At 51.2% G+C, this 141465-nt stretch overlaps 4 protein-coding genes and 1 non-coding gene across 5 annotated transcripts in view; 2 read left to right on the plus strand and 3 right to left on the minus strand.

The window, feature by feature from the left end:
• The window catches only part of SREBF1 (sterol regulatory element binding transcription factor 1), a 67413-nt gene extending 50686 nt beyond the window's left edge, over positions 1-16727 (minus strand). Inside the window, exon 1 of the mRNA XM_060260544.1 lies at positions 16535-16727. Within this exon, the coding sequence (XP_060116527.1) occupies positions 16535-16640 (106 nt within the window). The 5' untranslated portion in view covers positions 16641-16727. The remainder of the gene's footprint in view (positions 1-16534) is intronic.
• Positions 16728-31804: 15077 nt separating this feature from the next.
• On the minus strand, positions 31805-99795 carry TOM1L2 (target of myb1 like 2 membrane trafficking protein). Its single transcript, XM_060260849.1, is given in 18 exon segments — positions 31805-32245; positions 33534-33570; positions 40521-40580; positions 46226-46289; positions 46458-46480; positions 53346-53421; positions 60082-60202; positions 60353-60479; positions 60683-60731; positions 62915-63048; positions 72122-72238; positions 73972-74130; positions 75876-76010; positions 81262-81339; positions 81341-81412; positions 81712-81789; positions 84400-84488; positions 99723-99795. Coding segments are annotated over 18 exon segments (1623 nt in total). The 5' UTR covers positions 99775-99795; the 3' UTR covers positions 31805-32093.
• A 5398-nt stretch (positions 99796-105193) lies between these two features.
• DRC3 (dynein regulatory complex subunit 3) lies at positions 105194-139584 on the plus strand. The gene is made up of 12 exons (XM_060260607.1): positions 105194-105377; positions 110626-110742; positions 117148-117314; positions 121129-121275; positions 123468-123587; positions 124949-125061; positions 126462-126636; positions 131791-131922; positions 133584-133654; positions 136194-136317; positions 136442-136573; positions 139255-139584. The coding sequence occupies exons 1-12, from the start codon at positions 105215-105217 to the stop codon at positions 139360-139362; spliced, it is 1569 nt and encodes a 522-aa protein (XP_060116590.1). The 5' UTR covers positions 105194-105214; the 3' UTR covers positions 139363-139584.
• On the plus strand, positions 107408-107478 carry TRNAT-AGU (transfer RNA threonine (anticodon AGU)). The gene has a single exon. It is a non-coding gene; the product is annotated as a tRNA-Thr (tRNA).
• Positions 139585-140887: 1303 nt separating the features above from the next.
• LOC132588280 (ATP synthase mitochondrial F1 complex assembly factor 2-like) overlaps positions 140888-141465 on the minus strand; it is a 13639-nt gene continuing 13061 nt past the window's right edge. The window contains exon 5 of the mRNA XM_060260642.1: positions 140888-141050. Within this exon, the coding sequence (XP_060116625.1) occupies positions 140913-141050 (138 nt within the window). The 3' untranslated portion in view covers positions 140888-140912. The remainder of the gene's footprint in view (positions 141051-141465) is intronic.

Consider the following 141465-nt stretch of genomic DNA (forward strand, 5'->3'; position numbering starts at 1 on the left):
TTTGGGGGGTGGAGCAAGGATATATTGGGGGTGGAGCCTGGAGCAAGGTTGTGACAAGCATGATTGAGCTCCAAAAGGACTTCTGGCCATCACACTGAAAGGGACCGCACACCTTTTAAATTCCTTCCCCCCATTGGAAATAATGAGGAGCGCCTTCCTTTGCGGGCTCCTAGAATTAGAACCCTTGGTCCAATCCTTTGAAACTTGGAGGGTATTTTGGGGAGAGTGCTATGCTGAAAATGTGATGCCTCCACCTCAAAAAACAGCTTCCCCCCAGAGCCCCAGATCTCTCTCTCTCTCTCGGCTTGGCTTCGCGAACGAAGATTTAGGAAGGGTGCAATAGTCCACGTCTGCTGCAGGCTCGCTGGTGGCTGACAAGACCAATGCGGGACAGGCAGGTCCGGCCACAGTGGCTGCAGGGAAAAGTCTGATTTAGGGTTGGTGCTGTAGCCCCAGATACCCACAGATCAATTCTCCACTATGCCCTATGGGAATCGTCTCCATAGGGAATAATGGAGTGCCCAGCAGACATTTCCACCCCCCTTCGCTTTCTGATGATCCTGAAGCAGGGGGAAGGCCTCCAAACCAGGGGATCCCCTGTCCCCACCTGGGGACTGGCAACCCTACCTCCAACACAAATCAAGCTCTGTCTATAGCAGGAGAAAAGACGGAAAGTTCAGGAGCACCTTAAAGAATAACCAAATTTGTGGCAGGGGGTGAGCTTTTGGGAGTCGCCGCTCACTTCTTCAGAGAACTCCCCAAACTCCTCCCCTGCCACAAATATCCTTAAGGCTTTAAGTTAGCCTTGTTCTTTTCTGCTCCCTCCAATACATTCACTACAATCGCGACGGCCCTGTGTATCTGACGTTGCATCTAGCGATGTCGTGACGGCATAATATACAGATCTGGACGCAGCTGCCAACAGACCCTCAAAAGACCAGCTTCTTGGGCCTTTCACGAGCCACCCTGATCTGCAGAGACGATCCGACGAAGTGTTTTTGCAGTTTGGAAAGAAGTGCCAGCCCAGTGGCCGCAAAGGACCCAGGCGCAGGAGTGCGGGAAAGAGCTGCCGATCTCTCCAGCCCACCCTCAACCTCTTCCGAAACGAAACACAGCAAAGGGCAATGCAACAACAGGGCAGCTTTTGTGATTCTAAACCAGGGGAGCCAAACTCTGGCTCATACATATTGTGTGGCTCTTGAAGCTCCCACTACCCCGACAGCTGGTTTGGAAAATGCATTTAAAGTTGAAGTTGCTTTCTTTCCACCTCTCCCTCCTCTCTCCCTTCCCCCATCTATATCCTTCCATCCTTTCTCCCTCCCTTCCTTCCCCCCTCCCTTCCTGTCTTGCAGCTCTCAAACATCTGACATTTATTCTTTGAGGCTCTTACATTAAGCAAGTTTGGCCACCCCTGTTCTAAACCTAATAGGGGATTAAAAGTCACCATTGGCTAAGATGGGGGGAAAAAAGAAAATCACAGAAAGTCTGCCACTCTGAGCATGTTAAGAATCGCTTTTTCTGGATCAGACTGGACATCGGGGCCCTGCCTTCACCCAGCCAGGGGGTTTCAAAGACACTCACAAGTTAGGTGCAGAGCCAGTTTGGTGTAGTGGTTAAGTGTGCGGACTCTTATCTGGGAGAACCTGGTTTGATTCCCCACTCCTCCACTTGCACCTGCTGGAATGGCCTTGGGTCAGCCATAGCTCTGGCAGAGGTTGTCCTTGAAAGGGCAGCTGCTGTGAGAGCCCTCTCCAGCCCCACCCACCTCACAGGGTGTCTGTTGTGGGGGAGGAAGGGAAAGGAGATTGTGAGCCACTCTGAGACTCTTCGGAGTGGAGGGCGGGATATAAATCCAATATCTTCTTCTTCTTCTTCTTCATCTCTCTCTGTTGGCACACAGCATCTGGAACTGCAAGCTAGACTGCCCCTGAGCATTCCATTTAAGTATCACAGTCAATGGTTCTTGACAGACTCATATCCCTCCAGGACTTGTTCAATCCTGTTTTGTTTTTAAAGATTAGCAAGCACCTTTCATCTTATAGCAAGGCGTTCCAGCATATAATTCCCAAAGCTTCGCCAGCTTCTAAACTTTTGCACTGTGTGGGCCCCCAAAGTTCTGCATTTGGAGTGGGAGAGGGGGAAATCCTGTTTATCGCTTGATAATCCTTTTATCAAGACTCTCCTCTGCCCCCCTGCCACTTGGTTGTTTGTATTCAGAACCAGGGCTGGCCCTAGGGTGTGCGGCACCCCAGGCAGAGTTGCCAGCCACCGCCCCCTCCATGGCTCTGCCCCTCCGCGTTGCCCCCTCCCTTCCCCTTTTGCGCTTCCCCCCCAATACAGAAGCTGTGCGCTGGCCAAGAGCCCTCCCCACCTATCTCTGATTATCAGAATCGTCGGAGAGGGGCAGGGAGGGCTTCTGGCCAGCACACAGTCTCTGTATCTTTCTCTGAGCATCCGAGGAAACTCAGGGAGTGATAAAGAGACTGCGCGCCAGCCAGGTGGCAAAATTTGGGCATTTGTCCATGGCACCAGGGCACGAGGGCCCAATTTGGTGCCCTCCCCAGCCCAGCACCCTAGGCAAATGCCTCGTTCGCCTAGCGGGAGGGCCAGCCCTGGTCAGACCTAGAAAGGTCTGCACACGTTCACCTTTTCTCATCGCGTGATCTTCACCAGTTTTTGTTATCATCGGAAAGGTCGATCGCAGGAGGACAAAAATCAAAAACATGAAATGGCTGGACTGGGAACAGACCGCCCTGGGCCTAAGTATTAGAGCAGGGGTGTCAAACATGCAGTTCGGGGGCCAAATCAGGCCCCCGGAAGGCTCCTATCAGGTCCCCAAGCAACTGGCTGTCCTCTGATTCCTTCTTCTTATATCTTACTTCCTTCTGCATAAGAGTTTGCTTTGCAAGGCTTGCTCAACTGCTCAGAAACTACAGAGCAATACCTCTATTTTCTCCATTGGCTGAGGCTCCCTCCCCCAGTCCCCTGGATCCCATGGGAGAAATACAAAGAAAGCATCCTTAAGACCAATGAGTGCTAACGTTTTAAGCGTGTTTTAAGTTTTAATAAATATATTTGTGTTTGTCTGCGCTCTTTATAAAATATAGATCTCTCCTACCTAATCTTAGGTACACACATGCCCCAACCCGACAATGGGGAGGGATGGTGGCTCAGTGGTAGAGCCTCTGCTTGGTAAGAAGAAGGTCCCAGGTTCAATCCCTGGCATCTCCAGCTAAAAAGGGTCCAGGCAAGTAGGCGTGAAAAGCCTCAGCTTGAGACCCAGGAGAGCCGCTGCCAGTCTGAGTAGACAATACTGACTTTGATGGACCGAGGGTCTGATTCAGTAGAAGGCAGCTTCATATGTTCATATGGCTCAGCCCCTCAAGGTCTCGTTTATGTCAGATCCGGCCCTCATAGCAAATGAGTTCCACACCGCTGTTAGAGGATGCAACTGGATGAAAAGGAGTACAAAGAATGAAGAGAGACCAAATTCCATTCTGCCATAGGTGAACATAAGCGAAGCCATGTTGAATCAGGCCAGGTGTCCACCCAGTCCAACACTCTGTGTCACACAGTGGCCAAAACCTTGGTGCCAACTGGAGGTCCAGCAGCGGAGCCAGAACTCCAGAAGCCCTCTCACTCTTGCCCCCGCCCCAAGCATCAAGAGTGTTCCCTCAATAGTTTGTGGCTAATAGCCACTGATGGCCCTCTGCTCCAGATGTTTCTCCAGTCCCCTCGTGAAGCTGTCAAGTCTTGCAGCTGCCACAACTTCTTGCAGCAGTGAATTCCACCCGTTAATGACTCTTTGGATGAAGAACTACTTCCCTTCATCTGTTCTAAACCAACTGCTCTTTCATTTCACCGGGAGTTCTTGTTTTGTGAGAAAGGGAGAAAAATACTTCTTTCTCAGCCATCTCTATCCCATGCATAATTTTGTAAACCTCTTGTGTCACACCCTCAGTTTCTCCAAGCTAAAGAGCCTTAACCTCTTGGACCTTTCTACACAGGGAAGCATTCCATCCCTTTAATCATCTTTGCTGTGTTGCTCTTTTCTGAACCTTTTCCAATGCTAGAATATCTTTTTTGAGGCGCAGTGTCAAGACTTGTACACGCTATTCCAAATGAAGCTGCACCATCGATTTATACAGGAACACTATGCAGTCCCCTTCCTACTAATCCGCAGCATAGCACACACTTTGGGAGGGACGGTGGCTCAGTGGTAGAGCCTCTGCTTGGGAAACAGAAGGTCCCAGGGTTCAATCCCCGGCATCTCCAAAAAAGGGTCCAGGCAAATAGGTGTGAAAAACCTCAGCTTGAGACCCTGGAGAGCCGTGAATGGGGCTGTGGCTCAGTGGTAGAGCATCTGTTTGGGAAGCAGAAGGTCCCAGGTTCAATCCCCGGCATCTCCAGCTAAAAAGGGTCCAGGCAAGTAGGCGTGAAAAACCTCAGCTTGAGACCCTGGAGAGCCACTGCTGGTCAGGGGAGGGACGGTGGCTCAGTGGTAGAGCCTCTGCTTGGGAAGCAGAAGGTCCCAGGTTTCAATCCCCGGCATCTCCAAAAAAGGGTCCAGGCAAATAGGTGTGAAAAACCTCAGCTTGAGACCCTGGAGAGCCGCTGCCAGTCTGAGAAGACAATACTGACTTTAATGGGCCAAGGGTCTGAATCAGTATAAGGCAGCTTCATATGTTCATATATGTTCATATGTTATGAGGCTGAACCTGAAAAGCGGGGAAGCTCTAAGCCACTGGGGGTCTCCCCCTGGGGAGATAAGTGCCGTATAATTGAAGTAAATGGTAACATTTTGAAAAAACAAATTTTGACTACCGGCATCAAAGGGATGGGGCACGATGGCAACGGTCATTTTGATTTTTGAGGAGGAGAACTAGAAGAGGCAATGTAGATTTGTCCTTTGCTGGTTAGGTTGCCGATTCTCAGGTGCGGCAGGGGATCCTCCGGTTTGGAGGCCCTCCCCCCACTTAGCATCAGAAAGCGGGGGGGGGGGAAGGAAATGTCTGCTGGGCACTCCATTATTTCCTATGGAGATGGATTCCCAGGGGGTATAAAGGAAAACAGATCCATGGGTACCTGGGAGGGGGACTGTTTTTTGAGGTAGAGGCTCCAAATTTTCAGCACAGCATTTGGTGCCTTTCCTCAAAAAAACCCCCCATGTTTCAAAAAGATTGGACCAGCAAGTCCAATTCTACGAGCCACAAATGAAGGTGCCCCTATCCGTCTTTAGTCCAAATAGAGGGAAAGGCATTAAAAAGGCATGCCGTCCCTTCCAATGTGATGGCCAGAACTTCCTTCAGAGTTCAATTGTGCTTGTCACACCCTTGCTCCTGGCTCCACCCCCAAAGTCCCCAGATATTTCTTGAGTCAGACTTGGCAACCCTATTTGCTGACAGCACCCAAACACAAGTCCTGCCAGCTGGGAGAATTCAGATACGTCTCTGCCCGCCCTTCCAAAAACAGAACATGCCCTTTGACCTGTGACAAAGTCCGTGTCTGAAAAACGACTGACTCCAAGTTACCTTTCAAAATCACCAGGATGTGTTTGCTTTTCGGCGGGCCCTTTAGCAACACAAGTTTGCCCAGTAAGTGGGACAGCCTCCACTTGACAAACCAACAGGTCCAGACTCCCATTCTGATACGCCCGCACTGCCTCAAAGATCAACACACCCTCCGTGGGAGGCAATCATCAACAGACACGGCAGAATGAAAGGGGAGAGTACTGGTTTCGAATGCTGCCTGACTCCCTGCAAGGAGAGATGTAGTCCAGAAAGGAAAAGAGTGGACTAGCTTTCTTCTTGGTGTTTGGGAGGAGCAACAGGGTGCCCTGGCCCCACTGGTGGACCTCCTGATGGTGATGGTACCTGGGTTTTTTGACCACTGTGTGACACAGAGTGTTGGACTGGGTGGGCCACTGGCCTGATCCAACATGGCTTCTCTTATGTTCTTCTGTGACACAGAGTGTTGGACTGGATGGGCCATTGGCCTGATCCAACATGGCTTTTCTTATGTTCTTCCGTGACACAGAGTGTTGGACTGGAGGGGCCATTGGCCTGATCCAACATGGCTTCTCTTATGTTCTTCTGTGACACAGTGTTGGACTGGAGGGGCCACTGGCCTGATCCAACATGGCTTCTCTTATGTTCTTCTGTGATACAGAGTGTTGGACTGGATGGGCCACTGGCCTGATCCAACATGGCTTTTCTTATGTTCTTCCGTGACACAGAGTGTTGGACTGGAGGGGCCATTGGCCTGATCCAACATGGCTTCTCTTATGTTCTTCTGTGACACAGAGTGTTGGACTGGGTGGGCCACTGGCCTGATCCAACATGGCTTCTCTTATGTTCTTATGTGACACAGAGTGTTGGACTGGATGGGCCACTGGCCTGATCCAACATGGCTTCTCTTATGTTCTTATGTGACACAGAGTGTTGGACTGGATGGGCCATTGGTCTGATCCAACATGGCTTCTCTTATGTTCTTATGTGACACAGAGTGTTGGACTGGATGGGCCACTGGCCTGATCCAACATGGCTTCTCTTATGTTCTTATGATCTAGCAGGGAGTTTTTGACGTGGAGGTACACTGAAAAATGTAAGCTGCAATGTCCAACCTAAAGTATTCCACAGTCTGTCTACCTCATTCCACTACACATGGACAGCGATCTGTACTTTCTTAAGCACCAAACTGGCCCTTTTCCAAACTGAGTTTTTTATCTGGACACGCCAAGGATTGCACCAGGGATAACTAAGCGGGGGACATGATAGGGGTTTTATAAAATTATGCACGGGATGGAAAGAGTTGACAAAGAGAACTTTTTCTCCTTCTCCCAAAAGACTAGGCCATGAACAGTGTCCCCTCTAAACAGAGTTAGTGTGAGCGAGCTCACAGTTTTTCAGCCTCCGGCTCACACAATTTGACTTAGCTCAGGGAAAATGGCCCCAGAGCAAGCTAACTGATGCAGCAGCTCACCGAGTAGAACTTTGGCTCACAAGACTCCACAACTTAGAGGGAGCCTTGGACATGAGAGCATCAACAAAGCTGATGGGCCGTAGGTTAGGATGGGCAAAAGAAAACACTGCTTTACGCAGAGAAGGATTAAAACGTGGAATTCGTGGCCAGAGGAGGTAGCGATGGATAAAGGAATAAAGGACCCGAGTTCAGATTGTAGACCACTGTAAAGGAACCACACCCAGTTTCAGAATGTTGAGAGCGTGCCCACAAAGGACAGGCCATGAAGTGGGGGAAGGGGGGGTGGAATAATACACGCAAAGCACATGATAGGGTTGCCAATCCCCAGGTGGGGGCAGGGGATCCCCCGGTTTGGAGGCCCTCCCCCCCGCTTCAGGGTCATCAGAAAGCGGGGGGAGGGGAGGGAAATGTCTGCTGGGAACTCTGTTATTCCCTAGGGAGATTTATTCCCATAGAAAATAATGGAGAATTGATCCGCGGATATCTAGGGCTCGGGGGGCCCCCTGTTTTTTCAGGTAGAGGCACCAAATTTTCAGCATAGCATCTAGTGCCTCTCCCCAAAATAACTCCTAAGTTTCAAAAAGATTGGACCAGGGGGTCCAATGCTATGAGCCCCAAAAGAAGGTGCCCCTATCCTTCATTATTTCCTATGGAAGGAAGGCATTGAAAAGGTGTGCCATCCCATTAAATGTGATGGCCAGAACTCCCTTTGGAGTTCAATGATGCTTGTCACAGCCTTGATCTTGGCTCCACCCCCAAAGTCTCCTGGCTCCACCCCTAATGTCTCCTGGCTCCACCCCCAAAGTCCCCAGATATTTCTTGAATTGGAGTTGGCAACCGTAGCACATGAGCACTACGGCAACAGCAGGAGGCTGGCAAAATGGCACAGCACTTCACACAAAAGTGTGCGCAAGGGCAACGTCTCTTCCGGCAAAGCCGCCCAGGCTATTGAGGTGGCACGAGAGGGGAACTGAAGGGCCTCGACTGGCTTTGCCAAGCTTTTGGTTAGACCTTGAGAGGTTTTTTGAGCTACAGAGTGGATCAAGCCTTTGAAATGACCCTTCTCAGTTGTTGGCAGTGTATTACAGTGTGATCATATATCACCTTCTCCGTTTGGAGCTGCCCCCATATTGAGACAGTGAGGTGGATCAAATTGGTAGAATATTTAATTCCCAGAATAGAGCAGGGAACGTTTTTATGTAGTATCTTTTGGGAGGAAATCCCACTCCTGTTTAAGCAGCTTCTCTAGAAGTAATGTTCATCTTCTTTCAGATTTCTTGATTTGCGTGGACCTGGATTCGAATCCAGACCCAGAGCAAGCCTTCTCCGGCACAAAATCCCCAAAGTCGAGCCCTGGAGCTGAGGCCGCACTCCGCAGTCTACAGACAAGGTCCAGTTCTTGGGTCAGAGCACAAGGAAAGAACCCCTTTTGCAACAGATACGAGGAACCCTGACCTACTGGCCCAGAATTGCAAAATAAAACAAAAGTCTGGGGCATTTTAAAAGCGAAGCACACTTTGCGTCCACGTGAGCTTTCAGACAGAAACAAAATGAAATTTGTACCACGGTAGCCAATCCCATGTGGGGAAACAAACATGAGCACAACCCAAGGGTTATAGCGACAAATGACTAATATTTGTATAAATTTACAGTACAATGAAGAGAAACAAGTCCCTTCATGAAAGTGTCAGTTTCTTGTATTCAAAAGGGACTCAGTGCCAGTCTCCAGTAGATGCAAAGGCATTCATAAGAACATAAGAGAAACCATGTTGGATCCCGCCAGTGGCCCATTCAGTCCAACACTCTGTGTCACACAGTGGCCAAAAAAACCAGGAGGTCCATCAGTGGGGCTAGAAGCACTCCCACTGTGCCCCCCTCCAATCACCAAGAAGAGAGAGAGTTCCAACGATAGGCTGTGGCTAATAGCCACTGATGGACCTCTGCCCCATATGCTTATCCAGTTTGGAGAGCCAGTTTGGTGTAATAGTTAAGTGTGCGGACTCTTATCTGGGAGAACCGGGTTTGATTCCCCACTCCTCCCCTTACAGCTGCTGGAATGGCCTTGGGTCAGCCACAGCTCTCTTATCTGGGAGAACCGGGTTTGATTCCCCACTCCTCCACTTGCAGCTGCTAGCATGGCCTTGGGTCAGCCATCGCTCTCTTATCTAGGAGAACCAGGTTTGATTCCCCACTCCTCCACTTGCAGCTGCTAGCATGGCCTTGGGTCAGCCAGAGCTCTCTTATCTAGGAGAACCAGGTTTGATTCCCCACTCCTCCACTTGCAGCTGCTAGCATGGCCTTGGGTCAGCCAGAGCTCTGGCAGAAGTTGTCCTTGAAAGGGCAGCTGCTGTGAGAGCCCTCTCCAGCCCCACCCACCTCTCAGGGTGTCTGTTGTGGGGGAGGAAGGGAAAGGAGATTGTAGGCCGCTCTGAGACTCTGTCCTTGAAAGGGCAGCTGCTGTGAGAGCCCTCTCCAGCCCCATCCACCTCACAGGGTGTCTGTTGTGGGGGAGGAAGGGAAAGGAGATTGTAGGCCGCTCTGAGACTCTGTCCTTGAAAGGGCGGCTGCTGTGAGAGCCCTCTCCAGCCCCATCCACCTCACAGGGTGTCTGTTGTGGGGGAGGAAGGTAAAGGAGATTGTGAGCCACTCTGAGGCTCTTCGGAGTGGAGGGCAGGATATAAATCCAATATCTTCTATCTTCTTATCCAATTCCCTCTTGAAGCTGTCTATGCTCGTAGCCGCCACCACCTCCTGTGGCAGTGAATTCCACGTGTTAATCACCCTTGGGGTGAAGGACTTCCTTTTATCAGTTCTAACCCGACTGCGCAGCAATTTCATTGAATGCCCACGAGTTCTCGTATTGTCAGAAAGGGAGAAAAGGACTTCTTTCTCTGCCTTCTCTATCCCATGCATAATACTGTAAACCTCTCTCATGTCACCCCACAGTCGACGTTTCTCCAAGCTAAAGAGCCCCAACCGTTTTAAACTTTACTTCTTAGGGAAAGTGTTCCTGACCTTTAATCATTCTAGTTGTCCTTTTCTGCACTTTCCCCAATGCTGCATCTTTTTTGAGGTGCGGCAACTAGAATTGTACAGAAAATTCAATTTTTCACGTGTAGAAAATGGTCAGAATGCCCTGGAGAGGTCGTCGACTTCCGCTACACCTGTTTCAAGCCTTTATCAACGAGCGATATTCCACAATATGTATACAATACACAGGCTTTGAGCTGTTTGGGAGCTTGAGCCATAATCGAAAGAGCATCTTGTGGAGACTTCGGGTCCCTATGAGTTTTGTTTGAGTGTTGTAAAACTGTGTATTGTATAAATATTGTGGAATATTCCTTGTTGATAAAGGCTTGAAACAGGTGTAGCATAAGTCGATGATCTGTCCAGGAAATTCCGACCATCTCCTACATGTTTGGTCACCCGTGGCGCAGAGTGGTAAAGCTGCAGTACTGCAGTCCTAAGTTCTGCTTACGACCTGAGTTTGATCCTGGTGGAAGCTGGGTTCAGGTAGGCAGCTGAAGGTTGACTCAGTCTTCCATCCTTCCAAGGTCGGTCAAATGAGTACCCAGCTTGCTGGGGGGGAAGCGTAGATAACTGGGGAAGGCAATGGCAAACCACCATGTAAAAAGTCTGCCGTGAAAACATTGTGAAAGCAACATCACCCCAGAGTCCGAAACGATTGGTGCTTGCACAGGGGGCTACCTTTACCTTTAATAGAGATACTAAGTAGGTTCTCTTGGATCCCAGCATCTCTCTCCTTCTTTATTTATTCTTCTCCTTCTTTAGTGGTTACAAGTTTTTAATCCACCTTTCCAGTTTGGAGAGCCAGTTTGGTGTAGTGGTTAAGTGTGCGGACTCTTATCTGGGAGAACTGGGTTTGATTCCCCACTCCTCCACTTGCAGCTGCTGGAATGGCCTTGGGTCTGCCTGAGCTCTCTTATCTGGGAGAACCGGGTTTGATTCCCCACTCCTCCACTTGCAGCTGCTGGAATGGCCTTGGGTCAGCCATAGCTCTGGCAGAGGTTGTCCTTGAAAGGGCAGCTGCTGTGAGAGCCCTCTCCAGCCCCACCCACCTCTCAGGGTGTCTGTTGTGGGAGAGGAAGGGAAAGGAGATTGTAGGCCGCTCTGAGACTCTGTCCTTGAAAGGGCAGCTGCTGGAAGAGCCCTCTCCAGCCCCACCCGCCTCACAGGGTGTCTGTTGTGGGGGAGGAAGATAAAGGAGATTGTGAGCCGCTCTGAGACTCTTCGGAGTGGAGGGCGGGATATAAATCCAATATCTTCATCTACCTCACAGGGTGTCTGTTGTGGGGGAGGAAGGGAAAGGAGATTGTGAGCCGCTCTGAGACTCTTCGGAGTGGAGGGCGGGATATAAATCCAATATCTTCATCTACCTCACAGGGTGTCTGTTGTGGGGGAGGAAGGTAAAGGAGATTGTGAGCTGCTCTGAGACTCTTCGGAGTGGAGGGCGGGATATAAATCCAATATCTTCTTCTTCTTCTAGTCACTGGTCTGATCCAGCAGGCCTCTTCTTACACATGCTTGTGAATAACTACTACCTAGAGGATGCCCTATTTACCCTAAGAGCAGCCCTGCAGGATCAGGGCAAAGGTCCACTGAACCCAGTATCCTGTTTCCAAGAAAGCTCACTCAGAAAGTGGAGCCCTGCTGGATCAGGCCAAGCTGCAGGATGTGGCCTGAAACGCTCCAAAGCAGCTTAGGAAAAGCAGACCTTCCTCTCCAAGCTTGAGGACTTTAGCGGGTCTCCGAGATCTGGGAAATAAACCCCTTTCGTCCACCGCCCGAGAAATGAGGAGGCGCCGGTGATTCCACCCAGACAAGAGGAGCAATGATGCAAAAATAACTGCCTCTTCGGCGAGATCTTCAAATGCGCCCAACACGCCGACCGACTCAAGGTGACCCGAACCAAACCCAAACTAATCAAGACAGAACGGACTTGGGTCCTTATAGATAGAATCGCGGAGGTTGGGTCTATCAATGGTTAGTGGTCGTGGTGACTGAAGGGAACCTCCACATAAAAGGTTAAAGGTAGCCCCCTGTGCAAGCGCCAGTCGTTTCCGACTCTGGGTTGACGTACGTTTTCACAGCAGACTTTTTACGGGGTGGTTTGCCCTTGCCTTCCCCAGCCATCTACGCTTTCCCCCCAGCGACCTGGAGTCGGCTACCTGAACCCAGCTTCCACCGGGATCAAACTCAGGCCGTGAGCAGAGAGCTTGGACTGCAGTACCGCAGCTTTATCCATCTGCGCCACAGAGGCACTAATCCTCTGAATCCCAGAGGCATATTGACTGCTCGATTGATCCCTTGCCTGACGAAAAACCACTGAAACAGGAGCTCAGTCGACACCCTTGTAGCGACGATTATGGGATTTTGTATGAATATCAAATGCACGGATTTCCATGGACATCAGAAATTGCCCAGACTTGTATAAGGACTATAATTCATATCGATGGAAGAAGAAGAAGAAGAAGAAGAAGAAGAAGAAGATATTGGATTTATATCCCGCCCTCCACTCCGAAGAGTCTCAGAGCGGCTCACAATCTCCTTTACCTTCCTCCCCCACAACAGACACCCTGTGAGGTGGGTGGGGCTGGAGAGGACTCTCACAGCAGCTGCCCTTTCAAGGACAACCTCTGCCAGAGCTATGGCTGACCCAAGGCCATTCCAGCAGGTGCAAGTGGAGGAGTGGGGAATCAAACCCGGTTCTCCCAGATAAGAGTCCGCACACTTAACCACTACACCAAACCCTTCCCTTCCCCTCCCCACAACAGACCCCCTGTGAGGTGGGTGGGGCTGGAGAGGGCTCTCCCAGAAGCTGCCCTTTCAAGGACAACCTCTGCCAGAGCTATGGCTGACCCAAGGCCATTCTAGCAGGTGCAAGTGGAGGAGTGGGGAATCAAACCCGGTTCTCCCAGATAAGAGTCTGCACACTTAACCACTACACCAAACTGGCTCTCCTTTCCAAGCTTTTCCATGGTATCCACTCTACTGAAGATTGTAACCAGTGGATTCGACCTTGGGAATTTGGTTGTTTATGTCAATCTTGGTTACTGTCGCAGCATTTTGGGTTGGGTCGCTAACAGTTATATTGTCACGGTTGTCATTCTTCATACATACCGCTCTGAAACAAGCAGTCGATCCTGACTGCCCAGCAAGTGAACGCATACGCACACGCACACAGTACTCACAAAAGAAAAAAAAAAGAGGAACGTCGGACTAGGATAAAGGAAGAAGACCCGGGTTCGAATCCCCACGAGTGCCGTGGAAGTTTGCTGGGCGACCGCTCTCTCAGCCTAAGCTACCTCACAGGGTTGTTGTGAGGATAAAATGGAGAAGAAAAGAAGAGGAGCTGCTTTGGGTCCGTGTTGCGGGGGAAAGGCAGGGTGCCAATAAATTGTATGAATAAATACCGCAAGACAAGATACAGTTAAAGGTTTGGGCCAGTATCTCTGGTGGGTAAACAGCAGTTTTAGAAGGAGAACAGACAGCAGGCTTCTACTCCTGACACAGTATAAAGGCACTGTGGAGAAACGCCATTTTAGTCAGTGGTGGTGCTTCATTTGGCAGGGGTCAGTAAATCCCTCAGCAGGCTTTGTAGCCTTCCCCTCACTCCCCCCCTCCCTTCCAGACCCAAACCAACAACGCTAGGGGGAAAGTCTTCTAGAGAGGCAGGAAGTGCTTTTGTTCTTTGCATGTGTGTTAGCAGGAAGAGAGGGGCAGTTGGAAGCCAGCGCTCGAGCGAGCATGTGGTGAGCAACGGAGGCTCCTGCCTGGGAGGCCCCCAGGCAGGCAGACTAAGTAAGTAATTCACAAGACAGGGCAAGTTTAGATCAGGGCCAGCAGGACGCGTTTATAACACATTTTGTTTGTCAGGCTGTTTGCTGTGCGTGTGCTGTGCTGTGCTAACCTTTTAAACGCAACTGTTTTTGTTTTGTTTTTCTTTTCCTATCTGTTTCTCTTTTTAAATAAATATATTTTTACTGTTTAAATGCTGGCAGTCAATCTCTGTACCACATAGATCCCCAGACCGCTTTAGACCACGCTGTTTTTAAGAAGGGGGCCCCGGGGAAGGGGGAAGGCATGCAGTTGGATAAGGTGCCAATCCTCCAGGGGTGCCCCAAAGAAGCGCTGAGGTCTCTGTGAAACCCAAGTACAGGGTGGCAGAGGACCTTGAGGCCGGGCCTCATAGCTGGAAAGGGGGATTGGGAGTCCTGTTCCTCTCAATCTGAACCCCGGGACTGAGCAGGTGGTGGCAGCGAGCCCAAGGGGCAGGAGGAGAAATAGCTCCCTCCAGGAGTTGGCGACTCCATAGGGAGCTGACGGGACCGGGTCTGAAGGCAGAATCGGGCCGGTTCCGCCACAGGCACAAAATAACCTTTTCTAGGCATCTATTAATAGCAGGGGTCATCTTGTAGAAAAAGAGCGCAACTTATTTGCATATGTCACACATACACCGACAACCTCCGAAGGTGTGCTAAATGATATCAGCTCAGCATCTACCTTAAAATGCTTCTTGAACTAGAATTGTCACAATAAAACCTTACACCCATCATCGTTTTTAAACTTCTTTCTCTTATGTATCCACAGTGGCATAAGGAAGATTTCCATCCGTCTGCTTTAGATGTGTCGGTTATTTTCCCATTTTTTGCGGGGGAAAATATTGGAAAGTTTTGTTAGGTCTTAGAATTCGGCAAAATTCTCACAGGGAGTTTGAACCCAGAAGCAAGTATTTGCGGGGGGGGGGGGAGGTAAGAAAGAAAGAGCACAATAAAATTTAGAGGTTCCAATGGGGTTGCTAATGCCCAAGTGGGGGCAGGGGATCCTCAGGTTTGAAGACCCTCCCCCTGCTTCAGGGTCATCAGAAAGGGGGGGTGGGGGGCAGAAGGGGAAATGTCTGCTGGGCACTCCATTATTCCCTATGGAGTCCGATTCCCGTATGGTATATTGGAGAATCGATCCGTGGGTATCTGTGGTTTGGAGGGGGGGCGTCTGAGGGGGCTGTTTTTTGAGGTAGAGGCACAACATTTACAGCATAGCATCCAGTGCCTCTCCTCAAAATACTCCCCAAGTTTCATAATGATTGGACCAGGGGGTCCAATTCTGTGAGCCCCCAAAGAAGTTGCCCCTATCCTTCCTTGTTTCCTATGGAAGGAAGGCATTGAAAAGGCGTGCGGTCCCTTTCAATGTGATGGCCAGAACTCCCTTTGGAGTTCAGTTGTCACACCCTTGCTCCCGGCTCCACCCACAAAGTCTCCCGGCTCCACCCTAAAAGTCCCTAGATCTTTCCTGAATTGGGAGGTGGCAGCCCGAAGTTCCGGAGCTCCTCTCCTGCGAGCGCCTGCCCCAAATGAGTCCTGATTAATAGGTTCTGGAGCCCAAGCCCCCTTAATGGCCAGGCAGCTGGGGGGGGGGGGGACCGAAGAGGGCTTAAAGGATTCCTCTTAGGCGCTTTGCCACCTCCCATGAGAAATTCCCACGCAGTCCACCGGGCGTTCACCCAGCAGCCAGAAAAGCAGAACAATTTCGCGGCCCCAGCCCTGGCGAAGGTGGAGAAAAACAGCTTGACCACAATGAGCTTCTTGGAAAGAAGCAAGGAGCCGATTGCAAACCCAACAGCAGTTTCCGTCTTGCCTTGCATAAGGGGGGGGGGGGAGAGAGAGAGAGAGGAGAGAGAAGGACTGACCGACAGTAACCCCACTGGTGACGTCAGCCCCCTCTGGGCAGAAGTGGGCGGGGCGTGAAGGAAGAGAATTGAGCTGCCAAGCGAGAACATGGGACGGGGAGGGTGGGGAGAGAGAGAGATGGATTTCCACCGAATCTTATTTCAAATGCACCACGCTGCTGAGGTTGCATCAAAAACCCAGTAGTTTTGGTCTCCTGGGCAGGCAGGTGTTCCAAGGAGAGAGGAGGGAGGCTCCGGGAGGAAACAGCCCGAGCGCACCGCAAGCCCGGTCACCCCACACATCAGGTGAAGAGCGCATAAGCGCACGCAGGCACGCGCGCACACCCCCGGTCCCCCAACTTCGTTCTCCAGGCCCGCAAGCGCCCCCCTTGGCTAGCAACGCCTGGACAATTGCAGCTCCTATTTCTCTGCGCGCGCGCGGGTTCCAATTCCAGGCACGCTTTTGATTTGGAGACGTTTCTAGGGAAATCACGAGGAGGGGGAGGGGGGGAGGCGTGGAGCATGTGCCCAAAAGGACCTGGAGAGCAAAGCTAACTTGGGCGGTGTTGAAAACAGAAAGCATGTAAGACCACCACCCCCTCCCCCGAAAAAGAACACGCCTTCCGGAGCTCCTGTGCGTCTAAGCGCAATTCTCTCCAAGCGCTCCTGTGGATAGAAGCGCAATTCTCTCCATGCGCTCCTGTTTGCAAGAAACAAGACTCTCTCCATGCGCACAGATCCTTCTCCAGGGGCTTCCTTCCGTGGGACGGGTCTCTTTTTGCCCCATTCACAGGCCCAGGGGGCTGAGAGAGAAGCCCCCCCCCTCTCCACCCCCCCATCCACCTCCCCACCCGTTCGAGTACGCACCGTCAATGTCACTCAAGAGAGCCGTGTCAATCTCGCTGGTTTCGTGGAGCGTCAGGGAGGAGTCCAGACCGTGCAGGACGGGGTCTTCGAAGGGGAGGCCGTTCATCTTGGCGGGCCCCCCCTCCAACCGAGGGTCCTTCCAAGGGGGGGTGGGGAACCCAGTAAACAATAAAGTTGGGTTTTCTAAAAAAAAAAAAAATCAAACTCAAGTGACACTTTTAGGGGCCGCCCCCTTTCCTTGGGCGGAGAAGCCACCAGCTGCAAATAGATCCACTGTGCCCCCCCTTCTCCCCCCAAAAGAAATAGCAACAGCAAGCCTTATGGGCTGTGGGGCTGAGCGCTGCTTTCAACCCCCATTTCTGCCCTGACTGGCTCGGGAGGGGAGGGGGAAGCCGAGGGAACGGAGTTGTGAACTGGAGTTCCAGCCTGCTGCTGGGGAGGGAGCAGGGGGGAGGAGCTACGGCGTTAGACTCCGCCTCCTGATCCCTTTGATGGACAGGCCCTGCCTCCAAAGGGGAAATCTGTCAACAGCCCCCCCCCCCCCCATTTCAAGTCTGTTGGCTGCACTGGTCTGTTTGCAAAAGAAGCAAAACTGGAACGGGGAGGGGGGGCGCAACCGCAGTTGGAACAGGCCACATACACACACACCACAAATCCCGCGAAGTCATCAGTAAACACGAGCCCTGAGCGTGCTTACTCTGAAGTAGGCTCGTTGGCTTTGCGGCAGGCTTACTCGCGAGGAAACGCGTGCTTCGGCCCGTGCGTTTGGAATTCTGTTAAAGACCAAAAGAGTTAGGCAAGCGCTGCGTCTTTCTCGCCCTCCAAGGTCTCCCGTGCAGAGCTGCACCTGTTGAATGTCTGCAAGCAATCAGGTTGGGGGGGGGGGGAAGTGTCACAGCATGATGGACAGCTCAAGGAACCCGTGTAGGAACCTTTCCTCCTTGAGCCAGGAAGACCCTTGACTAGGATACTTTTTGTGCGTCTCCTTTGGCCAGCAGTGCTCGTGAGAACCAGCGATTTTATTGCACGCGAATGTAGGGGGTGGGTGAAGAGTGACAATTTAGAAATGTTGCCAGGCGAACGCGTGTCTTGGAAATCCGCTGTGGGTTTTTTTTTGGGGGGGGGGGGGGTATCAAACTCTCCGAATTACTCGGAACCCCGCCTTGGAATCCGAATTATTCTAACCCAGCCCGCAAGCAGCAAAACACTTGGGACCGCGTGGTCGTTTCCGTCTCCTCCCTTTTAACCCGCATGTGACCGAGGGGGAGGCAGGTTCCCACGCCCGTGAGATTCACGTGTCTCTTCCCCTGCACGTGGGACGCAGCGATCCTCCCGGGCGAGAAGGTCCGTTCTTGGCCCGCTCCTCCTCCCACCTTTTGGAGAGACCCGGAGGTCTCGAACTCGTGGTTCAATGAGCCTCCGGAACAGCCCGCCACGAGGCCTAGGGCTGGTCGTTGGAAAGGGGTTCTTCTGCTTCACTGTCGCGCGTGTCAATCGCTGCTGGTCGAGAGGAGCGAAATGGAGCTTCCTCTTGCAGACGCACTCTACCCCTCACTCCTAGGATCAAAACCAAACCGCAATCCGAAGTAATAACTCCTCCCACCGCCACTTAGGACCAGCGACGGTAACACCAAGGACTGCCCAAGCATTTGAGATCCCCGGACTTTTCTTCGGTTTGGACACCCAGAATTTGTCCTAGTTCAGGGGTAGCCAAACTGCGGTTGGAGAGCCACATGTGGCTCTTTCAGACATATTGTGTGGTCTCAAAGCCCACCCTATCCCCGCCACCCCACTTGGAGAACGCATTTGTCTTTTAAAATCACTTCTCCAAGCCATTTGGTGGCTTAGAAAAGGCATTTAAAGTTGCTTTCTTAACACCTCCCCCCGTCGATTCGCCTCCCAGACTTCTTTCCTTCCTTGCAGCTCTCAAACATCTGACGGTTATCCCACGTGGCTCTTAAATTGACTAAATTTGGCCACTGATGGCCTAGTTGTTACTGGAATGGGTGGGCCATGGGTGGGTGGGGGGCTTTTCCACTACAGCAGGGGTCGCCAAACTTCCTTGACATAAGAGCCACATAGAATAGATGTCAGATGTTTGAGAGCTGCAAGAAATAAACGTCAGATGTTTGAGAGAAGGAAGAAAGGGAAAGAAAGGATGGGAGGGAGAAGTGGAAAGAAAGCAACTTCAAATGCATTCTCCAAACCGCTGGCTGGCTTGGCGAAGCGATTTAAAGAGAGAAATGCCTCCTCCCCCAAGCCAGTCGACACAGGACTGTGGGGGCTTCAGGAGCCGCACAATATGTGTGAAAGAGCCACGGCTGGCTCCCGAGCCACAATTTGGTCACCCCTGCACTACAGGCTGCGGGTGGAGACTCGCAGGATAGGATAGGCTTGTATTTGTAAAGGGTCCTGAAAGGCAGAAAGCTAGCAGCTTAGGCTTTAGAACTCCCTGTCCACAACAGGATAGCTTTCTACAGCCAGGGATTTCTCCCTCTGCCTGGGAGAGCCCAGTTCCCAAACAGAAGCAGCGCGGCCCTGCAACCGGAATTAGAAAAACCAAGGCCACATTCGGTGCATTGAAAGAAAGGGTCGAGTTTATCCTCCCCATCTGGCGCCCAGGGGTAGACTGCTCCTGAAAGGGGAGGCTCTCTCGCAAATAGTTTTGTGCAAAGCGTTCCGTGGACCTGTGCAATTTTTTAAAAACATGCTAAAGAGGCCTTCGGGTTGATCTCGGAGCAGCCAATTGCTTTGGGGAGCCATGGCACGGACCCACACAAAAACCTGCAATAATGCAAAGCGCACATTTTTATGTTTTTATTTTTACTGGATTTATATCCCACCCTCCCCCCCGGAGCAGGCTCAGGGCGGCTCACAACACATATCTTACAATAAAAACATTTACATTTAAAAGCATAAACCAGTTTAAAATAAATTCGGTCCTAATTTTGATACATGACTTCTTCATGGCTTACGCAGCGTGGCGGCAAGGAGAGGGTTAATGCTGGTCGGCCCTGTCTGGGCGTGGTCACGCCCCCAGGCAAGCAACCAATGGGCTGGCGCCAAACCAGGAATGCCCCCAAGGGGAAGCTTGGTTGAAAAGCGGGGGAAACACTGCTCGTAGTGTCGGCGGGCGGCAGCCAATCAGAGCGCGGCTCCGCAGTGGAGTGATTTTGCGTCACGGGCCGGGCTCTAGGATTACATCATGGGGGCGGGGAGTCTCCCTCCTCCACGTGGAGGGCGGGGGCGGGCTGACGCCGCAGAGCGGGGGCGGAGCTTACATTTAAAGGGTCCGAGCTGCTTTTCGCGGATCTTTCCCTGGCTCAGAATGGAGGGATTGGATCTTGGGGAGAGATTTAATGGGAGATAAAACAGGAGCCCGGGGACATTTTAACCCCTGTAAACATAAACCAATAAAATGTTCCAGATAGGGGGATAAGAATGAAATTTATACAAAATGTTGCATGTTAAGATTTATTACTGTACCTGTCTTTCAGCCTACATTATTTTCATTGTTATCCTTACAACAACCCTGTAAGGTAGAACGAAGTGTGAGTCCAATGGCACTTTTTTTTTAAAGCCAACTAAGTTTTATTCTGGGCACAAGCAGGCCTCGGATCCAGCAGGAGCTCCTGAACTTTTCTGAGGGTTCCCCCTCCTCCTCCCCACCTCCCTTGTCCATTGAATAGGAGGTGCAGCTGCATAACAATCCCCGGATTAGGAGAGCGGGCAGCCAGCCAGCCACCAGGGGCTTTGCCACGCCCCCAGCAGCCCTCATTAACCCCTGGAGAAGCCCACACCACCCTTTCTCCACTTCTGATGTGATTTTGGGTGGCAGGTGGCTTGCTGGCCTTTTGACTTTGGAGGGTGGGGGTGGCTAAGGAGAGACCTGGGCGAGCAAGACTTGCTTGGGCTGGCTGGATCTGTAGCCAGCCCAAGCAGGCCTCACTCGCCCAGGGCTCTCGTTTCTTGTGTCAGGTTACTTTTGGCTGGAGGGGGGGGGGGCGGCATATGCTAATGAGCTCCTCCTCCCCTGTTTTTCTACAAAACGCCCCTGGGTACAAGCTTTCGTGCGCATGCACGTTTCTTCAGATACATGTGCATGCACACGGCAGTTTGCACCCAGAAATGCAACTTTGTTGGTTAAAGGCGCCACTGTCTGGACTCACTTTATTCTGCTGCTAACGCAGCTACCTACCAGAACCTGTAAGGTAGGTTAGGTTGTAAGGTTGAGACAGGCCCAAGGTCACCAAGCGTCATTTTACAGCAGTGTAGATTATTTGATTCATTTATACCCTGCCTCTCTCCCCGAAGGAGACCCAAAGCAGCTTAAATCATTCTCTTCTCCATTTTATCCTGGCAAAAGCCCAGTGAGGCTGGTTAGGCTGAGAGTGTGAGACTAGGCCAGGGGTGGCCAAACTGTGGCTCGGGAGTTACATGTGACTCTTTCACACATATGGTGTGGCTCTTGAAGCCCCCACTGCCCTGTCGGACAGCTTGGTGAGGGCATTTCTCTCTATAAATCACTTCTCCAAGTCAGCTAGCAGCTTGGAAAATGCATTTAAAGTTGCTTTCCTTCCTTCCTTCCTTCCTTCCTTCCTTCCTTCCTTCCTTCCTTCCTTCCTTCCTTCCTTCCGTGTTCATGTCTTGCAGCTCTCAGACATCTGATGTGGCTCTTACGTGGAGCAAGTTTGGCCACCCCGAACTAAGCCAGGGTCACAAACAACCTTTCATGGTCGAGTGGGGATCTGAACCCGGCTTTCCCAGCTCATAGTCCAACACTAACCCCTACAGTGATCAAACTTGATCTGCAAAGGTTGCCACCTTCACCATTGTAGGTATTCCTGGCCCTTTACAATGACTCGAGTGTGGTGGAATCCTTAAGAATGTCGGACTCCAATCTGGGAGACCCAGGTTCAAATCAAACTCTGCCCTGAAATGATCTCTGGTGACTTGCCTGACACCCCCCCCCCCCCCCCCCCGATGAACCTCCTGATGACACCTGGCTTTTTCGGCCAGAGTGTTGGACTGGATGAGTTATGCTAATGAGAAGAGACTCAGAGCGGCTTACAATCTCCTATATCTTCTCCCTGCACAACAGACTCCCTGTGAGGTGGGTGGGGCTGAGAGGGCTCTCACAGCAGATGCCCTTTCAAGGACAACCTCTGCGAGAGCTCTGGCTGACCCAAGGCCATTCCAGCAGCTGCAAGTGGAGGAGTGGGGTATCAAACCCGGTTCTCCCAGATAAGAGAGCTATGGCTGACCCAAGGCCATTCCAAAAGGTGCAAGTGGAGGAGTGGGGAATCAAACCTGGTTCTCCCAGATAAGAGAGCTATGGCTGACCCAAGGCTATTCTAGCAGCTGCAAGTGGAGGAGTGGGGAATCAAACCCGGTTCTCCCAGATAAGAGAGCTCTGGCTGACCCAAGGCCATTCCAGCAGCTGCAAGTGGAGGAGCGGGGAATCAAACCTAGTTCTCCCAGATAAGAGTCCACGCACTTAACCACTACACCAAACTGGCTTGGGGGGGAGCTGTTTTTTTTAAGTAGAGGCACCAAATCTTTAGCATAGCATCCAGTGCCTCTCCCCAAAATACCCTCCAAGTTTCCAAAAGATTGGACCGGGGGTCCAATTCTGTGAGCTCCAAAAGAAGGTGCCCCTATCCTTCATTATTTCCAATGGAGGGAAGGCATTTTAAAAGGTGTGCGGTCCCTTTCAATGTGATGGCCAGAACTCCCTTTGGAGTTCAGTTGTGCTTGTCACACCCTTGCTCCTGGCTCCACCCCCAAAGTCCCCAGATATTTCTTGAGTTGGACTTGGCAACCCTAGTCCTGCTGTCTGTCAGAGGCCGTGGCAAGCTGCCCAGGGTGGGATGTGGGGGGGGGGGGGGGAATGCAGGCTCTGTCATTTGCTAGAACACAGAGACAGACAAAAGCTCCGGGCACATGACACCCAGCAGCAGCAGTAAACAAGTCCACGCAAAGCCGCATGAGCCAGTGATAACAATGCCCCTAATGCTCAGTTTTTAAATTGCGTTGTGGCGAAAATTGGGTTGTGAGGTGCTGTGCCCCCCAAAGGGCTTTGCTCAGGCCGGGTGGTTAAAGGAAACATAGAAACAGAGACCTGGAAGGGACCTCAAGGGCCATCTAGTCCAACCCCCCCTGAGCAATGCAGGAAATTCTCAAGTACTTCCTAGGGTTGCCAAGTCCAATTCAAGAAATATCTGGGGACTTTGGGGGTGGAGCCAGAAGACATTGGAGCGGAGCCAGGAGCAAGGGTGTGACAAGCATAACTGAACTCCAAAGGAAGTTCTGGCCATCACATTTAAAGGGACCGCACACCTTTTTAAATGCCTTCCTTCCATAGGAAATAACGAAGGACGGGGGCACCTTTTGGGGAGCTGATAGAATTGAACCCCCTGGTCCACTCTGCTTGAAACTTGGAGGGTGTTTTAAGGAGAGGCACCAGATGTTATACTGAAAATGTGGTGCCTCTACTTAAAAAAAAAAACAGCCCCCTCAGAGCCCCAGATACCCATGGATCAATTCTCCATTGCACCTATGGGAATCGCTCTCCACAGGAAATAATAGAGTTCCTAGCAGACATTTCCCTCCCCTCCCCCCATTTTCTGATGACCCTGAAGCGGGGGGGGGGGCCTTCCTTGGAGGTTTTTCAGCAGAGGCTAGAGGGCCATCCGACAGCAATGAAGGTCCTGTGAATTTAGGGGGAGGGGTTTGTGAGTTTAGAGGGGTTCCTCAGTGGAGCAGGTTTCCTCGGGAGGCGGTGGGCTCGCCTTCCTTGGAGGTTTTTCAGCAGAGGCTAGATGGCCATCTGACAGCAATGAAGATCCTGTGAATTTAGGGGGAGGGATTTGTGAGTTTAGAGCGGTTCCTCAGTGGAACAGGCTTCCTCCTTGGGAGGTGGTGGGCTCTCCTTCCTTGGAGGTTTTTCAGCAGAGGCTAGATGGCCATCTGACAGCAATGAAGATCCTGTGAATTTAGGGGGAGGTATTTGTGAGTTTAGAGCAGCTCCTCAGTGGAACAGGCTTTCTCCTCGGGAGGTGGTGGGCTCTCCTTCCTTGGAGGTTTTTCAGCAGAGGCTAGATGGTCATCTGACAGCAATGAAGATCCTGTGAATTTAGGGGGAGGGGTTTGTGAGTTTCCTGCATTGTGCAGGGGGTTGGACTAGATGATTCTATCAAAAAGAACAATCTTGAGCCAAATCTGCAGCTAGGAGACGAGACCCCTTCTTTCCCCAGCTTCTAGCAGGTATTTCCAGGGCCAGGTAGGGCTGCCAACTCCAGGTTGGAAAGTACCTGGAGACTTGAGAGAGGAAAGTGGAGTTTTGAGAGGGACCTCAATGGAATACAATAGCATAGACTCCGCCCTCTAAAGCAGCCATTTTCTCCAGGGGAACAGAATTCTGTTGGCTTCGGAGCAACTATAATATTGGGAGATATCCAGGCCCCATCTGGAGATTGGCAACCCAGCAGCTGGCATTTTAGCACCAATGTAGAAACACAGGTGGTGGTGTTTCTTTACCATTTGATTTAATGTTCTTTCATGCCCAGTTTTCATCTGCGGGGGGGGGGGCTCCAAAGCAACGTGCGACAACCTCTGCTTCGCCATCTTTATCTTCACAAACACCCCTGCAAGGCAGGTTAAAGGGAAAACCGCCTTGGCCCGAAGTCACACCGTGAGCTTCCGTGGCCGAGAGAAAATTCGAACCCGCTTTTCCTCAGCTCTAGCCTAACACTAACCAACCATCCATCGTTTTAGCTGAAGGCGGCTTTTCAAAGAATGGGCAAAAGCTGGGGAAGACGTAATGCTATTAGTAGATCCTAATCTGGATAGCAGAACAGGCACTTTAATCTTAGTTTCTTTCAGCAGGTGTCCTTTTATCTGGCCCTGCTGGTGGACCTCCTGTTGGGCCACTGTGTGACACAGAGTGCCGGACTGGGCAGTGTGGTGGTGAAGTGTGCGGACTCTTATCTGGGAAAACCGGGTTTGATTTCCCACTCCTCCACTTGCACCTGCTGGAATGGCCTTGGGTCAGCCATAGCTCTCGCAAGAGTTGTCCTTGAAAGGGCAGCTTCTGGGAGAGCTCTCTCAACCTCACCTACCTAACAGTGTGTCTGTTGTGGGGGAAGAAGATAAAAGAGATTGTAAACTGCTCTGAGACTGATTCAGAGAGAAGGGCGGGGTATAAATCTACAGTCTTCTTCTCTTGCGTTATTATATGGAGTAGAGGTTCATCAGTGGCTGTTGGCTTTCAGGTATATAGATGGAGCAGTCTGTCTGGGGCAGTGACACTCTTGTGTTCTTGGTGCTGGGAGGGCAACAAGCGGAGGGCTTCTGGAGTTCTGGCCCTGCTGGTGGACCTCCTGATGGCACCTGGGTTTTGGCTACTGTGTGACACAGACTATTAAGACTGGAGGGGCCATTGGCCTGATCCAACGTGGCTTTTCTTACATTCGTATGCCTGGGGCGGTTATGTTGTCTTCTTGGTGCTTGGGGGGTAACAATGGGAGGGCTTCCGGAGTTCTCGCCCTGCTGGTAGACCTCTTGGGGTTTTGTGACACAGAGTGTTGGACTGGATGGGCCATTGGCCTGATCCAACATGCTTTCTCTTATGTTCTTATATGGAGCAGAGGTCCATAAGTGGCTATTAGCCATAAGGTATGGATGGAAGACTCTCTGTGGGGCAGTGATGCTCTGTCTTCTCGATGCTTTGGGGGGGGGGGGGACAATGGGAAGGCTTCTGGTGTTCTGGCCGCACCAATGAACCTCCTGATGGCACCTGGGTTTTGGCTACTATGTGACACAAAGTGCTGAACTGGATGGGCCACTGGCTTGATCCAACTTGGCTTCCCTTATGCTCTATCTCAGGGGTCCTCAAACTACGGCCCGCGGGCCAGATGCGGCCCGCTGAGGACGTTTATGCGGCCCGCCGGGTTATGGCAAAATCAGACCGGAAGTGACGTTCGACCTAAACTTGCGTTAGCAACGCACACTTCCGGCACTGGGCTGAGGAGGCGCAGACAGAGCGTGAGGTGATACCGAGGTGAGGTGAGTTCCCAGGCCGGGGTGTGTGGTGCGGGGAAGGGAGAGAGATGCAGAAGACGGAGAACTGACGGCCCGCGGCCTTGGACAGTAACGGCAGTCCGGCCCTCCAACAGTCTGAGGGACAGTGAACTGGCCCCCTATTTAAAAAGTTTGAGGACCCCTGCTCTATCTTCTCCCCCCCCCCACCCAACATGTCAACCAAAGCCTGAGCATTTTTTGGCAAGGGATGGAGTGAGACAGCAAGTTATGCTTTAACATAAAACACCTGCTAAGAAAGTCCACCCCCCGCCCAGTAACCAGGGCTTTTTTGTAGCGTGGACTCCTTTGCATATTAGGCCACACCCTCCTGATGTAGCCAATCCTTCTGGGGCTTACAGTTGGCCCCGTGCTAAGAGCCCTGTAGGCTCTTGGAGGAGTGGCTACATCAGGGGTAATATGCAAAGGAGTTCCTGCTACAAAAAAAGCGCTGCCCGGAACACAAAATGAGGCACACAAGCCAGCGTGGTGAAGCGGTTCAGGTGTCAGCTTAGGATCTGGGAGAGCCCGGTTTGAACCTTCAACTGTCTACGGAAGCTTGGCCCAGTCACACCCTTTGAACCTAACCTACCTCGCAAGGTTGATGTGACGGCAAAGCGGAGGCACTGGGTAGAAGGACCGGATTCCAAGGGAAAGGATGTCAAAACCCTGCATGGCGAGTTCTTGCCCCCTGAGCTAGCCCTGCGCAGAGAACAGGGCCGGCACGTGGGAGTAGGTCAAATAGGTGGCCGCCTGGGGCACTGTCTGGCCTAGGGGCGCCACGAGGCACCCCCTCTCCTCATGCCCTATACCCGCTGACTTCGCTGAGGCTTCCCAAGTCAGAGGAGTGGCAGCGATGTGCTCGGCGCCCAGCTCCGAGTGCGCCCACTGCCTTTCGGACTCTGCCGAGGCTTTCAAGGCCTCAGCAAAGTCGGGGGGGGCGTGGCAGCGAGTGCGCTCAGAGCCTGGCTCTGAGCGCGCCCACTGGCACGTCCTCCCGACTTTGCTGAGGCCTCCCAAGCCTCGGCGAAGTGGTGTGTGTGTGTGAGGTCGTCAAGGCGTGCTTCCCACACGTGAATAAAGCACTTGGGGTGGGGACAGGGGTGTGGGGTTTGGCGTGGGGTGCGGGAACCCCTAGTGCCGGGCCTGGCAGAGAATCCAAGATACCACACACAACCAAGAGACAGCGCTATCGTCACCGTACTGTATGCACTAACGGTCTTTTATTGGACTATTTCACATGCAAGAACCCAAATGTACAGAGAGACAAGGGTGCCTTGTGAGACGAGAGAGAGAGGGGGAATGTTAAGTGATAGGGGATTAATCATACATTCTCAATGCAAAACAAAAACCAAACCATTTACCACCCACGACTCGTGAACTTTGCCCACATTCAAGACATCACCACGGATGGGAACGGGGGAGGGGGGGGAAAGCCAGCATAATTAAAGGAAGTTAAAGTGGTTGTCTTTTTTTTTTACAAAGGGTTTTTTTTTTACATTAAAAAAAATTCCCTTTCCGCCCCCCCACCCCCCTCCACAACCTTCTCACCCGAACAAACGAACGAATACGAGTGAACGTTTTCGGTAAATAAATATTATCCATTTTTTAAAAAAATCCAGACGAGCCTAGAGCTTTAAATATACAAACAGAGAGGCTACAAACTAGGTTAGGGTGTAACGGCTGGTGGGGCGCAACTGTCAGCAGACGTACGGGGAGCGGGGGAAGTTGAAAAAAACTTTCACTTTAAAACAAACCAACCCCCCCCCCCCCTTATTGGATAGGACATATCATGTCGAAGCATTTACTTAGGATGCAGAAACAGCGGCCGGCAAAACGAATGCGTGGCTGTACCAGAACTGGGACCATAAACCCAGTTTTTCTTATTATTATTATTTCATCTAATGGTTATAGGTTCAGTTGCTACATGCCTTAAGGGGGGAAAGGTTTAGAAACATCATATTGTAAAAAAAGGGGGAATTTCTGCGCAACCTACGCCCGGGGTGGTTTTTTTTTTTAAGTCACAGATGGGTCTTGGGAGCTCGGATCTGAATCTGGTTCCCATGGCTGAAGCAGAAAGGTTTCTGCGGGGGCTACATGGGATATTAGAACGGCCCCAAGGGGAAGCCGGGTTGTTTGGTCACCCTGGCCGACAGGCAAGAGCAACGAGTCATTTTTAAAAATATATTGTTGCTGTTCGAGATTCGGCTGGCCGCAAACCTCCGATCAGGCTACCACGGCATGGGAGGAGGCAACAGTGGAGCTGTGTCCGCCTATGCCTCCCTCCGGCTGGGTCAGAACCAGCGCCGCAAACAGCCGACGGGGACCTTACAAGATGCCCCGACTCCAAACGCGTGGAAACTGGATGCTCATGGTGGCTGCCGCTGAGAGACGCGAGGGAAAGGACGGATCTTCCTCTCGGCGGCTTTCGCCATTACTTGTATTTAGGCTCAAGTGAATATTTCTAGGCCAGAACCTGTCTGCTGTGAACGTCCCCATCTCCAAAGTCTGACCCCTGTCTGGGGAACATTCACTGTGCTGGAGAGGATCCCAGCTTGATTTCCCAGGCTAAGGGGAGTCATCAAGAAGGAACCTCAAGGAACCAACTCGCTCATCCTTGTCAGCAAGCTGGTCTACTTCAACCCCCCCCCCCCTAATCTAATACCGGTGTGAGAACAGTTCAAATTTGCTGCTGCGCGTCACAAGACCCAAGAAGGGGCAGAACCAAAGCAAGCAGCCGTAGGCACGGTCTCGTGCTCGGACACGTCCTCCTCCGGTGAACATCAGGTCTGGAGGTTTCTCCAGCAATATCTGGATATAAGCACCTCCAACCTGGGGGGGAGGGCGAGGGAATGGGAAAGAAGGTGGCGTCTCCCCTTCAGCTCCACGGTGATGGGCAAAGAAGCCACCTGCGCTCCCTAGCATGGTCTAAAAATCAGGATTGTAGGTGGGGCTGGTTTCCTTCCCCGGGCGTAGGAACAGGAAGCTGGCTCTCGACAATTGCAAGTAACAGACACCCTTCCTAGCTCCTAGTTAATTAGTGTTTTTGCATACTCCCAAAAGTTTCTAACAGCTGACTAGATATATTGATTGCACTTGTTCTAGGTAGATCCTTATTCTATACATGGCAATTCTTTTTAGACAGAGAAAAGGCAACACCCCCAAATCAAACAGTTAAAAAAAAAAAACCTTCTTAGTACACAGAGTTGTTAATGAAAGGCTCTTAAAAATACAACTTGGGGTTGGGGGGCAGGACACAGTGGTAACAGCTGACTGACGTCTGACGCAGCAGGAATATCACTACCATTGCAAGAGGCTCAAGGCAGGAGAATTTCCCAGCGGGACGAGGCCCAAATAAATACGTTAAGCCTAAAAGCAGTTAGTGTTTGAAGACTCCCGACGATAACGTAACATTATTTAGCGATTTTCTAACGGAGAGAGAAGTGCTGCCTAAGAGGCTCGAGCTTTTCTTGCCCCGGAAGCGTTTCCAGCTGAGGGCTTGAAACTTTCCCTTTCGATTCCTAATGTTTTAGCTGACCTATTGACCTTTTTTTTGCGCCTGAGGATATAGGCTTGGCCGAAGGGAGGAGGGCCCACAAAGGTGCAACTGGAAGCGCTATATCGGCAGTTCAGCACCTCGGTTACTTGAAGATGGCAAAGAAACAGAGGGGGGTCGCTGAGATAACGGGGAAGTCCAAGAGACTCTCGCACTTGCTGGTGGCAGGAAACGGGGGTTGATAGAGATCAAAGCTTCCCCTCTCCCAGTTCTCTCAACACTGGGAAGCTGTTAAGAGCAGAGGGGGTCCCTATATCATGCCAGCAGCTGTCCTGTATTTTGGAAGATCTTGCCTTTGGGACTTCTGTAGCTGCTCTAGACGTTGGCATATCAACGGAAGACATATCGGGAACCGAGGCGCTGTGTGTGGTGGGGGGGAAAGGCAGTGCTGTGTGGGGGATTAAAGGGAGGTTAGAAAGGGGAGGGAGGATACAGTTTTCACAGAACTTATTCGCTGTGCGAAATTTCAGCAAGACCCCAGCGCCAGACCCGAAAGGTCTTCAACCGCGAATACAAAACCGACGGTCAACGGACTGCTCCAGTTCTTGTCCTGTGGCAAAACAGAGGCTCGTATGTCTAACGCTTCCTATGTCAACTTAAAGCCATTCTTTCACCCTGTGAACCAACCTGAACGAACCACGGTCCCTCTTGCCTGACTGAGGACTCTGCTATTAATAAGCCACCGGTTTGGACTTGTTGTTCCTAGTTCGGTCCGCAGCAGCCCCCCCGCCTTCCATCGCAACACACTACGTTTTCAGTTCTTCCCAGCCCTGGCTTCTTCTGCTCCACAGTCCTACACGTCTGAAAGCCTCACTCGAGTCTTCCAACGGTTCAAAATCAGAAACCGAGCACAGTCTATGTACACGCAGGGGCTCTGATTTCAAGACAAGGGAGACTCATGTGCATATACTAAAAAAAGGGCAGTAAGATCACTGGCCAAGGGAAGTATCGGAGCAGCTGAAGAATGTTTCTGGACAGGGACTCTGGAAGTGACCATGTGGAGAAGATCTAGTGCTCGTGTATACCTTCCCAGGTTGGACTGACCTTACTCCAGAATTACTTCCGAATTGCCCACCTGGCTGGGAGAAAGGGGGCCGCCACACTCGTCTTCCACCTAACTCTGACGAGACACGTCGTTGTCCATTCCGCCCACCCCAAAGTCACCGCTAGCTACCACTCGCTTGCCTTCTTCCGGGCAGGTCTCTGAGCAGCCCCGCGTCTGGCGTGTGGCCACTGGGACGGCACTGGCAAAACCAATTTCCTTGTTTGTTTCTAGGTCACGTGGCGCTCTTTTCAAAGCAAACTGGGGCATTGGGCCCTTCATTTGGTAACAGTAGGGCCACCCACGATTAATGTGACTTCTGGAGGCCTGCAAAGGTCATTATGGCTGGGTTGGGCCATCGTGCTATCCCATATGTGCAAAAACCAACCCACCCACCCATGCAGAGCAGCCTCGTGGCCAAGCTACAGATGGAGCGTCAATGTTCACACAGATGCTTCCACTAGACCAAAGGCTGAAAGGGAGCATCTAGCTCAGGGGTGGGGAACAATGGTTCTCCAGGTGTCTTTTGCCTACAATTCCCATCAGCCCAAAGATCTGGAGAGCCGCTGTTCCCCACCCCTGATCCAGCAGCTTCACTGTGTGGAATGCACAAGTCAAACGTCGTAAGATGCAGAATCCGAGAACGCTGTCTTTTCTAGCATCATTCAGAAAGCCAAGGATCGCCCTGTGGTTCCAGGTATTCCTGAACATAGGCGCAATCTACTGTTTGCCGCTCTCCTGTGGCTGGATCACACAAGGCACAGTGGCCATGTCTGGATGCTTCAAATCTCACGGGATGTGGGGAGCTCCCATGTCAAAATGCCTCTGGCGGTGCCTACACAGGAAACCTACCCACAGGAGCGACATGTGCCGTACGACTCCCTCACGCAAACGTTACTGGGCAGTGAAGGGCAGAGCCACGACCGTACCACACATGCAATGTACAAATTAGGTGACAGACGTACAGCCACGTAATTGCGACAATGCCCACTGACTGCGAGCTACGCTACCGAGAGAAGGACTCCTTTTCTGCCTCCATTCGGCAGCCTCGCTTCCTTCCAAGAAACTACAGGAAGGCTGCTCCAGCGCAGAAGAGAAACGTGTCCTAGCCCAGACTTGACAAACCTGAGCACAGAGGTGGCCCAGACCTACATAAAGACCACTCACATCCCCCCACCTAAAAGGCAAAGCCTTCTGGGGGAAACTCTCTTCTCACAAAGAGGGAGATTTTGCCCATTTCTCGGCTGTTGCAATCTTCCCTCCTGCTGACGATTTTGGCCGGAAAGCAAGGAAAACATCCAAAGAGAACAGAGTAGGAACAAAGCGCTACCGAGGATGAGAAAGTCAACTGAAGTAGCTGAGAGAGAAAGAATTCCCTTTGCATTAGAAATACGGGAGGGGGGGTGCAGGGGTGTGGTCTGTGTGTGCGAGGGATCAACCGTTGCGGAACAGGCACCGATAGTCAGCCACATCGGACACATTCCAAGTGCGCACGCCGGGACTGCCTTTCTGGGAGAGGGAGAGGTCAGTTTAAACGGAAGCTGGGAGCGCCCCCCACCCCTTCACTCCTCCTGCATCTGCAGCGAAGGGGAAATGCTCATGCATCGTTTCGGAAAGGACGGCTCTCGGCACTTACGACCTGGGGTGGGGCAGAGGGGATGAAGCGAGCTCAAGAGGATGACCACGGGTATGACAAGACAGGGGCTTAAATACTCTTTAAAAGTTAGCTTATTTGGGCTGGATCGTTTCGGAGAGGTGCTAGGGGCTGTCTACGGAGCCCGGGATGGCAGGGGGAGCTCGTCGCTGCTAGCCGGGTATCGCAAGGAGAGCTAGACGGCCCCGGCTGTAGTTCTTTCCTTGGACAGCCAGGAGGAAGAGGAGCGTCACAGGGCGAAGAGGGCGTCTTCCATGCGCTCCGGCTTCTTTTTGCTGGGGGGGTTCGCTGGCGGCAGCGTGGGCTCCTCCGGCGGCAGCGAGGGCAAGCTGGGGATCCTTTCGGCGGCTTTGGCGCGTTCTTCTAGAAATTTGTCGAACTCTGCAGGCGCAAGGGAAAAATAAAAGTCCGTGTTAATTTAGTTCCAGCCGACTTTGACCGACGGGGCAGGGCGCCGTCTGAGGAGGAAACAGAATAGCTCTAAAGCCCTGCAGAGCAGATGTCCTAAAATGCGGGACCTGCTCTGCAGTGGCCCAAGGCTTCTTACGAAGGTCGGTGCTCACCCCCTGTCCTGGATGGCTCTCTCACGCTCCAAGGGATGGCTTCCCAACCTTGCCTGCGGGAATTCTGAAACAGCATGGTGACTCACCCAAAATGGCGGCAACAGTCAAAAAATGGCTGTTGCCGCTTATCCTCAGTCACCCAGCGAAGACCCTTGTGCTGTGGTGGTCTCTGTTGCCAAAGCAACTTTTCAAAAAACCTGCACAGCCAATCAATTCTCTAATTGCCAATCAGAAGCCCTCCCTGGCCCTGCCCATTTTTCTAAAAACACTTGGTGGGCCCCAAGAACGGTATCAGCAGGTGCCAATGACGACCCGTTGGGGACCCCCTGATCCAAGATGTTTCTGGCAGATGGCGATTTCATACGAGGGCTCCTTCCGTCTGCCTTGGACACTGAGGGAGATAACCCTGCCACCACCCAAAGGCATGTTTATTACATCCTCTCCAGTACTGCGTATTCCTCTTTTTTAAGTTTTAGTTTAGTTTAGTTTAGTTATGATTTATATCCCGCCCGTCCCAGCAAGTGGCTCAGGGCGGCTCACAACATAAAATCCAACATAAAAATATTAAATTTAAGCATTTAACACAGTTAAAACAATTAAAACATTAGGGGTAGCCTAAATCTAGAAGAGCTACACTTAGTTTCCTGTGCCGGTTAGTTATAAGCCAGCCGGAAGAGGGTTGTCTTACAGGCCCTGCGGAACGGCGCAAAGTTGGTCCGGAAGAAAGAAATGTCCCTGCTAAGAAAGGAAATTCCCTGCTAAGAAATACTGGATTCTGTAACTCGTGCATTCCCCTTATTGGCAGAATTGTCTGGCTTCACCGATTGCAGCGAGCGACAAGAAATTGTGGTACCCCTTGGCCTCAGAGGTTTGGCAATTTTGTTCAAACCCCACCACCACCGCATCCCTCGACTTCTGAAATAGCAGGCCTCACGGAACTTCACAGTCAGAAGGGCAGGGGTTTTTTTTAAACAGATGCCAAAGCTTCCAAGAAACTGAATTCCCCGGCCCGATGCCACATTCTGTGGTCTGGTGGCCCCCACCTTCACCCACCCCAGCATGGGGAAATCAAGTCTCGGTGTTTGGAACCCCACCTTCGAAATTACCTTCACTCGTCACGCCTTCTTCCAGTTCATCTCCTTTCTACAATTAGCATGGGAAGAGAGTGGGGAGGGGGGGGGGAGAGAGAGATGTTAGTGCGCGTTCTGCGAGCCTCCTTTCATGTCGCCGACAAGAGTATTCACGGCACTGCAACCGGATAATTAAGAGAACCCTCCGCGCCAAGTCTCTCCGGGAGGGCAACCCACATGCTACGCTGGGAATACAATGCTGGCGGGTGGCCAGTTACAGGGTGTCGGCAGACACAACAGAGAGGGACACTAGCAAACTCGCACTGCCTCGGGCATCGGTGCGGTCCCTTCTCTCAAAAATTTGGGCATTTCCTCTGCATTAGTTTTTAAAATAAGTGCCAAGTATCTCAGTAAGTTTTCTTAAAAAGAGACAGATCAAGATGAGTAGCCATGTTTGTCTGAAGCAGCAAAAGAAAAAGCCCACGATCGCTTTAAAGACGAACTAAATTTGTGGCAAGGGGCTGAGCTTTTGAGCGATGACTCACAAAAGCCCAAACCCTGCCACAATTTTTAAAAAAGGAAATCTTTTTTTTTTTAAATACAAAACGCTCCGGGATTTAAAGGACTTCAGAGCCGTACACTGCTAGCTTCTGCCTCAGATTTTCGGAAAAAAGTGATAGTCTAAGGGCATCTTAAAACCTTCATAACATTTATTTCCAGAGGTGGAATTCTAGCAGGAGCTCCTTTGCATATTAGGCCACACACCCCTGATGTAGCCAATCCTCCAAGAGCTTGGAATTCTAGCAGGGGCTCCTTTGCATATTAGGCCACACACCCCTGATGTAGCCAATCCTCCAAGAGCTTGGAATTCTAGCAGGGGCTCCTTTGCATATTAGGCCACACACCCCTAATGTAGCCAATCCTCCAAGAGCTTACAAGGCTCTTTCTTGTAGCTACATCAAGGGGGTGTGGCCTAATATGCAAAGGAGCTCCTGCTAGAATTCCACCCGTTTATTTCAATATGAGCTGACCCCCCCCCCCCCCCCATGCACACCATGCCTAAGATTTCCCAGTATGATATATTGGATGAAACTGGCTGCCTGTGACGAGGGCTTTTTTTTTGCCAGTCTCCAGGTGGTTAGAAAGCACAAAAGAACACCGTGTAACTTATCGACGGCAACACAATTTAATAAAGTTCTGCAAGCCTTTCTTGTTCAGTCTCTCTTTATGAACCAAATCGATATCGCATGCCAATAATTGATTCGTTTGCAAGAAGAGCGATAGTTTTATGGGCACGAGATTAAAAAATGCCTCCGTCCCTATTCACGCTGCAGAAGTCCAGCGGAGAGAACGTCTCTGAAATATTGCAGAATAACGTCAAACTCCAGTTGTAGGAGGAGGAGGTTTAACGACGTGCCTCCTAGGGATTTAACTCGCATTCAGGAAGATACCGATTGCATCCCGTTGTCTTGAAAAAAAATCACAATCCAGATGATATTCGATGCGTGGGGCTGCCCGGGAGGTTCCCAACCCACATTGGGCCAGCAGGGGTGAACGTCTACCTACAGTGCTGGTGCGGTGACGTCGCCTGGAAGTGACATCATCAAAATGGCGACATGCACGCAGGGCCACTCAAGGCGTTTCCAGGAAAACTCTATCGTTTTCCCGGACGCTCTAGCCATTGGGGAGAAAAAAAATTCTATGGTACAATAGGTACCATAGAGTTTTTACCTCCCCAATGGCTAGAGCGTCTGGGGAAACCGCAGAGCTGCAGGAAGCTGGGGACTCGGCAACCCTATCAATGTGCCATTGTACGTAAGGTTAATGCACACTGTAATGCACGGGCGCTGTACAAGAAAAGTTTGCAGAACTTTATTAATTACCGTATTTTTCGCACCATAAGGCGCTCCGGACGATAGGACGTACCTTCCTCCTGGGGGGCGATCCGCTGCCTCTGCCTCCGATCCGGCGCTTCCCCCGCGCCTCCCTGCCTGGCTCCATCTTCTTCCAGCAAGCGCTGGGATCGCTCCACGTGGCCCCACCGCAAACCCAGCGCTTAGCAAGCGCCGGCTGTGGAGAGGGCAGCGTGCTTCCTCCTTGCCTGTGTGCCTGGCTCCAGCTCTGACGCTTACAGCAAGCACTGGGATCGCTCCCTCCGCCCTCCGATCCCAGCGCTTGCTTTAAACATCAGAGGTGGAGCCAGGCAGACAGACAAGGAGGAAGCACGCTGCCCTCTCCACAGCTGGCGCTCGCGAAGCGCTGGGTTTGCGGAGGGGGCGGGTGTTTCCTCCTTGCCTGTGTGCCTGGCTTCAGCTGTGATGCTTAAAGCAAGCGCTGGGATCGGAGGGCGGGGGAAGCGCCGGATCGGAGGCAGAGGCAGCGGATCGCCCCCCCCCAGGAAGGTACGTACCTTCGCTCCATAAGACGCACACACTTTTCCCCCCACTTTTTTTTGGGGGGGGGAGTGCGTCTTATGGTCCGAAAAATACAGTATATTGTTATCAATAAGTTACATGGTGTTCTTCTGTGCTTCCTAATTTATACGTGTGTTTCATGATGTTGTATTAATCTCCAGGTGGGAGCTGGAGATCTCCTGGAATTACAACTGGTTTCCAGGTTATACAGGTCCGTTTCCCCTGGAGAAAATGGCTGCTCTGGAGGACAGAATTTATAGGATTGAGCCCCAATGAGGTCCCTCCCTGCCCCTAACCCCGCCTTCCTCAGGCTGCACCCCCAAATCTCCAGGAATTTCTCAGCCCAGACCTGGACACCCCATGTGACTCAAAAGAATCCATTGACTTTGAGGGACAGGGCTGCTGAGTCCAGCTTGGAAAATTCCTGGCAATTTGGGGGTGGAGCTTGCAGAAGGGCGGGGTCTAGGGAGGGGCGAGAGCTTAGAGGGGCAGCCCACTCTCCCCCAAAGCTGCCATTTCCTTCAGGTGCATTTGAGTCCAGAAGCGCTTTAGAGACCGAGACAATTTTCGAGATACGAGCCTTTGCGAGTCGAAGCCCCCTTTGTCAGCTCGCCGATTCTCGAAAATTCATCGTGTTGGTCTCTACTGGTCCTGAATCTTGCTGTTCCGCTGCCAACCTCTGAAATTATTTCTTCCAGGGGAGCTATCTTTGTAATCTAAAGATCAGCTGTTGTTCGGGGAGAACTCCGGGCCCCTGCTTGGAGCTGGACTTTGGTGTCATTCTGCTACGGCAGACGAACACGGCAACCCCTTTGCAATCACCTTTCAGAGCTGCCCACCCCTCCTTTTCTCGAACGGATCTTGGTTCTGCAGGAAACGGGAACTCTTGGGCAGAATCTAGAGAGGTGCCAGGAAGAACCCAACCCCAGTGGCACAGAGGCACCTTCCTTCTGCACTCTCTGCCCCCTTGCCCAGATCAGACAAGAGCTTTTGGTAGTCTTAAGTACCCTCAGTCAGCACTCGCTAAAGCTCTTCTTGCTGGTCTCTATGGTTCTACTGGTGCGTAAGGGGACGTCCTCCACTTGCTTTCCAAAGCTACCTCCTTTGCCCTTCCCAATTCAAGGGCTAATAATAATAAATAATAACAATAATAATCATATGGCAGTGTGTAGAGTATAGCCAGGAGATCCTAAGATTGTCTGGCAGCCACAAATTCTAGCTCTTTTAGCACTGACGCACCACTAGGTGGCGAGACAGCCTTGTTCTTAAGGCAAGACGTTTCAGAGATGGTTTGCCGTTGCCTGCCTCTGCGCCACGCCCCTGGTATTCCTTGGTGGTCAGCCATCAAAATACTAGCCAGGGCTGAACCTGCTTGACTTTCGAGATCTGACGAGATCGGGCTACCCTGGGCTATCCAGGTCAAGGTTGTCCAAATTGATGTATGGATGTTGGTTCTAGGGCTGAGAAGCGACTTTTTGCCGCCCCCCCCCAACCACATCACAACACTGACGGACAGATTAGTTGGCCTGGGTAGGAAGTATGTACGCCATCTGGAGAGGCCCCTTCCAGCTACAAAGTAGGGATAACTCTTTGGCGTGTGATGTTAACTCTGCAACAGTCCTTGTTTTGTTCTTGCTGTCACGTAGCAGCCAACTTATGGTGACCCCCATAGGGTTTTCGAGGTTAGGGACACTGAGAGGTGGTTTGCATTGGATTGCCTCTGCATCGTGACCCTTGGACTTCCTTGGTGGTCTCCCATCCAAGTATACCTACAGCTGACCCTGCTTAGCTTCGGAGATCTGCTGAGATCAGGCTGGCCGTCCAAGTCAAGGCAGATGCAAGCAAAGGTGGGTTCCCCGTTGCCTACCTCTGCATAGCAACCCTAGACAGTCTTTGGTGGTCTCCCATCCAAGCACTAACTAGAGCTGAGCCTGCTTAGCTTCGGAGATCTGCTGAGATCAGGCTGGCCATCCAAGTCAAGGCAGATGCAAGCAAAGGTGGTTCCCCGTTGCCTACCTCTGCATAGCAACCCTAGACGGTCTTTGGTGGTCTCCCATCCAAGTACTTCCTACAGCTGACCCTGCTTAGCTTCTGAGATCTGCTGAGATCAGGTTAGCCATCCAAGTCAAGGCAGATGCAAGCAAAGGTGGTTCACCGTTGCCTACCTCTGCATAGCAACCCTAGACGGTCTTTGGTGGTCTCCCATCCAAGTACTAACTAGAGCTGAGCCTGCTTAGCTTCGGAGATCTGCTGAGATCAGGCTGGCCGTCCAAGTCAAGGCAGATGCAAGCAAAGGTGGTTCACCGTTGCCTACCTCTGCATAGCAACCCTAGACGGTCTTTGGTGGTCTCCCATCCAAGTACTTCCTACAGCTGACCCTGCTTAGCTTCTGAGATCTGCTGAGATCAGGTTAGCCATCCAAGTCAAGGCAGATGCAAGCAAAGGTGGTTCACCGTTGCCTACCTCTGCATAGCAACCCTAGACGGTCTTTGGTGGTCTCCCATCCAAGTACTAACTAGAGCTGAGCCTGCTTAGCTTCGGAGATCTGCTGAGATCAGGCTGGCCGTCCAAGTCAAGGCAGATGCAAGCAAAGGTGGGTTCCCCGTTGCCTGCCTCTGCATAGCAACCCTAGACTGCCTTGGTGGTCTCCCATCCAGATATTTACCAGGGCTGACTCTGTTTCGATTTGGAGGCCTGATGAGATCAGGCTAGCCCGGACCTTCCAGGTCATCACTGAGCGCTTTTTGAAAAATAAATAAGTAACCGCAAGTAAAGATTGGTCATCTGGCAGGTTGCCAGTTCGAATCTCGCCTCTGCCAAGCCTTAGGAACACCTTTATCCCCCTCTGGCCTCCAAGGTGGGCCAGGTCATAACAACGGCCTACCTCACAGGGCTATTTTTAAGGACGGCCGGAAAGTTATGAAAACACCAGAAGTGTTACTGTGAACGTGGCAGAGTTTGGAAAAGGTGGATCCCTTCATATCTGCAGTTGGAGGGGTGGGGAGTAGGGGGACACTTCGAACGCTCCCCTGCGTTACAAAGTCCCTGCCTGTTAAATATAAAACCATAATGTCCGGGAGTGGGGCCCAGCTGAGCGTGAACTTTTTTTCTTTTTCACTTGCAAGGACCGTTCTTTGAAAAAACAGCACAAGCGTCGACCTGGGGCCTTGGAAACAGCACAGCCTTTGGTCAGGAATGGCGGAAACCGCCAACAAAACGGAGGCCGAGGATCGGAGTCCGGTTTGGGGAAAACGGACCCTTTCCGGTAGGCCCTTCCAACTTTTAAGATCGTTTCCCGGCGAGAGCAGGCGGCCGATGGCGGCTCGCAAACAGCCGTTTGCCCGGTTTCCTGTGGCGAGGAAGGATCTTATCCGGCCAAGACAATTTTTGCAAAAATTAGAAGACTCGGTTTTCCGTCTAGGCCCCATTCCTCCAGTCCTCTGGTCGCAGCTGGCTTATAGAGAGCCTAGCAAAGGGCTTACAAGGAAGTGTGGTGCGGTGGTTAAGAGTGCCAGGCTAGGATCTGGGAGGCCCGCATCTGAACACCCCCTTTTTGCCGCGAAAGCTCGCTCGGATGACCTTGGGCCGGTCACCCCCTTAGCCCTGACCCACCTCACAAGGTTGTTGTGAGGGTAAAATGGAAGGGGGAAGGATGTAAGCCAAGGGTGGCCAATGGTAGCTCTCCGGATGTTTTTTGCCTACAACTCCCATCAGCCACAGCCAGCATGGTCAATGGCTGGGGCGGATGGGAATTGTAGGCAAAAAAACATCTGGAGAGCTACCGTTGGCCACCCCTGATGTCAGCCACTTTGGTTCCCATTGGGGAGAAGATCGGGGCACAGACAAATCGATCGATCAATCGATCAATCAGTACATTAAATGGAAGTGAGAAGAAGCAGAGGTGGTTTGCCACCGCCTCCAATCTGCAGAGAATTCTTTCGGTTGGCCTCCCGTCCAAGTACTGGCCCTGCATGACTTCTAAGGCTGGCCTGTACCGGCCCCGCCCTCCTGCCCTCCCATATTAAAGACTGGCAAAGTCCTACAAACCGACCCAATGGACCAGCATTTGCATAGATTCGAACCCAACAGAAGCAGAAGAGAAGAGATTAGATTTATACCCAACCCTTTACTTAGAGCGGCTTACGGTCTTCTTTCCCTTCCTCTCCCCACAACAGACACCCTGTGGGGCTGAGAAAGCTCTGAGAGAACTGCCCTGAGAGAACGGCGACTGACCCAAGGTCACGCCAGCAGGAGCATGTGAGGAGTGGGGAATCCCAGATTAGAGTCCCTGCGCTTAACCACCAAACGGGCTCTCCAGAGTACAAACACTCAGCCGACAGACACTCCTGTCCCCCCCCCCCCACTGCTTCAGGGATTCTCCATTTCTCCTCCTGCATGCCTGAACCAAATCTTACAAAATTAATCTCCAACGGAGCATCTTCTTTAAGCTTTCGCTGATTGCTGTGCTACCCAAAGAGTTCTGTGCCATCTAGAAGCTTGTGTTACACACTTTTTTTTCTATTTTTGTGTTGAAAACTCTTATTCTCGAAAATGGACAAACTCTTATTCTCGAAAATGGACAAAGTAAAAAAAACCAAGAGAGTCTTACCACATCTGTACTGAGCCATTCCTCTATGTCATCCATGACAGAGGCCTGCGCAACTGGAATCTACGGAGCGCGGCGAGTGAGGCGGGCGGGCAAAAACGAAAACACATCCACAATCATGGCCAAAGAATGCGGGGGCGGGGGGGAGTGAGAAATAAAGGAAGGGGGGGGGGAAACACACATGTACAATGTAAAGTGCACGTTTACAAAAAAAAAGAAAGAAACTGAATTGCAACAAAACACACAAACGAAGCAACGTGAAGCAAGAAAAATAACACAGCTTAAGGAAGCGAAACGAAAAATGGGTCAGGTGAATGAAATAGCCAGACGCAGGCATCATATGCCGGGGGGTGGGGGGGTGTAATCACCTGAGTACGTTCCTCTCAATAAAAACCAGGCTGTTTCTATTAAGGCTGGAATACCGGATTCGGGTGAGTTAAAATCTTAAGGGGGCGGGCAGCAAATAAAGGAAACGTATTGCTGGTGTTAAGACATTTGCCGTGAAAGATCAGGAACGTAGACTGCGTGGGTAAACGGCACCCAAAAATTGGAAAAGGGGAGAAGATTCCGATTCAAAATGAAATGCCACAATTAATATAGATTGACAAAACTCTGATGAGTCTGTGTTTTGAGCAACTCTCTCTGTCAAGGATACTCGGGGCTTGCACTCCTTTGGAAACATCTGCTATTTCGGCTGGCGGCATAAAACCCAAGCTGGCGGAAGCTGCCTCCAAAAGTCACATTTTTCTCATCCCCGCAGCCAATGAGATCTCCAGTTGGCTCTCAGAATCCGCCCCGGGGCAAGAGCCCCAACAGACTCCACCTATTTTCTGAAAACACCTGGTGAGCCAGTGGGCACCACAGTGCCCACAGGCACCATGCTGGGGGTCTCCGGGGCAGGCAGTGATTAAAACAGGGGTGTCAAACACGTGACCCAGGAACTGAATCAGGCCCCCAGAGGGCTCCTATCAGGCCCCCCCGAGCAACTGGCTGTCGTCTGCTTCCTTCCACCTCTCTCTTGCTTCCTTCTGCATCACAGCTTGCTTTGCCAGGCTTGCTCAACTGCACAGAAGCTACACAGCAAAACCTCTATTTTCTCCATTAGCTAAGAATGGGGGGGGAGGGTGGCAGAGCTCGCTTTGCCAGGCTCTCTCAATCACACAGCAGAGCTACTGAGCTAAGCTCTCTTCCTTCTATTGGCTGAGGCTCCTCCCCCATCAGTTCCCTAAGGAAGGAAGGAAAGAGCCAGAGCTTCCTTTGCCCAGTTCCCTGGATCCCATGGGAGGAATACAAAGAAAACACCTTTAGAACCAACAAGTGCTAACATTTTCAGCTTGTTTTAAGTTTTTTAAACATATAAATAGGTTTCTGGCTCATGAAAATAACCTGACATGGCTTGAACACAATGGGCAGGGTGCTTTTTTTCGTAGCAGGAACTCCTTTGCATATTAGGCCACACACCCCTGATGTAGCCGCTCCTCTCGGAGTTTGCAGTAGGCCCTGTACGAAGAGCCCTGTAAGCTTTTGGAGGGTCGGCCGCATCAGGGGCGCGTGGCCTAATAGGCAATGGAGTTCCTGCTACAAACGAAGCCCGGGGTGACATTAGAGATCCCATCTTTTACTGCCGTATCTGTGAAAACTTGGGGGAGGTGCCCAGTGAATGGAGACGTGAATGGAGACGCAGAAGTTTCGCTACTGTCTACGAAAGCTGGTTCAGGTCAGCCAGGGTGGGAAATGGCGACGTCTCCAAGATTAGCCCCGACAAGCTAGGTTTAAATTAAGAGGGCTGTCGTCCAATTAGGGGGAGACTGAGTCGATTAAACTGTACGCACTTTACTTATTAAAATCTGTATAGATTTACATACAAATAAAAAACCCGACGCGCTTGAAAAATTAAGCCTGCTTTGCCTTTAAGGCAAGGTGCGCACGGGACCCTGCAGGTGTGTTTTGAAGGGCGGGAACCATCCACACAGGCTTAACTCTAACACGGACTACAAACGCATGCCCCCAATTAGTTTGTTCCGTTTCTTTATGACTTCTACGGGCCCATCTGAAGCAGAGACAAATTCTTCCAAGTCCTCAACGATTTCAGGTTTTCACGGCTGGCAACATCATTAGGGTTTGTAGAATCTTTCGGGCTCAAGTGCCGTGTTCTACTGGAGAAAGTTTTTCTTCCAGACGTCACCCCCCCTCCAGTCTAGAAATAGCAGCTCTCCAGCAGCCCTGGCTTCATTCGATGCACAGCAGCCAAGAAGGTCAGAGCGCCTGCTCCGGCTGCAACGCCACTGAGGATGTTCTCCGCAGCTGAGAACGAAACGTCTGGAAGAAAAACTTTCTCCAGTAGAACACGGCACTTGAGCCCGAAAGATTCTACAAACCCTAATCTTCCAAGTCTGCTCGAGCCGATGGGCTTTGAGGGGCGTTGATGGTGCTTCAAATGAGTTTGGGAGTACCAGATCATAGATATAAAAATTAAAAAACAGAGGGGCCAGGAGGCAGCCTTGTCTAACCCCCTTAAACGAGGACTTAGTGAAGACGTGGGTGAAATCGTTAATTTCTTAGCGTTCCACTCGTGATGGTGTGGAGAGGATAAGAAACCACTTTTAAAAGGACTCCTCACAGTTTCAGTTGTTAGTTCTTCCTCAGCCTCTTTCTCCCAACGTTACACGGAGCCACGGCTCTGCTCTTTACAACGTGGATCCATGCATGCTCTAATTTGCTGCTGCCGGTTGAGGAAGAGCTAACTTCCTGAGCCTCAGGAAGCCTCGGCAAAGTCAGAAAGGCAGCAGGCGCACTCAGAGCTGGGATCTGAGTACACTCGCTGCCACACACACCGACTTCGCCAGGGAGGCAGTGGGTGCAGGGCGTGAGGGGAGGGGGTGCCTCATGACGCCCCTAGGCCTACTCCCGCATGCCGGCCCTGAACAGTGGCTCAGTTCCAAGAGCAGCTCCATCGTTCAAATGACGTGAACTGCTCTACTGTGTTGTCAAGCTCGCATATAGGCCACAACGAAGACATCTCTGATGCCAGACGGGACCCGACCAGTGAGAAAAGAATCCTGAGGGTACTGCAGTGACATGGACTGGCACCAAAATTGGAAAGGCAAACCCCTTAACATTTGGCCAAGCCTGGCTCCTGGGAGAAGAAATTTCAGGCGAGGATTTTGGTTTGAAAAAGTCATTCACTAGAACCCTCCTTAGCTAGATGCTGGGACAGCAGAGTTCCACTGGGCGAGGGACTCCGCGCTCTACCATCCCGGGATAGCAAAACCCCCGCCATTCCAAACTGTGTCACTTGCGATTGCTTCGGAGTGTCAGTTCTATCAACGGACAGGGTTAAGAGCTACGACTAGTCTGGACAGAGAGCGGGTTACGGATTAGTCGGATTCTAGGGAACGCTGAACGTTTCCGTATCGAAACGAACGAGGCTGAGCGGTCTGTAAGGGGGAGGAACTGGGGGCCTCCCTCCCCTTACAGTCGTTACTTCCTCCACAAAGACAGCAGTATCCTTTTCCCAGGCTGAACAAACACAAGCTGGTAAGCGAATTCAGGAAGGAGAAAAATTCGTGTTGTTGTTAACAGCAGTGGGGCAAGGGAGGTTTTGGACTTCTGAGTCCCTCGGGAACAGCGTTAGAAGCGAACTGTCCCAATTCAGGGATCCAGGAGGTTGTTTTGTAGAAAAATAGGCGGTGGGGCTCATTAACATAACTCATTAGCATATGTCACCGCCCCCCCCCCCCAGCCAAAAGCAATTTGATGCAAGAAAGGAGAGCCCCAGATGAGCGAGGTCTGCTTGGGTTGGCTAGAGATCCAGCCAGCCCAAGCAGGCCTCGCTCGCCTGGGGCTCTCCTGGGTCGCCCCCTCCCCCAGTCAAAAGGCCAGCAAGACACCCGTTGCCCAAAATCACTTCAGAAGCGGAGAAAGGGTGGCGTGGGCTTCTCCAGGGGTTAATGAGGGCTGCTGGGGGCGTGGCAAAGCCCCTGGTGTCTGGCTGGCTGCCTGCTCTCCTAATCCAGGGATTGTTATGCAGCTGCACCTCCTATTCAATGTACAAGGTAGGTGGAGAGGAAGAGCGGGAATCCTCAGAAAGGTTCAGGAGCTGTGCTCCTGTGAGCTCCTGCCGAATCTGAGGCCTGCAGGGATCTGAGAATCAGCAGAGGCCTTGGGAATGAACCCAAACCTCACTTCTGAGTAGGGAACGCCCCCCCAATGGCCCAGCAGTGACCCCTCCCCCTCCCCTTACTTTCCTATTGCTACACACAAACAGAAGAAGACCTGGATTTCCTTAGCTGCTAGGGTGCTGGTTCTCTCCTGGTTTCCCTCAACGTGGCATCCTCGCAGAGTGCAGAGTTCAAAACCCGGCTTGGGCATGACTCTGAGCGAGCGGCTCTCTCTCAACCGACAGATTGTTGGTCCTGCCTGATAAGAGACCCTTTATTAAAAACCGAGCAACAGGGCTTAATCCAAGGTGCGTGTCTACGCCACAAATTTCAATTGCTTTCATGCCCTGCCACCCTCAGCCTACACCCAGAGAATTGCAGCCTGGCAGAGATAATCAGTTCCCCTTGAGGAAGCAAAAGGGGGGGGGGGGAGGGAACTGTTATTCAAGTTTCCAGTATCTTTCAGTGAAAAAGGTGAAGTCGATATTGGGGTATGCTCAAGGCATTTTTTTGTAGCAGGAGTTCCTTTGCATATTAGGCCACACCCCACTGATGTCGCGAATCCTCCTGGAGCTTACAGTAGACCCTGTACTAAGAGCCCTGTCAGCTCTTGGAGGATTGGCTACATCAGGGGGTGTGGCCTAATTTGCAAAGGAGCTCCTGCTACAAAAAAAGCTCTGGGTACACTAACCCCCCCAATAAAGGCTTCTCCTTTACACTGTGGTTCAGTTCTACATCTGCCTCCCGCTTCTAAACATCTGGATAGCAGGGTAGTGTTGGACTAGGGTCCGGGAGACCCCCGATTTGACTCCTCCCTCTGCCCCGGAAGCTGGCTGGGTGTGCCTCTTTCTCAGCCTATCCTACCTCGTGGGGCCATTGCGAGGAAAAAGCGGAAGAAAAGAGAACGATGCCGGAAATCTTTTAAAGCAGGGTACGAATACCTCAATAAAGTCAAGTGCTTGTAAAGGGCTAGGAAAACGAGCCAGTTTCCGTTAACGGCATCTCTTCTTTCTTCCTGTACCCCCGAGTAGTCTTTCACTTGTAGACAGACAGAGAAAGGTGATGAGGACAAGGACAGGGGCTTCTGATCTGAGTTCTGTTGAAGGGGCCCGGGGCCCAGGTGGTTAAAACCGCTGAGAAAAAGAGGCCCGCAAACACACCTCCCCTCTCGTTTAAGAAGCAACTCTTGTGTTTACCCTGGGGGGGAAACGGATACTGCACATATTAGGGGGCAGAGGGGGGAAATGAGACAGTAAAAGGAACCGGAGAGGCCCATCTTTGTTTGGAAAACCGACTCAGAAAGGCGACAAGTAGTGTACGCCTCCCCTTCCGTAGCAGGCCCCTCACCCCTCCGCTAAAGGTATTGCATGTCTGCTGACTGCCCCTCCCACCAAAGATGGGGAAGCCACTTCCTTGTACTGTCCAGTCCGTGGTTTGTTCGACAGGGCGAAGTGAGCGATTAAACAGAGGGCGGTTATGCTATTTCGGGGAGACGGGGTGAGGATGACGGGGGGGGGGGTGTTGCTCGACCAGCAAGATCCTCCTCACCATTCCTTGGGTTATTAGCCATCTGTCTATGGGTTCCAAGTCTGAACTGCCAACTTTACCTCTCCTCTGCGGTCAAGGACAGAAAGTTCCCATTACAGGGGGGAAAAAAAAAGGATAGGAAGAAAAAGAAAGCCGCAGCAGCGTCAATGAGGAGACAATTCCACAGTTCATCGAAATAACAGACGTCTGCTGGCATCCTGCATTCCGTCCCCCACCACCCACCGGCTCAGACTTGTAAGCAGCCATTAGCCTGCTCTCCTGGGGCGCGTAAAAATGGTCCACAGGTGACCAAGCAGGGGATTTTGGGTACAGCTGCAAGAAAATATGTACTTCAGTCTCTTCAGGCAGGGTACGTGGACAGCAAATAGTTTTTGTGGACTTATGGGCTGCCCCATCCACTTTTCATCCACCTCAGGTAGATAATGAGAAACACCAAGCGGCAGTTTCTCTATCCCTCCCCCCCCCCCTCCCCGGGCCAAAAGTGTAACCCACTTTTCACCATAGAGAGCTTCCCCTTTCAATCGATCAAAAAAGTACCTTGCGAAGTGGTTCTCAGGTGAAAACTTAATATATTTTTCTTGTTTGATTGACCCCCCTCCACCCCCAATACTCGAAGGGTGTTTATGTCAGCCCGTTTTAATGTGCTTCCTTCTGCTGTGTTATACGGGAGGTTTTAAAAAAATACCATTCTTTGATAGGCTCTGTCCCTGTGGGCTGAAGGAAACTGAAGGAAACGACCCTGTGCTTTTATCCTGTGGATTCTACTGTGATTTACGTGCGTCTTATCTGGATCCTATATTGCAATCCCTGGAGGGTAAATCTGATGAAAGCAAGATAGTAAGCTTACTAGCCTCAAATAAGGCTGAAACCATAGAAGTGGTGGCAAACTTCCTTTACGGTGCTTACAAGTCTGTTTATAATGTTTAATTAACCACCTTTTTTAACCGCTTCCTTGATTTGATACCGTTGTTGTTATGCCAATAAAGGTTCTGTGACTGTGAAAACTTAATATCTATTATTATTATTACTACTACTAAATGTACACATCTTTAGGTCTGGAGTCAAGCCACCCCCCCCCCCCCCCCCGCCGTGGCTTACGATAAATACTCCCTCTGAGCTGTGGAGCCTTGTGAGCAAAAATCCTACTTTGTGAGCTGCTGGCCTTACAGTTCCTGCATAAATTAGCTTGCTCTGGGGCCATTTTTCCTGAGCTGAGACAAAAATGTGCGAGCCGGAGGCTAAGAAGCTGTGAGCTGGCTCACGCTAACTCAGCTTCGAAGGAACGATACAAAAATAGATGAAATAAGCATAAAACCTGAAATGTCAAGATGGACAAAACACCACCTGTGGGTCAGCAGTATTTTCTTAAAAAGAGAGAAAACAAATATTTCCCCCTCTCCCCCATATATGCTTGGTCTGGTTCACAGACTGGGGCCACCACTGGGAAAGCCCCGCTCTTTCTTTTCTCACCCCATGCTCACAGGGGCCACAGCGTTCATCCCATGGCCTCCTGAAAGAATCTAAACATGAGGAGAAGCTCAGATGAGAGGAAATGTTTCCCAAGGTGCCCTCAAGAGCCAGGCACTTTAGGGATTTCATATAAACATTTAAAAAGACAAGGTAAAGGTTCCGAGGTGCCAAGGAAGAAGTGAAATATCTTAAATAGGGATGGGCGCGAACCGGCTCCTAAACCAAAATTCGTGAAAGATTTTGGTTGGTTCGCGGCTTGTGAAGTTTGTGGCACTTTCCAGCTGTTTGTGGAGATTCGTGAAGGGACACACAAAGAGAGCCAGTTTGGTGCAGCGGTTAAGTGTGCAGACTCTTATCTGGGAGAACCGGGTTTGATTCCCCACTCCTCCACTTGAAGCTGCTGGAATGGCCTTGAGTAAGTCATAGCTCTCTTATCTGGGAGAACCAGGTTTGATTCCCCACTCCTCCACTTGCACCTGCTGGAATGACCTTGGGTCAGCCAGAGCTCTCTTATCTGGGAGAACCGGGTTTGATTCCCCACTCCTCCACTTGCAGCTGCTGGAATGGCCTTGGGTCAGCCATAGTTCTCTTACCTGGGAGAACCGGGTTTGATTCCCCACTCCTCCACTTGAAGCTGCTGGAATGGCCTTGAGTAAGTCATAGCTCTCTTATCTGGGAGAACCAGGTTTGATTCCCCACTCCTCCACTTGCACCTGCTGGAATGACCTTGGGTCAGCCAGAGCTCTCTTATCTGGGAGAACCGGGTTTGATTCCCCACTCCTCCACTTGCAGCTGCTGGAATGGCCTTGGGTCAGCCATAGTTCTCTTACCTGGGAGAACCGGGTTTGATTCCCCACTCCTCCACTTGCACCTGCTGGAATGGCCTTGGGTCAGCCAGAGCTCTCTTATCTGGGAGAACGGGGTTTGATTCCCCACTCCTCCACTTGCACAAGCTGGAATGGCCTTGGGTCAGCCAGAACTCTCTTATCTGGGAGAACCGGGTTTGATTCCCCACTCCTCCACTTGCACCTGCTGGAATGACCTTGGGTCAGCCAGAGCTCTCTTATCTGGGAGAACCGGGTTTGATTCCCCACTCCTCCACTTGCAGCTGCTGGAATGGCCTTGGGTCAGCCATAGTTCTCTTACCTGGGAGAACCGGGTTTGATTCCCCACTCCTCCACTTGCACCTGCTGGAATGGCCTTGGGTCAGCCAGAGCTCTCTTATCTGGGAGAACGGGGTTTGATTCCCCACTCCTCCACTTGCAGCTGCTGGAATGGCCTTGGGGCAGCCATAACTCTCTTATCTGGGAGAACCGGGTTTGATTCCCCACTCCTCCACTTGCAGCTGCTGGAATTGCCTTGGGGCAGCCATAACTCTCTTATCTGGGAGAACCGGGTTTGATTCCCCACTCCTCCACTTGCACCTGCTGGAATGGCCTTGGGTCAGCCAGAGCTCTCACAGGAGTTGTCCTTGAAAGGGCAGCTGTTGTGGAAGCCCTCTCAGCCCCGCCCACCTCACAGAATGTCTGTTGTGGGGGGAGGAAGATATAGGAGATTGTAAGCCGCTCTGAGTCTCTGATTCAGAGAGAAAGGCGGGGTATAAATCTGCAGTCGTCTTCTTCACATCCCCAGACAGACTGCCCAGGCTCAATCTATACACAATTTCAAAGCAACAGGGGGAGCAGAAGTTGGAGGACATGTAGAGGAGCATCTTGGGAAGGTCCCCTGTGACTTAGATGTCTCCAGCTTGCACTTCCTGAACCTGCACCTGTCAAAAGAGCAGGTTCAGGAGACTTCAGGAATGTACAGAACGTATACCGCGCGAGCTAGAGACACCAAACTTTCAAGAAATATCCAACGGATTCTCCTCTAGGTGTCCTCCAAGTTTAGTGAGGATTGGATTTATGAGGTCTGAGTTATGCCCCACCCCCGAAAGTGCCTCCTTGGGAAATGACCAGGCAGGTCATTTCACCAGAAAGTACTTTCCTGGGATCTTTCTTTGGGGGGCTATAACTCTGGCCCCATAAGTCCAATCCTCACCAAACGTGACAGGCAGGCAGAAGAGAGTAACACAGAGAAACCCTCTAAGTTTGCTACGTCTAGCCTGCTGGAGGGCCATTCTAGCAAACCACAAACCACACAAACCAAACTGGTTCATTCAGCAGCTAAAAGTGCATGATGGTTAGTGGCTCATGAACCACGAACCAAACTGCATTTTCCTGGTTTGTGCCCTTCCCTAATCTTAAATTTGGTCCCACCCCAGTTGGGGTGTGGGATTCCCTGGTCCGAGTTCCAGGGAGAACTTGGAGAGGCAACATGGGAAAGTTTTAAAATTTAAAAAAAAATTAGTGAAGGATGATGGTGTCTCTTCTCGGGGGTGGGAATACCTGGAAGTGACAGTGGTTGCTCTAGCAATCGCTGGAAATTCAATGGTAAAAGTATACCATTTCCCAGTGATTCCTAGAGCTACTGCTGTCACTTCCAGTTATTCCCTAGAAGTGATATTCATAGAATTTCTGGCGAATCCTAGAGCTACCATCTTTGCTTCCAGGTATTTCCATCATCGTGCAGATGACAGTGGCCCCCATACCATGTTCCTGCCTCCCCCTCCTGACACCTGTCAGGCTGTGCATTGATCCGACATTCCTAATTATGTTGTGAATGATTTCTGTAAAAACTGGAGGAGGCCAGCTTCTCCTCCCCATCGCTATCAAAACCAGAGTGTCGCTTAGCCCCCTGGTGTAGCCTTAAGAAGAAGACTGAAGATTTATACCCCACCTTTCTCTCTGAATCAGAGACTCAGAGGGCTCACAATCTCCTTCCTCCCCCACAACAGACACCCTGTGAGGTGGGTGGGGCTGAGAGGGCTCTCACAGCAGCTGCCCTTTCAAGGACAACTCCTGCAAGAGCTCTGGCTAATCCAAGCCCATTCCAGCAGGTGCAAGTGGAGGAGTGGGGAATCAAACCCAGTTCTCCCAGATAAGAGAGCTATGGCTGACCCAAGGCCATTCCAGCAGCTTCAAGTGGAGGAGTGGGGAATCAAACCCGGTTCTCCCAGATAAGAGAGCTATGGCTGAACCAAGGCCATTCCAGCAGCTTCAAGTGGAAGAGTGGGGAATCAAACCTGGTTCTCCCAGATAAGAGAGCTATGGCTGACCCAAGGCCATTCCAGCAGCTTCAAGTGGAGGAGTGGGGAATCAAACCCGGTTCTCCCAGATAAGAGAGCTATGGCTGACCCAAGGCCATTTCAGCAGCTTCAAGTGGAAGAGTGGGGAATCAAACCCGGTTCTCCCAGATAAGAGAGCTATGGCTGAACCAAGGCCATTCCAGCAGCTTCAAGTGGAGGAGTGGGGAATCATACCCGGTTCTCCCAGATAAGAGAGCTATGGCTGAACCAAGACCATTCCAGCAGCTTCAAGTGGAAGAGTGGGGAATCAAACCGGGTTCTCCCAGATAAGAGAGCTATGGCTGACCCAAGGCCATTCCAGCAGCTTCAAGTGGAGGAGTGGGAAATCAAACCCAGTTCTCCCAGATAAGAGAGCTCTGGCTGACCCAAGGCCATTCCAGCAGCTTCAAGTGGAGGAGTGGGGAATCAAACCCGGTTCTCCCAGATGAGAGAACTATGGCTGACCCAAGGCCATTCCAGCAGCTTCAAGTGGAGGAGTGGGGAATCAAACCCGGTTCTCCCGGATAAGAGAGCTATGGCTGAACCAAGGCCATTCCAGCAGCTTCAAGTGGAGGAGTGGGGAATCATACCCGGTTCTCCCAGGTAAGAGTCCACACGCTTAACCGCTACACCAAACTGGCTATCCAGGAAGTGCCAACGGCTATGGTTCTTTATGGGCAGAAACACATATGGTATCGTACACTCAAAATAAAGTGTTGCATCGATCGATAATAAGAGGCTATTCTGATACATCAGCAACGCCTTCGAGAAAGGGCTGAAGGGCGTGCAAACAAAAACTTTCAACACCACAGCAGGTGAGCAAAGTCAAAGGAAAGAAGCTCGCCTTCGAGTACTTTGAGCTGTGGGCTTAACGCATATGAGGCCTTTGAGATGACAACACGTTCAGCTGATAAGAGCGGCACTGATAGGAAAGCGACAACCAGCACCAGGACCCAAAGGGAGCAGGGGCCTAGACAGGAACATGGACCCCGGTGGTTCTCCTTCCCAGTTTCCTCCCAACTTATTTCTCCTCTGGGCCAGAACGTTAAGCCATCTCTCCCCCTGGCCTCCCCAACCCTCTTTCCCCCCCAACAAATAGACAAAAACAAACAGGCCACCCAAATATTAAGGGAAAACAATTCAAAAGAGTCCTTCCTGCTGCCCCGTTCAGCTCAGATCTCTGAGAAAATCTCTGGATGTAAGGGAGTAACTGGAGTTGCACTTGAGGGAGGGACGGTGGCTCAGTGGTAGAGCATCTGCTTGGGAAGCAGAAGGTCCCAGGTTCAATTCCCGGCATCTCCAATTAAAAAGGGTCCAGGCAAATAGGCATGAAATACCTCCGCTTGAGACCCTGGAGAGCCGCTGCCAGTCTGAGTAGACAAGACTGACTTTGATGGACCAAGAGGGGGTCTGATTCAGTAGAAGGCAGCTTCATAGGTTCATATATGTTCATATGTACAGTTTGGGGAGGGACAGTGGCGCAGTGGTAGAGTATCTGCTTGGTAAGCAGAAGGTCCCAGGTTCAATCCCCGGCATCTCCAACTAAAAAGAGTCCAACCTCTGCTTGAGACCCTGGAGAGTCGCTGCCAGTCTGAGTAGACAAGACTGACTTTGATGGACCAAGAGGGGGGTCTGACTCAGTAGAAGGAAGAAGAAGATGAAGATATTGGATTTATATCCCGCCCTCCACTCCGAAGAGTCTCAGAGCGGCTCACAATCTCCTTTCCCTTCCTCCCCCACAACGGACACCCTGTGAGGTGGGTGGGGCTGGAGAGGGCTCTCACAGCAGCTGCCCTTTCAAGGACAACCTCTGCCAGAGTTATGGCTGACCCAAGGCCATTCCAGCAGGTGCAAGTGGAGGAGTGGGGAATCAAACCCGGTTCTCCCAGATAAGAGTCCGTGCACTTAACCACTACACCAAACTGGCTCTCCAGCTTCATAGGTTCATATGTCTAAGCAGAGGGACGGTGGCTCAGTGGCAGAGCGTCTGCTTGGGAAGCAGAAAGTCCCAGGTTCCATCCGCGGCATCTCCAACTCAAAAGGGTCCAGGCAAATAGGCGTGAAAAACCTCCGCTTGAGACCCTGGAGAGCCGCTGCCAGTCTGAATAGACGGGACTGACTTTGATGGACCGAGGGGGGTCTGATTCAGTAGAAGGCAGCTTCAGATGTTCATATGGTTTCTGAGAAGAGCGGGTAACCAGACAGCTGTGGTATCATAACTTCCCTACAGATCCAGGCAGCTGGTAGCCTTATGCAGACTTCAAGTTCAACCCCTTTCACTGCACTCTTGACCCAAAGCCCCATCTAGTGGCGTCTGCTGCAAAGATGTGGCAAAGGGCTCTTCCCCTGCACACTCCGCACGGGGCACCGAAGCCTCGGAACCCGTGAGCACAGAGCATGGGGCGCTTGCATTCAGTGCTCCAGAAGGAGCTGGGAAACGGAAACGCTCTGCGCGCAACGCAAAATGGCGCACACGTGACCTACCCCTCCCGCGGTCTGTTTCCGGCTCCCCAGAGCGGATGCCACCTCTCGAACGGCCTGCGAGTCGTCGTAGGTCGTGCTGTGAGATAAAAAGAGACGGGCACGGTGAAGAACCGGGCAGTGAGGAAAGCCCAAAGGACTAGAACTCAAGAGCATCCAATGAGGCTGGTGATGATATTGGATTTAGAACATAAGAACATAAGAGAAGTCATGTTAGATCAGGCCAATGGCCCATCCAGTCCAACACTCTGTGTCACACAGCGGCCAAATATATATATATATATATATACACACACATACACACTGTGGCTAATAGCCACTGATGGACCTCTGCTCCATATTTTTATCTAACCCCTTCTTGAAGGTGGCCATGCTTGTGGCCGCCACCACCTCCTGTGGCAGTGAATTCCACATGTTAATCACCCTTTGGGTGAAGAAGTACTTCCTTTTATCCGTTTATAGTTATTTTATAGTTATTTTATTTATTTTATTGAATTTATATCCCGCCCTTCCCTAATGGGCTCAGGACGGCTAACAAGAAACACATCGAATATTACAAACAATACACAATAAAATCAATCCACAAATTATAACCATAAAATCCAAGATGCACGTTGATGCTTCTGAATATCTATATTTGTCCGGTGGGATTGTCAATGCTGTGGGACATTTGCTACCTCCCTTTAACTGCTGAGGAAAGGAAAGGTCCCCTGTGCAAGCATCAGTCGTTTCCGACTCTGGGGTGACGTTGCTTTCACAACGTTTTCACGGCAGGCTTTTTTACGGGGTGGTTTGCCATTGCCTTCCCCAGTCATAAGAACATAAGAGAAGCCATGTTGGATCAGGCCAATGGCCCATCCAGTCCAACACTCTGTGTCACAGAAGAACATAAGAGAAGCCCTTTTGGATCAGGCCAGTGGCCCCTCCAGTCCAACACTCTGTGTCACATAAGAACATAAGAGAAGCCCTGTTGGATCAGGCCAGTGGCCCATCCAGTCCAACACTCTGTGTCACATAAGAACATAAGAGAAGCCCTGTTGGATCAGGCCAGTGGCCCCTCCAGTCCAACACTCTGTGTCACAGAAGAACATAAGAGAAGCCCTGTTGGATCAGGCCAGTGGCCCCTCCAGTCCAACACTCTGTGTCACGGAAGAACATAAGAGAAGCCCTGTTGGATCAGGCCAGTGGCCCCTCCAGTCCAACACTCTGTGTCACATAAGAACATAAGAGAAGCCATGTTGCATCAGGCCAATGGCCCATCCAGTCCAACACTCTGTGTCACATAAGAACATAAGAGAAGCCATGTTGGATCAGGCCAATGGCCCATCCAGTCCAACACTCTGTGTCACACAGTGGCCAAAAAATTTATACACACACACACACACACACACACACTGTGGCTAATAGCCACTGATGGACCTCTGCTCCACATTTTTATCTTAAACCCCTCTTGAAGGTGGCCATGCTTGTGGCCGCCACCACCTCCTGTGGCAGTGAATTCCACATGTTAATCACCCTTTGGATGAAGAAGTACTTCCTTTTATCCGTTCTAACCTGTCTGCTCAGCAATTTCATGGAATGCCCACGAGTTCTTGTATTGTAGTCATCTACACTTTCCCCCCAGCAAGCTGGGGACTCATTTGACCGACCTCGGAAGGATGGAAGGCTGAGTCAACCTGGCGCCGGCTACCTGAAAACCCAGCTTCCACCGGGGATCGAACTCAGATCATGAGCAGAGCTTAGGACTGCAGAACAGCAGCTTTACTACTCTGCGCCACGGGGCTCTTTTTAACAGTTGAAGGCAAGCTTAAATAGTTTGGCCTTACGGGCCCGGTAGAACTGTGGCAGGTCCCGCAGAGCCCTGATGTTTTCGGGGAGGGCATTCCATGGGGGGGGCTATGGTCGAAAACGCTCTGGCTCTAGCGGTGGACAGTCGAACTTCTTGCAGTCCAGGAATCTGAAGAAGAAGGGGAGGGACGGTGGCTCAGTGGTAGAGCATCTGCTTGGTAAGCAGAAGGTCCCAGGTTCAATCCCCAGCATCTCCAACTAAAAAGGGTCCAGGCAAATAGGCGTGAAAAACCTCCGCTTGAGACCCTGGAGAGCCGCTGCCAGTCTGAGTAGACAAGACTGACTTTGATGGACCCAGGGGGGTCTGATTCAGTAGAAGGCAGCTTCCTATGTTCATCAGGGGAGGGACGGTGGCTCAGTGGTAGAGCATCTGCTTGGTAAGCAGAAGGTCCCAGGTTCAATCCCCGGCATCTCCAACTCAAAAGGCAAGTAGGCATGAAAACCCTCAACTTGAGACCCTGGAGAGCTGCTGCCAGTCTGAGTAGACAAGACTGACTTCGATGGACCGAGGGTCTGATTCAGTATAAGGCAGCTTCATATGTTCATATGTATGTTCAAGAAGATCTGGGGACCCTGAACGCAGTGTTCTCTGGGGCGCATATGGGGAGAGGCAGTCCCGAAGGTAGGCAGGTCCCAGGCCATTTATCCCACCCTCCACTCCGAATTTCAGAGTCTCAGAGCGGCCCACAATCTCAACAGGTTGAGGATGGCCAAAAAGAAAAATACCGATTAGAATGTGCAGATTGATTGAACTGACTGAGAGTGATCAAAATGTGACATTCGCTGCTGGAGGATGTTGTGACGGCCGCTGGGATCCTCCGTTAAGAACATAAGAGAAGCCATGTTAGATCAGGCCAATGGCCCATCCAGTCCAACATTCTGTGTCACACAGCAGCCAAATATATATATATATATATATATATATATACACACACACACACACACACACACACACACACACTGTGGCTAATAGCCACTGATGGACCTCTGCTCCATATTTTTATCTAACCCCTTCTTGAAGGTGGCTATGCTTGTGGACGCCACCACCTCCTGTGGCAGTGAATTCCACATGTTAATCACCCTTTGGGTGAAAAAGTACTTCCTTTTATCCGTTTTAACCTGTCTGCTCAGCAATTTCATCGAATGCCCACGAGTTCTTGTATTGTGAGAAAGGGAGAAAAGTACTTCTTTCTCTACTTTCTCCATCCCATGCATTATCTTGTAAACTTCTATCATGTCACCCCTCAGTCGACGTTTCTCCAAGCTAAAGAGCCCTAAGCGTTTCAACCTTTCTTCATAGGGAAGGTGTTCCAGCCCTTTAATCATTTTAGTTGCCCTTTTCTGCGGTGTAATAGTCATAGTGTCAGAGTAGGAGCTGGGAGACCCAGGTTTGAACCCCCTCTCTTTCATGGAAGCTCGCTGGTGGTCCTTGGGCCAGTCACGCCCTCTCAGCCTAAACTACCTCACAGGGTTGTTGCGAGGATAAAAGGGGGGAGAGGAGAACGAGGTCCCCGCCGGAGAGAAAGGTGAGGTATAAATCAAATAAAGAGTGTGCAAAGAGAACCTCCGTATTCAGAAGCAGTCGACCTCTGGAACACAGTAGTAGGAGACAACCTCATGGCAAAACCCTGACCTCTGTGTCTTGATTGTTGGCCTTCCAGGACAACGGATTGGCCGCTGTGTGAGACAGGATGCTGGGCTAGACGGACCCTCCCTGGTCTGGTCCAGCAGGGCTCTTCTGATGTTCCTCTCAGGGGAAGGCCTTGGCCTCTGTGTCCTGTTGTTGGCCCTCCAGAGAACTGGGTGGCCACTGTGAGGCAGGAGGCTGGACTAGATGGACCATCTCTGGCCTGATCCAGCAGGGCTCTTCTGAGGTTCTTCTCAGGGGAAGGTCTCGGCCTCTGGGTCCTGTTGTTGGCCTTTCAGAGGAATTGGGTGGCCACTGTGTGAGGCAGGAAGCTGCACTAGATGGACCCTCCCTGGTCTTGATCCAGCAGGGCTCTTCTGATGTTCTTAAGTCTTCCCAGAGCCCACAAGTTGCCAGCATGCTAAGGACAAGGAGTTGGTTATGAAAACATGCCCATGAATTCAGCCACAAGATGGAGCCCAAGGACTGAATTCAAGAACCCGTCTCTCCTTCCAAAGCAACCGGGAGACTCGGAAAGATCCTATCTGCTTTTCTTCCAGAGGGTCTCCAGTGCATCTGTTTTCAGCTATCGAAAAGGTGACGTCAGCCATAATAACAGCTTCTATTGACATAAGTGATTGAGCCGAACAAGATGGTCTTAGTGTAGAAAAGCTGCAGTCTGCAGGGGAAAAAAACTACTGCTCGCTGCATTGCTGGTAAGAAGCAATTGTTCCATAGTACACACTTCTCTGAAGCTCTCCAACGTGGATGCAGACCTTAGATTTATCTTGTTTCGTGATGTCCATTTTAGTTATTTGCATCCTGCTTTTTGCTCTCCCGGGACAACTCAGAGCAGACTATAATGCCGTCCTCCCCCTCCTCCATTTTATCATCACAGCACCCACCCACTGGCTAGGCTGAGAGAGAAAAAAAGGGAGCAACTGAAGGGGATTCGAACCTGGCTCCCGGATCCTAGTCTGACATGCCAACAACTGCACGGACTGGCAGCTGGTCTCCAGGCACAGAAAAATAATCCTTTCAGTTGCAATTACCTGTGATTCTGGGACTGGAGAAGCAAAGGGACTGAAATGCAAAGTCCAGGTCAGCAGCGGCCCCCTCCCCACACAACATAAGAGCATAAGAGAAGCCCTGTTGGATCACACCAACGGCCCCTCCAGTCCAACATTCTGTGTCACACAGTGTGCCAGAAAAATCCAGGTGCCATCAGGAGGTCCACCAGTGGGGCCAGGACACTAGAAGCCCTCCCACTGTTGCCCCCCCAGCACCAAAAATACAGAGCATCCCTGTCCCAGACATAAGAACATAAGAGAAGCCATATTGGATCAGGCCAATGGCCCATCCAGTCCAACACTCTGTGTCACACAGGGGCCAAAAAACCCAGGTGCCATCAGGAGGTCCACCAGTGGGGCCAGGACACTAGAAGCCCTCACCCTGTTGCCCCCCCCCCCCAAGCACCAAGAAGACAGAGCATCACTGCCCCAGACAGAGAGTTCCAACAATAGGGAGGGAAGGACAGAAGGACGAAAAGACAGAAGGAAGGACAAAAGAGAAGCCATGTTAGAGCAGGCCAATGGCCCATCCAGTTCAACACTCTGTGTCACACAGGGGCCAAAAAACCCAGGTGCCATCAGGAGGTCCACCAGTGGGGCCAGGACACTAGAAGCCCTCCCACTGTTGCCCCCCCCCCCCCACAAGCACCAAGAAGACAGAGCATCACTGCCCCAGACAGAGAGTTCCAACAATAGGGAGGGAAGGACGGAAAGACAGAAGGAAGGAAAGACATAAGAGAAGCCATGTTGGATCAGGCCAATGGCCCATCCAGTTCAACACTCTGCGTCACACAGGGGCCAAAAAACCCAGGTGCCATCAGGAGGTCCAACAGTGGGGCTAGAAGCCCTCCCACTGTGCCCCTCTCCCAGCACCAAGAATACAGATCATCACTGCCCCAGACAGAGAGTTCCAACAATACGCTGTGGCTAAGAGCCACTGATGGACCTCTGTTCCAGATGCTTATCCAATCCCCTCTTAAAGCTATCTATGGTTGTAGCCGCCACCACCTCCTGTGGCTGTGAATTCCATGTGTCAATCTCCCTTGGGGTGAAAAAGGACTTCCTTTCATCAGTCCTAACCTGACTGCTCAGCAATTTCATTCAAATTCCCCCTCCTCAAATTCCTTGGGTCAGCCACAGCTCTCTTATCTGGGAGAACCAGGTTTGATTCCCCACTCCTCCACTTGCAGCTGCTGGAATGACCTTGGGTCAGCCACAGCTCTCTTATCTGGGAGAACCGGGTTTGATTCCCCACTCCTCCACTTGCAGCTGCTGGAATGGCCTTGGGTCAGCCACAGCTCTCTTATCTGGGAGAACCGGGTTTGATTCCCCACTCCTCCACTTGCACCTGCTGGAATGGCCTTGGGTCAGCCATAGCTCTCTTATTTGGGAGAACTGGGTTTGATTCCCCACTCCTCCACTTGCAGCTGCTGGAATGGCCTTGGGTCAGCCATAGCTCTCTTATCTGGGAGAACCGGGTTTGATTCCCCACTCCTCCAGTTGCAGCTGCTGGAATGGCCTTGGGTCAGCCAGAGCTCTCTTATTTGGGAGAATTGGGTTGGATTCCCCACTCCTCCACTTGCAGCTGCTGGAATGGCCTTGCGTCAGCCATAGCTCTTGTAGGGGTTGTGCTTGAAAGGACAACTGCTATAAGAGCTCTCTCAGCCCCACCCACCTCACAGAGTGTCTGTTGTGGGGTGGAGGAAGGTAAAGGCGATTGTGACCGCTCTGAGACTCTGAGATTCAGAGTATAGGGTGGGATATAAATTCAATATCTTCTTCTCCTCCCTCCCTCCCTCTCTTGTGGCTCTCAAACATCTGACGTTCATGTCTTGCAGCTCTCAAACATCTGACATGTATTCTATGGGGCTCTTAACGTTAAGCAAGTTTGGCCACCCCTGACAGCCTCTGATCTGTAACGGAGGGCTACCAGCCTGCCTTACAAGGTCACTGGGAGGATTTCAACAGGGGGCCTTGAGGAGGGTCAGAAATTGCCATTTGGACGTAACAAGAGAAAAGCCACCTTTGCTGAAATCTCAGCCCCCTCCCCGATGTCTCACCCACTTCAGGCCCTATAACCAGAACCAGCTTTTGCACCTCATGCCCCACAGGACGGCTTCTGGTCCACAGAGTCCCTGAAGTGACCCAAGCAAACCCTCGCCCCGCCCATCCGCCGCCTTCAGCTCCCACGTACTTCTTGCGCTGCTCGGCCAACGAACCGCCTCGCGTCTGCGCGAACATGTCGAAGTCGTCGCGGGGGTTGGCGGAGGGCTGGAGGGAGCCGAGCGTCCCGCTCACGTTGTTGGCGCCCAGATCTGCAGAGGAGCGGGACAAGAAAGGGATGAGGGAGAAGCCGCGGGAAGTCAAGCCGACCGAGAAACTCCTCCTCGTCGTCGTCTTTGGGGAAACACTGGCCCATTTCCAAAACTAGCTCTTCAGCAGTGTTTCCTTGGCAAAACACTCACCTAGCCCAGCGAGCTGGGTAGACAAGGTAGCTGCCGGAGGAGCGTTGTTTCCAACCATGGGGCTGACCACAGCTGGGGAGCCAGGTCCCAGGTCTATCAAGTTGTCCTCGGTCACTTCGTTGAGAACCTGCGAGGCCATGGGTCGGAAGAACCGGGAGTGAGACGTTCTGTCGGGCAACGCTTTTCGAACGCAGGCCCCGTCTCAAACATGCGAGGGTGCCCTGTTTAGCCCCGCGGATGGCACCGCGGAGAGGTGTGTCGGACAATCTTCCGAGGGTTAAGGATTTAGCGGTGGAGAAATGGTGCCCCTGACTGAAAAGCCTCACTTACCCCGTTGCTGGCGTTCTGCGTCGACCGGCCCAACCGGTACCGCTCAAACCTGCGTGGCAAAATGAGAAGAGGAGGAGAGATTAAGAAGTAACGTAAGAGTAGCCATGTTGGACGCTCTGTGTCTCACAGACTGCGATCACACATACTAAATAATGCACTTTCCAACTGGATTTTACTGGTGGGAACTGGCAAAATCCAGGTGCAACGTGCATTGGAAGTGGACTGAAAGTGCATTATTGAGTGGGTGTGATCTCAGCCACAGTGGCCAAAACCCAGGGGCCATCAAGAGGTCCACCAGCAGAGAAAGGACTGCAGAAACCCTCCCACGATTGCCCCCACAAGCACCAAGACGACAGAGCATTGCTGCCCCAGACGTAAGACATTAAAAGTTGGTGAGCCAGTTGGTGTAGTGGTTAAGTGTGTGGACTCTTGTCTGGGAAAACTGGGTTTGATTCCCCACTCCTCCACTTGCACCTGCTGGAATGGCCTTGGGTCAGCCATAGCAATCTCAGGAGTTGTCCTTGAAAGGGCAGCTGCTGTGAGAGCCTTTCAGCCTCACCCACCTCACAGGGTGTCTGTTGTGGGAGGAGAAGATATAGGAGATTGTAAGCCGCTCTGAGTCTCTGATTCAGAGAGAAGGGCGGGGTATAAATCTGCAATTCTTCTTCTTCTTCTTCTAAAAAGCAGAAAGCTGTAGAGACTCCCTTGGTGACAATCCCAGGAGGCAAGAAGGAGGAACCTGCCCATCCAAGTACATTAGAAGAAGAAAATATTGGATTTATATCCCGCCCTGTACTCTGAATCTCAGAGCGGTCACAATCTCTTTTACCTTCCCTCCCCGCCACATACAACAGACACCCTGTGAGGTAGGTGGGGCAGAGAGAGCTCTTACAGCAGCTGCCCTTTCAAGGACAACTCCTGCGAGAGCTATGGCTGACCCAAGGCCATTCCAGCAGCTGCAAGTAGAGGAGTGGGGAATCAAACCCGGTTCTCCCAGATAAGAGAGCTCTGGATGACCCAAGGCCATTCCAGCAGCTGCAAGTGGAGGAGTGGGGAATCAAACCCGGTTCTCCCAGATAAGAGAGCTCTGGCTGACCCAAGGCCATTCCAGCAGCTGCAAGTGAAGGAGTGGGGAATCAAACCCGGTTCTCCCAGATAAGAGAGCTGTGGCTGACCCAAGGTCATTCCAGCAGCTGCAAGTGGAGGAGTGGGGAATCAAACTGAGTTCTCCCAGATAAGAGTCCTCACCCTTAACCACTACACCAAACTGGCTCTTTGGGGTGGGTGCATAAAAGAGGTTTATGGTGCTGTTCAAGGAAAGGGACGTGACTCCTGAATTTACTGCAGCAGCTGAAACCTTAATGCATTGCAGAGAGCAAATGTGATGTCCTTCTCAGGGGAAGGCCTCGGCCTCTGTGCCCTGCTGTTGGTCCTTCAGAAGAACTGGTTGGCTACTAGGTGAGATGGGATGCTGGACTGGATGGACCCTCACTGTCTGATCCAGCAGGGCTCTTCTGACATTCTTATAGAGGGAAGGCGTGAGACAGGAGTCTGGACTAGACAGACTTTCACTGATCTGGCCCAGCAGGGCTCTTCTGATGTTATGTTCTTAACTGGAGATGCCAGGGGCTCTTAACTGGAGATGCCAGGGGCTCTTAACTGGAGATGTGTGGGCTCTTATCTGGGAGAACCGGGTTTGATTCCCCACTCCTCCACTTGCAGCTGCTGGAATGGCCTTGGGTCAGCCAGAGCTCTCTTATCTGGGAGAACCGGGTTTGATTCCCCACTCCTCCACTTGCAACTGCTGGAATGGCCTTGGGTCAGCCATAGCTCTCTTATCTGGGAGAACCGGGTTGGATTCCCCACTCCTCCACTTGCAGCTGCTGGAATGGCCTCGGATCAGTCATAGCGCTTGCAGAGCTGGCCTTGAAAGGGCAGCTGCTGTGAGAGCCCTCTCACAGGGTGTCTGTTGTGGGGGGAGAAGATCTAGGAGATTGAAAGCCGCTCTGAGTCTCTGATTCAGAGAGAAGGGCGGGGTAGAAACCTGCAATCCTCCTTCTCCTTCAACCAGACGCTCTACCACCGATCCACGTCCCCACCTCGATCAGACCAGCAAAACCCAGACGGCCTCTTGCAAAGCCACATTCATCCCTCCCTGTGACGGAGCTCCTGCTGTGTTTAGCTGAGGCAAAAGGGGAGTTAAGAGCTTGAGGAGGGACTGGGAAGGGCCACCTTTCGTATCGGAGGAAGACGTTGTTCAGGTCGTCGTTCACGTGCAGGAGCTCTTCCGTGACTTCTTCGTTGGACACCCGGGAGATGAGTTCCACGATCCTTTGCTGCATGGCTCGACACGTCCGGTTCAGCTCCTGGGGGAGGAACGAAATAACGGGACGCTTAGGGGTGATGCGGCACGCACACTCGAAAAGAAGCAACTCCCTGAGTCGATGGGGCAGGGGGCTTTTGCAGGGAGTTCCTCTGTTTAATCTGAGCCAGGATCACAGTGTAAAGCGGGAGGAGGTTGGTACAAAAGCGGGCAGCCCCGACCCTGTGGCAGAATGTGCGTGTTGAGCCCCCGGCCCCAACTGGTCCATCTTCAATGGCGACAGAAGTGTACCCATCTGTGAAAGCCAGAGGGAATGAGACACAGAGAGAGAGCTTCAAGAGGGGATTGGATAAGCATATGGAGCAGAGGTGGCTATTAGCCACAAGGTGTAGAGCGCGGGTAGGGAACAGTGGCTCTCCGTTTTCGTTTTTGTTTTTTGCCTACAACTCCCATCAGCCCCAGCCATTGGCCATGCTGGCTGGGGCTGATGGGAGTTGTAGGCAAAAAACAGCTGGAGAGCCACTGTTCCCTACTCCTGGTCTAGAGGGAACACAATGTCTGGGGCAGTGATGCTCTGTATTCTTGGTGCTTGGGGGGGGGGGCACAGTCGGAGGGCTTCTGGTGTCCTGGCCCCACTGATGAACCTCCTGATGGCACCTGGGGGTTTTTTTTGTGGCAACTGTGTGAAACAGAGTGTTGGACCGGATGGGCCCTTGGCCTGATCCAACATGGCTTCTCTTATGTTCTTATGGCCCCACTGATGGACGTCCTGATGGCACCTGGTTTTCTGGCCACTGTGTGACACAGAGTGTTGGACTGAATGGCTTTTGTTCTGGGGCAGGAATGCTCTGTATTCTTGGTGCTTGTGGGGGCACAGTGGGAGGCCTTCTAGTGTCCTGGCCCCACTGATGGACCTCTTGATGGCGCCTGGTTTTTTTGGCCACTTTGTGACACAGAGTGTTGGACTGGATGGGCCACTGGCCTGATCCAACATGGCTTCTCTTATGTTCTTTTGTAACACAGAGTATTGGACTGGATGGGCCACTGGCCTGATGCAACAGGGCTTCTCTTATGTTCTTAAGTGACACACAGTGTTGGACTGGATGGGCCACTGGCCTGATCCAACATGGCTTCTCTTATGTTCTTATGTGACACAGAGTGTTGGACTGGGTGGGCCACTGGCCTGATCCAACATGGCTTCTCTTATGTTCTTATGTGACTCAGTGTTGACTGGATGGGCCATTGGCCTGATCCAACATGGCTTCTCTTATGTTCTTATGTGACACAGAGTGTTGGACTGGATGGGCCACTGGCCTGATCCAACAGGGCTTCTCTTATGTTCTTAAGTGACACACAGTGTTGGACTGGATGGGCCACTGGCCTGATCCAACATGGCTTCTCTTATGTTCTTATGTGACACAGAGTGTTGGACTGGGTGGGCCATTGGCCTGATCCAACATGGCTTCTCTTATGTTCTTATGTGACTCAGTGTTGACTGGATGGGCCATTGGCCTGATCCAACATGGCTTCTCTTATGTTCTTATGTGACACAGAGTGTTGGACTGGATGGGCCACTGGCCTGATCCAACAGGGCTTCTCTTATGTTCTTATGTGACACAGAGTGTTGGACTGGATGGGCCACTGGCCTGATCCAACATGGCTTCTCTTATGAGAGAGAGAGAATGAGAGAAAAGCAAGGGGACAGAAGAAGTAATGTTGGCCCTTCACTACCCAAAGAAGTCTTGGGGCAGCTTACAATCGCCTTCTCTTCCTCTCCCCACAACAGACACCCTGTGAGGTAGGTGGGGCTAAGAGAGCTCTGACAGAAACTGCCCTTTCGAGGGCAGCTCCGAGAGAACTGGGACTGGTCCAAGATCACACCATCAGCTGCACGTGGCGGAGGAGTGGGGAAATCAAATCATGGCTCCTGTCTGTGTGAAGCTGTCTTACCAATCAGAAGTGGGGAATCAAACCTGGTTCTACAGATTAGTGTCCGCTGCTCTTTAACCAAACTGGGGTAGGAAAGAAGCTGCCTTCTACTGAATCAGACCCTTGGTCCATTGAGGTCAGCCGTGGCTACTCAGACTGGAAGTAGCTCTCCAGGGTCTCAGGCAGAGGTCTTTCCCATCCCCTGCTGTCTGGTCCTTCTAAACTGGAGATGCCGGAAATTTGAACCTGGGAACTTCCACATGCCAAGTTCTGCAACCGAGCCACAGTCCCTTTCCAAATACATAAAGCTGCCTTAGACTCAGAGCTTTTTTTGTAGGGGGAACTCCTTTGCGTATTAGGCCACACACTCCATGTAGCCAATCCTCCAAGAGCTTACAGGGCTCTTAGTACAGGAGCTTTGTAAGCTCCCGGAGGATTGGCTACATCAGGAGTGTGTGACCTAATATCCGAAGGAGTTAATAAGAACATAAGAGAAGCCATGTTGGATCAGGCCAGTGGCCCATCCAGTCCAACACTCTGTGTCACACAATGGCAAAAAATTTTATATATACACACACACTGTGGCTAATAGCCACTGATGGACCTGTGCTCCATATTTTTATCTAAACCCCTCTTGAAGGTGGCTATACTTGTGGCCGCCACCACCTCCTGTGGCAGTGAATTCCACATGTTAATCACCCTTTGGGTGAAGGACTTCCTTCTATCCGTTTTAACCTGTCTGCTCAGCAATTTCATCGAATGCCCACGAGTTCTTGTATTGTGAGAAAGGGAGAAAAGTACTTCTTTCTCTACTTTCTCCATCCCATGCATCATCTTGTAAACCTGCTACAAAGAAAGCCCTGGTTATAATGAATCCGTCAAAGACAGACTGGCAGCGGCTCTCCAGGCAGAATCTTTTCCCATCACCTCCTGCCTGGTCCTTTTAATGGGAGGTGCAGGCAGGGGTGGAATTCTATCAGGAGCTCCTTTGCATATTAGGCCACACACCCCTGATGTAGCCAATCCTCCTGGAGCTTACAAAAAAGAGCCTTGTGAGCCCTTGGCGGATTGGCTCCATCAGGGATGTGTGGCCTAATACGCAAAGGAGCTCCTGCTAGAATTCCACCCCTGGATGCAGGGGGTTGAGCGTGCACGTCAAGCAGGTGTTCTACCGTAAAGCCACAGTCTCTCCCCCTAAAAACTGTACTAACCAGAGCTGCCCCTGCTTAGCTCCTGAGATCCGATAAGATCAGGCGAGCCTGCGAAAATGCCGTGAATCCATACAGCTGGGGCATCGGAGCACATGAGACACTGGATTCCCACTTACAAAAAAAAGATCAGCTGCTTTGGAAACGAAGAAGTCAACCGCAGACCATCTTTCAAGGGAGGAAACTCGGAAAATTAGGGGTCTTTTTGTAGAAAAAAGAGGTGCTGAAGCTCATTAGCACAACTTATTTGCATATGCCACACACCCTTGACATCACTGGAAGGTATAGTAAATTATATCAGCTAAGCATCTACCTGAAAAAGCTTCCTGAATTAGAATTGTCACAATAAAACCTTCCTCGCATCATACTTGTTCAATTACTTTCTCCTATGTGGCCACAGTGGCATGAGGAAGATGAAGAAGAAGAAGATATTGGATTTCTATCCTGCCCTCCACTCCGAAGAGTCTCAGAGCGGCTCACAATCTCCTTCATCTTCCTCCACCACAACAGACGCCCTGTGAGGTAGATGAAGATATTGGATTTATATCCCGCCCTCCACTCCAAAGAGTCTCAGAGCGGCTCACAATCTCCTTTCCCTTCCACCCCCACAAAAGACACCCTGTGAGGTAGATGAAGATATTGGATTTATATCCCACCCTCCACTCCGAAGAGTCTCAGAGCGGCTCACTATCTCCTTTACCTTCCTCCCCCCCACAACAGACACCCTGTGAGGTAGATGAAGATATTGGATTTATATCCCGCCCTCCACTCCGAAGAGTCTCAGAGCGGCTCACAATCTCCTTTCCCTTCCTCCCCCACAACAGATACCCTGTGAGGTAGATGAAGATATTGGATTTATATCCCGCCCTCCACTCCGAAGAGTCTCAGAGCGGCTCACAATCTCCTTTCCCTTCCTCCCCCACAACAGACACCCTGTGAGGTAAATGAAGATATTGGATTTATATCCCGCCCTCCACTCCGAAGAGTCTCAGAGCGGCTCACAACTTCCTTTACCTTCCTCCTCACAACAGACACCCTGTGAGGTAGATGAAGATATTGGATTTATATCCCGCCCTCCACTCCGAAGAGTCTCAGAGCGGCTCACAACCTTCTTTACCTTCCTCCCCCACAACAGACACCCTGTGAGGTAGATGAAGATATTGGATTTATATCCCGCCCTCCACTCCAAAGAGTCTCAGAGCGGCTCACAACCTTCTTTACCTTCCTCCCCCACAACAGACACCCTGTGAGGTAGATGAAGATATTGGATTTATATCCCGCCCTCCACTCCGAAGAGTCTCAGAGTGGCTCACAATCTCCTTTCCCTTCCTCCCCCACAACAGACACCCTGTGAGGTAGATGAAGATATTGGATTTATATCCCGCCCTCCACTCCGAAGAGTCTCAGAGCGGCTCACAATCTCCTTTCCCTTCCTCCCCCACAACAGACACCCTGTGAGGTAGATGAAGATATTGGATTTATATCCCGCCCTCCACTCCGAAGAGTCTCAGAGCGGCTCACAATCTCCTTTCCCTTCCTCCCCCACAACAGACACCCTGTGAGGTAAATGAAGATATTGGATTTATATCCCGCCCTCCACTCCGAAGAGTCTCAGAGCGGCTCACAACTTCCTTTACCTTCCTCCTCACAACAGACACCCTGTGAGGTAGATGAAGATATTGGATTTATATCCCGCCCTCCACTCCGAAGAGTCTCAGAGTGGCTCACAACCTTCTTTACCTTCCTCCCCCACAACAGACACCCTGTGAGGTAGATGAAGATATTGGATTTATATCCCGCCCTCCACTCCGAAGAGTCTCAGAGTGGCTCACAATCTCCTTTCCCTTCCTCCCCCACAACAGACACCCTGTGAGGTAGATGAAGATATTGGATTTATATCCCGCCCTCCACTCCGAAGAGTCTCAGAGCGGCTCACAACTTCCTTTACCTTCCTCCCCCACAACAGACACCCTGTGAGGTAGATGAAGATATTGGATTTATATCCTGCCCTCCACTCCGAAGAGTCTCAGAGCGGCTCACAACCTTCTTTACCTTCCTCCCCCACAACAGACACCGTGTGAGGTAGATGAAGATATTGGATTTATATCCCGCCCTCCACTCCGAAGAGTCTCACAGCGGCTCACAATCTCCTTTCCCTTCCTCCCCCACAACAGATACCCTGTGAGGTAGATGAAGATATTGGATTTATATCCTGCCCTCCACTCCGAAGAGTCTCAGAGCGGCTCACAACCTCCTTTACCTTCCTCCCCCACAACAGACACCCTGTGAGGTAGATGAAGATATTGGACTTATATCCCGCCCTCCACTCCGAAGAGTCTCAGAGCGGCTCACAATCTCCTTTCCCTTCCCCCCCACAACAGACAACCTGTGAGGTAGAAGATATTGGATTTATATTCCGCCCTCCACTCCGAAGAGTCTCAGAGCAGCTCACAATCTCCTTTACCTTCCTCCCCCACAACAGACACCCTGTGAGGTGGGTGGAGCTGAGAGGGCTCTGCCAGCAGCTGCCCTTTCAAGGACAACCTCTGCCAGAGCTATGGCTGACCCAAGGCCATTCCAGCAGCTGCAAGTGGAGGAGTGGGGAATCAAACCCGGTTCTCCCAGATAAGAGTCCGCTCACTTAACCACTACACCAAACTGGCTCTCCATGAGAAGATTTCCATCTGTCTGTTTGATATGTTTTGATTATTTCCCCCTTTTTGGTGGGGGAAAATATTAGAAAGTTCATCAGACCTTAGAGCCCAGAAACATTCTCACAGGGGGGGTTGAACAATGGAGCCCAGAAGCAAGGGGGTTTTTTTGGAGGGGGTAAGAAAAAAAGAGCACAATAAAATTTAGAGATTCTGGAGTTCCACTCCTGTGAGCTCCAGCTCGAAATGAGGCCTGCTGAAAAGCAAAACGAATTCCAGCAGAATGCTAGATGCATTAAGGGCAAAGGAAGAGAATCGGGATTGTGTGCCCAAACGCACAGCCGCTGTGCCGTAGATTGTCACAGAAACGGGCCTCTGGAGGATTCCGGAGGTTACAGTGGCCTGCCCCGCCTGCTGTTATCAGAGCTGTTATTCACCCGTTTTGGAAGAGAGGCCTAGCGGTTTAAACCCCAAGGGGTGGGAAACGGCCCGGAGGGAAACCAAAGGTTGAGAGCCAGGGACAACAGACATCATACCGGGAAACAGGAACGTCAACGGCAAGCGCTCGGGGTCAAAGGCAAATGCTCCGAAAAAACAGCAGTCTTTTCGCCTGCTTTTTTTTTTTACCTGCTGCGACCACAAAAGAAGCGCGTCAGGAGCAAGCCCCGGGCGCTGCAGAAGACACCGTCCTTTGTGAGAGACAGGTCCGGACCGGATTGAATTGTGGAGGTTCACCGTGCGGTTTTGGAGACGACAGCGCTCGGGAGAGGCTATGCTGCAAGAGGCGTACAAACAGGGCTGCGGGGAAAAGAAACGTGGGCCAGGAAGGAGGAGCTCTCCGATACTGCCTGCTGGGATCAGTTACAGAAGTGGGTGAAAGCCCCAGAACCTGGGTTTAGAGGCTCGGGGCTTAGAACCAGTTTGGTGTTGGGGTTAAGTGTGCAGACTCTTATCAAGGAGAATCAGGTTTGATTCCCCGCTCCTCCACTTGCACCTGCTTGAATGGCCTTGGATTAGCCATAGCTCTCGTAGGAGTTGTCCTTGAAAGGGCAGCTTCTGGGAGAGCTCTCTCAGCCCCACCCACCTCACAGGGTGCCTGTTGTGGGGGAAGGAGATAAAGGAGATTGTGAGCCGCTCTGAGACTCTGATTCAGAGAGAAGGGCGGGGTTTAAACCTGCGGTCTTCTTCTTTTCTTTCAGCCCCATTTACCTCCAAGGGTGTCTGTTGTGGGAAGCGTTAGGGAAAGGAGATTTGTAAGCCGCTCTGAGACTTCTGAGTGAAGGGCGGGGTATAAATCCAATCTCTTCTTCTGCCCACGAAGACACTGGGATTCACTGAGTCATCAGACCTAGTAATGATGTATAGTTGCATCACTTCAGGCTGCAGGTAGGGGGCAGCACCTTGGGATAATTCAGGCCCACCCACTCAGAGAAAAGGAAAAGAGACCCAGCGTGGCGCAGTGTTTAGAGGCCCGGAGTCAAATCTGGAGGACCCAGGTTCAAATCCCTGCTCTGCCATGGAAGCCTGCAGGGTGGCCATGGGCTGGTCACATCCTCTCGTGCTAGAACATAAGAGAAGCCATGTTTGAGCAGGCCAATGGCCCATCCAGTCCAATACTCTGGGTCACATAAGAACATAAGAGAAGCCATGTTGGATCAGGCCAATGGCCCATCCAGTCCAATACTCTGGGTCACATAAGAACATAAGAGAAGCCATGTTGGATCAGGCCAATGGCCCATCCACTCCAACACTCTGTGTCACATAAGAACATAAGAGAAGCCATGCTTGAGCAGGCCAATGGCCCATCCAGTCCAACACTCTGTCACATAAGAGCATAAGAGAAGCCATGTTGGATCAGGCCAATGGCCCATCCAGTCCAATACTCTGGGTCACATAAGAACATAAGAGAAGCCATGTTGGATCAGGCCAATGGCCCATCCACTCCAACACTCTGTGTCACATAAGAGCATAAGAGAAGCCATGTTGGATCAGGCCAATGGCCCATCCACTCCAACACTCTGTGTCACAGAAGAACATTAGAGAAGCCATATTGGAACAGGCCAATGGCCCATCCAGTCCAACACTCTGTGTCAAATAAGAACATAAGAGAAGCCATGTTGGAGCAGGCCAATGGCCCATCCAGTCCAACACTCTGTGTCACAGAAGAACATTACAGAAGCCATATTGGAACAGGCCAATGGCCCATCCAGTCCAACACTCTGTGTCACATAAGAACATAAGAGAAGCCATATTGGATGAGGCCTATGGCCCCTCCAGTCCAACACTCTGTGTCAAATAAGAACATAACAGAAACCATGTTGGATCAGGCCAATGGCCCATCCAGTCCAACACTCTGTGTCACATAAGAACATAAGAGAAGCCATGTTGGATCAGGCCAATGGCCCATCCAGTCCAACACTCTGTGTCACACAAGGGCCAAAAACCCAGGTGCCATCAGGAGGTCCATCAGTGGGGCCAGGACACTAGAAGCCCTCCCACTGTTGCTCTCCCAAGAACCAAGAATACAGAGCATCACTGCCCCAGACATAAGAACACAAGAGAAGCCATGTTGGATCAGGCCAATGGCCCATACAGTCCAACACTCTGTGTCACACAGTGGCCAAAAAACCCAGGTGTCATCAGGAAGTCCATCAGTGGGGCCTGAACACTAGAAGCCCTCCCACTGTTGCCCTCCCAAGCACCAAGAATACAGGGCATCACTGCCCCAGACAAAGTGTTCCGACAATACACTGCGGCTAATAGCCACTGATGGACCTCTGCTCCAGATGTTTATCCTTATTTCCTCCCTCCCTCCCTCCCATCCATCTTGTGGCTCTCAAACATCTGACATTCATGTCCTGCGGCTCTCAAACATCTCACATTTATTCAATGGGGCTTTTACATTAAGCAAATTTGGCCACCCCTGCCTTACACAGAATCAGACCCGCTGTCAGCAATGTCTTTTATTGACTCTCCAGGTGTCTCAGGCAAGTGGCTCTCCAGGTGTTTTCCCATCCACCTCCTGCCTGGCCATTTTAACCGGAGATGCCGGAAAATGCCCTGCCTGGTCCTTTTAACTGGAGAAACTGGGGATTGAACCTGGGACCTTCTGCATGCCAAGCAGAGTCTCTGCCACTGAGCCACAAACCCTTGTAAAGCAAAAAGGGATCCAAAGCATCCATTTTCTCCAGGGGAACCAATCTCCATAGTCTGGAGACGGGAGGGTGGCATTGCTAACACCCACCGAAGAGACACGAGCAGGATTCTGACTCCGCCTGCTCAGGATTGCACTGAAACCGAACGTGAAAATCTCGCCCCGTTGACTTGCCTGCAGTAACTCAAGGTCTGAAGGGTCTTCCTGGCCGGGCACCATTTCCGTGAGCATCTCCGACATCACTTTGGTGTTCCCGCGAACAACGTCCAGTTCGTTGCGCAGCCGTGCAACCTGTCATAAGAACATAAGAACATAAGAGGAGCCATGTTGGATCAGGCCAATGGCCCATCCAGTCCAACACTCTGTGTCACAGAAGAACATAAGAGAAGCCACGTTGGATCAGTCCAATGGCCCATCCAGTCCAACACTCAGTGTCACTTAAGAACATAAGAGAAGCCATGTTGGATCAGGCCAATGGCCCATCCACTCCAACACTCTGTGTCACTTGAGAACATAAGAGAAGCCATGTTGGATCAGGCCAATGGCCCATCCAGTCCAACACTCTGTGTCACAGAAGAACATAAGAGAAGCCATGTTGGATCAGGCCAATGGCCCATCCAGTCCAACACTCTGTGTCACATAAGAGAAGCCATGTTGGATCAGGCCAGTGGCCCATCCAGTCCAACACTCTGTGTCACATAAGAACATAAGAGAAGCCATGTTGGATCAGGGCAATGGCCCATCCAGTCCAACACTCTGTGTCACATAAGAGAAGCCATGTTGGATCAGGCCTGTGGCCCCTCCAGTCCAACACTCTGTGTCACACATAAGAACATAAAAGAAGCCATGTTGGATCAGGTCAATGGCTCATGCAGTCCAACACTCTGTGTCACATAAGAGAAGCCATGTTGGATCAGGCCAGAGGCCCATCCAGTCCAATACTCTCGGTCACATAAGAACATAAGAGAAGCCATGTTGGATCAGGCCAATGGCCCATCCAGTCCAACACTCTGTGTCACTTAAGAACATAAGAGAAGCCATGTTGGATCAGGCCAATGGCCCATCCACTCCAACACTCTGTGTCACTTGAGAACATAAGAGAAGCCATGTTGGATCAGGCCAATGGCCCATCCAGTCCAACACTCTGTGTCACATAAGAGAAGCCATGTTGGATCAGGCCAATGGCCCATCCAGTCCAACACTCTGTGTCACATAAGAGAAGCCATGTTGGATCAGGCCAATGGCCCATCCACTCCAACACTCTGTGTCACTTGAGAACATAAGAGAAGCCATGTTGGATCAGGCCAATGGCCCATCCAGTCCAACACTCTGTGTCACTTAAGAACATAAGAGAAGCCATGTTGGATCAGGCCAATGGCCCACCCTGTCCAACACTCTGTTTCACGTAAGAGAAGCCATGTTGGATCAGGCCAATGGCCCATATATATATATATATATATATATATATATATATATATATATATATATATATATATATATATATATATATATATATATATATATATACACGCACACACTGTGGCTAATAGCCACTGATGGACCTCTGCTCCATATTTTTATTTTTGTTGGGAGAGAGTGTCCCGCGCTCCCTCGACAGGCTCAGGGCGGCTAACCGCAGTTTATAAACATTAGCAATTTACAAACATATTCAAATTAAATACATTAAAGAAACATCTCCATACATATTAAAAAATCCATGAGGGCAAGCTTCTGATTTCCATTCTATTAGTTCAGTGAGACTGTCGATGCTGAAGGCAAGAGCCCCCTCCCCCTAACCGTTAAAGGCGAGTTTGAATAATTCGGTCTTACAGGCCCTGCGGAACCGTGGCAGGTCCCTCAGGGCCCTGATGTTTCTGGGGAGGGCATTTGGATTTTGTTCCCCCCCCCAAAAAGGAAGCTTGTTTCTGAAGTCTCACGTGCAGTTTAAAAAAGAGAGAAAGAGAGAGAGAGAGAGAGAGAGAGAGGCTCCCGCAAGGTCTCTCTTCCCCCTCCACCTGCGATACCTGTTCGGTATTTGCAGTGATGGGGCCGCTCATGTTCAGAGGCGGAGCCTGCGGGGCCGGGTAGGCTGTCGGGGGAGGCGACGGGTAGGGGCTGGCGCTCACCCTGGGCTGAGATTGGGACTTGTGCATGACGGCTGCTGGGTCGACTTCGGGGACGCTCTGCAAGGGAGAAAAGAGGGAAAGGGAGGCAGCGTTGTGATGCGGGGCACGCCCCTCCTGTGAGCAGTGTTCCCTCTGAGCTGAGTTAGTGTGAGCTAGCTCACAGATTTTGAGCCTCCAGCTCGCACGTTTTTGTCTCGGCTCAGGAAGGAGAGCCCCAGAGCACACGCGTTGATGCAGCAGCTCGCAGCTTTAAGGCCAGTAACTCACAAAGTAGAATTTCTGCTCACAGGACTCCGCAGCTTAGAGGGAACGCTGCCTGCGACAGCTGCAGATGTTCTACAGTTGCTTTGGCAGCGGGAAGTGCTATCAAGCTGTAACTGACCTATGGGCTTGCAAGGCAAGAGATGTTCGGAGGAATTTCCTTGCCCGTCTCCCACCCAAGTACTAGGCAGCACTGGCCCTGTTTGGCTCCCAGAACCTGACGAGATCCAGCCGTCCAGGGAGGCCTTTCTCTCTTTCAGTCACTTCTCCAAGCCAAGCCAGCCAGCAGCTTGGCAAACGCATTTAAAGTTAAAGTTGCTTTCTTGCCATTTCTCTCTCCCCATCCATCCACCTTCCTTCCTTCCTGCCACCTTCCTTCCATCTTTTTTCTTTTCCTTTTTTCTTTTCTGTCACCTCCCTCCTTCCTTCCATCTAACCATCCTTCCTCCCTGCTTTCCTTCCTTCCCTCCCTCCTTCCTCCCTCCCATCCTTCCTTCCTTCCTCCCATCCTTCCTCCCTCCCTCCCCCAATCCTTCCTTCCATTGCTTTTCTTTTTTCTGTCTCCTCCCTCCTTTCCTTCCATTCTCCCTTCCTTCCTTCCCTCCTTCCTTCCATCCTTCCTTCCTCCCTCCCTTCCCCAATCCTTCCTTCCATTGCTTTTCTTTCTTCTGTCTCTTTTCTGTCTCCTGCCTCCTTTCCTTCCCTCCTCCCTTCCCCCCTTCCTTCCATCCTTCCTTCCTCCCTCCCTTCCCCAATCCTTCCTTCCATTGTTTTTCTTTCTTCTGTCTCTTTTCTGTCTCCTGCCTCCTTTCCTTCCATCCTCCCTTCCTTCCTTCCCTCCTCCCTCCCTTCCATCCTTCCTCCCTCCCTCCCTCCCTGCTCTGAAACATCTGTGTATTCTATGTGCCTCTTACATGAATCAAGTTTGGCCACCCCTGAGCTACAGAGCAGAACCCACTGGGGGTTTTTTTTAGGGGAAGTTGATTATGTCTGCACGAAGCTGCATAGTCATAGGTAACCAGAGCTTTTTTCATAGAAGAAGCCCAGCAGGAACTCATTTGTATATTAGGCCAAACCCCCTGACACCACCACTGTTTCACACAGGGCTTTTCTGTAGAATGCAGGAATGCAGTTCCAGCTGGCTTGGTGTCAGGGGTGTGTGGCCTAATATGCAAATGAGTTCTCATTTGCATATTAGGCCGCACCTCTTGACGTCAAGGCAGCTGGAACTACATTCCTGTGTGTTCCTGCGCAAAAAAACAAACGTAAATAGGGAATTTTCTTTTATCCTGCCTGTCTTTTGGAAAGCACAGAGTCGTTTCTTTTGGGTTTTAGGCATCACCGCCATGAAGCGTATGACGTACATCTGGGCTCTGCTCTCCGGTTTTCCCTTGTTGGATCACTCAAGAATGAACCGCAAAAGACCTTTCAAAGGCAAGCCACTGGTGTCACCGGTCTCCGCCCCGAGGTAAACAGTGGGAGCAGGGAATTCTCTAGCCATTCCCATAACTTCCAAACACGCCAAACCCGACCACACTCACTCTCTGAGGGGTGTGTATCGGAGACAGAGCGTCGAGGTCAGCCATCGGAAATTCCACTCCTTTCCTTTTGAGTTCTTCGTAAATATGCACCACTCCGGTTAAGTCTGGGCTGCTCCGAAAGGCATCGGCCCAGGCCTAAAAAAAAACCACACACACAACCAAATATAAAAAGGTCTAGGCGGTCCCCTGTGCAAGCACCAATCTCTAGAGCGACGTCGCATCACGTTTTCATGGCAGACTTTTTACGGGGTGGTTTGCCCTTGCCTTCCCCAGTCATCTACGCTTTCCCCCCCAGCGAGCTGGGGATTCATTTGACCCACCTCAGAAAGATGGAAGGCCGAGTCAACCTGGAGCCGGCTACCTGAACCCAGCTTCCTCCAGGATCGAGCTCAGGTCGTGAGCAGAGAGCTCGGACTGCAGGACTGCAGCTTTACCACTCTGCGCCACGGGGCTCCTCAACAAATTATGCGGGACAGTTAAGAGGCCTTCGCAAAATCATGCAGTCTTCCATCAGGAGTCCCCCAAACCCTTCAGCAGCTCTGACCTTATTGTTCTTTTCTTAAGCGTGAGAACTACCATCAGAGTTAAGCGCTAGCCACTAAAATTCAACAATATAATCATCGGCAACTTCTTCTTGTTATGTCTAACAGCAGTTTCTCTTCTTAGCCAAGGACTCGGGCCAAGTGATAAAACAAGGGGGGGGGGGGGAGGGGAACCGACAATTTCAAAACTAAAGCAAACAGGCTAGGAGTCCCAGCCGTGCTCAACCTTGGCCGTTAAAAGCGGGCCTGAACAGGAACGAAGCGTTCCCCGAAAGCAGTCTAGCTCTAACTTTGAAAACTCTTGCGAGGGGGGGGGGGTTCCCCATATTTGCAGAGTGCGGCCAGACGCGGCTTGATCTGTGTCTCTGAGTTCTGCCCTTGTTTACAGACGGACAGCCAAAACGGAGTCCAGTATCACCTTCGAGACTAACAAGAACTGTGGCAGGCGAGGAGCTTTCGTGAGTGACTCACGAAAGCTCATCCTAGCCTGCCACAGATTCTGTTAGTCTTGAAGGTGCCACGGGACTCCTGCTACCACCTAGATGTCCATAAATCCAGAAAAGCTTTTACTCTGGCCAGATGCTCGGCACTTCCCTCGGCAGATCTCGAGGGCAGGTACAAGGGGATCCCTTTTGCGCAAAGGCTTTGCCACTGTGGCTTAGGGGAAGTTGGATCCACTACGCACATAATTCTGAAGTGTTCCTGGTATAAAGAGGCCCGTGCAAAATGTATAGAGCCTATATTAAGGGCACATCCTGGGCTGCTGGAATCAGAATGCCTCGGTCTCACGCTTTCGGATGAAAACCAGCTCGTTTCCGAAGCTGTTGCTAAGTTCTGCGCTGTCTGTTGTAGCGTCCGAAAGACTCGTTTTGCTGCTTCTTAGTTTTAAGTTTTTCGGTTTATTTATTTTATAATTTATATCCCGCCCTTCCCAGCGAGTGGCTCAGGGCGGCTTACAACGTAGAATCTAACATAAACATTTAAACAGTAAAATAGTTAAAACATTTAAAACATTTAAGCATTAAGAACAGCAGAAGTTAGTTTCTTGTGCCAGTTAGTCATAGGCCAGCCGGAAGAGGGTTGTCTTACAGGCCCTGCGGAACTGAGCAAGGTCCCGCAGGGCCCTCACCTCTTCCGGCAGCTGGTTCCACCAGGAAGGGGCCATAACAGAAAAGGCCCGGTCCCTGGTGGATTTTAAACGGGCTTCTTTTGGCCCGGGGATAACCAGGAGGTTTTGAGTTCCCGATCTCAGTACTCTCTGGGGAACATGTGGGGAGAGACGGTCCTTCAGGTAGGCAGGTCCTAGGCCATATAGGACTTTAAAGGTAATAACCAGCACCTTGTACTGGACTCGGTAAGTTATCGGCAGCCAGGTTTTAACTTGTGTCGTGATGTAATTTTTTTACACCGAACATACTAAGACAATTGTCCATCTCAATACTTGTTGTAGTATAGATTTTATCTTCTGCGTTGAAGCTTTTACAATCTTGTCGTTTTTTTACTATGGTCCGTGACCGTAAATAAACCGACTGACTGACTTGGCGACGCTGGTCTCCTGCTCTGCTCTACTGCCACACACAGGCTAACATGGCCACCCATCTCGATCGATCTCTTATTTTAAAGGCCAGGATGAAATATAGTTGAAGGACTGTCTCCTTCCCTAAGTCCCTGGGTGCCAACCAGTGTTCCCTCTAAGCTGAGTTGGTGTGAGCTGAGCGCACAGATTTTTAGCCTCCGACTCACACGTTTTTGTCTTCGCTCAGGAAGGACGGCCCCAGAGCACACTGATTCAGGCAGTAGCTCACTACTTTCACGCCAGTGGCTCACAAAGTAAAATTTCCGCTCACAAGACTGCGACTTAGAGGGAACATTGGTGCCGACTATGATCTTCGGGCAGCCCTCGGTTGGCTGTCCCCCCACTTAGTGTGGCCCATCTGGCAAGGACCAGAGCCGCGGCCTTTTCCATCGTGGCTCCGGCTCAGTGGGAGGGGCTCCCTAATGAGGTGAGGGGGGGGGGGCCCTGCTTAGAGATCTTCCAGAGGTGCTGCAAGGCTGTCCACTAGAGCTTCTGACAAGTTTGAAGGCATCTTTTCAAGAGGAGAGAGGGAGAGCGACAGTGAGAGGGACGGTGGCTCAGTGGTAGAGCATCGGCTTGGTAAGCAGAAGGGCCCAGGTTCAGTCCCTGGCATCTCCAACTAAAAAAAGGTCCAGGCAGATAGGCATGAAAAACCTCAGCTTGACCCTGGAGAGCGGCTGCCAGTCTGAGTAGACAAGACATGACTTCGATGGACCGAGGATCTGATTCAGTAGAAGGAAGCTTCATGTGTTCATATATATGAGAGATTGGTTATGTTATGTGCGGTTTTAACTGGAAATATTTTCCACTGTTGTTGTTAGCCACCTTGAACCAAGAGGAAAAATGGGACACAATTTTTTAACAAATAAATGAACGTTCAAAGCTGCCTTATACTGGATCCGAACTTTGGTCATTCGAGGTCAGTGTCATCTACTCAGACTGGCAGCAGCTCTCCATGGTCTCAGGCTGACATCTTTCCTATCACCTCCTGCTTGGTCCTTTCAACCGGAGGTGCCAGGGATTGAACCGGGGACCTTCTGCATGCCAGGCAGAGGCTCTGCCACTGAGCCAGGGTCTCAGGTCAAGGTCTTTCCCATCACCTCCTGCCTGGTCCTTTTTAACTGGAGATGCCGGGGATTGAACCGGGGACCTTCTGCATGCCAGGCAGAGGCTCTGCCACTGAGCCAGGGTCTCAGGTCAAGGTCTTTCCCATCACCTCCTGCCTGGTCCTTTTTAACTGGAGATGCCGGGGATTGAACCTGGGACCTTCTGCATGCCAGGCAGAGGCTCTGCCACTGAGCCAGGTTCTCAGGTCAAGGTCTTTCCCATCACCTCCTGCCTGATCCTTTTTAACTGGAGATGCCGGGGATTGAACCTGGGACCTTCTGCATGCCAGGCAGAGGCTCTGCCACTGAGCCAGGGTCTCAGGTCAAGGTCTTTCCCATCCCCTCCTGCCTGGTCCTTTTTAACTGGAGATGCCGGGGATTGAACCTGGGACCTTCTGCATGCCAGGCAGAGGCTCTGCCACTGAGCCAGGGTCTCAGGTCAAGGTCTTTCCCATCACCTCCTGCCTGATCCTTTTAACTGGAGATGCCGGGGATTGAACCGGGGACCTTCTGCATGCCAGGCAGAGGCTCTGCCACTGAGCCAGGGTCTCAGGTCAAGGTCTTTCCCATCCCCTCCTGCCTGGTCCTTTTTAACTGGAGATGCCGGGGATTGAACCTGGGACCTTCTGCATGCCAGGCAGAGGCTCTGCCACTGAGCCAGGGTCTCAGGTCAAGGTCTTTCCCATCACCCTCCTGCCTGGTCCTTTTTAACTGGAGATGCCGGGGGATTGAACCTGGGACCCTTCTGCATGCCAGGCAGAGGCTCTGCCACTGAGCCAGGGTCTCAGGTCAAGGTCTTTCCATCCCATCCTGCCTGTCCTTTTTAACTGGAGATGCCGGGGATTGAACCTGGGACCTTCTGCATGCCAGGCAGAGGCTCTGCCACTGAGCCAGGGTCTCAGGTCAAGGTCTTTCCCATCACCTCCTGCCTGATCCTTTTTAACTGGAGATGCCGGGGATTGAACCTGGGACCTTCTGCATGCCAGGCAGAGGCTCTGCCACATGAGCCAGGGTCTCAGGTCAAGGTCTTTCCCATCACCTCCTGCCTGATCCTTTTTAACTGGAGATGCCGGGATTGAAACCTGGGACCTTCTGCATGCCAGGCAGAGGCTCTGCCACTGAGCCAGGGTCTCAGGTCAAGGTCTTTCCCATCCCCTCCTGCCTGGTCCTTTTTAACTGGAGATGCCGGGGATTGAACCTGGGACCTTCTGCATGCCAGGCAGAGGCTCTGCCACTGAGCCAGGGTCTCAGGTCAAGGTCTTTCCCATCACCTCCTGCCTGATCCTTTTTAACTGGAGATGCCGGGGATTGAACCGGGGACCTTCTGCATGCCAGGCAGAGGCTCTGCCACTGAGCCAGGGTCTCAGGTCAAGGTCTTTCCCATCACCTCCTGCCTGGTCCTTTTTAACTGGAGATGCCGGGGATTGAACCTGGGACCTTCTGCATGCCAAGCAGTGGCTCTGCTACAGAGCCACGACCCCCTCTCTAAATAGGGCGCTAGCCGTCCTCTAAGGCAAACCTAAGCTAGAAAAGGTTTGTAAAGTAAGTTCACTTCACTGGACCAGCAAGTAAAACGTGAAACAAAAAAAACGCAGTGTGAATTAAACGAAAGCCAAACCGCAAAGTCTCATTTATTGGTAGACCAATGCCCCCCCCTTTTTTCAAAATAAGGAAAACCCAATAAGGTTTCGCACCAAAACTAATCGTAGTCTGAAAACCAACAGTTGAACAACATTTTCAGAGCACAGCACCAGAAGGAAGGAAGGAAGGAAGGAAGGAAGGAAGGAAGGAAGGAAGGAAGGAAGGAAGGAAGGAAGGAAGGAAGGAAGGAAGGAAGGAAGGAAGGAAGGAAGGGAGGGAGGGAGGGAGGGAGGGAGGGAGGGAGGAAGGGAGGGAGGGAGGGAGGGGTGAAGGGAGGGGAGGGAGGTGAGGAAGGAAGGAAGTGAAGGAAGGAAGGAAGGAAGGGAGGGAGGGGAGGGAGGGAGGGAGGGAGGGAGGGAAGGAAGGAAGGAGGAAGGAAGGAAGGAAGGAAGGAAGGAAGGAAGGAAGGAAGGAAGGAAGGAAGGAAGGAAGGAAGTGAAGGAAGGAAGGAGGAAGGAAGGAAGGAAGGAAGGAGGAAGGGAGGGAGGGAGGGAGGGAGGGAGGGAGGCCCACCTACAGACCTGAATTAGGGCAAGGACTTTATCCTGAACGATGGTGGGAGGGTTGTTCTTAGGAGAGATGAGTTTCACCAGGACCCCCGTCTATGAAGTCACGGTTGGCTACCAGGACGTGAAAGCGATGGCCACAGTTCTTCACGCAAGTTTCCAGTACCTATGGGGGGGGGGGTGGAGAGAGAACCACGTCACAGGCGGAGTGCAACTAGCTTGGTAGCCCAGCTTACTTCCCTGGTTAGTAACTCATTTCCTGGGAATGGCTCCGCTTGGGGAAGCACCTGAAGGGCGGCAGGCTTTAGCCCATGTCTCCTGAAATGGCCAGCTAGACCAGGTTTTTGCCATCATCTTCTCTGTATCCTTCCAGACATGCCAGGGACCTGGACAACACCACCGTTGGGGGCCAGATCTGGCCCAGAAACCTGCACACTGTCCCTTTAACCACCCGTTTCCACTCACCGTTAGAGCCAGCATCACTTCTCTGTAGTTCTTGTTCCCATTCAGCCTCTTCTTGAGCGCTCGGATGGCATCCTTGGGCTGATGGGAGGGACAAAAATAGTGGCAGAGATTAGGAGACAGCCAGAAATGTCACCCACCCCCCCCCCCACTCCCATCTCAGTACTGCAGGCCTGGCTTTAGAGCACTGTTTTGAACCACAGTGTTTGAAATCCGACAGATTGCATGCACGAATGGTTCTCAAAAACTGGGACACAAAAGTTTCCACACACAACGGTAAGAGGAAGTAGCGACTGAGCAGTAATGCCAAAAGAGACAAAAGAGATGCTCATATTTATGTGGATATACGAGCATCCTTCACCTCGTTACAGAACAGCAACAACACAGAACGTTTTTCAAAATTGCTGAAAAACTACTCCAAGGATTGGGCTTGGGAAGACATCTCGATGGTGAACTGGCACTAGCCAATCAGCATTGACAGAGGGCTTTTGCGGCAGAATGGTAGAACAACTCCCCCTAACACAGTTAATTCCCAAAAGTCTTGCAGTGTGTTCATAGATTATTTCCCAATGATCTATGAGCACATTGCCAAACTTTTGGAAAATTGTAACTTAACTGTGTGCAAAGAATTGAAATCCTGCCGTGCTCTGATTAAGTTGTTGAAAGCTGGTCAAAGCTTCTAGTGGGAATATAAAGTACATAAGAACATAAGAGAAGCCATGTTGGATCATGCCAATGGCCATCCAGTCCAACACTCCGTGTCACACAGTGGCCAAAATAACCAAGTGCCATCAGGAGGTCCACCTGTGAGGCCAGGACACTAGAAGTCCTCCACTGTGGCCCCCCCAAGCCAAGAATACAGAGCATCACTGCCCCGGACAGAGAATTCCAACAATACACTGTGGCTAATAGCCACTGATGGACCTCTGCTCCATAAGCTTATCCAATCCCCTCTTGAAGCTGTCTGTGCTTTTAACTCCCACCACCTCCTGTGGCAGTGCATTCCATGTGCTAATCACCCTCTGGGTGAAGAAGGACTTCTTTTTATCCGTTCTAACCCGACAGCTCAGCAATTTCACTGAGGGTCCACGAGTTCTCGTATTATGAGAAAGAGAGAAAAGCACTCCCTTTGCACCGGATGGGCCACTGGCCTGATCCATCGTGGCTTCTCTGACGTCCTTACAAATCTCGCCATTGTAACGGCGTTTCAAACAACTAAAGCAGAACGAAAGCAAAGACGGCAGCAGGAAAACAAGACAGCTGTATCACGACCACTGTGCAAAAGAGAAGGCCGTCAGGAGGGAAACACAGAGGGAGGGAGGGAGGGGGCTGGAAGCCTGGGAAACGTCAAACAAAAAGCAGAACGACCCAGTCAACTAATGACAAACTGAAAGTCTCGGGAAGGATTCAGATGTAGCCCAACATTCCGCTCCATCACCCTCAAGAGGGAGTCTCTTGCTCAGCTATGAGATGGGGCAAAACGCAATGATGGGAAACTCAGGCCAGCTGGGCAACCCAAAACACCATTCCGCGAAGCTGGTATGTTTGAAAACCGCCCTCTCCTCTGGACCTCCAAAGACCAAAAAGAGGCCCAACCTGACACGGACTCAGAGCATCCAAACCAAGACCCCGGCCAGCGTTTTTAATAGAAAAGTAGGAGCCCAGTTGCACCTTTAAGACCAACAAAGTTGTATTCAGAATATCAGCTTTCGTATGCAGGCAGACTTCTTTAGATGAGGGGACAGGGGACAGTGGGCTGAAACACATGTAGTTGGTGGCTTTTCACATTGGAGAGACAGTTTGGTGTAGTGGTTAAGTGTGCGGACTCTTATCTGGGAGAACCGGGTTTGATGCCCCACTCCTCCACTTGCACCTGCTAGCATGGCCTTGGGTCAGCCATAGTAGCTCTGGCAGAGGTTGTCCTTGAAAGGGAGCTGCTGTGAGAGCCCTCTCCAGCCCCACCCACCTCACAGGGTGTCTGTTGTGGGAGAGGAAGGTAAAGGAGATTGTGAGCCGTTCTGAGACTCTGTCCTTGAAAAGGCAGCTGCTGTGAGAGCCCTCTCCAGCCCCACCCACCTCACAGGGTGTCTGTTGTGGGGGAGGAAGGGAAAGGAGATTGTAGGCCACTGAGACTCTGTCCTTGAAAGGGCAGCTGCTGTGAGAGCCCTCTCCAGCCCCACCCACCTCACAGGGTGTCTGTTGTGGGGGAGGAAGGGAAAGGAGATTGTGAGCCTCTCTGAGACTCTGTCCTTGAAAGGGCAGCTGCTGTGAGAGCCCTCTCCAGCCCCACCCACCTCACAGGGTGTCTGTTGTGGGAGAGGAAGGTAAAGGAGATTGTGAGCCGCTCTGAGACTCTTCGGAGTGGAGGGTGAGATATAAATTCAATATAAAAAAAAAGAGAGAGCAAACTGATACCAAGTTAGGATCAAATGGCGGAATAGTGTGATAAACTGGAAGACCATTTGGTCGGGATAGCAATAAAAAGTAATAAAAGTTGCCTGTTAATTGCCGTTGCTGGAAGTCGAGGTAAAAACAAAATGACATGGATTTGCTAGTTCTTGTCCACCTAATTTACTTTTTTAAACATCATTCTAATACGTTCTAACATCATTTTAATTCTTACCCTTCCTTTGTTTGTATCAGAGCTTTTAAAAATACAATAAAATGCCATTGCAACCTTTAAAAAAATACTTACCCTTCTTCTGTTTCATTGATGATATCGCAGATTTCCATGTTCAGCGTCCAGTCTTCGCTCTGCAGGGAGCCATCTGTGGCCTTTTCTGTAAAGAAAGGGGGGGGGAGAGGCAGAAGTTTGCTAATTCACTTGTGGATTAAAGGCCAATGTGGGTTCCAGAGACTGATACGAGGCCACCAAAGCGTGAGGCTGCGCTCTAGAGCAGCGGTCCCCAAACTTTCTGGCACCAGGGACCAGTTTTGTGGAAGACAATTTTTCCACGGACCGGGAGGTGGGGGCAATGGTTTTCGGATGATACAATTGTGCACTTTATTTTGGTGTAGTGGTTAAGTGCGCAGACTCTTATCTGGGAGAACCGGGTTTGATTCCCCTCTCCTCCACTTGCAGCTGCTGGAATGGCCTTGGGAAAGCCATAGCTCTCTTATCTGGGAGAACCAGGTTTGATTTCCCACTCCTCCACTTGCAGCTGCTGGAATGGCCTTGGGTCAGCCAGAGCAATCTTATCTGAGAGAACCGGGTTTGATTCCCCACTCCTCTACTTGCAGCTGCTGGAATGGCCTTGGGTCAGCCTTGAAAGGGCAGCTGCAGTAAGAGCTCTCTCAGCCCCACCTACCTCACAGGGTGTCTGTGGTGGGGGAGGAAGATAAAGGAGATTGTGAGCCACTATGAGATTCGGAGTGGAGGGCAGGATATAAATCCAACATTGTCGTCTTATTATTAGACACTGTAATATATAATGAAATAATTATACAACTCATGGACCGGTTGCTAAGAGGCCACGACCCGGGACTGGTCCACGGCCCGGGGGTTGGGGATCACCAAGGAAGACTCTGCAGAGGAAGGAAAGGGCAAACTCTGCAATGGCAAACTCTGCAGAAGAAGGCAATGGCCTCTCACTTGCCTGGAAAGCCCCTGGCTGGGTGTTTGCCATAAGCCTCTCACCAGATGTCAGAAGCTAAGCGGGGTTGGTATTTGGAAGGGAGACCACCAAGGAAGACTCTGCAGAGGAAGGCAAAGGCCAACTACCTCTGCCTCTCGCTAGCCCTGAAAAACCCCTGCTGAGTTTGCCACAAGGCTCTCATCAGAGGTCAGAAGCTAAGTGAGGTTGGTACTTGGAAGGGAGACCACCAAGGAAGACTTTCCAGAGGAAGGCAATGGCAAACTCTGTAGAAGAAGGCAATGGCTTCTTGCTTGCCTGGAAAGTCCCTTGCGGGGTTTGCCATAAGCCTTTCATCAGATGTCAGAAGCGAAGCGGGGCTGGTACAGCACTTCAGACAACACCCCCCCCCCCGAATTTTAATAGCTTGGTTGTTTTTATTTAACTTTATATTTTTAACACAGACAACTGTAGGGTACAATAATTTACGATTTTTTTTAAAAAAAAATCAAACGCTTTGGCTTTTCCTGAACTCTCCTCTGAGATGGTTTCATCGGCAGGGATGCTTACCTAAAGACAATTTGCGCTCGCAATTAAATTTTCATGTGAACACGATGCTGCTCCATTAACAACCTCGCATACGCAGCCCCCGCCCCCGCCCGCAATTAGGGAAGGTCGCCGGGCCTCAACTGCAGACACCCGGGGCTCCGATCGACGCAATACGCCTAAATCAAACGATTGTCCTGATTTCGCAGAGCCTCCAAAGAGCCGTCAATGAATGTAACGGCCAAATAATTGCATCTCGCCCCAGCACAGCCGTAGAAACGCCAGACAAGAGAATCCCTGTAAAGTGAGTCCCAGAACTCCTGCCCCAGAAAGAAATGCCTAGCAATTCTAAAGCAGGAAACAGCAGCCACCAACCCCTTGTCAGTCTGAAGACCCTTAAGAACATAAGAGAAGCCCTGTTGGATCAGGCCAGTGGCCCATCCAGTCCAACACTCTGTGTCACAGAAGAACATAAGAGAAGCCCTGTTGGATCAGGCCAGTGGCCCATCCAGTCCAACACTCTGTGTCACAGAAGAACGTAAGAGAAGCCCTGTTGGATCAGGCCAGTGGCCCATCCAGTCCAAAACTCTGTGTCACACAGTGGCAAAAAAATGTTATATATATATACACACACTGTGGCTAATAGCCACTGATGGACCTCTGCTCCATATTTTTATCTAAACCCCTCTTGAAGGTGGCTATGCTTGTGGCCGCCACCACCTCCTGTGGCAGTGAATTCCACATGTTAATCACCCTTTGGGTGAAGAAGTACTTCCTTTTATCCGTTTTAAACCTGTCTGCTCAGCAATTTCATCGAATGCCCACGAGTTCTTGTATTGTGAGAAAGGGAGAAAAGTACTTCTTTCTCTACTTTCTCCATCCCATGCATTATCTTGTAAACCTCTATCATGTCACCCTGCAGTCGACGTTTCTCCAAGCTAAAGAGTCCCAACTGTTTCAACCTTTCTTCATAGGGAAAGTGCTCCAGCCCTTTAATCATTCTAGTTGCCCTTTTCTGGACTTTCTCCAATGCTATAATATCCTTTTTGAGGTGCGGCGACCAGAACTGCACACAGTACTCCAAATGAGACCGTACCATCGATTTATACAGGGGCATGATGATACTGGCTGATTTGTTTTCAATTCCCTTCCTAATAATTCCCAGCATGGCGTTGGCCTTTTTTATTGCAAATGCACACTGTCTTGACATTTTTGAGATCTCTCTTAAGGAAAAGAAGTTTGGGGGGAATGCAGAAACGTAACCCACTTTCAAAACCTCTTTTTGGAAGAAGAAGAAGGAGGAGGAGGAGGAGGAGGAGGAGAAGAAGAAGGAGAAGAGGAGGAGATTGGATTTATACCCTGCCCAGCAGCTCACAATCCCATTTCCCTTCCCCTCCTCACAATAGACACCCTGTGAGGTAGGTGGGGCTGAGAGATCTCTGAGAGAACTGTTCTAGAGCAGAACAACTCTGAGAAAGTTATGAAGAAGAAGATAATGATATTGGATTTATACCCTGCCCTCCACCCTGAATCTCAGAATGGCTCACAATCTCCTTTGCCTCACCCCCCCCCCAACAGACACCCTGTGAGGTGGGTGGGGCTGAGAGAGCTCTTACAAGCAGCTGCCCTTTCAAGGACAACTCCTGCCAGAGCTCTGGCTAACCCGAGGCCATTCCAGCAGCTGCAAATTCAGGGGTATCAAACCCGGTTCTCCCAGATAAGAGTCCGTGCACTTCACCACTACACCAAACTGGCTCCCTTACTGACCCTAGGTCACCCAGCTGGCTTCATGTGGAGGAGTGGGGAATCTAACCCAGTTCTGCCAGATAAGAGTCCGTGTATGTAACCACTATGCCAAAAGCAAGCAAAGGTGGGCAAGCATTAGGCTTGCCACCCTCCAGTGGTGACCTGGAGATCTCCCAGAATTACAATTGATCTGTGGGCAACTCAACCCCCTTCCCCCACCCCCAAAGGAAATGGCTGCCTTGGGAGGAAAACTGTATGACCTCACCTCTCTGTTGAGCCCCCCTCTCCTCCCCAAATACCTTCCTTCTCAAGGTTCCACCCCCTGAATCTCCAGGAATTCCCCAAACCTGGGTTGGCAACTCCTAGCAAGCATATCATTTGCATGCACCTATGTTTGCGGAATGGGTATGGGAGAAGGGAAGAGTAGGACTGATAAAATAGCAGATTGGGAGGCCAAAAGATCGCGACAACCTCTGCCATAATAATATGTAAAGGCAAAAGGAGTCCCCTGTGCAAGCACCAGTCGTTTCCAACGCCGGGGTGACGTTGCATCGCGACGTTTTCACGGGAGACTTTTTCCGGGGTGGTTTGCCCTTGCCTTCCCCGGTCATCTACTCTTTCCCCCCCAGCAAGCTGGGTACTCATTTGACTGACCTTAGAAGGATGAAAGGCTGAGTCGACCTGGAGCTGGCTACCTGAACCCAGCTTCCGCCGGGATCGAACTCAGGTCGTGAGCAAAGAGCTCGGACTGCAGTACTGCCTTTAAGCGGCTGCCTTAAAAATATCTAGGGGCCTCTTAAATTTAAGCATGAATTTCTCCCCCTTATAAGTACCCAAGAATCCTTTACTGCTGAAATGAGCCGCTCAGGATGCCTAGACATTGTGGGGACTAAGTGTGCGCAGGTGTTATCTCATTTGCGTTAACCTTGGAGCCTCTCTCTTTCTCTCCTCCTCTCTCCCCCCTCCACCTACTTTGTCCTCTCACTTCCCTCACATGGCCTTCCATGGAGACACATATCTCTGCAGGTCTCTCCTGTGGAGACAAGGCCCTCAAACTCCCACAACACATGATGCTGGCCATTTGTGACAAGGAAAGCGCTCTTTAGATCAGGTTTCTTTCGACTGCAACCGGAGTGTGAACTGGATCTACTTGATTAGGGTTTGTAGAATCTTTCGGGATCAAGTGCCGTGTTCTACTGGAGAAAGTTTTCCTTCCAGAAGTTTCGTTCTCAGCTGCGGAGAACATCCTCAGTGGCGTTGCAGCCGCCACTGAGGATGTTCTCTGCAGCTGACAACGAAACGTCTGGAAGGAAAACTTTCTCCAGTAGAACACGGCACTTGATCCCGAAAGATTCTACAAACCCTAATGATGTTACCAGCTGTGAAAACCTGAAATCTTGGGCCTACTTGCTTTGCTTTCCTTTTCTTGTTTTATATCCCGCCCTCCCCGCCGAGGCAGGCTCAGGGCGGCTCACCACATAAAACCACAGCGGACAATTAAAATCCACAGCAATATGATAAAATTTAACATTCAATAATTAAGCAGTCAAAACAGTGGGGTCAAAACAACATCCTTGGTGTTATATAGTTTCAGTGGCAACAGTATTTCTAAATTTTCCCTACATATGCCCCTATGAAGCTGCCTTCTACTGAATCAGACCCCGCTTGGTCCATCAAAGTCAGTATCGTCTACTCAGACTGGCAGCGGCTCTCCAGGGTCTCGAGCTGAGGTTTTTCACGCCTACTTGCCTGGACCCTTTTTAGTTGGAGATGCTGGGCATTGAACCTGGGACCTTCTGCTTATCAAGCAGACGCTCGACCATTCATGGCTCTCCAGAGTCCCAAGCTGAGGTTTTTCACGCCTACTTGCCTGGACCCTTTTTAGTTGGAGATGCTGGGCATTGAACCTGGGACCTTCTGCTTATCAAGCAGACGCTCGACCATTCATGGCTCTCCAAGGTCTCGAGCTGAGGTTTTTCACACCTACTTGCCTGGACCCTTTTTAGTTGGAGATGCTGGGCATTGAACCTGGGACCTTCTGCTTATCAAGCAGACGCTCGACCATTCATGGCTCTCCAAGGTCTCGAGCTGAGGTTTTTCACACCTACTTGCCTGGGCCCTTTTGAGTTGGAGATGCCGGGGATTGAACCTGGGATCTCCTGCTTACCAAGCAGATGATCTACCACTGAGCCACCGTCCCTCCCCTACAGTACAAGGCTCAGCGTCAGTTAAAGGCCAACTGGAAGCGAGTGGTCTTACAAGCCTTGCGGAACTGCGCGAGGTCCCGCAAGGCCCTCGTTTCCTCCGGCAGTTGGTTCCATCAGTAGGGGGCTGCTACCGAGAAGGCTCTCTCTCTGGTGGTCTTTAGTATAGCCTCCATCAGCCCAGGGACTGCTAATAGGTTTTGGAATCCAGATCTAAGTACCCTCTGGGGAACGTGCGGGGACAGTAGTAGTTTACCTTTTGGGCAATACACTTCTTGGGAGATTTAGTTACCGCACTCAGGATCACGCTTCTACGACTGAGCAAAACTCTCCTATACTAAGCAAACATCCCAGTATTCACAGCACAGAGAAGTTTTCTCCGCAGTCGAGTAACTGGGAGAAAATGTTCCCTGAAGAACAATGCAAGGAGAAATGAATGCTTTTCTGGTTTTATCCAAACCTGAGAACACTGCAGAGAATTTTTTCTGCCAGCCGTCTACTCCTAAGTGGATGGGACCAGGGCACTTACAACGTAACACAGAGTACACTACACACAGGGGTGTCAAACATGCAGTTCAGGGGCCAAATTAGGTCCCTGGGGGGCTCCTATCAGGCCCCCTGAACAACCGGCTGTCCTCTGGGGCTTCCTTCTCCTTATATCCTGCTTCCTTCTGCATAACAGCTTGCTTTGCAACACTTGCTCAGTTTCACAAGAGCAACAGAGCAAAACCTCTATCTTCTCGATTGGCCAAGGCTCCTCCTTTGGGGAGGAACGGGGGGAGGAATAGCGTGCTTTGCCAGGCTCTCTCAATTGCGCAGCAAAGCTACTGAGCCAAGCCTCTTTCTTCCATTTGCTGAGGCTCCTCCTCCCAGTCCCCTGGGGAAGGAAGGAAAGAGCCAGAGCTTCCTTTGCCCAGTTCCCTGGATCCCATGGGAGAAATGCAATGTGTGCTAACGTTTTAAGCATGCTTAAATGTGTTTTTTTTAAAAATATATATTTGTGTTTGTGTTCTTTATAAAAATTTGTATCTCTGCTACCTAATTTTAAATAGGTACACACACGGCCCGGCCCGACATGGCCTGGCCCAACAAAGTCTCACTTATGTCAGATTCGGCCCTCGTGACAAGTGAGTTCGACGCCCCTGCCCTGCAACTTTTAACAATCCTGAATCGTAAAACATTCCACAAAATCGTGGGAATCTCTCCCTTTAACAGATGGTGACCCTTATTCGAGGTCATCATTTTTTCGGGGGGGGGGGGAGGAATCAGACTCTAAGCAAGAATGTCAACTCTGTTCTCATTCCTTGCCGTCTCTAGCCGCTTAGTGAAAGGCTAGCGGTAAGTCAAAGGCCAAGTCAAAGGCCAACTTAAACACCCAGTGACAAAACGGCTGGCCTCCTTCTACAGCTCACCACCCGTAACACTGGATCTCTTCTTTGAGGAGCTGAATGCCGTCCGTGACAATCAGCGCCCACTCCCTTTGCCGAATGAAGCTTGGGGAAAGAGGAGCAGCTCAGAATGCCCCAGCTTCTGACACGTCTGGGCCAAACGATGCCAGCGTGTCACCCAAACTGCACGGCCGATATTGCCCAGTTTCACTAGGGCAGGTGAAATGGGCACAAGCCCCAACAGAGCGGCATGTACCCCGGCTCTTGCGAAGCGCAGAAGCTGATGGAGACCCCTGAACGTACAGACACACACGCTGAAGAGATAAGAAGGTATGTGGATTCTCTGTTCTTTCTACAGTCTAAAACAGGGGTGGCCAAGCTTGCTTAACCTAAGAGCCACATAAAATAAACATCAGATGTTTGAGAGCTGCAAGACATGAATGTCGTAGGTAGGTAGGTAGGTAGGTAGGTAGATAGAGAGGGAGGGAGGGAGGGAGGGAGGGAAGGAAGGAAGGAAGGAAGGAAGGAAGGAAGGAAGGAAGGAAGGAAGGAAGGAAGGAAGGAAGGAAGGAAGGAAGGAAGGAAGGAAGGAAGGAAGGAAGGAAGGATGGCAGGGAGGAAGGATGGCAGGGAGGAAGGATGGCAGGGAGGGAGGAAGGAAGGAAGGAAGGAAGGAAGGAAGGAAGGAAGGAAGGAAGGAAGGAAGGAAGGAAGGAAGGAAGGAAGGAAGGAAGGAAGGAAGGAAGGAAGGAAGGACTTTAAATGCATTCTCCAAGTTGCCGGCTGGCTTGGCATGAAAAAGTGATTAAAAGAGACAAAATGTGCCAAGCTGGCTGATGGGACAGAACCACACAACACATGTGAAGGAGCCACATGTGGCTCCCAAGCCACAGTCTGGCCACCCTTGGTCTAAAACAGGGGTGGGGAACCTCTGTCCCAAGAGCCATATGTGGCCCTCGAGGTCACTTGGTGGGGCCCTCAGGGATTGCTGGACCAAACAGCCCTCCCTCCCCTGGAACGCAAGGCTCAGAGCGGGTTACAACAACACAATAAAATACAGCCATGCAATAACAATACAATAAATGAATCTAATATAAACAGTTATTAAAATCTAAATGTGCTGCCAATTATAATACTGGTTAAGGTAATCCCCAGGATATTTGGATAGGGTAATCCTCAGAATCTACCTTCCAAAACAGCAGAGAGGAAAGCATTTAGCCTAGCCAGAAGGAAAGCCCCCTGATATTTTGGGATAGTCAGTTAATACAAATAAGATAGAATGGTAAGAGACGGCACAATACCAGAGCATACTCTACAAAGCCCTGCCATGAGCCAGTTGACAGACTAGTGTCGCCAGTGGGCTCCTATCAGGCCCCCGAGCAACTGGCTGTCATCTGCTTCCTTCCCCCTCTCTCTTGCTTCCTTCTGCATCGCAGCTTGCTTTGCAAGGCTTGCTCAACCAAAGCCTCCGTTTTCTCCACTGGCTGAGGCTCCTCCTTGAGAGCCAGTTCGGTGTAGTGGTTAAGTGCGTGGACTCTTATCTGGGAGAACCGGGTTGGATTCCCCACTCCTCCACTTGCAGCTGCTGGAATCGCCTTGGGTCAGCCAGAGCTCTCTTATCTGGGAGAACCAGATTTGATTTCCCACTCCTCCAAATGCACCTGCTGGAATGGCCTAGGGTCAGCCAGAGCTCTCGTAGAAGTTGTCCTTGAAAGGGCAGCTGCTGTGAGAGGCCCATCCACCTCACAAGGTGTCTGTCGAGCGGGGAGAAGATGTAGGAGATTGTAAGCCGCTCTGAGTCTCTGATTCAGAGAAAAAGGCGGGATATAAATCTGCAGTCTTCTTCTTATCTCTTGGGAAGGAAGGGCGGAGGGAGAGCTTGCTTTGCCAGGTTCTCTAAATTGCACAGCAGAGCTACTGAGCCAAGCCTCTCTTCCTTCTATTGGTTGAGGCTCCTCCCCCTCCTAGTCCCCTGGGGAGTGAAGGAAAGAGCCAGAGCTTCCTTTGCCCAGTTGTCTGGATTGCATCAGAGAGATACAAAGAAAGCACCTTTAAAATCAATGAGTGCTAATGTTTTAAACATGTTTTATTTTAAGTTTTAAAATTTTTTTAACTGTGTTTGTCTGTGTCCTTTATAAATTTTATATCTCTGCTAACCGGCATTACATTTTACGACATGCATGGCCCGGTCCGACAAGGTCTCATTTATGACAGATCCGTCCCTCATAACAAATGAGTTCGACGCCCCCGATTCTCAAACCATAGCGATTCCACTTTAGCTAACAGCCTGGGATAGAGGCTCCAAAACCCACCATGAGTTTGGTGACTTCTTCATTGGACCCTTTTGCTTTTTTTCAGAACTGTCGGCACTCTCTATATTTTATAAAACCAAATTCTTCCAACTCAGCTGTGCACTGTGAAAATGAATGCCCCCCTCTTCCTTCCAAACCCATACGGCGAGTCGTTCCGGACAGTGTTTTGAAAGATGACTCTCATACAGCGCAGTTTATATCGGCTCCTGTTTAGTCATCTGTTTTTCAAAACTGAAGGAAAACCACAGCCCTTGGAACGTCCCTGGATAAAGAAAGCGTTCTTCCTCTTTAGGATTATCTGGGATAGCTGGGTGTGGAGGGAAAGAATGTGTTTATAGGGAATCTTTTCTTAAAAGTAGGCGGAGGCCAAAAGTGCACAGAAATTCCTCCAGGTGCCTTCCACACCCACTCCCCACCCCCGGCACAATTAATTCCACAACAGGGTTAGAAGAACCATGTTCTCCTCCATCTTTCCCTCCATTCTCAGCTCCCAAGGTTGCCCTGTTCCCTAAGACTGGATTTTCTAAGAACAGCAGACAGGCCAGGTCAGACTAGAGCCAGGTTGGTATAGTGGTTAAGTGTGCGGACTCTTATCTGGGAGAACCGGGTTTGATTCCCCACTCCTCCGCTTGCAGCTGCTGGAATGGCCTTGGGTCAGCCAGAGCTCTCTTATCTGGGAGAACCGGGTTTGATTCCCCACTCCTCCACTTGCAGCTGCTGGAATGGCCTTGGGTCAGCCATAGCTCTCTTATCTGTGAGAACCGGGTTTGATTCCCTACTCCTCCGCTTGCAGCTGCTGGAATGGCCTTGGGTCAGCCATAGCTCTCATCTGTGAGAACCAGGTTTGATTCCCCACTCCTCCACTTGCAGCTGCTAGAATGGCCTTGGCTCAGCCATAGCTCTCTTATCTGGGAGAACTGGGTTTGATTCCCCACTCCTCCACTTGCACCTGCTGGAATGGCCTTGGGTCAGCCACAGCTCTGGCAGGAGTTGTCCTTGAAAGGGCAGCTGCTGTGAGAGCTCTCTCAGCCCCACCCACCTCACAGGGTGTCTGTTGTGGGGAGAGAAGATAAAGGAGATTGTGTGCTGCTCTGAGACTCTGTCCTTGAAAGGGCAGCTTCTGGGAGAGCTCTCAGCCCCATCCACCTCACAGGGTGTCTGTTGTGGGGGAGGAAGATAAAGGAGATTGTGAGCTGCTCTGAGACTCTGAGGTTCAGAGTATAGAGTGGGATATAAATCCAATATCTTATTATTGAGAGAATCAGTTTGGTGTAGTGGTGAAGTGTGCAGACTCTTATCTGGGAGAACCGGATTTGATTCCCCACTCCTCCACTTGCACCTGCTGGAATGGTCTTGGGTCAGCCATAGCTCTCTCAAGAGTTGTCCTTGAAAGGGCAGCTGCTGTGAGAGCCCTCTCAGTCCCACCCACCTCACAGGGTGTCTGTTGTGGGGGAAGGAGATATAGGAGATTGTAAACCGCTCCGAGACTCTAATTCAGAGAGAAGGGCGGGGTAGAAATCTGCAGTCTTCTTCCTCTTCTTCTCAGCCCCACCCACCTCACAGGGTGTCTGTTGTGGGGGGAGAAGATATAGGAGATTGTAATCCGCTCTGAGTCTCTGATTCAGAGAGAAGGGTGGGGTAGAAATCTGCAGTCTTCTTCTTCTTCTTTTTAGACCAGTGGTCCCGTCTAGCCCAGCATCCGGTTCTGCACAGCAGCCCTGCAAGGCCATTCAAACAGGGTACAGAGGCCAAGGCCCTCCCCTGACGCTGTGGCTTGGCGCTGGGATGCAAGCGTCTACTACCTCTGTAAATGAAGGCTCCCTTGAATCACCACGGCTAGTAGCCATCGATGGATCCCTCCTCCATGGACCTGTGCAAGCTCTTCCGGAAGCCTTTGAGGTTTGGGACCATTGCTATGCCCACCAGCAACCAGCCTCTCAATTTATCGACTTATTGAGTAACCACTGCCTGTCAGTTTCCATCGGTGCCTCTCGGTCCTAGTACAAAAGTTCTCTATTTCGTACGTAAGTTAAATTTGTCTGTTCAGTGCAGACAGCGGCTGAACAAACACCTGCCAGGGATGCTCAAGGTCAGAGGTGGCCAAATTGTGGCTCGGGAGCCGCACGAGGCTTTTTCATACATCTTGTGTGGCTCTTGAAGCCCCCCCTGTCCCATTGAGTGGCCTGGAGAAGGCATTTCTCTCTTTAGATCACTTCTTTAAGCCAAGCCAGCCGGTGGCTTGGTGAGTGCATTTAAAGTTAAATTTGCTTTCTTTCCACTTCTCCCTCTCTCTTTACTCCATCTATTTTTTTTCCTTCCTTCCTTCCTCTCTCAAACATCTGAAGTTCCTGTCTTGCGGCTCTCAAACAGCTGACATTTATTCTACACGACTCTTCTGTTAAGCAAGTTTGGCCACCACTGCTGTTGGCTGATTCTGCATTGAACAGGGGGTTGGACTATATGGCCTATATGGCCCCTTCCAGTTCTGGGATTCTATGATTCCATTATTTTAATTCCACTTGGGAATTAAAATTGGGGAGGGACGGTGGCTCAGTGGTCGAGCATCTGCTTGGTAAGCAGAAGGTCCCAAGTTCAATCCCCGGCATCTCCAACGCAAAAGGGTCCGGGCAAATAGGCATGAAAAACCTCAGCTTGAGACCCTAGGGAGCCACTACCAGTCTGAGTAGACAAGACTGACTTTGACAGACCCAGGGGGGTCTGATTCAGTAGACGGCAGCTTCATATGTTCATCAGGGGAGAGACGGTGGCTCAGTGGTCAAGCATCTGCTTGGTAAGCAGAAGGTCCCAGGTTCAATCCCCGGCATCTCCAACTCAAAAGGGTCCAGGCAAGCAGGCATGAAAAACCTCAGCTTGTGACCCTGGAGAGCCGCTGCCAGTCGAAGTAGACAAGACTGACTGTGATGGAGCGAGGGTCTGATTCAGTAGAAGGAAGCTTCATAGGTTCACTGTTTGCACAACAACTCTCATTTTGTCCTCATTTTGTTTGCACGACAACTCTGCGAGGTGCATCGAGACGGGTAGCTGTGTCACCCTGTTTGTACTAGCAGAAAAGAGCAAGAGTCCAGTCGCACCTTAAAAACTAACAACATGTGGCAGGGTAAAAGCTTTCGCGAGTCACTGCTATTTGGAGACGTGAGCCGTGTCTCAGGAAAGCTCCTATCCGGTCAGTGTCACAAATTTTGTTAGTCTTTAAGGTGCTGCCCGACTCTTGCTCTGTGAAGTATATTCGCTTCTGAGTGAGCGCATGTGATCTGCTCAAAGGCTCCCAGTAATCTTTGCGGCTGAATAGGGATTTGAACACAGGTCTCCCCAATCCTCTTAACATTTTAACCATAAAGACCAAATGAGTTCTGTGAAGGTTCTGAGCCTGCCCGTCAATTTTATTCTGAGAACAAGGAAAGGAAAGGAAAGTTCGTTGCCCCACCCCATGCTTTTATAAACCTCCCTCATGCCTTGGTCTTTAGTCACCCTTTCCTTGAAGCAGACGTGCCTTTTAAACTCTCCTGACAAGGAAGGTACATAAACCTGCTTTACTTTTGGTTTACCGAGTGAGATTTTATTATATCCCACTTTTCTCTCCAAGGACCAGCGTTCCCTCTAAACAGTGTTAGAAGAAGAAGAAGAAGAAGAAGATATTGGATTTATATCCCGCCCTCCACTCCGAAGAGTCTCAGAGCGGCTCACAATCTCCTTTCCCTTCCTCCCCCACAAGAAACACCCTGTGAGGTGGGTGGGGCTGGAGAGGGCTCTCCCAGCAGCTGCCCTTTCAAGGACAACTTCTGCCAGAGCTATGGCTGACCCAAGGCCATTCCAGCAGGTGCAAGTGGAGGAGTGGGGAATCAAACCCGGTTCTCCCAGATAAGAGTCCACACACTTAACCATTACACCAAACTGGCTCTCCAAACTGGCTTAGTGTGAGCTAGCCCACAGTTTTTTAGCCACCGGCTTACAGAAAAATGCCCCCCAGAGCAAATTAATTGATGCAGCGGCTCACAACTTTAATGCCAGTAGCTCGCAAAGTAGAATTTTTGCTCACAAGACTCCACAGCTTAGAGCAGGGGTGGCCAAACTTGCTTAACATAAGAATCACATAGAATAAATGCCAGATATTTGACATTTATTCACAGGATCTTCATTGCTGTCAGATGGCCATCTAGCCTCTGTTTAAATACTTCCAAGGAAGAAGAGCCCACCACCTCCCGAGGAAGCCTGTTCCACTGAGGAACTGAACTCACTGTCAGGAAGTTCTTCTTAATGTTGAGCCGGAAACTCTTCTGATTTAATTTCAACCAGTTGGTTCTGGTCCTAACTTCTGGGGCCACAGAAAACAATTCCACACCCTCCTCTATATGACAGCCCTTCAAGGACTTGATGGTGATTAGATCACCTCTCAGCCGCCTCCTCTCCAGGCTAAACATGCCCAGCTCCTTCAACCTTTCCTCAGAGGACTTGGTCTCCAGACCCCTCACCATCGTCATCGCCCTCCTCTGGACCTGTTCCAGCTTGTCTATATCCTTCTTAAAACGTGGTGCCCAAAACTGAACACAATACTCCAGGTGAGGTCTTACCAGAGTTAGCGTGAGCTAGCTCACCGTTTTTTAGCCTCCGGCTCACACATTTTTGTCTTAGCTCCGAAACCCATGCAGCAGCCAAATCGCTCCTTCTCAGCTTCAATGCCAGCAGTTCACAAAGTAGAATTTTTGCTCACAAGACTCCGCAGCTTCGAGCGAGTATTGCTCCCCTCCACCCTTTCACCCACAGAACAGCCCCATGAGGCGGGACAGGCTGGCCCCAAGGTCATCCAGCCCAGCACCCGTGGAGGCAGCGGGAGGACTCGAACCTGGGTCCCTCGCAAACCCCACAGACACCAAGAGGCCACACTGTCCCCACCCAGTTTTTTTTATCTAGATTCCCCTCCAGCTTTGCCATGTCAGGGTGACAAGCAGCATTACCCCCTCCTAGGGTTGCCAATTCCAATTCAAGAAAAATCTGGGGACTTTGGGAGTGGAGCCAGGAGACACTGGGGGTGGAGCCAGAAGACACTGGGGGTGGAGCCCGGAGAGACTGGAGGTGGAGCCAGGAGCTAGGTTCTGACAAGCATAATTGAACTCCAAAGGGAGTTCTGGCCATCACATTTAAAGGGACCGCACACCTTTTAGATGCTTTCCCTCCATTGGAAATAATTAGGGTTGCCAAGTCCAATTCAAGAAATATTTGGGGACTTTAGGGGTGGAGCCGGGAGACACTGGGGGTGGGGCCAGGAGCAAGGGTGTGACAAATATGAGTGAACTCCAAAGGGAGTCCTGGCCATCACATTTGAAGGGACCGCACACCTTTTAGATGCTTTCCCTCCATCGGAAATAATTAGGGTTGCCAAGTCCAATTCAAGAAATATTTGGGGACTTTAGGGGTGGGGCCAGGAGACACTGGGGGGTGGGGCCAGGAGTAAGGGTGTGACAAATATGAGTGAACTCCAAAGGGAGTCCTGGCCATCACATTTGAAGGGACCGCACACCTTTTAGATGCTTTCCTTCCATTGGAAATAATTAGGGTTGCCAAGTCCAATTCAAGAAATATTTGGGGACTTTAGGGGTGGAGCCAGGAGACACTGGGGGTGGGGCCAGGAGCAAGGGTGTGACAAATATGAGTGAACTCCAAAGGGAGTCCTGGCCATCACATTTAAAGGGACCGCACACCTTTTCGATGCCTTCCCTCCATTGGAAATCACGAAGGAGAGGGGCACCTTCTTTGGGGGCTCATAGAATTGGACCCCCTGGTCCAATCCTTTTGAAACTTGGAGGGTACTTTGGGGAGGGGCTCTGGACGCTATACTGAGAATTTGGTGCCTCTATCTCAAAAAACAGCCCCCCCCCAGAGCCCCAGATACCCGCAGATCAATTCTCCATTATACCCTACGGGAATCGGTCTCCATTGGGAATCAGCAAACATCAGCAAACATTGCTCAGCAAACATCTCCCTCCCCTCTCTGCTTTCTGATGACCCTGAAGCGCGGGGGGGGGGGGTGAGGAGGGCCTCCAAACCGGGGGATCCCCTGCCCCCACCTGGAGATTGGCAACCCTTGCACCCCCCTGTTCAGCTGCCCCACAGAAAGGGGGCGAGAGGAAGGTCTGGCGGGGGGTTCTCCCCATTTTGGGGTTGGGGGGAGAAGCAGCACCGTCCAGAATTCCCCCCTGCCCTGGCCCCGCCCCCTCCCGGGTCACTCACCGAGGCTCTGCCCCACCGGGGTGCTGAAGGGATTCCCCAGCAGAAACTCCATCTTGGGATGACAACAGACGCGGCCGGCGCTCCGGACGGGCTCCGCCTCTCGCGGCCTCGCCTCGGCCCCGCCCCCTCCTTCCACTGACGTCCCCCGCGGGCCAACCAAAATCGGCGCTCGCCCCGAAAGCCCGCCCTCCGCCTCCCGCGAGTGGTCGCCGTCGCTCATCTCCGCACGGTCATTGGTGGCTATCCACGCCCATCACTGTCAGGCCAGGCGGCCTGGAAAGCTCGGGAAGAGCCACGCCTTCCACAGCCGCCTCTCTTTCTCGCCCTATGGGATAATAATCGCGGTCGGGATTCCCCGCCCCTCTCGGAGAACGTGTCAGCGGAACAGCCAATCAGGACCGAGAACGGCTGTTTACGCGTCTCCCGATTGGATGCTCTCGCTTCATTCTGCATCGTTCTTTGGGGCCAACCTGAGCCGCGAATGGTGGGCGGGGACCTGGCGTCTTGCGTCACGTGCGCGCGCTGCTCCGAGCGGGGGGGGGGAAACGACGGGTTTGAGCACGTGACCGCCCTTAGCAACGGCTTGCCTAGCGACGAGGCCTTCGCAGGCTGAGCTGGGCCTTGGCTGGCGGCGGGGTCTCCTGGCATCCCTCGGTTGGTGATCCACTCCGCTGCTGGACTGGATTTCCCTGGGGGGGCAGCTGCCTGAGTGGGGTTTGGGTTCAAGATGCTGGCAGGGCTGGGTAGGGGGGAGAGGGAGAGTAGGGTTGCCAATCTCCAGGTGGGGGCAGGGGATCCCCCGGTTTGGAGGCCCTCCCCCCCGCTTCAGGGTCATCAGAAAGCGGAAGGGGATTGGCTGCTGGGCACTCCGTTATTCCCTATGGAGACCGATTCCCATAGGGTGTAATGGAGAATTGATCCGTGGGTACCTGGGGGGGGGGGATGTTTTTTGAGGTAGAGGCACCAAATTTGCAGCATAGCATCCAGTGCCTCTCCTCAAAATACCCCCCAAGTTTCAAAAAGATTGGACCAGGGAGTCAAATTTTATGAGCACCCAAAGAAGGTGCCCCTATCCTTCATTATTTCCAATGGAGAGAAGGCATTGAAAACTCTTGCCAATCTCCAGGTGGTGGCAGGGGGTCACACTCTTGCTTCTGGCTCCGCCCCCAGTGTCTCCTGGCTCCACCCCAGAGTCTCCTGGCTCCACCCCAGAGTCTCCTGGCTCCGCCCCAGAGTCTCCTGGCCCCGCCCCCAGAGTCTCCTGGCCCCGCCCCCAGAGTCTCCTGGCTCTGCCCCCAAAGTCCCTGGTTATTTCTTGAATTAGACTCGCCAACAATAGGAGAGAACCACCTTATTTTAAAAAAAAAATTATTATTTTTACCCTGGCTACTCTTCCTGCACTTACAGCAGATGAGTATGATAGGCAGAAAGCCAACTGGTGCAGTTTCATGGAGGTTTCCAACCTCTAGCTGGGGCCTAGAGGTTCTCTTAGGTTGCCAACTCTGGGTTGAGAAATTCCTGGGGATTTGGGGGTGGGGCCTGGAAAGAGTGGAGTTTTGTGAGGGGGGGGCCTCAGCAGGGCACAATGCCGCAGTATCAACCTTCCAAAGCCTCCATTTTCTCCAGGGGAGCTGATCTTTGTAGTCCTTAATTCTGGAAGATTCCCCAGACTTCCCCTGGAGGTCGATGGGACCTGGGAATCCCCTGGAATCACAGCTCATCTCCAGACTACAGACAAAACGGATGCTTCGGAGGGTTGACTCCATGGTATTGTAAGACCGAATTATTTAAACTCGCGTTTAACGGTTGAAGGGAGGCAGCTATCACTCCAGGGCGCCGAATCATTCTAACTGAACCAAGTTCCATCAGAGAAATTAGAAATGCACATCTTGGTTTTAGGCTTGTAAATGGTATGAATGACATTACTGTGTATTTTGTTTTGGATGTTTATGTGGTTTAATTCATTGTTGTTGACCGCCCTGAGGCCGTCAGGGGAGGGCGGGATATAAATAGGATAAAATTAAGAAATAAATGAATAAATATTGTGCCTCTCTGAAGTTTCTGTCTTCCCCAGGCTCCATCCCCAAATCTCCAGGAGTTTCCCAGTTTGGATATGGCAACTCTACCCACCCACCCTCAATCCCCTGCTGAGGGGGGGGGGGGGGACCAGGCAATCCTAACCCCCAAGTTGTCGCTGAAATTACAGCTGCAGAGATCAGTTCCCATAGGAGGAAACTGGCATTCACAGGTTGGACTCTATGGTATACCATAGACTCTGTTAGATTTCCAAATCTCTAAGAAGTGACCAAACTGGAGGTGGCAATCCCTTGGCGGTGACTAAAACAGACATGTTGAAGTTGGGCTTTGTGTTCAGTCTCCTGTTTGCAAGCAGAAAGCTCTGGTGCCCAGTAGCAGACTGGGCTTGAATAACAAGGCGCCATTCAGCAAATACCGACGCCTGCTAGCCATCTGTGTGATCCAAGGGTGGCCAAGCTGTGGCTTTTTCACACATCTTGTGTGGCTCTCGAAGCCCCGTCCCCCCCGTCAGCTGGCTTGGAGAAGGCATTTCTCCTTTTAAATCACTTTGCCAAGCCAGCTGGCAGCTTGGAGAAGGCATTTAAAGTTAATGTTGCTTTCTTTCCACCTCTCCCTCCCTCCCTGTTGTTGGAACTCTGTCTGGGGCAGTGATGCTCTATATTCTTGGTGCTTGGGGGCGGCAACAGTGGGAGGGCTTCTAGTGTCTTGGCTCCACTGATGGACCTCCTGATGGCACCTGGGTTTTTTGGCCTCTGTGTGACACAGAGTGTTGGACTGGAGGGGCCGTTGGCCTGATCCAACATGGCTTCTCTTATGTTCTTAAGTCTGGGGCAGTGATGCTCTATATTCTTGGTGCTTGGAGGCGGCAACAATGGGAGGGCTTCTAGTGTCCTGGCCCCACCGATGGACCTCCTGATGGCACCTGGGTTTTTTGGCTGCTGTGTGACACAGAGTGTTGGACTGGATGGGCCACTGGCCTGATCCAAAAGGCCTTCTCTTATGTCCTTCCTTCCCTCCCTCCCTCCCACTTCTCAAACATCTGATGTTTATTCTATGTGGTTCTTACGTTAAGAAGTTTGGCCACCCCTGGTCTAATCCTGTTGGTTTCTGTTTATTATTTAACCTAATAGGCAAGTGGAGAATAAACATGGTAGCTCTTTATGTGGTCTACATGGCTTTGCCTTTTTTATTCTCACAAGAGTCCTGTGAGGTAGGCTAGGCTGAGAGACAGACCCACTTGCCCAAAGTCACCCCACAAGTTTCCTTGTTGTTGTGAGGATGAAACAGAGAAGAATAATGTAAGCTACTTTGGGTTTCCAGGAAGGCAGAGTATAAGTTAAGTAAACAAGTAAATAAATATTCCATGCAAGCTTTTCCCAAATGATATAAAAAAGAGTACGCAGGTGAAGTATTTTCTTTCCAGACTTTGCTTAGGGTAGCCAGATCCCCCCCCTGGCCACCAATGGGGAATGAGGTGGTTAGGATTGCCCAGGGGTGGAATTCTAGCAGGAGCTCCTTTGCATATTACGCCACACACCTCTGATGTACCCAATCTTCCAAGAGCTTACAAGGCTCTTTCTTGTAAGCTCTTGGAGGATTGGCTACATCAGGGAGGTGTGGCCTAATATGCAAAGGAGCTCCTGCAAGAATTCCACCCCTGGGGTTGCCAAATCCAGGTTGGGAAACTCCTGGAGAGTTGGGGGTGGAGCCTGGAGAGTACAGGCACCTCAGTGGGGTACACTGCCACAGAGTCCTCCCCTCCAAATCATCTGTTTTCTCCAGGGTGAAACTGATCTCTGTAATCTGGAGATGAACTGTAATTCTGGGGGATCCCCAGCTCCCACCTGGCGACTAGTGTCCCCAGTTTGGAGGACAGAACTTGAATTTGAAGTGGAATTTTAATTATAGAAGACTAAGTTGTTTATTTTTAATACTTGTAAGCAAGTAAAAAGGTTAGTACATCACTGTACATGAGAGGGATTGTGGCGGGGGGGCAGATGAGCAAAAATGTGGGGCAGTCTGGGATATGAGTAGATGGCGAGGCTAAGGAGAGGCTAAAAAGGCTGTGTATGGGGAGTGTAATTACATTTAGAGCTTTTTTTGTAGCAGGAGCTTAATTCCATATTAGGCTACACTAGGTTGGCCAAGTGCGCGCATGATGTCACCCGGAAGTGACGTTATCACGCCAACGATGTCTTGCACAGCCGCTCTAGGCATTTCCAGTTAAACTCTATGGTTCCCCCCCCCCGGACGCTCTAGCATTTGGGAGGGGAGAACTCTATGGTACCTATTGTACCATAGAGTTTTCCCTCCCAAATAGCTAGTGCATCCGGGAAAGCCATAAGAGTTTTCCCGGAAACACCTAGAGCGGCAGCACGCAACATCACCAGTGTGATGACGTCACTTCCAGGTGACGTAATCGTGCCAGCAACATCGGGATGTTTCCCCTGCAGCCCTATTCTACTGTAAGGTCTTCGAGGATTGGCTACATCATGGGGGGGGGGGGGGTGTACTACGTTGATCAATTTATTCAGCCACAATCAGTACAAGTCAAAAGCAAAAACTATTCAATAAAATGTTGAAAAATAGAATTGGTCTAAATATAACAGAACTATCTCTAAGATCTGACGTTTCAAATCCATATATAAAATCTGCCCTGAGCCCGTTATGGGAAAGGACAGAATATAAATTCACTAACTGAATAAATAAATTAATTAATTAAAAAAACTTAAGATCTACACTAGTTTGATCATCTGTAAAATTTATAATCTATGCATAAAATTTCAGTCCTTTAAAGACTCTGTAACAACAACAGTGGATGATCAAACCCACACCCACAACCAGCGTCGTTCAAAAAACGGCAAAGTGAATTACACCAGCATATGTCTTTTCGGGATGACAGGAAGGGCAAGTCTTCATATTTTGAATGGATCTACAAATGAGTCCCATGGCGCAGGGTGGTATAGCTGCAGTACTGCAGTCCAGGCTCTGCTCATGACCTGAGTTCAATCCCGGTGGAAGCTGGGTTCAGGTAGCTGGCTCAAGGTTGATTCAGCCTTCCATCCTTCTGAGGTGGGTAAAATGAGTCCCCAGCTTGCTGGGGGGGGGGGGGAAGCGTAGATGACTGGGGAAGGCAAGGGCAAACCACCCCGTTAAAAGTCTGCCTTGAAAACGACTGGTGCTTGCACCTTTACCTTTACAAATGGGGACTTTCCAGGTAGCTTTACATTTACGATGGGAAACAGGTATAGTACTGTAGACTCTTATCTCCAGGGAGGTGTAGCCTAATATGCAAAGGAGTTCCTGCTACAAAGAAAAGCCCTGATTACTTTGTTTACAAGCCCTTGAATGAGATTATAACCGGCTGTTGCCTGTGATGACATTTTAGTGTCTGCAACCGGTCGGGAGACGCCTTTGGACAGCTGGCCCCCTGAGGGCCCTTTCCCAGCTCAAAGATGACCAGTCGGTTGTACGACAGCATCGAGCCCAACGTCATCGACAGCGAGATGCTCCAGAAGGCGGTGGAGGAGCAAGGGCCCAAAGAAGAAGCCGGCCAGCTGGCCAAGAGAGAAGGCATCAATTTCAAAGACGTCAAGGAGCTGCAGCTCGATTTCAGAAGTAAAGCCCCGAAGGATGCAACGTTTGCCTTACAGGCTGGCGCCCAGCGGTGCCACGGAGCCTGGCAGCATTTTTCCTGGTGTTTTCAGAGAGTGGGTGGGACTCTTGCCCAGCAGGGCTTCCGATTGGCTACTGGAGAGCTGGTTGGCTATGCAGATCACGATAATGTCGATTTAATTTCAGCTTCTACCACCCTACTGGCTTTATTCTCTGACCGGTTTCGCACTAATAATAATAATAATGATAAGCTTTTATTTATATCCTGCCCTCCCTGCCGAGGTAGGCTCAGGGCGGCTCACAAGACATGGAGTGTACCATGATTATAAAATACAATTATACAATAAGATACAGTTAAAACACATTAGATGAATAAATTAATTAAAACCACTACAAATTAAAAGGTGCTACAGTACAATATATATATCCAGTACAGTACAATATATATATCCAGATGGTTAGATGTCACTTTCAGGTTTCCATCTTATAGGCCAGTTGGAAAAGGACAGTTTTACAAGCCCTGCGGAACTGATTAAAGTCCCGCAGGGCTCACACCTCTTCTGGCAGTTGATTCCACCAGTGGGGAGCCATCATTGAGAAGGCCTGTTCCCTCGTTGTTTTCAGTTTGGCCTCCCTTGGTCCAGGGATTTTTAGAAGATTTTGAGAGCTAGATCTCAGTGCTCACTAGGGCTTGTTCCGGGCAGAGAGCCCTTTTGATCCCGGGACTTCTCTCCGTTTTCGCACAAGTTGCCCCGGAGCTGTGAGTTGGCGCGCCGTTCTCCCACAGCAAGCAGGAACCGCTTGGAAGAGGATTTTGCTTGCTGCGGAAGAACGCTGTGCCAAATCGCAGCTCCAGAGCAACGTGTGTGGAAGCGGAGAGAAGCCCCAGGAGCAAGAGGGCTCTCCGCTCCGCCTCGTGTGAAATCGTCTCTATCGCTCCTCTTTCCCACGGTATTTTTTTAAAAATTACCCCTCTTCCCCTGCGCCCTTGGGATTCCGATGTGTGGTAAATGCCGTCTCTTTCAGCAACCAATTTCTAGTTGTGCCCACCGCCCAGGTCCGAATACCAAAGGTGCTCACAGGCTCAGAAAGGTTGGGGACCTTTGCGTGACCCTCTTTTAATTCCGCTGAAGTCCATGGCTAGTACAGCTCGAAGCTAGTACAGCTCGACACGGCATTCTTTGGCTCCCTCATCTTAGTTCATTTAACTGCTGCAAGATCCATTGCGACAACTCCTTCAAAACGAGCTGCTTGTCCTTGGCTCGCCTGTCTCCTAGTGCAGGGGTGTCGAACTCATTCGCTATGAGGGCCGGATCTGACATAAATGAGACCTTGTTGGGCCAGGCCATGTGGGGTTGGGTGGGGCCATGTCTGTACCTACTTAAGATTAGGTAGCAGAGATAAAATTTTATAAAAAACACAGACAAGCACAAATATATATATTTTAAAAAACTTAAAACATGCTTAAAACGTTAGCACTCATTGGTCTTAAAGATGGGGAAGCTCTGGCTCTTTCCTTCCTTCCCCAGGGGACTTGGGGGGGGGGAGGAGCCTCAGCCAATAGAAGGCAGAGAGACTTGGCTCGGTAGCGCTGCTGTGCAATTGAGAGAGCCTGGCAAAGCAAACTCTTCTTCCCAAGGAAGGAGCCTCAGCCAATGGAGAAAATAGAGACTTTGCTCTTTAGCTCCCGTGCAATTGAGCAAGCCTTGAAAAGCAAGCGGTTATGCAGAAGGAAGCAAGAGAGAGGGAGAGGGACGGTGGCTCAGTGGTAGAGCCTCTGCTTGGGAAGCAGAAGGTCCCAGGTTCAATCCCCAGCATCTCCAAAAAAGGGTCCAAGCAAATAGGTGTGAATAACCTCAGCTTGAGACCTTGGAGAGCCATGAATGGGGCTGTGGCTCAGTGGTAGAGCATCTGCTTGGGAAGCAGAAGGTCCCAGGTTCAATCCCCGGCATCTCCAACTAAAAAGGGTCCAGGCAAATAAGCGTGAAAAACCTCAGCTTGAGACCCTGGAGAGCCACTGCCAGTCAGGTGAGGGACCATGGCTCAGTGGTAGAGCATCTGCTTAGTAAGCAGAAGGTCCCAGGTTCAATCCCTGGCATCTCCAAAAAAGGGTCCAGGCAAATAGGTGTGAAAAACCTCAGCTTGAGACCCTGGACAGCCACTGCCAGTCAGGTGAGGGACGGTGGCTCAGTGGCAGAGCATCTGCTTGGTAAGCAGAAGGTCCCAGGTTCAATCCCCGGCATCTCCAAAAAAGGGTCCAGGCAAATAGGTGTGAATAACCTCAGCTTGAGACCCTGGAGAGCCATGAATGGGGCTGTGGCTCAGTGGTAGAGCATCTGCTTGGTAAGCAGAAGGTCCCAGGTTCAATCCCCGGCATCTCCAACTCAAAAGGGTCCAGGCAAATAGGTGTGAAAAACCTCAGCTTGAGACCCTGGAGAGCCGCTGCCAGTCTGAGTAGACAATACTGACTTTGATGGACCAAGGGTCTGATTCAGTAGAAGGCAGCTTCATATGTTCATATGAGAAGGAATCAGATGACAGCCGGTTGCTCGGGGGCCTGATAGGAGCCCTCCGGAGGCCTGATTTGACTTCCGAACTCCACGTTTGACGCCGCTGTCCTAGTGATAGGACTTGTCGGATTGAAAATATCTGGCTATTATTATAATGTGGGCTTGGTTATGTTGTTGGGGGAGACCGCTGTCCGATCACAGCCAGTATAGGGCCATCAGGTGCAGTATTTAAGGCAAGAGATGCTCAGAAGTGCTTTGCCATTGCCTGCCTCTGTGCAGCCACCCTGGGCTTCCTTGGTGGTCCCCATGTGGGTACTAAAGTGGGCTGACCCTGCTTAGCTCTTGAGATCTGATGAGTTTGGGCTAACCTGGGCCATCCAGCTCCGGGCTTATGCTAGGACAGTTCGTGTAGAGACGCGCAATGCCAAAAGGGTGATCTCGTAAGTCGGCCCAAAGGTTTATTTTTATTCATTTGCTTCATTTATATCCCACCTTTCATCCCAGCCAACGCCATTCTCCAGTCTGGTGTAGTGGTTAAGTGTGCAGACTCTTATCTGGGAGAACCGGGTCTGATTCCCCACTCCTCCACTTGCACCTGCTGGCATGGCCTTGGGTCAGCTGCTGGGATGGCCTTGGGTCAGCCAGAGCTCTCTTATCTGGGAGAACCAGGTTTGATTCCCCACTCCTCCACTCGCAGCTGCTGGAATGGCCTTGGGTCAGCCAGAGCTCTCTTATCTGGGAGAACCGGGTTTGATTCTCCACTCCTCCTCTTGCACCTGCAGGAATGGCCTTGGGTCAGCCAGAGCTCTCTTATCTGGGAGAACCGGGTTTGACTCCCCACTCCTCCACTTGTAGCTGCTGGAAGGGCCTTGGGTCAGCCAGAGCTCTCTTATCCGGGAGAACCGGGTTTGATTCCCCACTCCTTCACTTGCACCTGCTGGAATGGCCTTGGGTCAGCCAGAGCTCTCTTATCTGGGAGAACCGGGTTTGATTCCCCACTCCTCCACTTGCACCTGCTAGCATGGCCTTGGGTCAGCCAGAGCTCTCTTTTTTTGGGAGAACCGGGTTTGATTCCCCACTCCTCCACTTGCAGCTGCTGGAATGGCCTTGGGTCAGCCAGAGCTCTCTTACCTGGGAGAACCGGGTTTGATTCCCCACTCCTCCGCTTGCAGCTGCTGGAATGGCCTTGGGTCAGCCAGAGCTCTCTTATCTGGGAGAACCGGGTTTGATTCCCCACTCCTCCACTTGCACCTGCTGGAATGGCCTTGGGTCAGCCAGAGCTCTCTTATCTGGGAGAACCGGGTTTGATTCCCCACTCCTCCGCTTGCAGCTGCTGGAATGGCCTTGGGTCAGCCAGAGCTCTCTTATCTGGGAGAACCGGGTTTGATTCCCCACTCCTCCACTTGAACCTCCTGGAATGGCCTTGGGTCAGCCAGAGCTCTCTTATCTGGGAGAACCGGGTTTGATTCCCCACTCCTCCACTTGCAGCTGCTGGAATGGCCTTGGGTCAGCCATAGCTCTCTTATCTGGGAGAACCGGGTTTGATTCCCCCACTCCTCCACTTGAACCTGCTGGAATGGCCTTGGGTCAGCCAGAGCTCTCTTATCTGGGAGAACCGGGTTTGATTCCCCACTCCTCCACTTGAACCTCCTGGAATGGCCTTGGGTCAGCCAGAGCTCTCTTATCTGGGAGAACCGGGTTTGATTCCCCACTCCTCCACTTGCAGCTGCTGGAATGGCCTTGGGTCAGCCAGAGCTCTCTTATCTGGGAGAACCGGGTTTGATTCCCCCACTCCTCCACTTGCACCTGCTGGAGTGACCTTGGGTCAGTCATAACTCTGTCAGAAGCTATTCTCTGAAGAGCAGTTCTTTCAAGAGCTCTCTCAGCCCCTCCTACCTCACAGGGTGTCTGTTGTGGGTTAAGTTAGGTTAGGTTTATTCGATTTATATCCCACCCTCCCCGTCGAAGCAGGCTCCGGGCGGCTAGGAGGAGAGGGGAAAGGAAAGGAGATTGTGAGCCACTCTGAGACTCCACTAGGTACTGAAGGGCAGGGTATAAATCCAATCTCTTATTTGTCTTCTCCATTTTATGCTCAAGACAACCCTGTGAGGTAGGCTAGGCTGAGAGTGTATGGCCGGTCCAAGGTCAGCCCAGAAGCTTCCGTGACAGAGTAAGAAATTCATACTTGGGGTTCCCAGTTGAACATTCTAATTTAAATTGTTCTAGTTGAACATTCAAGAGCCCCGTGGCGCAGGGTGGTAAAGCTGCAGTCCTGCAGTCCAAACTCTCTGCTCACGACCTGAGTTTGATCCCGGCGGAAGCTGGGTTCAGGTAGCTGGCTCAAGGTTCACTCAGCCTTCCATTCTTCCGAGGTCGGTCAAATGAGGACCCAGCTTGCTGGGGGGAAAGTGTAAAAGACTGGGGAAGGCAATGGCAAACCACCCTCTAAAAAGTCTGGCGTGAAAACATCGTGATGCAACTTCACCCCAGAATTGTAAATGAGTGGTGCTTGCACAGGGGACTAACTTTACCTTTAGTTGAACATTCTAACTAATTTAAATTGTTCTACCAGTTTTAATCTATGTACTGTTTTATATTAACTGATATACATTGCCCAGAGCCTGGCGCTAGCTGGGATGGGGCAATTAATTAAGTCGAATTAATAATAACTGCAGCACCTTAACTGGCTTTCGGTTAGACACGAGACCACCTTAAAATGTCTGGCTGTTTTTTGGTCCCAGATATCTTGAAGATTGACAATCTCTGGCAGTTCCCCAATCTGACCAAGCTGCAGCTGGACAACAACATCATCGAGAAGATCGAGGCGCTGGACAGCCTGGTTCATCTGGTCTGGCTGGGTAAGGAATCTGCGAAAGTGCTGTTTGACACTCCCCTGTGACTGCCACCTCACGCAGCCTGAACATGTAGACCGCCACGTCTGGCGATTGATTGGGTGGCCAAGCTTTTGGAAATGTTTTGGTTGTGGAGTTGTGGAGCCCCACGCTGTGCTCATAAGAACATAAGAGAAGCCGTGTTGGATCAGGCCAGTGGCCCATCCAGTCCAACACTCTGTGTCACATAAGAACATAAGAGAAGCCATCTTGGATCAGGCCAGTGGCCCATCCAGTCCAACACTCTGTGTCACAGAAGAACATAAGAGAAGCCCTGTTGGATCAGGCCAATGGCCCCTCCAGTCCAACACTCTGTGTCACAGAAGAACATAAGAGAAGCCATGTTGGATCAGGCCAGTGGCCCATCCAGTCCAACACTCTGTGTCACATAAGAACATAAGAGAAGCCATGTTGGATCAGGCCAGTGGCCCATCCAGTCCAACGCTCTGTGTCACATAAGAACATAAGAGAAGCCATGTTGGATCAGGCCAGTGGCCCCTCCAGTCCAACACTCTGTGTCACATAAGAACAGAAGAGAAGCCCTGTTGGATCAGGCCAGTGGCCCATCCAGTCCAACACTCTGTGTCACATAAGAACATAAGAGAAGCCATGTTGGATCAGGCCAATGGCCCCTCCAGTCCAACACTCTGTGTCACATAAGAACATAAGAGAAGCCACGTTGGATCAGGCCAGTGGCCCCTCCAGTCCAACACTCTGTGTCACATAAGAACATAAGAGAAGCCATGTTGGATCAGGCCAGTGGCCCATCCAGTCCAACACTCTGTGTCACATAAGAACATAAGAGAAGCCATGTTGGATCAGGCCAATGGCCCCTCCAGTCCAACACTCTGTGTCACTTAAGAACATAAGAGAAGCCATGTTGGATCAGGCCAATGGCCCATTCATTCCAACACTCTGTGTCACAGAAGAACATAAGAGAAGCCATGTTGGATCAGGCCAATGGCCCATTCATTCCAAAACTCTGTGTCAAAGAAGAACATAAGAGAAGCCATGTTGGATCAGGCCAATGGCCCATCCAGTCCAACACTCTGTGTCACATAAGAACATAAGAGAGGCCATGTTGGATCAGGCCAATGGCCCATCCAGTCCAACACTCTGTGTCACACAGTGGCCAAAAAAAACCAGGCGCCATCAGGAGGTCCATCAGTGGGGCCAGGACACTAGAAGCCCTCCCACTGTGCTCCCCCAGCACCAAGAATACAGAGCATCCTCAGACATAAGAACATAAGAGAAGCCATGTTGGATCAGGCCAGTGGCCCCTCCAGTCCAACACTCTGTGTCACACAGTGGCCAAACGCAAGAGGCCACCAGGAGGTCCATCAGTGGGGCCAGGACACTAGAAGCCCTCCGTTGCCCTCCCAAGCCCCAAGAATACAGAGCATCCCTGCCCCAGACATAAGAACACAAGAGATGCCATGTTGGATCAGGCCAGTGGCCCATCCAATCCAACACTCTGTGTCACACAGTGGCCAAAAGCAAGAGGCCATCAGGAGGTCCACCAGTGGGGCTAGGACACTAGAAGCCCTCCCACTGTTGCCCCTCACAAGCACCAAGAAGACAGAGCATCCCTGCCCCAGACAGAGAGTTCCAACAATACACTGTGGCTGATAGTCACTGATGGACCTCTGCTCCATATGCTTATCCAATCCCCTTTGAAGCTGTCTATGCTTGTAACTCCCACCACCTCCTGTGGCAGTGCATTCCATCGTGCCGCCTGTCCAGAGATCGACAGGCACCATTTGCCTCTCAACCAGCCAGGATTGGGATCGGCCCGGTGACCTCTAAACACAAAACCTGCGTGCCTGTCGGGTGACGAGGAGGAGGAGCCAGGAGCTTAGCGCTCTCCAAAGAACGCCTGGCGTAGTCGGGCTCGCTCGGCCTGTGTGGCCGCATTCATGATCAGCTTTTGCGCTTCGTGAGAGAAGCGTTTTGTTCCCTCCGCCGTGTCCCAGCCTCGGCCTGTTAGCAAAACAGAATGACCTCATCGGAATGCCTTTTGTTTGAATGACTGGCACGTCGTGAATAACATTCTTTTCAGAACGTTTCGGAGGGCAGCCTTGCTGACGTGCAGCGGGACAGCTGGGTTTGAGTCCAGAGGCCCCTTAGAGACCAACAGGAGCTTCAAGGCATGAGCTTTCAAGAGTCAAGATCCCTTCAATAGGCGTGAGAAGAAATGGAGATCTCAGAGTCCCCCAAACCGTGTTCCCTCTAAGCTGAGTTAGCATAAGAGCATAAGACAGGGGCGGCCAACAGTAGCTCTCCAGATGTTTTTTTTGCCTACAACTCCCATCAGCCCCAGCCAGCATGGCCAATGGCTGGGGCTGATGGGAGTTGTAGGCCAAAAACATCTGGAGAGCTACCGTTGGCCACCCCTGACATAAGAGAACAGAAGAGAAGCCCTGTTGGATCAGGCCAATGGCCAATCCAATCCAAGACTCTGTGTCACACAGTAGCCAAAAAACCCAGGTGCCATCAGGAGGTCCACCAGTTGGGCTAGAAGCCCTCCCACCGTGCCACCCCCACCGAAGTACCAAGAATACAGAGCATCAACTGCCCCAGACAGAGAGTTCCAACAATACGCTGTGGCTAAGAGCCACTGATGGACATCTGCTCCAGATGTTGACCCAATCCCCTCTTGAAGCTGGCTATGTGGCCACCTCCTGTGGCAGTGAATTCTATGTGTCAATCACCCTTTGGGTGAAGAAGGACTTCCTTTTATCCGTTCTAACCCGACTGCTCAGCAATTTCATTGAATGTCCATGAGTTCTTGTATTGTGAGAAAGGGAGAAAAGGACTTCTTTCTGTGCCTTCTCTATCCCATGCCTAATCTTGTAAACCTCTATCACAGGGGTGGCCAACTGTAGCTCTCCAGATTATTTTTTTTGCCTACAACTCCCATCAGCCCCAGCCAGCATGGCCAATGGCTGGGGCTGATGGGAGTTGTAGGCCAAAAACATCTGGAGAGCTACCGTTGGCCACCCCTGCTCTGTCATGTCACCCCTCAGTCGATGTTTCTCCAAGCTAAAGAGCCCCAGGCGTTTTAACCTTTCTTCATAGGGAAGGTGTTCCAAACCTTTAATCATTCTAGTTGCCCTTTTCTGGACTTTTCCCAATGCTATAATATCTTTTTTGAGGTGTGGTGACCAGAGTTGTACACAGGACTCCAAATTAGCATGAGCTGGATTACATTTTTTTTAGCCTCGGGCTCACACACATTTGTCTTAGCTCGAGAAAAATGGCCCCAGAGCAACTAGATGCAGCAGCTCACAACTTTATTGGCAGAGAGATCCAGGTGGGCATCTGCCCAGACTTGCTAGCAATCGAGTGATTAACAGACATTCATTACCTCATTCTCCCATTCTGACATGGTAGTGTTTCATTGGTTTCCCACGCCAATGCTATCCAGGCCAAATGCTCTTTCAATTTGTTAATTTCACTCTTTTGCCATCAGGTTCTAACTTAAGACCACTTTGCATTCTAAACCACTGCCCACCAGCTACAAGTAGCTCTGCTCACCGTACCCCATTCCATTGTCTGATGAAGTGTGCTTCTAGCACCCGAAAGCTTACGTTGTGAATAAAACTTGGTTGGTCTTAACGGTGCTGCTGGACTCCAACTTTACTGGCAGTAGCTCATGAAGTAGATTTTTTGCTCACAAGAAAAAAGATGATATTGGATTTATATCCCACCCTCCACTCTGAATCTCAGAGTCTCAGAGCAGCCACAATCTCCTTTATCTTCCTCCCCCACACCCTGTGAGGTGGGTGGGGCTAAGAGGGCTCTCACAGCAGCTGCTTTCAAGGACAACCTCTGCGAGGGAGTAGTTGGAATTTCCTGCCTTGCACAAGAGGTTTGGACTAGATGACCCTTGAGGTTCTTTCCAGTTCTGTTTCTCCCACACCACGCTACAGCTCCCAACCCTGTTTGAGTGCACAATTCCAACATACTTGGTTCTTTAACTCAGATCACTTTGTTCCAGAAAGGTAGGACTTTGGACATTTACCTCCTAACAAAGACCACAAGAGAAGCCATGTTGGACCAGGCCAGTAGCCCATCCAGTCCAACACTGTGTCACATAAGAACATAAGAGAAGCCATGTTGGATCAGGCCAGTGGCCCATACAGTCCAACACTCTGGGAGTTTTCGCACTCACCTTCAGCCGGCGCGACCCCCCTCTTCACCACGCAGGATCTGCGCGGATTTCGCACTAAACGCTGCGGAGCAGCCGGAAGAGCCGGAAACTCCCGGCGCAAAAGCCGCGCAAACGGAAACTGCTTTTTGGCGGTTTCTGTTTGAGCGGCTTTTGCGCCGGGAGTTTACGGCACTTCCGGCTGCTCCGCAGCGTTTAGTGCGAAATCCGCACAGATCCTGCGCGGTGAAGAGGGGGGTCGCGCCGGCTGAAGGTGAGTGCGAAAACACCCTCTGTGTCACATAAGAACATAAGAGAAGCCATGTTGGATCAGGCCAACGGCCCATCCAGTCCAACACTCTGTGTCACATAGGAACAGAAGAGAAGCCCTGTTGGATCAGGCCAATGGCCCATCCAGTCCCACACTCTGTCACATAAGAACATAAGAGAAGCCATGTTGGACCAAGCCAGTAGCCCATCCAGTCCAACACTCTGTGTCACAGAAGAACATAAGAGAAGCCATGTTGGATCAGGCCAGTGGCCCATCCAGTCCCACACTCTGTGTCACATAAGAATATATATGGCCTGGGACCTGCCTACCTGAAGGACTGTCTCTCCCCACATGTTCCCCAGAGAGTACTGAGGTCTGGGACTCAAAACCTTCTCACCATCCCCGGGCCTAAGGAAGTTCGTCTTAAGACAACCAGAGACAGGGCCTTTTCCAGAATGGCCCCTACATGGTGGAACCAGCTGCTGGAAGAGGTGAGGGCCCTGCGGGACCTTGCTCAGTTCCGCAGGGCCTGCAAGACAACCCTCTTCCGGCGAGCCTACACCTGACTGGAAATAAATGTAGCTTATTAGACTTCTGTATAGATTTGATGTTAAGATACGGTATAGATTTGATGTTAAGATTTTAAGGCTTCTAGGTTTTTAAATGTTCTGACTTTTTTAAAGGTTTATATATGTAATAATAATTTAAACTCTGTTTTATTGTTTGCTGTGAGCCGCCCGGAGCCATTTTTATGGGAAGGGCGGGATACAAGTCATAGAATAAATAAATAAATAAACAAACAAACAAACAAACAAACATAAGAGAAGCCATGTTGGATCAGGCCAATGGCCCATCCGGCCCAACACTCTGTGTCCCAGAAGAACATAAGAGAAGCCCTGTTGGATCAGGCCAGTGGCCCATCCAGTCCAACACTCTGTGTCACATAAGAACATAAGAGAAGCCCTTTTGGATCAGGCCAATGGCCCCTCCAGTCCAACACTCTGTGTCACATAAGAACATAAGAGAAGCCCTGTTGGATCAGGCCAGTGGCCCATCCAGTCCAACACTCTGTGTCACATAAGAACATAAGAGAACCCATGTTGGATCAGGCCAGTGGCCCATCCAGTCCAACACTCTGTGTCACATAAGAACATAAGAGAAGCCATGTTGGATCAGGCCAGTGGCCCATCCAGTCCAACACTCTGTTTCACATAAGAACATAAGAGCAGCCATGTTGGACCAGGCCAATGGCCCATCCAGTCCAACACTCTGTGTCACACAGTGGCCAAAAAAATCCCCAGGTGCCATCAAGAGGTCCATCAGTGGGGCAGGACACTAGAAGCCCTCCCACTGTTGCCCCTCAAGCACCAAGAATACTGAGCATCACTGCCCCAAACAGAGAGTTCCAACAATACGCTGTGGCTAATAGCCACTGGGGGACCTCTGCTCCAGATGTTTATCCAATCCCCTCTTGAAGCTGGCTATGCTTGTAGCTGCCACCACCTCCTGTGGCAGTGAATTCCATGTGTTAATCGCCCTTTAGGTGAAGAAGGACTTCCTTTTATCCATTCTAAAGGCTATCAAAACTCTCGGTCTGACCAAAACTTATGACCAAAGCGGAGCAAGGCCAAAGTCCATATTTCTAGCGACCGTGTAGCCTGCCTGCTCTGGGAGCCCAGCCCTGGTCGCTGCTTCCAAACCACGGCAGCCTTCCCCTGTAGACAGCGGCTCCAAAGCAAGAGAAGATGCTCCGGTTACATTCCTCTTTGAGTGGTACCCAGATCGACAGTAATTTCACGCAGTACAGCAGAGATCACGGAGTCCCATTCATTTCGTTAAACATCTGCTTACGCGTGAATACGAAACCGCCTTTCAGTTCAGGTTTTGAACCGTTCCAAAGCCATGAACTCCAGCAAGGAACCTGCTTTCCCCATTCCTTCCCCACCCCCAGATCTGTCCTTCAACAACATTGAAGTCATCGAAGGCCTTGACGCTCTAGTAAACTTGAAAGACCTCAGCTTGTTCAACAACAGGATCTCCAAGATCGAGAACCTGGATGCCCTGGAGCAGCTGCAGATATTCTCGATCGGGAACAACAACATCGGGGCCCTAGAAAACGTAAGTGTCGGCAAAGAGGAGCAATCTGAGGTTTGCTTATTTATTTGTTTTATTCCATTTCTATCCCGCCCTCCTCGCAAAGCACAACCTTGTCACTACATGGGACATAAAACCACATTTAAAAGGGAAAAAAGATAATGAAAACATAAAACCGTTTCAGGTACTGTAACGATCTTTACATTTCCATTTGTTGTTCCAGCTGGATGTTCGTATGAAGCTGCCTTCTACTGAATCAGACCCTCCTGGGTCCATCAAAGTCAGTCTTGTCTTCTCAGACTGGCAGCGGCTCTCCAGGGTCTCAAGCTGAGGATTTTCACGCCTACTTGCCTGGACCCTTTTTGGAGATGCCAGGGATTGAACCTGGGACCTTCTGCTTACCAAGCAGATGTTCTACCACTGAGCCACCATCCCTCCCCTTAGACGTATGAACCTATGAAGCTGCCTACTATTGAATCAGACCCTCGGTCCATCAAAGTCAGTATTGTCTTCTCAGACTGGCAGCGGCTCTCCAGGGTCTCCAGCTGAGGTTTTTCACGCCTACTTGCCTGGACCCTTTTTAGTTGGAGATGCCAGGGATTGAACCTGGGACCTCCTGCTTCCCAAGCAGATGCTCTACCACTGAGCCACAGCCCCATTCATGGCTCTCCAGGGTCTCAAGCTGAGGATTTTCACACCTCTTTGCCTGGACCCTTTTTAGTTGGAGATGCCGGGGATTGAACCTGGGACCTCCTGCTTCCCAAGCAGATGCTCTACCACTGAGCCACAGCCCCATTCATGGCTCTCCAGGGTCTCAAGCTGAGGATTTTCACACCTCTTTGCCTGGACCCTTTTTAGTTGGAGATGCCGGGGATTGAACCTGCGACCTCCTGCTTCCCAAGCAGATGCTCTACCACTGAGCCACAGCCCCATTCATGGCTCTCCAGGGTCTCAAGCTGAGGATTTTCACGCCTACTTGCCTGGACCCTTTTTGGGAGATGCCAGGGATTGAACCTGGGACCTTCTGCTTCCCAAGCAGATGCTCTACCACTGAGCCACCGTCCCTCCCCTTTCTGTCCTTACAGAAAGATCGATCGTAGGTCCGTCTTCAAGGTGACCCAGTTGTTTCGGGGCCTGTTGCAGCCAATCATCTTAATCTCTCGTGGTTCTCTGTGCTCCAACTCCGCTCAGTGGGTCTTACTCATAAGTGGACAGATGTGAAATGGACCTGCTCCTCTTTAAAACATCACTAGCTGCTGGAGCAATGGAGGAACAACTGCAAGCGGTCCCAGGGCTAGGGGTGCCTGCCCCCCCCCCCTAGGCTGAAGCCCCGACCTCTGCCCCCCCTCCAGTGTTTTTTTTTTTTGCGTGCGCTACAGTGACGTCACTGCCACACATCCCTGGACTTTGCCGAGCCTGCAGCTGGCGCGGGGGGGAGGGGGCGGGGACAATGGTGACGGGCAGGGGATGGTGCGACTGAGGGGAAGCGGGCGGCGAGCAGCCACGGGGAGGGGACAGTGGCGGGCGGCCGCAAGGAGGCAAATGGCAGGCGGGAAGGCGAACAGCAGGCGGCTGCGGGGAAGCAAACAGCGGGCAGGCGGGCAGCCGCGGGGAGGCAAATGGCGGCCAGCTGCAAGGAGGAGAGGGACGGCAGTGGCCATGTGGAGAAGGGGCGTCTCATGGCACCCCTTGGCCAAGTGGCATCCGAGGCAGCCGCCTCCTTGGCCTACTCCTACGCTCCAGCCCTGACTGCAAGGATAATCAGCAAACCCCTCTCCGTGCAGACACCAGGATTCAAAGTATAACTATTTTTAGTGTTGGCTGACAAATCCAAACAGTAATAAATTCTAATGATGCACGGAATGTACAATATACAAGAAATCATACAGGGGGGAAAAAAACCGTTTTAGAAACTGACACGAAGGTCATTTGCAGAAACGTTCCATGATGAATTATAAATATAATACAGCAAGGCAGGAGAAATGATACATAATGAAAAGCAGCCATTCAGTTTCGGCACTACTTACCTGCTGCATTTATTATTTGAGAAGATGGTCCTTGGAAGAAGGGCTACTTGTCCCGAAGCGATTTGGGACCGGTTCTCTGGAGGTCAAACTTTCAGAGCCAGTTTAGTGTAGTGGTTAAGTGTGCAGACTCTTATCTGAGAGAACCGGGTTTGATTCCCCACTCCTCCTCTTGCACCTGCTGAGATGGCCTTGGGTCAGCCATAGCTCTGGCACAGGTTGTCCTTGAGAGGGCGGCTGCTGTGAAAGCCCTCTCAGCCCCACCCACCTCACAGGATGTTTGTTGTGGGGGAGGAAGATAAAGGAGATTGTGAGCCGCTCTGAGACTCTTCGGAGTGGAGGGCTGGATATAAATCCAATGTCTTCATCTACCTCACAGAGTGTCTGTTGTGGGGGAGGAAGGGAAAGGAGATTGTGAGCCGCTCTGAGACTCTTCGGAGTGGAGGGCGGGATATAAATCCAATGTCTTCATCTACCTCACAGGGTGTCTGTTGTGGGGGGCGGGAAGGTCAAGGAGATTGTGAGCCGCTCTGAGACTCTTCGGAGTGGAGGGCGGGATATAAATCCAATATCTTCATCTACCTCACAGGGTGTCTGTTGTGGGGGGCGGGAAGGTCAAGGAGATTGTGAGCCGCTCTAAGACTCTTCGGAGTGGAGGGCAGGATATAAATCCAATGTCTTCATCTACCTCACAGGGTGTCTGTTGTGGGGGAGGAAGGGAAAGGAGATTGTGAGCCGCTCTGAGACTCTTCGGAGTGGAGGGCAGGATATAAATCCAATGTCTTCATCTACCTCACAGGGTGTCTGTTGTGGGGGAGGAAGCGAAAGGAGATTGTGAGCCGCTCTGAGACTCTTGAGTGGAGCGCGGGATATAAATCCAAGGTCGTCTTCTTCAATAAATAAATACAATTATATTTGGACTCTGGTCACAGAAAGTACAGTAGGAGCGGCGCGCATTGTAGATTGATTTTTCCTCCTGTATGATTTCTTGTATATTGTACATCACGTATATTATTGGAATTTATTACCATTTGAATTTGTTAGTAAACACCAAAAATAGTAATACTTTGGATCATTGCGTTTGCACGAAGAGGGGTCTGGTGATTATCCTCTTTAAAACATGGCTCATGGGCAGAAGCTGGAATGTGCAAGTTACTGATGGTAGAATGAGGCAGAATCTGCCTTTGAGAAAACTGCCTGTCGAAGTAGTGACTGGCAGGATAGCCACAGGGCTGCCGCCTTCTCTCAGAGAAAGAGATCTCACATCTAAGATTGCCAGCCTGCAGGTAAGTTAATATAAAGAAACTGTAAACTGTGAATAAATGACTTAAGAGATGATTCAATCAGCGTACAACGATAAAGTGGTGATAAGCAAGTCTCCTAAATTCATTCGAAATGTTCTTTCCGTGATCCGAGCTCTGCGATTTGAAAACGTACGAAGTGGAATTACGTTTTCGGCGCAAGCACTTTTAACTCCTTGAGAAAGCTGAATCCAAGCTGGACTTTGTAATTCAATGGGATGATGTTTACTCGACTCTGAATTGCAATGGGATTATATTTCGTCCTGGACGTATACCTTGAATGAATGGAGGAGACCTGTTTAGAATCTATTGTTATGTATCAGGGGTGGCCAAACTTGCTTAATGTAAGAGCCACAAAATTAACGTCAGATGCAAGACATGGACACCGGATGTTTGAGAGAAAGGAGGGAGGGGAGGGAGGGACAGGTGGAAAGAAAACAAACCGCCGGTATGGAGACGCATATAAATATTTGTTCCTTAAGGAGATGCTGCTCTCTCGTCTTTCTGCCGCAGCTGGTCTACCTTAGGAAGTTCAAACACCTGCGCACTTTGAACCTCACGGGGAATCCGGTGTGTGAGAATGAGGCGTACGCCACGTACATTGCAGCGTACCTACCAGACCTCGTGTACCTGGATTTTAGAATGGTGGAAGACAGCACGGTAAGAGCTTGAGGCCCAGTCCCAATTGGCAGGGCCTGTTTTTCATTTTTCCCATGCGTTCAGGAGGTCCAGAAACATGCCTAAACCAATGCCAAAGCATTTCCTTCTCTGACTCTCACTCTGCCCTGGTCTTCTACTAACCCATCTGGGGGCAGGAACCTACTTTTCAGGGCTTTTTGTGTTGATTATGGTTGGCCACTGTGTGAAAAAGGAATTCTGGATTAGATGGACCCCCACTGGCCTGACCCAGCAGGGCTCTTCTGAGGTTCTTCTCAGGGGAAGGCCTCGGCCTCTTTGCCCTGTTGTTGGCCCTCCAGAGGAACTGGCTGGCCTCTGTGTGAGACAGGTGGCTGGACTAGATGGACCCTCCCTGGTCTGACCCTGCAGGGCTCTTCTGAGGTTCTTCTCATGGGAAGGATTTGGCCTCTGTGCCGTGTTGTTGGCCCTCCAGAGAAACTGGGTGGCCACTGTGTGAATGCTGGATTAGATGGACCCTCATTGGTCTGACCCAGCAGGGCTCTTCTGATGTTCTTCTCAGGAGAAGGCCTCGGCCTCTGTGCCCTGTTGTTGGCCCTCCAGAGGAACTGGTTGGCCACTGTGTGAGATGGGATGCTGGACTAGAAGGACCCTCATTGGTCTGACCCAGCAGGGCTCTTCTGATGTTCTTCTCAGGGGAAGGCCTCGGCCTCTGTGCCCTGTTGTTGGCTCTCTAGAGGAACTGGTTGGCCCCTGTGTGAGACAGGATGCTGGACTAGAGGGACCCTCCCTGGTCTGATCCAGCATGGCTCTTCTGAGGTTCCTCTCAGGGGAAGGCCTTGGCCTCTCTGCCCTGTTGTTGGCTCTCTAGAGGAACTGGCTGGCCACTGTGTGAGACAGGATGCTGGACTAGAGGGACCCTCCCTGGTCTGATCCAGCAGGGCTCTTCTGAGGTTCCTCTCAGGGGAAGGCCTTGGCCTCTCTGCCCTGTTGTTGGCTCTCTAGAGGAACTGGCTGGCCACTGTGTGAGGCAGGAGGCTGGTCTAGAGGGACCCTCGCTGTACTGATCCAATAGGGCTCTTCTGAGGTTCTTATATTAGATCGGGGATCCGCAATGCGGTGCCCTTGGGCACCACAGTGCCCACCAACACCTTTTTGGCACGGATCCTTTTTAGAAGTAGGTGAGGGCAGGCTTCGTATTGGCTGCTGGTGATTAGATCAGCTGGGCAGATTTTGAGAAAATTGCTCCAACAGTAGTTTTGTTACAACTTAAGATCTTCACTATGTGGCTGGAGGTAAGCTGCAGCAGCCATCGTGTGGTCGGCTCTGCCTCCCCTCACCATCTCGCAGCGGCACCTACCACACTGTTTCAGAATTCCAGTGGTGCCCACAGGCTCTAAAAGGCTGGGGGTTCGGGTCATGGGGAATTGGTCTATCAGTGGCGACAAGCCATCGTCACTGAAGGGGACTTCCCACATTCACTGACAGTAAACCTGTCGGTAACCCCTTAGTTCTTCAGTAAGCCAAATTTGTACGGTAGGCCTGCCTCCTATACTACCACTCAGGACTTCTTTGCATATTAGGCCACACACCCCTGATGTAGCCAATCCTCCAAGAGCTTGGAATTCTAGCAGGGGCTCCTTTGCATATTAGGCCACACACCCCTGATGTAGCCAATCCTCCAAGAGCTTGGAATTCTAGCAGGGGCTCCTTTGCATATTAGGCCACACACCCCTGATGTAGCCAATCCTCCAAGAGCTTGGAATTCTAGCAGGGGCTCCTTTGCATATTAGGCCACACCCCACTGATGTAGCCAATCCTCCAAGAGCTTGGAATTCTAGCAGGGGCTCCTTTGCATATTAGGCCACACACCTCTGATGTAGCCAATCCTCCAAGAGCTTGGAATTCTAGCAGGGGCTCCTTTGCATATTAGGCCACACCCTTCTGATGTAGCCAATTCTCCTGGAGCTTCCAGTAGGCCCTGCAGGCTCTTGGAGGACTGGCTACGTCAGGGGGTGTGGCCTAATATGCAAAGGAGTTCCTGCTACAAAAAAAAATCCCTGCTACCGCTATTCCGGGACGGACACAGCGGCAAACTAGGTCTCCAGCAGCCCCCGTCTTCCTAAGTCAGCTTGCTTGGCCAATGGAGACTGATCCGCATAAGCGCTCTCTCTCTCTCCCTCTCTCTCTCTCTGTCTTTGTCTCTCGTTGCTCAGAGGGAGATCGCCTTCATCAAATACCAGTACGCCATCGAAGAGATGAAACAAGGGGAATCGGTGGCCCTGGCCAAGCAAGAGGCTGAGGCGGCCCAGCAGAAGGAGCTGGACTATCACAAGGTAACTCCAGGGCCGTCGCCAGATTTCATGTTTGGTGGGACCCACAGAAGGGTTCGTTGTTGGGGGAGGAGGCAGGGGAGCACCCAGTTTGGCGGCCCTGGGCTCCCGGCACTGTCAGCCGCCTTGAGTCCCCCAAGCTAACCCCCCTTCGCCTGGGCAGTCACAGCAGCTCTGCTCCCCCCACCCCTTTCTTAGGCCAACACCATGCTGGTAATTATTAGGAAGGGAATTGAAAACAAATCAGCCAGTATCATACTGTGTGCGATTCTGGTCAAAAAGGATATTATAGCACTGGAAAAAGTGCAGAAAAGGGCAACTACAATGATTACAGGCTTGGAACACTTTCCCTATGAAGACAAATGGTTCATCCAGTCCAGGATCCTGTCTCACATAATGGCCAACCAGTTGCTCTGGAGGGGCAACGAAGTGGCAGAGAGGCCAAAGCCTTCCCCTGATAAGAACATCAGAAGAGCCCTGCTGGGTCAGACCAGTCAGAGTCCATCTAGTCCAGCCTCCTTTCTCACACAGGGGCCAGCCAGTTCCTCTGGAGGGCCAACAGCAGGGCAGAGAGGCAGAGGCCTTCCCCTGAGAAGAACATCAGAAGAGCCCTGCTGGGTCAGACCAGTGAGGGTCCGTCTAATCCAGCCTCCTGTCCCACATAGGGTCCAACCAGTTCTTCTGGAGGGCCAACCACAGGGCACAGAGGCCGAGGCCTTCGCCTGACGTTGCCTCCCGGCTCTGCGATACAGAGGATCAGCGCCTCTAAATGGCAGTCACTATGGCTAGTAGCCTTTGATAGACTCACCCTCCATTAATCTATCTAATCCCGTTAAAAGCTGTTTATTTCTGTGGCCGTCACGACTGTCCCGGGCAGCGAATTCCACATTTATCGTTTATGCAAGTAAGTTTGTGAAGCCATTTTTGTGCTGTGCAGCCTCATTGGCTGTGCTGAAAAGCCCTCTTGAGTGTTCCAGTTTTACTCAGTTTGTGGAAGTCTGGGACAGCAGAAGCTTTCCTGACCTCCTGGGGCAGGCCATTCCATAAGGCAGAACGATATATGCAATATATATGGGGAGGGATGGTGGCTCAGTGGTAGAGCATCTGCTTGGAAAGCAGAAGGTCCCAGGTTCAATCCCCGGCATCTCCAAAAAAGGGTCCAGGCAAATAGGTGTGGAAAACCTCAGCTTGAGACCCTGGAGAGCCGCTGCCAGTCTGAGAAGACAATACTGACTTTGATGGACCAAGGGTCTGATTCAGTAGAAGGCAGCTTCATATGTTCATGTGTACAGGTAAATTTAAAACATCAGAGTTTGTTTTTCCTTTTTCCCTCTTCTGTTTGGCAACACCCTTCACCCTCTGAGTCGGCTTACGTGGAGTATCTCAATGGCTCCTTCCTCTTCGACAGTATGTACGCTGAAGACCTCGAGGCTGCCAAACTGGAGTACCTCCCCGGAGTGCCGGAACTGCTGGAGACATATCCTTCCGGGTTCAGAACAAAACAGTCAGTTTTTTGAGAATGGGATGTTAGAAGAAGACAGCAGTATTATACCCCGCACTTCTCTCTGAGACTCAGAGTGACTCACAATCTCCTTTATCTCCTTCCCCCACAACAGACATCCTGTGAGGTGGGTGGGGCTGAGAAAGCTCTGACAGAAGCTGCCCTTTCAAGGACAACTCATACAAGAGCTATGGCTGACCCAAGGCCATTCCAGCAGCTGCAAGTGGAGGAGAGGGGAATTAAACCCAGTCCTCCCAGATAAGAGAGCTCTGGTTGACCCGAGGCCATTTCAGCAGCTGCAAGAGGAGGAGTGGGGAATCAAACCCAGTTCTCCCAGATAAGAGAGCTATGGCTGACCCAGTGCCATTCCAGCAGCTGCAAGTGGAGGAGTGGGGAATCAAACCTGGTTCTCCCAGACAAGAGAGCTACGGCTGACCCAAGGCCATTCCAGCAGCTGCAAGTGGAGGAGTGGGGAATCAAACCCGGTCCTCCTAGATAAGAGAGCTCTGGCTGACCCAAGGCCATTCCAGCAGGTGCAAGTGGAGGAGCGGGGAATCAAACCCGGTTCTTCCAGATAAGAGAGCTCTGGCTGACCCAAGGCAATTCCAGCAGCTGCAAGTGGAGGAGTGGGGAATCAAACCCGGTTCTCCCAGATAAGAGAGCTCTGGCTGACCCAAGGCCATTCCAGCAGCTGCAAGTGGAGGAGTGGGGAATCAAACCCGGTCCTCCCAGATAAGAGAGCTCTGGCTGACCCAAGGCCATTCCAGCAGCTGCAAGTGGAGGAGTGGGGAATCAAACCCGGTCCTCCCAGATAAGAGAGCTCTGGCTGACCCAAGGCCATTCCAGCAGCTGCAAGTGGAGGAGTGGGGAATCAAACCCTGTTCTCCCAGATAAGAGAGCTCTGGCTGACCCAAGGCCATTCCAGCAGCTGCAGGTGGAGGAGTGGGAAATCCAACCCGGTTCTCCCAGATAAGAGAGCTCTGGCTGACCCAAGGCCATTCCAGCAGGTGCAAGTGGAGGAGTGGGGAATCATACCAGGTTCTCCCAGATAAGAGTCCGTGCACTTAACCACTACACCAAACTCCAAACCTCAGGGGTAGCCCACATCCCCAAACCCCATCCTGGCCCCCTTCCTGTCAAGTGCGAGAGCCCCACTCGAACAAGAGAGGATACAGTTATGGGGACCAAAGAGATTTGAGTCCCGTAGCACCTTAAAGAGAAGATTATGAAGGCCTAAGCTTTGGAGGGGTCAAGGCTCCCTTTATCAGTTACCCAGGAAATCTCATTGGTCTCCGAGACGGTCGTGGGTTCAGATCTAGCTGTTTTCCTGCAACCAACACAGAACGCAGCGGCCTTTTCCTTGACTCCCGCCCCACTTACAAGGGCAAATTCGTCGCAATTTGCGAGACCCTCTTCGAGTACGGCCTGCAGCAGCACGAGAAGCGGAAGGCCGAGGTGGCGCTCTTCTACGAGTGCCTCCACGAAGCTCTGGAGGAAAACCGCGAGCAGGGCAGCCAGATCATGGCCGACTTCGACGAGAAGCACCGCCTGGTACGTGGCTGGCCGTTTCGGCATTTGTGTTTTTTTTTTTAAAATGTATTTATTAAAACATTTGTGTCCCACTTTTCCTCGCGGTCCAAAGCAGCTTACGATAACGGCGGAAGAAGCCTTCTCTGTTGAAACCTAAACGTAAAAACAGCAGGCCCCTAAAACTCTGCTGCTCAGTCCCTCTCAAAAAACCCTTCGAAGCAGCTGCCCTTGCAGGGCTCCTGGAGATCTCTGGGGAGGGGGTCCCTCAGCTCTTCCACAAAACTGGAGATGACAGAAAAGGCCCAGGTTGGTCAATGTCAGAAGGACTGCCAGATCACTGCAGTTGATGGACAGGGATGTGTAGAATCATAAGAGTTGGAAGGGACCTCTAGGGCCATCTAGTCCAACCCCCTGCACAATGCAGGAAACTCACAAATGCCTCCCCCTAAATTCACAGGATCTTCATTGCTGTCAGATGGCCATCCAGCCTCTGTTGAAAAACCTCCAAGGGAGGAGAGCCCACCACCTCCCGAGAAAGCCATTGAGGAACGGTTCTAACGGTCAGGAAGTTCTTCCTCATGTTGAGCCGGAAACTCTTTTGATTTAATTTCAACCCATTGGTTCTGATCCTACCTTCCGGGCCCACAGAAAACAATTCCACACCCTCCTCTAGATGACAGCCGTACAAGTACTTGAAGGTGATCCGATCACCTCTCAGCTGCCTCCTCTCCTTGCTAAACAGCTCCTTCAGCCTTTCCTCTCCAGACCCCTCACCATCTTCGTCGCCCTCCTCTGGACCCGTTCCAGCTTGTCTAAAACCGCCTCACACTGATTTATTTATTTATATCCCGTCCCTTCCAAACGGACTCAGGGCAGCTAACAATCAAAACAAAACCAACATCTCTGTTTCCGATATAAAATGAGAAGACATAATAATTTACAATTAAAAAAACAAAACAAAACACTGGTGCTTTGCAACGTATTAAAAGCTTCGGCGGCTCAGATCATACTAGGCTTTCCAATTATCTGTTGGTGGTCCTTCCGGTGGAGTTGCCCAGCGGCATGAGTGGCAACTTCTCCCCAAGTTGTTATAGGCTTGTTTAAAAAGTTCGGTTTTACAAGCCCTGCGGAATTGGGAGAGATCCCGCAGGGCTCTTATGGCCTCGGGGAGAGCAGTCCACAGCATTGGTGCTGCCACTGAGAAGGCCCTGGCCCCTATAGTCTGGCCTCTCTTGGTCCGGGGATGGACAGTAGATGTTGAGTTCCCGAACGCAGTGCTCTCTGGGGAACATATGGGGAAAGGCGGTCCCTTAGATACGACAGGTCCTCAGCCATATAGGCTGTGACGGAACCGGCCCGATTCTGCCTTCAGACCCGGTCCCGTCAACTCCCCATTGAGTCGCCAACTCCTGGAGGGAGCTATTTCTCCTCTGGCCACTTGGGCTCGCTGCCACCACCTGCTCAGTCTAGGGGCTCAGATTGAGAGGAACAGGACTCCCAATCCCCCTCTCCAGCTCTGAGGCCAGGCCTCAATGTCCTCTGCCACCCTGTACTTGGGTATCACAGAGACCACAGCCCATCTTCGGGGAACCCCTGGAGGATTGGCACCTTATCCAACTTCATGCCTTCCCCCTTCCCCAGGGCCCCCTTCATAAAGCAGTCTGGTCTAAGCGGTTGGGGATCTATGTGGTACAGAGTTTGACTGCCAGCATTCAAAACAGTAAAAATGTTTAATAAGAAGAGAAAGACAAAAAATAAAAACAAAAACAGTTACATGTAAAAGTTTAGCACAGCACCTGATCAGCAACAAGAAGGACAAATAAAAGGTGGATTTAAACGCATCCTCTCGTCCCTGGTGTAAACTTGCCCTACCTTGTGAATTACTGCCTGGGGGCCACTCCACCTATCCCACAGGCAGGAACCCACAGACTGGCAACCTCTCTCCTTGAGCGCCAGCCGAGAACTGCCCTTTTCCCGCCTAACTCAAATAAAAAGAACAAAAGAACTTCCTGCCCCTCTAGGAGGCTTTCCCCCTAGAGGCGCTGGTTTAACTCTGGAAGGGAGGGGGGGATGAAGGGAAGGCTAGGCCCCAAAGCCTGCTTTAGTAGTTTCATGTTCCCCTCCAACCAAGCACCAACATTAACTCAGATGGCGTTTCTCCACATAGGCCTTAAAAGGTCAATACCAGCACTTTGAAACGGACTCGGCGCACAGTAGGCAGCCAGCGCAGCTCTTTCAACACTGGTCGAATGTGCTCCCAACAAGGGAGCCCCATTAACAACCGTGCTGCAGCATTCTGCAGGGTGCGTCAAGGGCTGGTACTGTCTACTCAGGCTGGCAGGGGCTCTCCGGGGTCTCAGGGCAGAGGTCTTTCGCATCACCTCCTGCCGGATCCTTTTACCAAGAGATGCCAGGGATTGAACCCGGGACCTTCCGCATGCCAAGCGGAGGCTCTGCCACTAAGCCATGGCCTTTCAGATTAGCCTGCCTGTCCTGCTGTCTGGATCCGGAGCTACGCCTTCGGGGTGACCACCTTTATTGTGATTTCTCGTTGCATGCAGCAGGACCATGGCGCAGAGTGGCAAAGCTGCAGTACTGCAATCGGAGCCAGTTTGGTGTAGTGGTGAAGTGCGTGGACTCTTATCTGGGAGAACCGGGTTTGATTCCCCACTCCTCCACTTGCACCTGCTGGCATGGCCTTGGGTCAGCCATAGCTCTCTTATCTGGGAGAACCGGGTTTGATTCCCCACTCCTCCACTTGCACCTGCTGGAATGGCCTTGGGTCAGCCATGGCTCTCTTATCTGGGAGAAACGGGTTTGATTCCCCACTCCTCCACTTGCACCTGCTGGAATGGCCTTGGGTCAGCTATAGCTCTCTTATCTGGGAGAACCGGGTTTGATTCCCCACTCCTCCACTTGCACCTGCTGGAATGGCCTTGGGTCAGCCATGGCTCTCTTATCTGGGAGAACCGGGTTTGATTCCCCACTCCTCCACTTGCACCTGCTGGAATGGCCTTGGGTCAGCCAGAGCTCTCTTATCTGGGAGAACCGGGTTTGATTCCCCACTCCTCTGCTTGCAGCTGCTGCAAAGTCCTTGGGTCAGCCAGAGCTCTCTTATCTGGGAGAACCGGGTTTGATTCCCCACTCCTCCACTTGCACCTGCTGGAATGGCCTTGGGTAAGCCAGAACTCTCTTATCTGGGAGAACCGGGTTTGATTCCCCACTCCTCCACTTGCAGCTGCTGGAATGGCCTTGGTTCAGCCAGAACTCTCTTATCTGGGAGAACCGGGTTGGATTCCCCACTCCTCCACTTGCACCTGCTGGAATGGCCTTGGGTCAGCCATAGCTCTCTTATCTGGAAGAACCGGGTTTGATTCCCCACTCCTCCACTTGCAGCTGCCGGAATGGCCTTGGGTCAGCCATAGCTCTCTTATCTGGGAGAACCGGGTTTGATTCCCCACTCCTCCACTTGCAGCTGCTGGAATGGTCTTGGGTCAGCCAGAGCTCTCTTATCTGGGAGAACCGGGTTTGAATCCCCACTCCTCCACTTGCAGCTGCTGGAATGGCCTTGGGTCAGCCATGGCTCTCTTATCTGGGATAACCGGGTTTGATTCCCCACTCCTCCACTTGCAGCTGCTGGAATGGCCTTGGGTCAGCCATTAGCTCTTGCAGGGATTGTCCTTGGAAGGGCAGCTGCTGTGAGAGCCCTCTCAGCCCCACCCACCTCACAGGGTGTCTGTTGTGGGGGGAGAAGATAAAGGAGATTGTGAATCACTCTGATTCAGAGAGTAGGGCAGGGTATAAATCTGCAATTATTCTTCTTCTTCTCTGTTCACGACCTGAGTTCGATCCCAGCGGAAGCTGGTTCAGGTTACCGGCTCCATGTTGACTCAGCCTTTCATCCTTCCGAGGTCAGTCAAATGAGGACCCAGCTTGCTGGGGGGACAGCGTAGATGACTGGGGAGGGCAATGGCAAACCACCCTGTAAAAAGTCTGCCATGAAAACATTGCAAAAGCAACATCACCCCAGAGTCGAAAACGACTGGTGCTTGCACAGGGGACTCCCTTGACCTTTATACTAGACTTATAAGTTGCCACAGTAAAGTCTGTTTCTTGGGCCTGCTTTTAAACGTTACACTGGTACTCGCCAACGTGACCCCGTACATGTCTTGACTCAGCCTTTGGGCCCTGCAGAAGAAGAAGAAGATATTGGATTTATATCCCGCTCTCCACTCCAAAGAGTCTCAGAGCGGCTCACAATCTCCTTTACCTTCCTCCCCCACAACAGACACCCTGTGAGGTGGGTGGGGCTGGAGAGGGCTCTCACAGCAGCTGCCCTTTCAAGGACAGAGTCTCAGAGCGGCCTACAATCTCCTTTCCCTTCCTCCCCCACAACAGACACCCTGTGAGGTGGGTGGGGCTGCAGAGGGCTCTCACAGCAGCTGCCCTTTCAAGGACAGAGTCTCAGAGCGGCCTACAATCTCCTTTCCCTTCCTCCCCCACAACAGGCACCCTGTGAGGTGGGTGGGGCTGGAGAGGGCTCTCACAGCAGCTGCCCTTTCAAGGACAGAGTCTCAGAGCGGCCTACAATCTCCTTTCCCTTCCTCCCCCACAACAGACACCCTGTGAGGTGGGTGGGGCTGGAGAGGGCTCTCACAGAAGCTGCCCTTTCAAGGACAGAGTCTCAGAGCGGCCTACAATCTCCTTTCCCTTCCTCCCCCACAACAGACACCCTGTGAGGTGGGTGGGGCTGGAGAGGGTTCTCACAGCAGCTGCCCTTTCAAGGACAACCTCTGCCAGAGCTATGGCTGACCCAACGCCATTCCAGCAGGAGCAAGTGGGGGAGTGGGGGATCAAACCCGGTTCTCCCAGTTTTGAGTCCGCGCACTTAACCACTACACCAAACTGGCTCTCCGTTCAGGTGCTGTTTTAGCACACCAGAGATCTGTGGCTTGGCTGGGCATTGTGGTACATACCAACATTGCAGGCGCACGTTCAGCTGCCTGGTTTAAATAAGACGATGGCGTGCCTACAGAGTTGCCGTGGTGAATGGCTCTGCCCTATCAACGCCGCTGCTTTGACACCCACCCTTGCGACAGCCAACAAGGGGGAGGGGGGGTGGTCTTCATCCCACTGTGAAGCAGGCAGCTCGTGACTCCTTGCTCTGCCCCCCAGGCGCTGGATGCAATTCAGAACGCCAGCGAGACTGAGATTTTGGAGGCCAGGCTCAGGGAGTACAACGACGACATCGTGAAGCTCTCCGAAACGCTGATGACTCTGGAGATGCAGCTGGTTGACCAGCTAGAGGTGAGGCCAAGCCGGTCCAGTAAAGCTGTTTGGGATCCTTTCCCGGTGACGTCCTTTGCGGGGAACGCTTTCAGGACACGCCCAGGGCTTCCCTAGCCAGCCTGCTGCAGCGGTTCGAGTGTCAGGGAAGGATCTGGGAGAGCCAGGTTTGAACCCGCACCCCGCCATGGAAGCTCGCCGAGTGATCTTGCGCCAATCGCACGGTCTCCGCCCAGCCAACCTCACAGAGTCGCTGGGAGGAGAAAAACGCACGAGAATGACAGAAGCCACCTTGAGTCCCCCCCCCCCCCCCGGGGAGAAAGGTAGGCTAAAAAAGGAAATAAAGCAGAGAGGAAGACCAGCAACCCGATAAGCTGCCTTCTCTGCAGTCTTCTCGGCCAACTCTTCATCCTACCCTGGGGGTTCCCGAGAAAGCCACCGAGATGTCAGAGTCAATTCCTAGAACTCCCATCGAAAGCACTCAGCAGAGTGGGAGACTGCAGTTGCCCACTTCCCCAGCCCGAAAGCAAGATTGAACCCAGAAGCACCTTAAATACTAGACCAGGGGTGTCGAACTTCTTTCTTATGAGGACCGGATCTGACATAATTGAGACATTGTCAGGTTGGGCCAGGTGTGTGCCTATTTAAGATTAGTTAGCAGAGATATAAACCTTATAAAGGACACGGACAAACACAATTCAGGTGTTTAAAAAAAAAAAAAGACTTAAAACATTAGCACTCGTTGATCTTAAAAGTGCTTCCTTTGTATTTCTCCCATGGGATCCAGGGAACGGGGCAAAGGAAGCTCTGGCTCTTTCCTTCCTTCCACAGGGGACTGGTGGGGGGGGGAGCCTCAGCCAACAGAAGGAAGAGAGACTTGGCTTAGTAGCTCTGCTGTGCCATTCAGAGAGCCTGGCAAAGTGAGCTCTCCCTCCCCCCTTCCTCCCCAAGGGAGGAGCCTCAGCCGGTGGAGAAAATAGAGGTTTCGCTCTGTAGCTCCTGTGTGATTGAGCAAGCCTGGCAAAGCAAGCTGTGATGCAGAAGGAAGCAAAAGATAGAAGGAAGCGGATGACACCAATCGCTCAGGGGCCTGATAGGAGCCCTCTGGGGGCCTGATCAGGGCCTTTGGCGTAACGTTTGACACCCCTGGACTAGGCTGTCCTGGCGAGCTTGAATGTCAAGGCTTCCTTCATTAGATAACCATCCCCCTTTTTCAAATACCTGATTAAATGAGCTTTGACTCCTGAAAACATATACCCTGGAAAATCTTCCTGGTCTTTAAGGCCCTACTGGAAAATCTTGCTCTTTTACTGCATATTAACACAGCTACTCATCCAGGGGTGGAATTCCAGCAGGAGTTTCTTTGCATATTAGGCCACGCACCCCTGATGTAGCCAATCCTCCAAGAGCTTACAAGGCTCTTTTTTGTCAGCTCTTGGAGGATTGGCTACATCAGGGGGCGTGGCCTAATACGCAAAGGAGCTCTTGCTAGAATTCCACCCCTGTACTCATCTAACACTGTCTTCCCCAATCTGGTATATTATCTCAAAGAAACAATGATCAGGCAGTAAATAACGATGGGAATAAAATTCCTCCCGGTGTCGAAGAGCAGATTTCATTTCCGTGAGCTTAGCTCCGGTAGATGCGTGTCTCCTTAGTTTGTCTTTTTCTTTCCTGCACAGGAAGTCATAAAAGATTTCGAACGGAACATTTCTGACCTGGTCTCCACCTTCATAGAAAACGAGCAAGGGCTATATCCTTCCAGGGCCAAAGAGCGGGCCTGCTTCAGATAAGAGCTGCTCAAATCATTTGAGATTTCCAAGGTTCTCTCCTCTATTCGTGGAGGTTCAGAGTGTGTGTTTATATATACAGGTGGGGGCAAAGGAAGAGTCTTTAGAACAGGGGTGTCAAATTCATTTGTTATAAGGCTGAATCTGCCATAGTCGGACCAGACCAGATCGGGCTGGGCCGTGGGTGTGCCTATTTAGGATTAGGCAGCATTGGAGCGTTTCCCTCCAAAGTTTTACAAGGGAGATATCAGCGAGTCCCTTTAGCCGACAGACTTTGCTGCTGTGGAGCGAATACCCCTGACTCAATCCAGCATATATTGCTTGATTGTTCTTTTTACCATAACCTCCGTAAAGATTTATTTGGCAAGCTTTCTTTTTCCCCAAATTTGTCTATTCTTCCACCCTGTTATTATTTATTGAGTGATACTGAGGAGGTGGTTAGTGAGGCTGTGGCAAAATTTCTGGCTGACATCCTTAAATTTAATTCTGACCATGTTTGAATGCATCTGTAAGCTCGGTTTTATTTTGATTTTATCTCCAATGTTTAAATTGTTATATTCTGTGTATTTTTATTTGAATCTATTATGCCATTAAAGGTTTGGTATGGTATGGTATGGATTAGGCAGCAGAAATGTAAAATTTATAAAGGACACAGACAAACACAGTTAAACATTTAAAAAAAACCTTAAAACATGCTTAAAACATTAGCACTCGTTGGTCTTAAAGGTGCTTTCTTTGTATCTCTCCCATGGGATCCAGGGAACTGGGCAAAGGAAGCTCTGGCTCTTTCCTTCCTTCCCCAGGAGGGGGAGGATCCTCAGCCAATAGATAAAGAGAGGCTTGGCTCAGTAGCTCTGCTGTGCAATTGAGACAGCCTGGTAAAGGAAGCTCTACCCCCCCCCTTCCTTCCCAAGAGAGGAGCCTCAGGCAATGGAGAAAAAGAGGCTTCGCTCTGTAGCTCCTGTATGATTGAGCACGCCTGGCAAAGCAGGCTGTGATGCAGAAGGAAGCAAGAGGAAGAAGGAAACAGATGACAGCCAGTTGCTCAGGGGCCTGATAGGAGCCCTCCAAGGGCCTGATTTGGCCGTCGGGCCACATGTTTGACACCCCTGCTCTAGAAAGACAAAAAACGAGAGTGCCCGGCTTGCAGGTTACTAGATCTTTCCTCCTTGAAAGATCCACACCCATATTAGAGGTGTTTCTTGGAAATAAATAAAAATGGGCTGATATTGGGCAGAGTTTTATAGAGAGTGGGGGCTAGCTGTACTTCAAGCTATTAATTTTATTTATATTCCTCATTTATGCCACACCTTCCTCCCCAATAGGGACCCTCTCCTCTATTTTAGTCTCAAAACAACCCTGTGAGGTAGAGTCAGGCTGAGGCTGTGTGACTGGCCCAAGGTCACCCAGTGCTTACGTCGGTGTTGTTAAAAGTAGCTTTCCTGTTCAGTTCAGAGACCCCAGGAGATAACAAATGCAGAGGAAGGCAGAGAGAGACAGCAAAAAGACAGTGCTGGGGAGTGTTGCAGCAGCCCTGGCCAAACTACAGCGTATCAGAGGGTGCTCTGCCAAGGCCTCCATTGTTGTTGACTTCATAGAGCCCTTTGCCTCTATCTTGGTTTGTGCCAAGGCCTCCATTGTTGTGGACTTCACAGAGCCCTTTGCCTCTATCTTGGTTTGTGCCAAGGCCTCCATTGTTGTGGACTTCACGGAGCCCTTTGCCTCTATCTTAGTTTGTGCCAAGGCCTCCATTGTTGTGGACTTCATGGAGCCCTTTGCCTCTATCTTGGTTTGTGCCAAGGCCTCTATTGTTCTTGACTTCACGGAGCCCTTTGCCTCTATCTTGGTTTGTGCCAAGGCCTCCATTGTTGTGGACTTAACAGAGCCCTTTCCTTCAATCTTGGTTTGTGCCAAGGCCTCCATTGTTGTGGACTTCACGGAGCCCTTTGCCTCTATCTTGGTTTGTGCCAAGGCCTCCATTGTTGTGGACTTCACGGAGCCCTTTGCCTCTGTCTTGGTTTGTGCCAAGGCCTCCATTGTTGTGGACTTCATAGAGCCCTTTGCCTCTATCTTGGTTTGTGCCAAGGCCTCCATTGTTGTGGAATTCACGGAGCCCTTTGCCTCTATCTTAGTTTGTGCCAAGGCCTCCATTGTTGTTGACTTCATAGAGCCCTTTGCCTCTATCTTGGTTTGTGCCAAGGCCTCCATTGTTGTGGACTTCATAGAGCCCTTTGCCGCTATCTTGGTTTGTGCCAAGGCCTCCATTGTTGTGGACTTCATGGAGCCCTTTGCCTCTATCTTGGTTTGTGCCAAGGCCTCCATTGTTGTGGACTTCATGGAGCCCTTTGCCTCTATCTTGGTTTGTGCCAAGGCCTCCGTTATGCCAAGGCTTCCCCCCCCCTCCCCCGAGTCATGGTGTGTGCCAAACTGAGTCCATGGATGAAACCCGTCTTCCTGGGCTTCCTCCATTTTTCTTGTTGGTTTCTTAACTGTTCCCCATACGATGGCGCAGTGCCGGGATCTTGAGAACCACCACCACGAGAAGCTTCTCGAAATATCCATCAACACGTTGGAGAAACTTGTAAAAAGCGAGTTTGAGGAAGACTTGCCAGATGAAGTTCGGCTGGTGAGACCCTCCCTCCTTCTCTCTCCCCCCCCACCCCCGCTCTCCTGGCAAAATCCTCAGAGAGCGACATTTGCTTTTGTCCTGAATGAAATCTGTGCTTCCTCTCCCGGCTTGCCCTCCCCAGCTCTTTGTGGACAAGGACACCATCGTCAACGCCGTCAACGCCTCACATGACATCCACCTTCTGAAGATCGACAACCGGGAAGACGAGATCATCACCAAGGCCAACAGCTGGGCTTCCGTCCTGATACAGTCAGTAAGTCAGGCCAGCAGCACAGTTTGGTGGAAAGCCAGTCGGTGACAGCCAGTTTGGAGTAGTTGTTAAGTCTGCGGACTCTTACCTGGGAGAACCGGGTTTGATTCCCCACTCCTCCACTTGCACCTGCTGGAATGGCCTTGGGTCAGCCACAGCTCTCTTATCTGGGAGAACTGGGTTTGATTCCCCACTCCTCCACTTGCACCTGCTGGAATGGCCTTGGGTCACTCATAGTTCTCTTATCTGGGAGAACCGGGTTTGATTCCCCACTCCTCCACTTGCAGCTGCTGGGATGGCCTTGGGTCAGCCATAGTTCTCTCTTGCAGAGGTTGTCCTTGAAAGGGCAGCTTCTGGGAGAGCTCTCTCAGCCCTACCTACTTCACAGGGTGTCTGTTGTGGGGGGAGAAGATATAGGAGATTGTGAGCCGCTCTGAGACTCTGAGCTTTGGAGTGGAGGGCGGGATATAAATCCAATGTCATCTTATTATCTGGGAGAACTGGGTCTGATTCCCCACTCCTCCACTTGCAGCTGCTGGAGTGGCCTTGGGTCAGCCATAGTTCTCTCTTGCAGAGTTGTCATTGAAAGGGCAGCTTCTGGGAGAGCTCTCTCAGCCCTACCTACTTCACAGGGTGTCTGTTGTGGGGGGAGAAGATACAGGAGATTGTAAGCTGCTCTGAGTCTCTGATTCAGAGAGAAGGGCAGGGTATAAATCTGCAGTCTTCTTCTTCAGCACAAGGGTTCTCTCTGAAGGCTATTGGCCATGAGAACACCCATTGCTTTGAAAACAGTGGGTGAGTTGGCCACCGACAGAGGGATTTCGACCCTGGAAGGAGGACCCCCTCCCCCAAACGGCTGACCTTTGGGGGCCTCAGGAGCACCTTCAAACAGGCTGAGGACAAAACATAAGAACACAAGAGAAGCCATGTTGGATCAGGCCAGTGGCCCATCCAGTCCAACACTCTGTGTCACACAGTGGCCAAAACCCAGGTGCCATCAGGAGGTCCACCAGTGGGGCCAGGACACTAGAAGCCCTCCCACTGTTGCCCCTTCCCAAGCATCAAGAAGTCAGAGCATCACTTGCCCCAGACAGAGAGTTCCAACAAAACGCTGTGGCTAGTAGCCACTGATGGACCTCTGCTCCATATGTTGATCCAATCCCCTCTTGAAGCTGGCTATGCTTGCAGCTGCCACCACCTCCTGTTGCAGTGAATTCCATGTGTTAATCACCCTTTGGGTGAAGGTTTCCTTTTATCCAGTCTAACCCAACTGCTCAGCAATTTAATTGAATGTCCACAAACTCTCATATTGTGAGAAAGGGAGAAAAGTACTTTCTCTACCTTCTCTATCCCATGCATAATCTTGTAAACCTCTATCGTGCCACCCCGCACACCCCCCAAAAAACCAGGTGCCATCAGGAGGTCCACCAGTGGGGCCGGGACACTAGAAGCCCTCCCACTGTCCCCCCCACCCCAAGCACCTAGAATACAGAGCATCACTGCCCCAGACAGAGAGTTCCAACAATACGCTGTGGCTAATAGCCACTGATGGACCTCTGCTCCAGATGTTGATCCCAAATCCCCTCTTGAAGCTGATAACATAAAATACACTATTGGGGATTCTACTCCATTGGCTGACCCTATGCTGTAGTACCACCTTTGCCATAATATACAAATTACCTTTGCTGTGTCTGATTCTTAGAACGTAGGACTGATTCATAGTCCATACAACACGTGCCAACTGATTCCTAGGCTCTACAACATGTGCCAACTGAGCCTCCGTCAAAAACTGCCTACGATCGAACTGCCTTTTATTTTATTCACAAGTTTTAACAGTTCATCTTGTTTTTAGAATGTTGCTATCCGCCCTGAGCCCTCCTTGGGATCGGGCGGACTATAAGTGACCTAAAATAAAATAGGCAAACTAGAAAAGGGCAACTAGAATGATTAAAGGGCTGGAACACTTTCCCTATGAAGAAAGGCTGAAACGCTTGGGACTCTTTAGCTTGGAGAAATGTCGACTGCGGGGTGACATGAGAGAGGTTTACAAGATAATGCATGGGATGGAGAAAGTAGAGAAAGAAGTACTTTTCTCCCTTTCTCGCAATACAAGAACTCGTGGGCATTCGATGAAATTGCTGAGCAGCCGGGTTAAAACGGATAAAAGGAAGTACTTCTTCACCCAAAGGGTGATTAACATGTGGAATTCACTGCCACAGGAGGTGGTGGCGGCCACAAGCATGGCCACCTTCAAGAGGGGTTTAGATAAAAATATGGAGCAGAGGTCCATCAGTGGCTGTTAGCCACAGTGTGTGTGTATGTATAAAATTTTTTGCCACTGTGTGACACAGAGTGTTGGACTGGATGGGCCATTGGCCTGATCCAACAGGGCTTCTCTTATGTTCTTATGTGACACAGAGTGTTGGACTGGATGGGCCATTGGCCTGATCCAACATGGCTTCTCTTATGTTCTTATGTGACACAGAATGTTGGACTGGATGGGCCATTGGCCTGATCCAACAGGGCTTCTCTTATGTTCTTATGTGACACAGAGTGTTGGACTGGATGGGTCACTGGCCTGATCCAACCTGGCTTCTCTTACGTTCTTATGTTCTTAAAATACAATAAAATAAATAAAAACCAGGTCGGAGCCACCAACCCATGCTTGGTTTCCTTCCCTGCAGGTTCACAAAAGCGAGGTGACGAGAAACCGCAACCGCGTGAAGGAGATCAACCAGTTCATTGATCACCTCCACAGCGAGCTGGAAACCATGGATTACCTCGAGGTGTAGCTGGCTCCCGACGATGCCGTTAACCGCCGCTTCCCTGGTTTCGGAGACAGCGCCCTCCAGTAGCTGGCAAAGGAACAAGCTGGAAGGCCTTATTTCACAACCGCCTGAAAAACACTCCTCCCCTGAAGAAAGGAGAGACTTCGCCCAATGGAAGGAGGCAGGAGAGAACCCCCAAAGCTTTTAATGAACAAAATTAATACATTTAAAAATAATAATTAAAAAACAGCCTGTGTGGAAATTTGAGAGTGACCACAGCTCTCAGGTGAAGTGGGTACTGTGCGAAAGAAAGAAAGAAAGAAAGAAAGAAAGAAAGAAAGAAAGAAAGAAAGAGAAAGAGAGAGAAAGAAAGAGAGAGAAAGAAAGAAAGAAAGAGAGAAAGAAAGAGAGAGAGAAAGAAAGAGAGAGAGAAAGAAAGAAAGAAAGAAAGAGAGAAAGAGAAAGAAAGAGAAAGAAAGAAAGAAAGAGAGAAAGAAAGAAAGAGAGAAAGAAAGAAAGAGAAAGAGAGAGAAAGAAAGAGAGAGAGAGAAAGAAAGAAAGAGAGAGAAAGAAAGAAAGAAAGAAAGAGAGAGAAAGAGAAAGAAAGAAAAAGAAAGAAAGAAAGAAAGAGAGAGAGAGAGAAAGAAAGAAGGAAAGAGAGAGAGAAAGAAAGAAAGAGAGAGAGAAAGAAAGAAAGAGAGAGAAAGAAAGAAAGAAAGAAAGCCATTTAAATGCCCACAGGGACTCCACTCCCCCCCCCACTGCACTTCTTCACACACAAGAAAAGGGGCACCGTGAGGAATAGGAAGCGCTGCGTTCGAAGACAAACCCCTCCAAGCGGCTCACGCTGGCTGTAAGTCTGTAGGTAACCGAGAGGTCACAGCCACTCTTTGGGGATGCAATGCGAAGCCCTGTCGGTGCAAAGTTCTGGCACTGGAACCAATCCATTGCAAAGCTTTCATTAAAACGTATAAACGCAATGTGCACTGCGGCCGACAGCAGCATTTAATCCAATTTGGGGGGGAATCGGAGTCATTGTTGCTGGGCTGCAAGAACATCTGAGCAGGCTTCAGGGACCTGCGGTGGAGCCAGGGTAGGTCCTATTTGCAGGGGGTCGGGAGGGGAGGGGAGGGGGGAGAGAACTTTCAGCCAACAGCAAGTCTCCAAAGGCTTCAGAGAACCCAGATTCGGCTACAACTGAGTGCCCGTGCGTTCTGATACCCCGAAACCGTCCCTGGGTAGGGCAGGTGACCCAGTCTGGTTCCCGAGAAAACTCAGAATTGCCCTCCGTTTCCCAAACCGAGGCAGGCTCCACGGCTCACAGGGGGGCTGAGGAAAGGTCCGCGAAGAAGGCCCCGATTCTTGGAACACCCTCGGCCCGCAAACCAAGGCTGCTGGAGACAAGGTGAGGCCCATGAGGAGATCCGAGGCTAGGCTACGGGGCACTGGCAGCCCTGAGATCTCGGTAGGCCGTGGCGTTCCGGCGGTGCCAGGAGTCCGTCTGCATCGGTCATTCAGCCCCAGCTATCCTTCTGACCGGAGTCCCTTCTCCGCCTCTCCCCCCCACCCCCGCCTCAGTCCTGCATCAGCTTGTGCTTGACGGTGGAACTCTCCGAGCACAGGTGAACAAACAGGGTGGCGGCGGCCGTGCGGGCGCGCAGCTCGTAGGCGTCGTAGTCGTGGGCCCACTCCACGCTCCCCCAGCGCCGGATCTGCGGGAGAGAGAGAAACGGACAAATGGGGCATCATCCTTCCTCTCGCCTTTCTGGAAGGGCCTTGGGTCAGTCAGAGCTCTCTTATCTGGGAGAACCGGGTTTGATTCCCCACTCCTCCACTTGCACCTGCTGGAATGGCCTTGGGTCAGCCAGAGCTCTCTTATCTGGGAGAACCGGGTTTGATTCCCCACTCCTCCACTTGCACCTGCTGGAAGGGCCTTGGGTCAGTCAGAGCTCTCTTATCTGGGAGAACCGGGTTTGATTCCCCACTCCTCCACTTGCAGCTGCTGGAATAGCCTTGGGTCAGCCAGAGCTCTCTTATCTGGGAGAACCGGGCTTGATTCCCCACTCCTCCACTTGCAGCTGCTGGAAGGGCCTTGGGTCAGCCAGAGCTCTTGCAAGAGTTGTCCTT

Source organism: Heteronotia binoei, chromosome 20 (genome assembly GCF_032191835.1).
Source record: "Heteronotia binoei isolate CCM8104 ecotype False Entrance Well chromosome 20, APGP_CSIRO_Hbin_v1, whole genome shotgun sequence".
Classification (NCBI taxonomy): domain Eukaryota; kingdom Metazoa; phylum Chordata; class Lepidosauria; order Squamata; family Gekkonidae; genus Heteronotia; species Heteronotia binoei.

Excerpts from the sequence above, each read along its gene's own strand:
- DRC3 (XM_060260607.1), top strand. The coding sequence starts at position 105,215 with ATGACCAGTCGGTTGTACGACAGCATCGAGCCCAACGTCATCGACAGC. Across the intron at positions 117,315-121,128 it reads ACATCGGGGCCCTAGAAAAC|CTGGTCTACCTTAGGAAGTT; the intron begins GTAAGTGTCGGC and ends TTTCTGCCGCAG. Across the intron at positions 125,062-126,461 it reads GTGCCGGAACTGCTGGAGAC|TTACAAGGGCAAATTCGTCG; the intron begins ATATCCTTCCGG and ends CTCCCGCCCCAC.